Source organism: Copidosoma floridanum, unplaced genomic scaffold, assembly GCF_036245765.1.
Source record: "Copidosoma floridanum isolate Cflo_tuat_1 unplaced genomic scaffold, Cflo_Japanese_pri ptg000030l, whole genome shotgun sequence".
NCBI classification, from domain to species: Eukaryota; Metazoa; Arthropoda; class Insecta; order Hymenoptera; family Encyrtidae; genus Copidosoma; species Copidosoma floridanum.
Genome location: NW_028321907.1, coordinates 17,649,256 through 17,766,165, shown reverse-complemented (window position 1 = coordinate 17,766,165; position 116,910 = coordinate 17,649,256). Strand labels below are relative to the sequence as shown.

Here is a 116,910-nt window from a genome sequence, read left to right as displayed (position 1 = left end):
CACAGATAGGCTCACGAACGCAATACACAACTGTAAATTTGACGGTGTGTAAGTATGACAGCCGCGACGTGCCCTGGCGCCATCTGATTCAAGCTTGACGGTAAAAGAGCCTCATATACGTACGTGCTGTACCATTTAAGCCCGTAAAAGTGAGGGAGAGGTTTGCGTATCTGACCTCTCTCTTACTCTTATGGGCTTAAATAGTTACGCGGTACGCGATACGCACCTCATCTAACCGCATCCTCAATCAGAATTAGCTTACGAGTTTTGAAACGCACACAGGGACAAAAACTTAATTCACGTAAATGTGGAAAGACACGTATTTAGCAAAAAAGTATTAAAATCTTGACAATAAGAAAAAAATTAATTTGATACTGCAATAATGATACCCTAATATTCACGTAAATTTAGATGGCTATCTTAATTTTGTAATTAATGTTATTGTACAGAAATATAATTCCGCAATATATCTATAAAAAATATTACTTCACAAATAAAACAATTCAAATTTTTTTAAATAATTCGGAATGTAAGAGTACATAATTTTATGTAATCTATCCGTATTGCCTCATATCATAAAATCATGTATTGTTATAGGTTAGTTATGATTGGCTTTACGAGTTACTGAACTCGAGTAATAGTGTGTATTTGCTCCCGAAAGTGCATAAATAAAAACTATTACTTTTGTATAAGTGATTATCCAAGTAAATGTTTATGAGATTAAAAACTACATTTGTTCTTATTGAAACAAGTTAAATTTAAATGAGGCATTCCATTAAAATGTTAGGAAAAAATATAATGGATATTGTGGCATTACTACATACAACACAATAAAACCAAATTTATAATCGATATTTATTATTGTGTAATTAAACATATTAAATACAGGAAAAAATATATCAGACTTTTTAATATAAATTGCCATTAATCAAAATCACATTAAATACTATAGAAGTTCTATTGTAATTTCTCTTTATAACACTGATTAAAAAACTTTCTACTTGTATTTCACAAAAAAACAAGTTAAATAAATTGATGTCTTGGATTTCCATATACAAACCCATTAATTATTGTACTTGTCATTTTCATGGCTTATTAAATTTGATTTTATTTAATGGGAGTTTATAAGATTTTATCAGTCACTCTCAACCGGGTAAAGCTTTCATACGCATTTAACCACGCAGCTACTGGGCTCTTGCTGCCCGGCTTGTTTAATAGTAAATTTTAATCATTAGTTTGGTATAGATAAAAAAATGCCTGTAAGTGAGATACTTGTGTATGTGTTGATTGCTTGGCGTATCGGTAAGTATATCTATATGCCCGACCAACTTGACTGTAATCGGTTATACAGATATACTGATATCATGCTAGGCCCACATAGTTATCAAATTTCTCGTTGGAGGGCGCCGTTTTTGCAACGCAATTGAGGCCCAGCTGACACATAATGATGTGCAAACGTAGCCGTGGGTGTTTGCTTAAAATAATTACAATGTATCATCTTATAATATTGTATCACACTGGAAGAAAAGTGGCAACAAAAAGCCAAAGCGATGTTAAAAGCGTCGCATTTTAGATGATAAGTTTTATCTTCTACGCCCCCTGGCGTGAGAAAAACAAAGCGTCTACGTGAGTAACATTGAAGCTAATGTGCAGCTGAATAAAATTAAAAGCGTATGACGTGCGCTATTGAATGACAAATGAGCGGATATTTCGTATTTATTTGTTAAAGAAAATGAATCTTTGATCTCCAACTGAAAATTTACCAAAAACTGGCGCCTCACGTGTTTTGTTGGTATAGCAAGTGCATTTGTCGGTCAGCTGGATCCCTAAGTGTGTTGAGTATACCTATACGTACGTAATTATTATTATATATTATCATAACAACTCGCCGCGACGATGCGCTGGTATATAGATATACAAAACTCGATGGAAATCTGACCGACCGACTGAAAAATGCTAATGATACTAATTACCAGGTCAGATTATGTTCATCACTAATTATTTTTCCACACTATAGATGGCATATAAGCTTTGCTTTGATAAGTATAAGCTCACTTGTAAAATAATAAAAAGTGTTGTTCTGCACACAGGATATTGTATTGTGGTCGTTGTGAACGATGACGGTTAATCAAGTCCGAAAGAGGCTGTTTCGAATCAAATGTACGTGTATGTGTATACACGACGAGGCTTGAGCACTTGTCCATTGTAACGTGTATTTACGCGCCTCCGCTGTCCATACGTACCTACATATTTATATCATCATCATCATCGATAGGAAGTTGAAAGTTTGAAGATCAGTCAAATGTGCGTATTGTGTAAATACAATCAGACGTATCTTCCCCATCTACTACATCGTAATCCATAGGCTCGAGAGGGTTCAAGCACAATTAAATACGTACAAGAGGTGCCACTTTTTTCTGTTTTTTCGTTTATTTGTTTCTCGTTAATTTAATTACTTTTATCTTTTTTTTTTCTCATCATCAAAGTAGTCAATTTTTTTTTTCGACTCGTCTATACATGCGTTTTTCTAAACAATCACGAGATGATACGGTTTACAATATATGGCGTAGAAATCTCCATTGTTCTTCAAGTTACTGGAAAATCTAGTGATTGTTTCTTTCCCGATGCCATCACTACAATTATTAATTCAATGAGACATTTGGCTGACCCAGTTGTTGATGACGTGATGAATTTTTTCAACCAAATGTCCTAAAACACGAATGTAAAAGTATTACAATTCATTCGGACTGTGTAACAGTTTGAAAGAGCAACACCACTAGCGACAGTTGGAGTCACTGGACCGGAGATCATGAATGGAAGTACCTGACAATTTCTCATTAATTATTTAATCTTACAAATTTATCTAGTTATAAGACGTTTATACAAGTAATGATAAATTTTCTGTTGTCTATGATAACCTTATACATTTATCTGAAAAAAAATTTCCAAAAATATTTATTGCGTAATGATACACATGCAATTGTTTGCTGCAAGGATTCTTGAAATCGCGACGAGCCAGTATTTTCTTGTAAACTATCGCATCCAACTTAAAACACATACCTGTACAAAATCCCGCTTGTTGTCCTATATATATTGTATAGTCGGGAACGGGAGAACTTTGTACAGGTTAAATGTGCGTTTTCGCCCTTTCAAAGGAAAGTTTTAAGCTGCAAAAGACTAATTGAGTTGGGAAAAAATAGCTAAGGTATTAAACATGTCCTCAAAAATATGTTATTGAAAGGCTTTTATCGTTTATCGTATTACAATAGCTGAACGTGTAAAAAAAAAATGAAAAAAGAATTGCACCTACAAGGCCTGTGTTATTTTTCCCCCAAGTGACTAATATACACCGCGATAATCACGTGACCTTTTGAAATCCCAATACGTCTGTGGCTTCCGGGACCAACCGATTACTTACTTAACGTCCAAACAAATTTTTGAAATGATTTGAGTTAGCAATTTTCCGTAATCGGCACTATACCTAATCGATTAACTGCCATTTTCCCGGCTCAACCGATTAAGGGACCGTTGTCCCGGCCCAATCGAATGAGTGATGGAAAAAAATCATTGCTACAGCAAAAATTAATGATATTAAAGTGCAGAAATCATAGAAGAATATTTTTTTTAGTAAATGTCACCCTTTTAAAAAAAATTAATGTAAATATGTGGCTTTTACAAATAATATACTAAAGAAAGTTCATTATACCAAAAATATGTTAAGACGTATAAGTTTTGCATTTTATTTTTCTAAAATTATTTTATTTAGACATGTAACAATATTATAATACATTTATAATCCAATTAATATCTAAAGAAATTATATTTTCAATATCTCAATTATTTATTTCAAGTGCATTTTTTTCACTGTAATTTATTGATAAAAATTATTTCTGTTTAACCAGTGCAACTTTTTTACTGTTCAAAACACTACTTTAATTTAGAATCCAAAACACATGAAAAATTTTTATTTCTTAACATATTTTTTCGTACACCCAAATTTAGCTGTAATGAAAAAAGATACCCAGCATAAAAGCAAGGATGAATCGAAAAACTTATCAATAAAATTATTGTACGATACAGGTAATTTGTGTAGGATGGAAAAAAAGCTTAGTTTATTTATGTACGAAATACGAAATGTTATTTTATTCGACAATAAAATTAAGTAATAATTTTCGTTAAATGACATTTGTATTTACAAACTTTAACGACGTAAATGATATACCCAATATGTACAAATACATGTATAAATTATACAGTTTTTAGAAATTCTGTTGACTATGATACAATCTACTTATAAACTAAATAACACTTGAAGATTTCAATGCTATGATACAAGTTATATTTTTTTCATATAAACGCTGTACACTCTAAATATTAACAATGAACTTAAAATTAAAATCACATGAAAAAGCTAGTTTACTTTAACACATTCGTCACAATAAAGCTTAATAAAAAATGTCTGACTATATCCCTCGGTCAAAGAAGCACGTACAACGTCCCATGAACGAGAGCACAAGAAAAGAAAAAAACGTTCCGATACGTTTCTCTGGGTGCAGCCGCATCCGAAACCAGACGTAACTTTCTTCGTCAACGACGAATCTCAAGTGCCTAGTTGCGATAGGGTTTGAGATGGCAGCAGTGGCCGGTTCGCGCCTACCCTACAAGTTAAGGTGGACGGGTTTCGAGTGCCGGCGTCGTGGAGGCAGGGGTGGCGGCGTCTCCGGCCATGTTTGCTTGTGCTTGTTATCCTTATTGTTACCGATTATGCAACTGCCACTGCTACTGTTATCGCTGCCGATATCTTTTTTGCCAAAGTCGTGCAGTCTGGCGTCCTGCTGTGCCGACTTATTGTAGTCTACTATGATGTCCGTGAATTTTATGATTCTCCACCGGTACAGGACCTCTTCCTTGGGGTTCTCGGCGTTTTTTTTTACGGCCTCTTGAAGCTTGACAGCCGAGTCCGCGGAATCCATCGGCGATTCAGGGACAAAGATCTCACAGTCCGACAGCGCCAGCCCAGAATTCGTGGACAAGGATAAGCAATCTTTGCGTGGAGGTTCTGTCAAACAGAGATTGTCCAGGGAAATTCCATCAGCTACTGTAAAACGAGAGGAAAAATGATTTGAACCAGTTTTTATAGTGTAAAGTCTTTGGCGGATCTCAAGAAAAGTATGGTGCTTACAGTGTAGGCTGTCGATGCTGTCTTGGGCTCCGCTGTCGCTTGGCTTGGCGCCGAAAAGCAGGTCGACCCTTTCACCGAACAGGACCTCGCAGTGCTGGATAAGCATCTCCACGAGGGCAGGAATCGCCTGGCTCTGGTTGACCGAGGGACTCTCGGACCAGAGCAGACTTGGCCCACAGCACACGCCGAGGTTACTCGCGCACATGAGGTTGTGCTTCGAGCGCCGGGCTATGTGGTGCAGCACATGGATCAGGTGCGACAGCAGCGTATAGTTTGCCCTTGGCAGACGGTCCAAAATGCTACAAACCAAACGAACGTTAAACAAATGGATAGTTATGTATGATAAGGTAGCTCCATTGAAGTAAAAATATCAGGGGTCGTACCTTTTGATCGTCGTGAGCGGGTCCGGAGACTTGAGGCTGGCCATCCACAGGGAGAAGTGGTGAGAGGTAAGGAGGGGGTCGGGCAGTGATCTCAAGAAGTCCTTGAGTAGGGCAGCCACTGCGAGTACGGACGCGTCTTCGAGGCAACTACTGTTGCCCGAGGACTCGATCTGGTCCTTGAGCTCCCGGACCACCCTTAAATTGGCGGATTTGCGAAAGATGCCTTGGGTGGAGGGACCCTTGGCGAGGAGCTGCTGCAGCATGACGAGGACTGGCTTGGGCAGACCGTTCTCGTCGAGCTGCGCCAGATTGACACCAAAGACGCGGGGGCTAGAGGAGGCGGATTTTCGCAGGATACCCCATGTCCGGGATTTGTGCGACTTTGCATCACTATTAACTGACGCCAAATTTCGCGCGTCGGTTTCCATGTACTTTTCGTACTCGGCAAGCCTCTGAATCTGAAAGGAAAAACGGTTGAGATTTTGGTTAGTCGTTACTTTTTGATTATGAGACACGGAAACAATTTTATTTCTATAAGAACATCAAAATCTGCAAATTAGTACTTGTGTCGGAGAAACATGATTAATTTTATTTCTTTTTTTGCACGAATAATCGCGAACGTGGGACAAAAATTTTGTATGGCGAACAATAACAAAAATCGTTTTTCAAGGAGGTACAATTCATAGACAGAGAGGGGATGATCCAGAGCTCTGGGGAAGTGTGATTCCCAATAATCCATAACCAAATTAAAAGTCCACTTAAATGTAATTTGTACAGTGAAGATGACACACATGTGGACTCTGATAATGTATGTGAATTAAAAATTTACTGCCTCAATAAATTAGCATCGATTAAACTCTCAATATTTCCAAGCTAAAAATCTAACTCAATGCTGCCACCTGAATACATGTGTGCATATACCTGAGAAAGAAAAAGGGTCTTTCCCGGCGCCCTCAAAACTGGTATCACCGAAATTACAAATGTAAGATGCGTCACGCACACGAGCAGGGAAATTCGACTTTCTCGGTTTTCTTCTCTTTACTTTAAGTACATTATCTTTTTTTTTCCATGAGAAAATCGCATATGCACCGAAACCAATGAATAGTTTGTACGCTCGAGAAAAATAGCAATGCTACATATACATGGAAAAGATTTACGCTTTAACCAGTGTAAGTGTACAGCGAAGAACGAAAAAAGCGCGCAGGAAAAACGGATAATACAAAATAGCAGTTGCGCCCGAAAACACCGATGTCCCGAAAATTGGACTCAACATTACATCGGAGGTACCAAAACTAGCACTGAGACGCACCCCAACCCCGATTTTCAAATTCAAAAGTGGGCAGCAATGATATTTCAATGCCCGATTATTCACTTTAAATATTTCTACACATCTAACTGATATGGGAATGCGTGCAAGGTAAATATAGTTTATGTAATTTTAACCAAAAGTTACCTCACTACTCGGCTGGTGATCATTTGGTCCGCGCCGAAGGGACCGGAAAGACGCTCTAGTCTTCCTGCACCAGTTAAAAATGGCCTTCTTCATTTTTCACTCTGACGTACACTCCGATTTCACTAGTTGCACCCTTCGGTTCACAATGCGAGCAGTTACCACTAGTAGACACTAGAACACTCCGGGAGAGAATAACTGAGGACTGAGGGACGGTAGTCCCATTGCATTCCCGAATATCCCCACACTGTGCAGTGATGAGTTTACGCCCTTTCACTATTGGCCCGAGCGCAATTAGTCTGCAATAGGAAGGGTCAGTACTATCAGTAGTGGGATTATTTGGGTGGGGACATGTACATAACTACATGACTAATTGTGTTCGAACACATCTCAAGACATTGGAGTTGTTTCTTAGGGAAAAATTATTAAAGAGAAAATACATGGGAACAAGAACGAGAAAAATAAAACGAGTACGGAAGCTTTTCAAGTAAATAGTACGTATGAGCTCTGCCGAAATATTTATACCTCTATATTTTTTGTACAAATTATGGAAAAAAATTGAATTTCTTCAAAAATTTGTACTAATTTTCATCATAAGAGAGAGTATGATAAGAAATGAAAGATTTGCATTTTAATTGTGTAAAATTATTTTATTAAGACTTATTTTATAACAATATTATGATTAATCCATAGAGCAATTGTTAGCTGAAGTAGTTATGTTTTTGAGATCTTGATCATTTATTTAAGTACATTTTTTTCATTTTAATTTATTGTTAAAAATTATTTCTATTTGACCAGTGAAAATTTTTACAGTCCTAAACACTATTTTAATTTTGAAACACATGCAAAATTTTTATTTCTTAACATATGTTTTGTAGAAATTAAATTTTTTGCCACAAAAAATTTTTCTCATAAGTTTTACTTGCAAAAACCATATCAATTACTTAACCACGCTACAATACATGCATAAATTAACGCGAAGTACTCAGAGCTTAGGGTACATCCAGTGCATTTGACTTTTTTTTATTTCTGTTTTAATGCGTTTTTTTATGGTTGCTTTATTACTCGATTACAGCGCGTTTCTTTGATTCGCGGTGCTTAGCTATGGTTTGCCAGTAATTTTCAGTACTGGGAAGTAATAGAATTTTTGTTCGATGCCATTTATTTACAATTCCAATCTTGCATATGAATAAATACATTAATGCTATGTAAAATTAATTTATTGTTCATTTATTTTTGTAGCTTCTAGTGCACTCACACGTAAGCTTACCTCTTCTCGTATTTTTTTTTTTATTACTATGCTATCGTCTACAATGCTGTTTTCATATGGTTACAGTCTTTTTTTTCTCTTGCTCTTTACTCTGCTACTGAGTTGTATTGCTCGCACCACACTCAGTTAGGGTTAGATTTTTTTCTACGAGAAAAGTACACAACTGTGATCTTGGGTATCCTATTTTATTTTTAGCCTTACATTTTTGCCGCCCGTTTTTTTTTTCAAAATTAAACTATTTACCTTAGACGGAGTTTAAAGAATGGCGTTATTGTTTCCTAGTTCTCCATGCGTCCAAACTGTTTTGATTTAACGACTATAATTACAATTGTATATTCTTAATTTTACACTAAGTAGTGTACTAGTTGGGGTTGAGAGATATTGTTGCTATTTTTTTTTTTTTTTTTTTTTTTTTTTAATTATAGAAACAACGATGAAAGAGTCGCAAGCCACCGTGACTTCCACCAGCAACCCTTCGTCCTATGATGGATACGGTAAGCCAATCATGATATCAAGTCCATAAATATAAAGTCGGGGGGTCGGGTAAGGTTCCCTGACCTGTTTAATTAGAATAGACCCAGCATAGTTTTTTTTTATGCATTAGGGCCTGCGGAACACAACTTTTCATGTTGGGTCGCTGTCCAAAAGGTCAATTTTTTGTTAATTGACAAATTTTACTTACAAGTAACAAATGATGTTTTTTTTTGTTCGTAAAAAAATTTTCTTTTCTGATTTTTTGGTCGCATTTGAAGCAAAAAGTTGTGGATGAAGTATATTCGTAAAATTTATACTTTTTGGCAAAAACTCACAAAGTTTTGAAAAATATGTTCTTTACGGTTTTCGAAATCTTTTGGTGTTTTTTTTTTAAATCTAGTAATCTAATTTATAACGTAATACTTTTTTTTGTTTAAAATGAGTGAAAAAATCGGGTGAAAACTTTCGTTTGTCGAAAAAACCAATATTTAAAATTAACTGACAAAACTCGTCGAGTATCAAAAAATTTACCATTCGGACAGTGACCCACCATTAAAAATCGTGCTCTTAATACATTAAAAAAAAAAAAAAAAATCGGTGAGTCCATCCTATTCGAACAGATTACGGGACCCTATAAACATGTAGACCTCATACGATCGGAGAAAAAACTGCGGATGCAAGTAAACACCTCCTGTAAAAGCAGTTCCAGGCCAAACTCACAGCTCGACGGAAACGACGATAAACTATTCCAGCTCGTCAACGCCGAGACACCCGTCCTCGAGTCCAAGGCCCAGCGCAGCGCGAGCAAACATAAATTACCCCTTGCAGGACAATCTTGGCGCCTCGAGGTACCTCGCTGCAAATATTTTTAAGAACACCTTTCGAGAGAGAAAATTTTTTTTTTATTCCGTTTACAAAATAAGATAACCAGCAAAGGTCCAGACTCGACGTCCCAAACTATCGAGCCTCCCAGGATGTTCGGTCCGTTTAACGACGAGGAGCGAAAGGAAATTTTGACCAAGTTTTACGATCAGGTAAAGAGCAACTTGGAAAGCATTGTCCGGCCCGATGGAAGCAAAGAGTTACCTGCGAGGACGTGTGCCGACCTCTTTGCCGCTTTCCCCCGAAAAACCTACGGGTTAGAGAAATTTCTAATTCACGAAAATCTACTTTGAAAAAATGCTATAATCATCAAAATACAAATACCCATACAGGAGAGTATTGGATTGATCCGAACGACGGTGATCCTCGAGATGCGATACTAGTACGTTGTGACGCCGAAACGCGCTCGTCATGTATTTTGGCTAGTCCCTCGCGAACAGTGGAAATCAGTCACGAGGGCAGTGAATCCGAAATTTGGCTCAATGAAATCGACAGCGCGTCAAAGGTATAAATCGAAAATTTTACCGATCACCATTGACGGTTTGTACTTCGAATTTTTTTTTTTCAAATTTTTTTTCATACAGATAAATTACAATGCGGACAGCAATCAAATTGGTTTTCTGCAATTACTTTCTAAAGAAGCCGAACAAAGTATCACTTACAATTGTAAGAACAGCGTCGCTTATTTCGACATTGAGCGTTAGACTTACAGAATACTAATAAAATAACTGGGAAGATTCGATTTTGAGGGGAGAAAATAACGTTAAAATTCTTGTATATTCATTTGGTACTGTAAAATCATACACATCATCGATCAAATTTAAACGAAATTTTTTAAAATGGATATCAATTAATTTTTAGATCATGACATAGCTAGTAATAAAGTGATCTACAATAATTATTTTGAGCCACCTCTAATGAAAGCATTTCTATTGATCTGTATTTTCTGTTGGCAAAAGAATAGTAGTGAAACGACAGACTATACACCATTTGATTTGATTATTATCTTTGATCCAGTGATTAGAGCGGAGAAACGTTATTTTAACTGATATTATGGAAAAATCGTAAAATAGTTCCTAAATATTTACATTTTATAAAAATACGTTAGACATACATTTAATAGAACTATGATTCAAGTGCGAGAATTCTAACATTTTTTGGCAAGTGTTTTATGAGTAGTAGCATATCATATGTATTAAATTGTTAAACAACAAATAAAATGTGTAACGAAATGTGTGCCAAAGGGGACTTTTTAAAGACATGCCTACACAAATAACAAAATATTTTTCCAACATTTTTACCCCTTAGCCTTCGTAAAAGTCGTAGGATTTTTCACAAATACATTCGTATACTTACATAAAAAAACCTCATCATTTAAATAATCAATGTTCAATCTAATAAACATATTTATGAAGTATTAGAAACGTAAAATAAGTAAGCAATTATATTTAACTATGTTTATTTTAATTTCAAAGTAAACCAATGGCCTTTACGCTCAATCTGTGACGCAAGAGATGTAGAAAATACTGCCTATATATTAACATTAAAGCGATTATTATCTATTGTACTCTGTGGTATAACAAGTAAAAAAAGTTACACGCAACTAAAAACAAGGTTTATTTTTTTTCTTAGAATGATTTGAAATAAAATAGAATACTTTTATAATTTATGAGGACTACATTTATTGAGCACATAAAATAATATACATTCGTGACAAAAAAATTTACTTCAAACATTTTCTTCATTAATATATTACTATTGGTCTTTATAAATGTGTTATCGCACAAAGTTTAATACTCCACGATCTCATTTAGACCCGTGTTTAAGTTTGACGACAAAAGTCCGAATTTCCATTGGTTTCAGTAGTACCACGATAGAATTACTGGAGGCCTGCACTTTGTCCGAGTCCAAATTTCCAGTTTCAACGTTATCGTCCGTCCCCGACGTCCACTTCAATCGCTGCTCGTCTTTCAAAAACTGATTTGCACCAAGAGTCGTTTCTCGCACCCAATCCACGGAAAAACTGGCGAACAGCTCCTATCGGCAAAAACAATCCACAACTCAAGAATGTATCAATGGAACCAATTGTGATCAATAAGAAACATAATAGGTATTACTTTCAAATCGACTTGGGCAACTGTCGAGTACAAGGAAGTTTTGCCATTCTCAAATATGTGCTCAAGTCGCAGTAGAACTTCCCCATCCTTCCAAGGCTCGAGAGTCAGAATACGAACGTTTTTAGGCAGCAAAATCGTTAAACCGTCGCCCTGACGGATCGAGGAAAATTTTGAATTTATTTAGTTATTTTAAAACTCGAGTGATACCTGATACGATAAATTTGAAAATGGTAATTCGAATGGCAATGCTATCAAGTATTTATTAAATACAAATAACTTTCGACGTTACGACCCATACACTTATATATAGATAACGAGGCCCTCATCAGGTAAAAAACTTAATCGTCACACTAGTGACTAAGTGTAGTACGCAAGATGGTAAGGTAGCGAATACATTGTGACGAACGTCGAAAGTTATTTGTATTAATATATACTTGATAGCACTACCACCCGAGTTATTATTTTCAAATTTAAATTCTTCAAAAATACATGCCGAAGTACAGCAGGGAGTGACAAAATGTACAACCTTCATTTTGTAAAGTTGATTCCAGTCTTGAAAAGAACTTGTCGTGGGGGTGAAAAAGAGCCAAGATCCAAGGGACAGTTCAATCGCTTTCTCTTTTTCTTGCAAAATGAGCTCGTCCTTGTCCATCAAACTGCCGGTCAGCAAGTAATGTTTACCTCTGACCACAAGGCCCGTTCCGTACGCCATTTCGTTCAATATTTGATTGAGGCGGTTCATCTTGTCGTGATTGGTTAACCTTCTGTGAAGCTGAAACACATTTTGGCGAAATTCAACGCGTCAGTTTTACCATTTGGGGTGACTTTTTCGTTACCATCAACTAAATTTGTCCTCGAAACAAGCTCGAGCCACCCTGTGGCCTGTCGGTCAACACACTCACACGTAACAACTTCCTCTTGTCCTCGATGGCGATTTTCGTTGGGATCGGGTAATAGTTACCAGAAACTCGTTCCTCCAGCCAAACGTTTATGTGAGGGCGCTTGTTGAGCTTACGCTGAATCATCTCCCTACCATTGCTGTCCGTGTAAAATGTCCTTCTGTTCACCAAGTTCGTAAAGTAATTGCTGACCACTTTCTTGCCGCCTATCATCTTCGACAAGCTGTACAAAATAATTTTATAATACGTATAGAGGATGAATTGTTTTTTTTTTTTTTTACAAGTAACCATTAATATATGAAATTACTCGATGGGCACAGGTCCGATCAGCCAATGAAATTCCACTTGACTTTTTCCCTTGTAAATTCTAACTACTTGGCTCACCCATTCATTGACTACTTGATGAATTTCCTCGACCAAAGGTCCTGCCGGCATTTAATTTTTGAAAATGGTACAATCGAGACTTAATGGCATATTAGCAGTGTCCCATATGACATACCTTTGAAGATCTGCGTGGAGTTGGTAACATTTAAAATATGGGTGATGCTGCTCTTTGGTCTTAAAACATACAGCCTCGACGATCTGTTGGTGACCAATGCGTTGTTGCCCTCCGCAGCATCGTAATAATGAAACGATTGTCTGATTTTCAGGCCCCTTGTCCCGTGAGTCATATTTATCAAGATTCTACCTTTCGCGTTGGCACTTATGTTAAATAACTTAAATACAACGTTTATTGTTTATGGCATTGCAAAATGATATTGGAAAAAGTAATGGTCAACTTTTTACCTCGGAGCCTATAAATTGGGAGCCATTAGCCGGTTTTGGGTCGTTTGGCACGAAATTGGGATCGGACTTTTTTTGGTAAACGTAGAACGATTGGAAACCAAGCGAGAAAACATTTTCAGCTAGGAAAACCAACTCCATTGTTGCACTGCTGACTCGACCGGGGATCGCTTGCACTTTGTCTGGAATTGGCACCATTTGAGTAACCATATCGTTCCCTACAATTAAAAAAAAAAAATCCCATCAATCGATTAATAATTGGGTACATTTATGTATTTCAAAGGTGACTTGGACTATTTCCACTGGATTAATCAAAATAGCTGAAATTTTCTAACTATGTAAATGAGGTATGCCTCATTCATTTACGATAAAAAACACTGGGGTTAACCACTTTTGTTTAGTCGTAAACAACTAAAAACGTACGGGCCACCACGTGAGTGGCGGAGAAGCAAGCCTCGCAGCACGGATGCGTATCGCAACACGTCGAGCACCCGGCAAAGGATTCGTTTTCATGATCGTTTTTGTTCGTGTTTGGTCGGCATTGTCTAATATAGTTGTCTTATTCTACCGCGCTAATTGGTGGACGTCATCCGAGAGACTTAAGGTAAACCGAAGGGAGAGGGGTGGAGCCGCCGACGGCCGAGATGCGAAAATGAAGAAGATGCGGCGGGGGCGCGGTCATTCCGAAGTTACAGTTCGTACTGAGCGGTCTACAGTTTTTACTGCGATCTCGAATACTAGCTGGTTTTATCGGATTTCCTTGTCTCATCGTGCGGAGGGAGTTTCCTACATCGTTTGCATACCGAGTACACGTGTTTAACATCACGCGTTATATCCTTTTTTCTTCTTGCTATTAGTGTTCGTTGTCTCAAATCGACGTGCTGCGAGCAAACACGGCGAAAATCCGCGTCAGCGGAACCGTGTAACGGTGATCGAGAGCGAGAACAGTGCGGACGCGCACTTCACACATACTTCACACATACGCACATCCACACATTTTTGTTTCCACCAGGAAGTTGTTTATACCTCTATTCATATTTTTCACTTTTGTATCGGTTGGTCGTTCTTCCAGGGGGTTTTCTCTTCGGAGTTTCCTCCTTTGAGTCACAAATATATCTTCGTTGTGGCTCATACATAGCGTCTCCTTTTATTTAACCCAACGCCATCCTTTCCTCCGTTATAGTTTAAATTCAGTGAGTTGTTCAAATTAGTGTTAAAGGTCGAGTGAATTTAATGATTTTGTTTTGAAGTCCACGCGAAAATTAGCATATTTTTTAGTGTTCCGATAGTTGTTTGTAAATTCGTGTATCAGTTCTAGTTAAAGTGAATTTAATCTCTTAACGTACTTCTAATTTTACCTATATTTGTACCGCGGTTTCCCTATTTATTAAAATTAAGAAATCAGTCGGCGACGTCGCATAGACGCAGCCGATAGGGCGGCAGAGGACTATACTCTGCTAAACATTTTGGTGCCTCCTGTGAGGTGTGAACACTTCCTCGTATTTCGGCGTTTTTCGTGATCGCGAATTCTCGTGTTGTCTCGCATCTTTCGGTTTCTTGGAAAGACACAGCATCTACGAGGACAAGGATTGAGAGGTCATCGAGGCCGTTACCATCGAAGCCAGGCGGGGAGGGATCTCATCGTCAGCCGCCACGTGCACCATCGAAAAAAGCTAAGTGCCCCACGCTTTACCAAACGCTTCTATTATCTAAGATTTACGAAAATTGTTTTTCTTTTGTAATTTCTCTTTGACTGCACTCTATCTTAACTCACACGCATTCGTTTCCTCTTTCTTTAGCTACGTTTACTTAGTTATAAGTATCAGTTTGAGATTGGCGTTTAGTTGTATACAGTGATTTATTTCTCTAGAATATTATCATAAAGTGCGCGAAAATCGAAGTGAAAACCATACAGCGATAGTGCGGGAAATTCGTTACGTCGTTTTTCCGGCGAGCGAGAGTGAGTGCGTGTAATTCGAGTTCTTGGTAATCGCGCCAAACACAGCCAGTAGGAGAGTTGGCGCGTGTTAGTGACGATCACGCGTCCAACGAGTGCAAGCTAGAACGAGAAGTACCAAAATCGGGGGGAGAGAGAACACGCTCGGGCCAGCTAACGTAACGGTCGCGTTCTCGTAGCTTTTGTTTCCACGCGTGGCGTCAATTATTTTCGCTTCGCTAATACTTTCGAATCGCTTGACTTAATATAGTAGTTACATCTCTTCGTATAATTTACTTAATTAGTCGGTTTTGTCATTTTTATTATCAAACTGAAGGGTCTTGAATTTAATTTAAATAATACCGGAACTGTTGAATCAGATTTTTGTTTGTCTCTCGTTTTAGTAAATTAACCTCAACGACATCGGAGGGGAGTTTTATTACATTATAATTTTTTTTGTTTTTCTCGTTTGTTCTAAATAAATTTCTATTGTTTCTTTCATTATTTGTGGGAGTTCGGTTTTCTATTTTTTGAAATCGTCGGTCAAGTAAGATGTCGCAAGCTAAAACAGTTGCTGTAAAACGGGCCGCGTTGAAGGGGCAGCTAACATCGCTCCATAACATCCTGGAACAGGGGACGGTTGACAAACCGAACGCGGTGTTGAGACTTGAGCGTTTGAAGGCGAGTTTTTTTGCGTATGAGGAGTTGCACGAAGAGCTCGCGATGACGGAGCCAGATGAAGAAGCGGCGACGGTGCTCGAAGAGATCCGGGATCGATATTACGAACTCGCAACTCGCGTTGCATCTATGCCAGGCGGGTCTTTAACCGATCCGACGAACAGCACCCAACCGATAGGTTCGTCAACGTTCGTCGAGAAGCAAAAATTATTAAAATTACCGATCGCGAAACTCCCTAAATTTAGCGGTCAGTACGACAAATGGATGCCATTTAAAAACGCGTTCGCGACGATGGTACATGCGCGCACGGATATTGACGATTTGGTGAAGTTCTTTTATTTGCAAAACGCGTTACAGGGAGAGGCGTTGAATAAAATTTCAATTTTTAATGCGAGCGCAGCGAACTATCAGAGTGCGTGGAAAATCCTGATCGAAGCGTACGATCGAAAGCGAATTCTCGTCGCGAAACATCTTGATGCTTTGATCGACATCAAGGCACTAGGTACGCCAAGTGCACAGGGTCTGTCAAAGCTCGTTGATGACACGCGTCAACATCTGAACGTTTTAGATTCCTTAGGCGTGAAATTAGACGACATTCTTATCGTGCGGTTATTAGAGCGAGCTTTGCCGATTAGTATTCGGCAAAAATGGGAGGAATCGTTAGATCTCGACGCACTTCCGAAACTCGACGAATTTTACAAATTCGTTAATGCGACGACATTCCGGCTTTCCACGATGGAGGGTGAAATCTTGCGCGTAACGGGAGACAGGGGAAACAAGCGACAAGCGGAACAAGCATTGGAAACGTTTAAAAAGGCGAAACAAAATTCGTCTGCGCGTGCAATGGCCACTACCGCCACCGGATTGAAATGCGTGCGTTGCGGAGAAGCTCACCGCGTGTATTCGTGCTCAGAGTACAGTGGGTTGGGAGTAGAAGATCGTTGGAAATTCGTGCTATCTAAAGGGTTGTGTAAAAATTGTTTGAACAAGCACACCGGCACTTGTAAGTCAGGGACATGTAGGAAATGCGGCGAGCAGCATCATACTTCTTTACATCGCGAATCGAAGCCCGAGAAGTCTGTCTGACTAGGAACAAGCGTATTAGGGACGATTACTCGAGCGCCGCAGTCACAGCTGATGATGAGCGCAGTTATTCGGGTTAGAAATGCACAAGGCAATTTCGTTGAAGCTCGCGCGCTTTTAGACACATGCGCTACGGCGCATTTCGTCACAGAAAGGTTTGCGCGTGACTTACGATTGCCATTACGAGCGTGTACAATTCCCGTAGGTGCAATAAATACATTAAATACACAGACAAAACACAGCGTGGAAATATATTTTAGATCGCGGACAAACGATTTTTCAAAAACACTAACGTTTCTCACAATCCCTAAAATTGCAGATTTCATACCAGACGAACCCTTTCCGCGTGCGTCAATCAATATTCCGTCGAATTTAAAATTAGCTGACCCACAATTTCACATTCCGCGCGAAATAGACATGTTGATTGGATCCGGGGCCACTTTATCACTTTTATCAGTCGGTCAAATTAATCTTTCACGCGAAGGGAGTGACTTAATTTTGCAAAAAACTCAGTTGGGCTGGACGATCGCAGGCGGGTTGCGCGAGATGAGGGAGAAACAGGTAGCGTCATGCCATTTAACGATTCTGACGGAACAACTTGCAAAGTTTTGGACGATAGAGGAAATGAAGCCCGAGGCTTCAATCGCGACGAAAGACTCGTTTTGCGAGCGTCATTACACTGAACACACGACACGCGATGAAACGGGACGATACATAGTGCGACTTCCCTTCAGCGAAGAGTCACCTCAATTAGAAAAATCTCGTGCACAGGCCCTTCGGCGTTTTCATGCGATGCAACGAAAGTTACAGGGGGATCCGGAACTCAGCCGCGAATACTCGAAGGTACTTCAAGAGTATATAACGCTCGGTCACATGACGCTGGTTCAAAACGAAAACGCGGACGGATATTACTTACCACATCATGCAGTCGTTAAGGCATCGAGTAACACAACAAAGGTACGCGTGGTGTTCGACGCGTCCGCGAAAACGGATCGAGGTATATCGTTAAACGACAAGCTGCTCGTGGGACCGACTATTCAACCTAAATTGTTTACGCATCTATTGCGCTTTCGTTCTCACGCGTTTGTTTTGACAGCGGATATTGAAAAAATGTATAGGCAGGTACTCGTGCACCCCAACGATAGGCGTTATCAGCGAGTCTTTTGGTTTCACGGTAAAAATACTGCGGTATACGAATTAAATACCGTGACGTTCGGAGTCGCCTCGGCCCCTTATCTTGCGATACGTACACTGCACCGATTAGCTGACGATGAAAGCGATGATTTTCCACGTGCATCGAAAATTTTAAAACGCGATTTATACGTCGATGACTTGTTAACGGGCGCAGATTCGGTCGAGGAACTCATGAAAATTCGCGATGAGATGATTGGTCTTCTTAAACGCGGCGGTTTCAACATCCGGCAGTGGGCTTCTAACGATCAACACGCGTTCGAGGGCTTGGGAAAAAGAGTGTTCGATTTAGATTGCGCATTTAAAAAAGAAACCGTTTCAAAAACACTCGGAGTAACGTGGGATTCGCAGTCAGACACATTTAATTATACGGTCAAGGGCATAGAACTTCCAAAGAGGATTACAAAGCGACATATTCTTTCTGAAATCGCGAAAATTTTCGATCCGTTGGGTTTATTGGCGCCTATCGTATTGTATGCAAAGAGTATGATTCAAGATTGTTGGAAAGAGGCGTGCGATTGGGACGAGTCGGTATCGCAAGAGCTTTATTCACGTTGGGTAGAATTTGCACGTCAGCTTGATCTTGTACGTAACTTTGCGGTAAATCGCAATTTTTTGATCGATAAACCAACGAGAATTGAGGTGCATGGCTTTTGCGATGCCAGTCAGTCCGGTTACGGAGCGTGTATTTATTTGCGTTCGTTTGATCGGCAAGGAAAGTGCGTCGTTCGTCTTGCATGTGCGAAATCCCGGGTAGCTCCACTCAAGCTAAAAACGATTCCCCAACTCGAATTATGCGGCGCACAGCTTCTTACGCGTTTATATAAGGAAATGTGTCCAGCGCTTGATTTCAAAATCGATCGAGTAGCTTTTTGGTCGGATTCGACAATAGTTCTACATTGGTTAAAAAAGTCACCAGCGACTCTTAAAGTTTTTGAAGCTAATCGAGTAAGCGAAATTCAAGCGCTGGACGTAATTCACGAGTGGATGCATGTGCGAACGAAGGACAACCCAGCGGATGCGCTCTCTCGAGGTCAACTACCGGTTGACTTCGTGAGAAACCCAGTTTGGCTCAATGGCCCCGAGTGGCTCAAGAAATCCGAGATCGAGTGGCCGAAAATTGCTCTTACGGTGCCGAGCAAATTACCGGGTCTGAAAGGAAAGGCTTGCTTCGTAATAAATTCTGGGAAGGAAATATTTTCGCGTTTTTCGTCGTATGGAAGATTAATTAACGTAATTGCCTATTGTTTGCGAATGCGGAGTTCGAATCGGCACAAGGGAAAAACGATCAGCGTGGAGGAAAAAGGGGAAGCGGAGCGTGCAATCCACCGTTTGATTCAGCAAGAGCAGTTTTCGGACGAAATCGCGCGTTTATCGGATTCGAAAGGGACAAAACGTTCGAGACTATCAGAGTTCGATCCCTTCATCGATGAGCACGTTGTCTTACGGGTAGGCGGCAGGCTCAAAAATGCGAAAATTTCGTTCGATCAAAAACATCAAGTCTTATTACCATCGCATCATCACGTTACCGATCTGATCATTCGCGACGCGCATCACCGAACATTGCATGCCGGAAATCAAACGACATTGAACACGATCAGACAACGGTTTTGGTTGTTCAACGGAAAGCATCAGGTTAGAAAAATTATTAGAAAATGCGTCGTATGCGTGCGAAATCGTTTCAATCCTATTCACAGCAAAATGGGAAATTTACCGTCAGCTCGTGTTACCGAAGCAGCCGCATTTGCGCAGGTGGGCATCGATTTTTTCGGACCATTATTCATGAAGGAGAAGAAATTTCGTAATCGCGTCAAGGTAAAGATTTACGGGTGTGTATTTGTATGTATGGCGTCTAAAGCGGTCCATATTGAACTAGTGAGCGATTTAACAACTGAGGGTTTTCTAGGAGCCTTTAAACGTTTTTGCGGCCGACGAGGCATCCCCAGTCATGTATATTCAGATAACGGTACGAACTTCGTCGGAGCAAAAAATCAATTACAAGAAATGTATACTTTATTTAACTCCGACCAATTTCGTAACGAAGTCAATCATTTTGCGACTCAACAAAATATCGATTGGTATTTCAATCCGCCTCTTTCGCCACATTTCGGCGGGTTGTGGGAAGCTGCGGTTAAATCGTTTAAGCATCATCTCAAACGGGTAGTTGGCGAGCAACTTTTAACTTTCGAAGTCCTCAATACTCTGGTAATAGAAATCGAAGCTATTTTGAACTCGAGACCTTTATATATTCTTTCAAACGATCCTAATGACATAACGGCCCTCACGCCGGCACATCTTTTGATTGGAAGACCGATGAATTTTCTGCCAGAGGCTGATCTCTCTTGTGTTCCAGGTAATCGACTTTCGGTGTGGCGCTTCATCACAAAGGCAAGGCAAGATTTTTGGAAGCGGTGGAACTTGGAATATCTCCACGAATTGCAAAAACGACAGAAATGGCACGACTCTAACCACGAAATCAGGGTAAACTCAATCGTCCTCCTCATTGAGAAAAATCAACCATGCATGCGGTGGCAGTTGGGGGTCGTCGTTGAGGTCTACCCTGGCTCCGATGGCATCATACGCGTCGTCTCCGTAAGAACATCGCATGGGACATTCAAGCGAAACATCACTCATCTGTGTCCACTACCGATATCAACTACTGAAGAAGTCTAAACTTCATATCGATATCTTACGATTGTATATATGTAAATATCAATTACTCGAATGTAAACACGTATACCACCACACACACACACTTACAACTAACGACATATCATCGAGACATACGGTTCACGGATTCGAAGTTAATTTTGCTCGCTTCCCTCGCAACGGGGGGAGCATGTTTAGTCGTAAACAACTAAAAACGTACGGGCCACCACGTGAGTGGCGGAGAAGCAAGCCTCGCAGCACGGATGCGTATCGCAACACGTCGAGCACCCGGCAAAGGATTCGTTTTCATGATCGTTTTTGTTCGTGTTTGGTCGGCATTGTCTAATATAGTTGTCTTATTCTACCGCGCTAATTGGTGGACGTCATCCGAAAGACTTAAGGTAAATCGAAGGGAGAGGGGTGGAGCCGCCGACGGCCGAGATGCGAAAATGAAGAAGATGCGGCGGGGGCGCGGTCATTCCGAAGTTACAGTTCGTACTGAGCGGTCTACAGTTTTTACTGCGATCTCGAATACTAGCTGGTTTTATCGGATTTCCTTGTCTCATCGTGCGGAGGGAGTTTCCTACATCGTTTGCATACCGGGTACACGTGTTTAACATCACGCGTTATATCCTTTTTTCTTCTTGCTATTAGTGTTCGTTGTCTCAAATCGACGTGCTGCGAGCAAACACGGCGAAAATCCGCGTCAGCGGAACCGTGTAACGGTGATCGAGAGCGAGAGCAGTGCGGACGCGCACTTCACACATACTTCACACATACGCACATCCACACATTTTTGTTTCCACCAGGAAGTTGTTTATACCTCTATTCATATTTTTCACTTTTGTATCGGTTGGTCGTTCTTCCAGGGGGTTTTCTCTTCGGAGTTTCCTCCTTTGAGTCACAAATATATCTTCGTTGTGGCTCATACATAGCGTCTCCTTTTATTTAACCCAACGCCATCCTTTCCTCCGTTATAGTTTAAATTCAGTGAGTTGTTCAAATTAGTGTTAAAGGTCGAGTGAATTTAATCATTTTGTTTTGAAGTCCACGCGAAAATTAGCATATTTTTTAGTGTTCCGATAGTTGTTTGTAAATTCGTGTATCAGTTCTAGTTAAAGTGAATTTAATCTCTTAACGTACTTCTAATTTTACCTATATTTGTACCGCGGTTTCCCTATTTATTAAAATTAAGAAATCAGTCGGCGACGTCGCATAGACGCAGCCGATAGGGCGGCAGAGGACTATACTCTGCTAAACAACTTTACTTTTAAGAAAATCACTATTGAAAACTCACCAATTTAACAGACAGTCTTACAGAATTTGTTACTAAAATGACGCTAACTCCAAAAGTAAATGACAAACCTCTGTAAATAAAAACTGTATTTGTACCTTTTTTTTTATTAGTGATCTCTTAGAACTGTGAAAATTATACGTAAACCACTTAGATTTTAAGAAAATTTAGAGAAAAGTGATTTATCGTCTTCTGCGCATGCGATGATTAAAGTGGTGAGTTTTTACTATTTATTTTATTGATATTTTATAACTTTTTAGGCCATTAAAACTCTTGAAATTGAACGCGTGATTCATACATTCAATAATCATGACAATGGACAAAGAACATTTTTCGTAATCAATAAAACCTCAAAGGGCCCCTCACTGGGTACGGCACCAAACGTTCAAGCCACCTTTATTATTGACGCACCAGTAAAGTCTTTAACCCCGTACACCAAATTCTGAACCGGCACTCTGATGAACTGCTGAACCATTTGACTGGTCGGATTGTACACAGTGACAACGAATTTTCGGTGATTGGAGGAATAATCACAGGCGCTAATGTTGAGAAGCAGACACGAGTGGAATTCCGGCGCATTTGAAATTTTTTTTTTCAATGCCCAATTGCTGAGAACAAAAGACATGTATATTTTTCAAACAGCTGATATTTTCAAAGTGCATGATTATTATTATTTTAGAGCTTCAGAGGCAACGTGCTCTTCTTTGGAAATACTGCGATGTAACAGTTTGGCATAGTCAAACGCAACATTTTGCATTGCAGTGCCCGTAATGGCGTCATGATGCTTTAACACCCCCATTGCCTCTCGGAAACGTTGCAGCTCTTCGGTATCGGGCAGATTCGCCAAGACAGATAATTGCTTCGCCACCTGGAATGACAAAAAAAAAGATAATCCAATTTTTTTTTTGCAAGTTGAAATGGGAAATTCATTAAAGCCCCGACTTGCAAAAAGTTATTGCCGAGTCTTTCGAAGTACTTCAGTGCCGGTCTGGACGTATAAAAACCGGTCCAAAATGAATGTTGGTCGAAAGAGTAGGGGAACATATCGCCGATTTCAACAGGCCATCTCAAATCGTGCTTGTGCAGTGCCCGCAAGTAGCACGACGGAGTTGAGTGAAACACCTCATAGTTGTATCCTTCCTTACTGTTTATGTACCTGAGTAATCACGCAAATTTGTTTCAACCGTATACTTCGGCATGTTGTTTTAGAAAAAAAATTTGAAACCAACTTGATGAGTTTGTCTATGTTGGCGAACCAAAGCTCAGCGTTTAAGTAATGATGTGTCCGTCCCATTGTAATGATTATATTATTGGTCTGGTACATCGTAGCTTGTTTCGAAGCAAAATGTAGTAGTTTCTCTGCCTTTAGTCAAATAAATATCTTGTACAATAATATATTGTTCCAAAGTGATGGCATGAAAAATTTTCGCTTACTCTGTCATGTACGTTGTAATTTACGTTGTTTGGGTCATCGATGATGGGCACGCGATTGCCGCAGAAAGTATCAAAACAAAAACCAGGTGGGGTGAAAAAACGGTAGTACAAAATCATCGTAAATAGATTGGCAGATTTACCTGAAATTCATTTTTATTCTCATCAATCCTGGTTTTTCATTGAAATGAAAATTTTTTGATATATACATGAAAACCCGTATAAAAAAAATCTTACTTTTTAAAAGTATTTATGTTGCACTCTACGTGGAAAAAAAATACAGTCTTATAATCTTTTAAAGACATAGGACTTTTATGTATAGAAAATTACGTCATCCTTTCAATTCTAAAATTAGAAAGAAAATGAGTTTTCGATGGAGGTATGCTAAACATTGCAAACAGCCGTACAAGAAAAAAGTACGACTTCACTTTTCCGGTGCAAGTAGCCGGAAGTGAAAATTGTACTTCCCCTCTGGGAATGAAAGTAAACCACATACCTAGACTATCACTGCCTTTCCAGATGAATTCGGCAGTTTTATTCCACAAGCGGGCCCAGTTGTACACGTAATCGATTCGACCAACGAACATTCCATCAAAACCCATTCGAGCGAAAATGGAAGCTTGTTCGCGAGAATGTCCGAAAGGGTCAACTTGCCATCCGACTCGAAGTCGCCCACAAGAACCAAAGGAGTCATTTATTCGCCTTTAAAGGTAAATAAGTTTATATTAATCGCAACAATAAATCATTCAATCCAATTGTAAGCATACCTGAAGCCCCAAGTGTATTGATCAATCAGTGATTGGTAATTTGTGGTAGCCTCGTCGTTCATACTCCAACCACCACCAACTATTTCAAATCGTCCTTCGTTGACCAACATTTTTAACTTTTCTCTCATAGTGTCGTTTCGATTTTTCCACCACTTCCATAGCATTGCCATTTCGGCAAACGCAAATCTAATTACAAATCGATTTGTCATCATCCCCCAGCGATAATTAACAATAAAAGTTTTTTCCATTTACTATTATTTTCTGTTTCTACAATAACATTGGCGTTGAAAAATATATATGTAATAATAACAACTGATAATCAAAAATTATGTATAACTTATGACATTTTATTACTTGTCTCAAATACGGACTTTACAATTCTCATTATCGGTTGTTATTTTTCGCTGAGATCGTCAGTATGGTGTAATGGTATACATATTAGTTGTCAAAATATTGATTTGAAAATACCTTCTTCCTGGATTTTTTAGGAGCGATTCAATGACATTGTCGATCACGTATTGCACCCCTGAAATTAAAATATTTTTTTCTTACTCGCTAGCAAAAGGGAGGAGTACTTCACGCTTAATGTAAGGTAAAGACATGTTTTTCATAAAATATGCCACTTGTGATATTCCATTTAATTTTCCTTCCTGTATAGATGAATAATCAATATTATTTACAAAGTATGCGCAACTTTTATTTATATCTTACATTTGTTGTATATTACATCGTAGGTTAAGTACAACCAGCCCACTTCAGCGTGAGAATGAGCCACTAAATGCAGTACCGGTAATGGTGTTGTGATTTTGCATCAGTCCCATTGCTTCTTTGTACGTTTGATATTCTTCAGAGTCAGATGAATGTGTGAGGACCGAAAGTTGTTTGACCACCTATTTTTTCATTTTTTTTATTCTTTTATTAATTGAAGGTAACATGGAGAGTATAATACATGTCATGACTTTTGACCTGTAAAAAATTATTTTCCAGTCTCTCGAAAAATTTCAATATAGGCCGAGAAGTGAAGAAACCAGACCAAAAAGAATGGCGATTCCAGGAGTACGGCAAAAAAATCGTCAGTTTTGACAGGCCATGAAATGTTCAAGTCATTCAAAGATTTTAAGTAACACGAAGGCGTGGAATAAAAAATATTAAACTGGTCGTTTTTTTTCTCATTGATATATCTAACAAACCAAACGATAGATTAGTGTTACGCTTTAGTACCACGTTATAGTATCAATTAAAGATACACCTGATTAGTTTATCCATATTACTGTACCACAGCTCAGCTTCTGTGTACTGTAATTTATCTCCCATCAGAAATTTAATATTGTCTGTTCCATACGATAAAGCTTGTTTTTTGGCATAAGTTAATAGTTGCTCTACCTTTACCCATCATAAAAATTTAAAGTATACAATGAAACAATTTTAAAAAAATGTTTAAAAACCTGTAAATCTGATGTTTACCCTCTCATCCACGTTATAGTTTAAATTTCTAGGATCATTTATAATTGGTACTCTTTCGTCACAACGAATAACAAAGCAAAATCCAGGTGGTGGTGTAAAGCGGTTAAATATTATTGACGGGAATAAATTGTTGGACTTGCCGAAACGAATGACCACCAAAAGTTATCGGAACACAATTTAATAAAAATAATAAAATTTCCTACCTAAACTGTTACTTGTTTTCCACATAAACTCGGCAGTTTTATTGTCGAGACATGCCTTTTTAAATTGATAATCAACTTGACTCATAAACATTCCATCAAAACCCATTTACGAAAATAGCGATGCTTGTTCCCGAGAATGTCCAAACGAATTTACTTGCCAGGCAACCCTTGGACCATTATAATTACCAATCATATATTTTACTCTCCTGGGATTAACAGTTTTACTTTATCTTTTTTTTTGTGGCTTTAGAATTTATCTATGATTACGGAAACTCAAAAACCTGAAGCCTAAAGTGTACTGGTCTATGATCGATTGGTAATAGGAAACAGCTTCGTCATTAATGGTCCACCCTCCACTCACAATTTCAAACCTGCCGTCGTTTATTAATTTTCGTAACATTTCCTTTTTAGTTTGATTTTGACGCTTCCACCATTTCCATAAAACAAATGTTTCAGCGTAGACAAACCTAGCAAAAAAATATGTTTTAATTTCTTTTAATTTTTTTATGCAGTTTTCTTATTTATTGCCTTCTATTTTGATGCTTCGTCAATGATAACATGACACTATCAATAACAGCTGTAAATAAATTTTTAAAAAAGTTAAAGGAGTTTTTTTTATGCACTAAGTAGTTGAACTTTAGAATAAAAAGTATGTTTGATTATGCACATGAAGCCAACCAATGTTACTCTCAGAATACGATATCAAATGTATGTTTAGTTTATGTGGCTGACTGTTTGAGCAAGTCTGCGTATGGTTAATAAAATTTTTTTATGGTAGTATTTATCTAGATCACAAAATTATTTAATTTGTATCATCCAATATATTATACTTACATTAGGCCCTATTACAGGTATAGGTTTTTCATATTTTGATGATAAGAGTAGCCATATTCCAAATCCTACGATGACAAATGCGGTACCAAATATAAATAAAAATAAACTTCGATGTGTTTGCAATCTCATTTTAATTTTAATTTGTAACTAAATAGTGAACGAAAAATTGGTTAACTGAGAGAAAATTTCACATAAAAATGTGCTTTTTTTCTTCAATATTGACTGAAACCTTTGCGTGTGTTTTTTAGCGGATTTTTTTTACATATTTTTATCTCAACTTGTTGAACTACGTCAGTAAACTTGTAAACAAATGTTACTGACAGAAATTATGTAAGCAGTATAACAATTTGAGATTTTTTTATTTTATGAAGTATTACGTTTTTAGACCTTTTTTTCACAATATTTTGAACTCAATTCTCAATCGTTAATTAATTTACATATTCATAAGATTCAGTTTAACGATAACTCTTTGTCTTGATATTTTTAATTTATCTTGGAAACTAGAGTAGAGAAACTTCAATATTTTAACTAGTTATTTTCACCTATTCTTACACTACGAGATTCAACGTAGTAAACTGAATATTTATAAAAATTAGCTTTACCTTTACTTATCTTCATTTAATTTTACATAATAAACTCATGACAAGCAACTGAAAAAATACTTTATTTCAAAGGAGAATAATTTATTATCATAATTGAGATACACGGGATACTATTATTATGTTATTTATACACATCGTATTGGGACAAATTCATAGAGACGAGAGTGAATTTGATGCACATACATAGTTTTAAACATCGATAGTAATTATACATCCTTTAAACGACGATACACATTAATGAAATTCAGGGGAAAGTTTTAAGATAAATGTTCTAATTTGCATAGGATTAAGTCTTACGATCAGAGACCTATTGGACAGTTCTATACGATCGGTTTTAGAGCTATCAACGTGGGAAACCTCGTCAAGTTCCGATTTCCATTTGAGCCGCTCCGCGTCTTTCAGATTTTTATTTGCATCGAGTGTCATTTCCTCATACGAGTCCACAGTAAAACCAGCAAACATCTCCTGAAAAAGAAAAGGAAAGAAAAGAAAAAACGATCGTAAACTTCAAGACAGTTCTTACTTTGAGATCAAATTTTGCAGCTGCAGAGTACGCGTGCGTTTCGCCAGTCTCAAAAAAGTGCTCCAATCGAAGTAAAACTTTTTCTTCTGCCCAAGGTTCGAGTGTAAGAATTCTGACATTTCTTGGCAAAGCTTTGACTAGCCCATCGATCTTAAAGACCCACAGTGATGTAAAAAACAAACATTTCTACGTACGAAAATAATGAACAAACCTTCATTTTGTACTGTTTACTCCAATCCTGAAAGGATGTATACAATGGAGTAAAAAATAGCCAAGGACTAATAGCAAGTTTATTTGCAAGCTCCTTTTCTTTCATTATCAAATCGTCTCGGTCCATCAAGCTACCAGTCACGAGACAATGTTTGCCCTTGACGACAAGCCCTGTATTGTAAGCTATTTCATTCAGTCCGTGTACAACAACCGCCTATGAATCTGTACTCGATCAAACGTTATAATTTGTTTATTTTTCAATGATCTAGTCGAGATATATTTTGAGTAAATTTTGTACGACCATCATTTCGATTTCTCCGTCCCTGAGACTCGAGCCACCGTGAGGTCTGTCGGGTAAGACGCTCATACGCAACATCTCTTTTTTATCTTTGATGGAAATTTTAGAGGTCACGGGATAGTAGTTACCAGCGATTTGCTCCACGAGCCTCACTTTTCAGTTCGGACGGCTGTTTAACGTACGTTTCAACATTTCACGGCCATTACCGTCGGTATAGAAATCGGTATCTATTTCAAGAATGTGTGGAATCTGCAACAAAGTCAAACAGATAGTTTGTATACTAGCTCAGGACTCTATCGCTCGGACAACGAAAAATTTATCCGTGACAAGAAAAAACAATTAGGATTCTTTCATGACAAGCTTATCTCCAGGTATTCACTAATAACACGCATAAATGGGTGAACAAGATAAACAGCATGTCTAGATCTCTATATTACTGTTGTATAACTCTTTCATATTGTAATTATTTATTTGCGTTGAAGTACAGTATTAATTGTATTAATTATACCAATTTAATCAACATTGCATATAAAATATAACTCCTATTCTGTTGAAAGTTGTCCAAATTAAATTATTCTAATATTTCAACTACTCGCTGTTACATTTAATGATATTTAAAGATGTAAAAAATAAAATGCATAATTCCACAACAAGGTCAAACACACATTAGTTGATACCGACAATAACTTGTATACTAAAGAATTTCTCGTCAAACAATACATTTCATTATTTTCTACCTCTTTATGATGGTAAAATACCTTAAAGCAACCGACTCGGATTATTTGTCCTTGAAAATCATTTCTGCGCTGATCAAAAGTCAGATTAGTTGCCCCTAATCCTTTTTTTTCATCCCAAGTTCCAAAATGACTTTTAATCAATTCTCGATCCCTTGCAATTTAGTAAACTTCGCTAAGCTCTCGAGCATTTATACCCGTAATTTTCTGCACTACGAGAAATAGGCAGTTGAAAGGAATGTAGTTGTTGGAGAAAAATTCTTTAGCTTTTGTTTTTTAACTCAAAAAAATCATCCATTGAATGTTGTCCGTTACAAACCACAAGGATATTTCCTAAAAGCGTATCGCACACTCAATTACTGTGATTACAAAAGTAGTATAAAAACGTACAAATTATAGTTTTTATGTATACAAATAAATAAAAACTGCTTAGCAAAAACTATCTTCAGATCGTGAAATCTGAAAAGTGGTTCTTGTTTCTTTAATCAAGTTCACGACTACAAACATTTTTGATCAAAACAAAACAACCAAAATTAACATAATGCTAACTTTAAGAAACTGTTTCATCTCTTCGGAGTCATTCATTAGCACGATCAAGATATTCTGCAATTCAGAAATATCAATTTTCATCTAGAGAAAGAAGTATCAGAGAACGTTGGTGGCATATAAATATTTTAATTAATGATCAGTGATTATTACGAAAATCATTAAATAATTCTAGTATGATTGTCTGTCAAATCATGCATGTATTAGATAAACTGAATGCATAAAAATGATGGTTCTTTTTCGAGTAGAAATTTTTATGTTTTACCGAAATGAGAATGTCATATATAATTCATTGCAAGGCCATCATCACACGTAACAGCGCAATGTATAAAATATTTTTATGCTTGCAGAGCCCAAAGATTTTAATTCAAGGACTATCTTGTGCACAAATATACAAATAAAGCTGTTTTTCTTCTTATGGACTAAATAATCAAGTATATAATCACTTTCATACGCAGCACAAGACAAACTTGACTTTTTATGCTAATAATTATTTTTACCCCGTCAAATAGTATTGTAATGCGTCCAACTACTTTTATTTTTAAATAAAAGCCACTGTGTACTGATAATGCCTGAAAACGATCTCGGTGATCCTTTTTAAAATGTACAATTAAATAATATTAAATGTTTTGTTCAAAGATTTTCTAAAGTCAAAAAAATGTATTCAGTTGCTAACTAAAAGTTTTGTTTCATTACTTTTGATTTAAAGACTTCTATCTGATTAAAACATATTTTTACCATCGGCAAATAGATTTTTATGGTATAAATAAGCATATTAAGCACGTGGTATGGATTGAAAAAAAAAAATTGCAAAAATTTGGGTGCGCACAACCGCGCTTGAGCCAGGTATTAGCTGACCTGTCATCCCTAGTAGTTGTTATTACAATCTTCTAACACCCTAAGTGAGGCTGCTGGCTCAGTTTCCCTATCCTACTTTATATCTGACCCTACAACCCCTCAATGTGCTACTTATGATTTTACCTTAGATCTAGGTATTAACTCTACCTTATTTCTATTTTTCTTATTCTATCTCACACCTATTTTTTTATTCTACGTTATTTCTAATTATTATTCTAATTATTCTACCTTAAGATCTACTCTTATTGTTATACCTTACATCTAGTCTTACTACTCTACCTTCAATCTACGATTTTTAATTCTACATTAAAATCTATTTGCTTACTGACTAAGGCTTATAGATTAATTAATTTCTACCCAACACCGCTTAAAACTACGTCGAAGGTTGGTCTCGAACCCGGACCTCCTGGCAACTCAATATCTGATAGCTAAAGCTTTCATACGCATTTAACCACGCAGCTACTGGGCTCTTGCTGCCCGGCTTGTTTAATAGTAAATTTTAATCATTAGTTTGGTATAGATAAAAAAATGCCTGTAAGTGAGATACTTGTGTATGTGTTGATTGCTTGGCGTATCGGTAAGTATATCTATATGCCCGACCAACTTGACTGTAATCGGTTATACAGATATACTGATATCATGCTAGGCCCACATAGTTATCAAATTTCTCGTTGGAGGGCGCCGTTTTTGCAACGCAATTGAGGCCCAGCTGACACATAATGATGTGCAAACGTAGCCGTGGGTGTTTGCTTAAAATAATTACAATGTATCATCTCATAATATTGTATCACACTGGAAGAAAAGTGGCAACAAAAAGCCAATGCGATGTTAAAAGCGTCGCATTTCAGATGATAAGTTTTATCTTCTACGCCCCCTGGCCTGAGAAAAACAAAGCGTCTACGTGAGTAACATTGCAGCTAATGTGCAGCTGAATAAAATTAAAAGCGTATGACGTGCGCTATTGAATGACAAATGAGCGGATATTTCGTATTTATTTGTTAAAGAAAATGAATCTTTGATCTCCAACTGAAAATTTACCAAAAACTGGCGCCTCACGTGTTTTGTTGGTATAGCAAATGCATTAGTCGGTCAGCTGGATTTCTCCGTATGTTGAGTATACCTATACGTACGTAATTATTATTATATATTATCATAACAACTCGCCGCGACGATGCGCTGGTATATAGATATACAAAACTCGATGGAAATCTGACCGACCGACTGAAAAATGCTAATGATACTAATTACCAGGTCAGATTATGTTCATCACTAATTATTTTTCCACACTATAGATGGCATATAAGCTTTGCTTTGATAAGTATAAGCTCACTTGTAAAATAATAAAAAGTGTTGTTCTGCACACAGGATATAGTATTGTGGTCGTTGTGAACGATGACGGTTAATCAAGTCCGAAAGAGGCTGTTTCGAATTAAATGTACGTGTATGTGTATACACGACGAGGCTTGAGCACTTGTCCATTGTAACGTGTATTTACGCGCCTCCGCTGTCCATACGTACCTACATATTTATATCATCATCATCATCGATAGGAAGTTGAAAGTTTGAAGATCAGTCAAATGTGCGTATTGTGTAAATACAATCAGACGTATCTTCCCCATCTACTACATCGTAATCCATAGGCTCGAGAGGGTTCAAGCACAATTAAATACGTACAAGAGGTGCCACTTTTTTCTGTTTTTTCGTTTATTTGTTTCTCGTTAATTTAATTACTTTTATCTTTTTTTTTTCTCATCATCAAAGTAGTCAATTTTTTTTTTCGACTCGTCTATACATGCGTTTTTCTAAACAATCACGAGATGATACGGTTTACAATATATGGCGTAGAAATCTCCATTGTTCTTCAAGTTACTGGAAAATCTAGTGATTGTTTCTTTCCCGATGCCATCACTACAATTATTAATTCAATGAGACATTTGGCTGACCCAGTTGTTGATGACGTGATGAATTTTTTCAACCAAATGTCCTAAAACACGAATGTAAAAGTATTACAATTCATTCGGACTGTGTAACAGTTTGAAAGAGCAACACCACTAGCGACAGTTGGAGTCACTGGACCGGAGATCATGAATGGAAGTACCTGACAATTTCTTATTTATTATTTAATCTTACAAATTTATCTAGTTATAAGACGTTTATACAAGTAATGATAAATTTTCTGTTGTCTATGATAACCTTATACATTTATCTGAAAAAAAATTTCCAAAAATATTTATTGCGTAATGATACACATGCAATTGTTTGCTGTAAGGATTCTTGAAATCGCGACGAGCCAGTATTTTCTTGTAAACTATCGCATCCAACTTAAAACACATAGAATATTTTAGAAAATTTTCTATGTAAAACCTATACGTAAAATCGTTTAAAGAGTAAAACAAGCTTTAAAAAATTAAATAACAATTCAAAAACATACCTGTATTTTGTAAGTGTAATACTAAAATTAGGGATTGCAACTCAAATGCGATATAGTAAATTTTTTTATTACATTTTTTTTCTCCCTCACTAAGTACCCGTTTTCCATATAATGCTATCTCTTTATTATTGTATTAAATACGGCAATTTTATTAATTTATGCAAATTGTGTGCTACGCAGTGGTAAGGAGCCATTACCTTAAATGGTAAAACAACAAACTTGTAACTCCAGGTGTACTGATCAATGACAGCTTGTAAATTCGTCGTAGCCTCGTCACTTATACTCCACCCGCCTCCGACGATTTCTAATCTGCCTTCGTTTATCAATTCTCACACAACTTGCTTTTTTTTCTCGCCCTGGTGTCTCCACCATTTCCACAAGTAGCACGTCTCGGAAATTACAAACCTAGCAATAGTTACATGTTTATTTTATCTATTTGTATCATTATCAACTTTTACAAAGGACTGACCTTCGATTCGAGTCTCTTTGGAGTGATTCAATCACGCTAGGAATCACATGAACGGCCACTAACAATCACATGTTATTTTTAACTGAACTTTTTAAATCTTTTACATAAATGTCATGACAAGCATACCGTCGAGGTAGTACTGGTCGAAAGTTTCCATCCATCCGAATTCGTTGTGTGTGTTGGCTATTAAATGGATGTTGAGCTTTTTCGGCTCAATTGTCGGGCACGTCTTCGAAAAAATAATTTTTTTTTCAAATCTATTGATTTTGATGAGCAATAAAAGTAAACGTTTAAACTTACATTGTATCCACATATCGGTGTTAGATTATCATGTCCAGACAGCATCAGGTACAAACACAGCGTGAGAGAAAAAAAATAGCGAGACTTAGCGATACTAAAATGGTACTTGACGATGGCCTAAAAAAATTCATTTTAAAAACAAAAAAAGGGCCTTACAAGATATAAATGTAAAAATATAACATCGAAATCATTGCACGTGTACTATAGCGTCGGAAAGACTGTCATGTATTTCGAGTTGCGATGGTCGTGTTGCACAACTGATTGTTGTACATGTTTCCAACATTAAAACTCCCGACGGTGTACGACACGATCTGACAACGCTACACTATAAAATACTGCCTAATTAAAATACAAATATCTTACAATAGGCGACGTTACGTAGTCAAAATTAGTAGTTGTATTTTTTAAATTACTGTTTGACGAGTAAACGTTCATATGTTACACGATTCATTTATCTAGAAGCAGTTGTGTTTTAAATATTATTTGAAAATGTTACTGAAAACTTTCATAAATACGTATACTAACTGCACTTTATATTTTTAATATTTATTTGTTGCAAAAAGAGTTTAATATTTTCAACGTGTTACGAAATGCTAATAGTTTAAAAGTATTTCTAGAATCATTTACATGATGTTTTCTCAGTAATTAAAATTCATACAATATTTTAGAACCGCATCTATGCTGCTAAAAAAAATAGGCGATGTAAAAGATTTCTTTCATCGACATTGCAATAGTTTCTTGGAGAAAACTTTGTATAACTAGTTAAAACAAGTTGATTATATGGTTTAGTGAAATTTTTTATGAATCACTTGCGCATTGAATTGCAGGAGTAATTTAAATTAAAATAGATGATCATGAAAATAAAATAAGAAATAATACAAACATAATTAAACCTACTTGATATTTTTATACTCTAAAAAAATATATTCACGCCAAAGACTTAATTTGGTTCAAATGGAGACAATATAAAATTTCACTAAGTTTTTCAATACATCTTGCTTTAATTATATTACGTCGCTTGGATTTCAAAAAAAATTATTTTTGAACTACCGCTTATTCGTTTAACGATATTGCATTAAGTCTAAATATTAACAAAATGTGTTACCCAAATGTACCCGACTGTCAAAATTGCCGAACTTCTTGTCACAAACAAAATCACAGAGACACGACGCACCACCTGTATATACCTATACCAAACCCATCAACCGAGAATCTGCATGAAAGTAATAATCCAACTCACGTTGCAATTTGCAGAGGGAAGGGAAAAAAGAAAAAAACACACGCACAACACAGAGAGAGAGAGAGAGAGAGAGAGAGACGGCTCAGCTGGTGGGTGCTCTCGCCACGAGGTCGGTGCCGTGCATCCCGCTATAAATAAAATATCAGGTGTATAAATATATACATATATAATTAGAAGGAGCGCGAGAAAGACGTGGCGGGACGGGAGGAGGGGGGGGGAGATAAAGATTGAGCCGCGGGCGACCAGCTTGTAGTTTTGTCGGTTGCAAAAGATGCGGCCCGTGTCTACCGCGCGCTCACGACCCGCGACAACGCCGAGAAAAACCGCGAGGTGATCGCCGATTCCGTCGCCACCGTCTTTTTTAAATCATCCCCATCGTCGTTCAACCCGACCCCAATTGCGCCCCCCGCGCCGACGACACTCGAGCAGCCCATGGCTGTGGATACCGATTACGAGGATTACCCGCCGATTCGCAGGCTCCAGGTATACACACTTTAGTCATTTTTAACGGGCCCACGTATATATACTTACGTTGTTGTTGTTGTACATGCATTATTGTCAATCAGCTCTCTCATCTATAAATATAATATATATATACGTAAGCTGACGCGGGCTTGTGTGTATTGTACTTTTACTTCTGATGTGTGCGTCGGTATAAGTAAATATATGTGCCGATGTTGACGAGAGCGACTCGCGTGCGTCAAACCGATTTTTTTTTTTTTTCGTCTATTTTACCTTTTACATGGCCGAGCGCGAAGGAACCATCCGAACTATCGATCGAGGAACGACAACAAAAAAGTGAATTTTGCTGCTACACGTCGTATCGCAGCGTCACATATCGGTAGAAGGAGATAGATACATGTATGTAATACCGTGTGCGAGTGTAGCGACCTGTTCTCTGGCGCCTGTTTTTTCTTTTCCATCAAAAATAGCCGCTAGCCAGCGGAAAATTGTGTCATTGTGACTCTAGGTTTCCCCCCCCCCCTATCTCGCGCTTTCTCTCATTTCATTGACGAACCGCAACAGCAGCTCTTGGAAATTCTTGGAAATTTTTCGCACGGGTACTTAATCTCCGATTGTTGCTCCACGGTGGTATAAATAATTGTAGTTTCCGAAGTGAACGCCCCATCGGGTATTTAGGGCGTTTTTTGAGATGTGTGATCGCACAAGTGACAAATGCCGTTTTTCCTCCCTTAATCGGTATAATTTACACCGTACGAGTAAAAATACTTCCAATTTTGGCGTTTGTAATTTTTTGCCCAGCTAAAAGTGTGCACTCGTGCATTGTAATCCACCTTAATAAATATACATATATGCCATTAAATTTGTACACAATTACAGAAGGTGGTGCGCTGTCGAGTATATTCAATACACACAATATAATATAATCGTAACGAGGTACAAGTGTAAACCCCATTAGAAAACTGTACGTAATTGGTTTTCGAAAAGCGTTCTCGGTGTGGTCGTCGCCGCGCGTCTCGGGAAATAAGCGACTCTTGGCCGGAGGGGGTTATAAATAGTATACTTCACGAAGGTTTCCACTGCGAGCTTTTACGCTTTTGCCGCCGCTATGCTGGTTTCATTCAAGAAAACCAGCCGGTTTTATTTTCATTTTAACTTTGCCACTTATACGACCGACCGCGGCTCGTTCGCTTGACGTTGTGTACGTCTAGGTTGTTATTTTTTTTTTTTATTTGGTAACCATAAGTATTCAAGATTTTTACACGGCAATGTTAAATTTTATCCCACCGAGCGAGCTGTACACTCACATTGATTGTAAAACAATCGGTCAGTCGCGGAGACTTGTTTATCTATCGCCGAGAGATAAGATAGCAATTGTTTATTATCTTTTTGCAAAAAATGTGTATATATATATATATATATATATATATATATATATTACCTCAACTTATGTGACTACAGTACATTTTCGCGCTTGAGCTTTAAATTGAAAAAAATTTTAATTAAGATTTCACATGGGTCGTAGGCACACGTGTAACAAGTCTCAACGATCGGATTGCGTGACTCGGGCACCGGCGATATTTCACTAGAGTGTTAACAATTCTAAATTGATATAGAGACCGGTACACTTGCACCTATACGTGCATATACTACTTGTTGGACGGCACATCAATATTCCTCAAGGAACTATGACGCGAGTATCGCTATTTTTTCGATTGCCCGTCCATTGAAGGTAAAATCGGTAACAAAGTGTGATGCATATGCTGCTAAAGTTGTTTAAATTATTTTTTGAGAGAATTTTCAAACTTGTTTTTTTCGTTATTATTAACGTGGCTCTCCTGTGTCAAAGCTAACGATCAATAGATCGGTAAAACGAAAGGACCCAAAAATCGTTGAGTCAGGGCGCATTATATGTTGGAGCAAGCCAGTAGCTTCTCTAAAGTTCTCCCTACAAAAATACCGGACAATATGAGAAAAAAATCGGCCCTTAACTCGTACATTTTTAACATTTAATACAAAACTGGTAACAGGTACTTTCTCGTCTCTGTTTCTCTATACATCTCCGAAAAATGTATGCATCTCGCGAGACTGGTGGTTGTGCTAGCGAGTGGATAACGATAGGAAGGGGAGGCAGGTTCAACCTAAAGTTCCTCTGGCCTATCCTGTTTTAGTTTATTTTCACCACCGATAATACCTACCTATAAGCGCACAGTCACCTTGTTTTCCAAATCGTGCGGAGGATGAGGAAGGACACGTATACAATGAAACATCGGTGAATTGAAATTCTGCCCCGCGAATAAAGCTCGAAATCCAGCTCGGGAAATTTCACGCTCCCTTGGCCCACCGATTTCCTGGTGAATAGTTTTCGTCCTCTTTATCCACGACCGCATCGTTTGTCCCTATATTGGCATTCGTCCCACGTATGTGCCTACACGCCATACGCAAGTTTGGGGGGGAAGAGATACACAAAGTAGGTATCCGAGGAGACGGAAAATCCTGGCGTCTTGGCCCATGTAATGTAACCTTATGTGTGCACAATAGACTCAGAGATGAGAGTGCTGTTTTACATGTACCATTCCCAAGATATTATTGTTGTTTTTTTTTTTAACAGTAGTTGACATAAATAAGTAACGCTGGATAAATTAATCGAGTGCCGGTTCAACTGTCGCAAGCTCGAACGAGATAAAAGTTGCAGACGATCGAGTTGAAATAAAAAAAAAAAACACGAGAGGTAAACAAGTGGCCAACCCAAACTCGATCCCGCCCCGAGTAAACTCGCCAAGGTCGGCCCCTCCAGATAAGACATAGCCAGCCTATACAGCTAGCTACCCTCCCCGAAAAAAAAAAAAAAAAAAAAAAAAAAGTGGCGTAGTAAAGCCGCCGCGTCATGCACGCACACCCTCGCACTTGTTACGGAGTACCATATACCTTATATTGATCGGTAGAGCGCGAGCATGAGATACATGAGCGCGTGTGCCATGCACGCTTGGATATATGTATAGTATAGTATATTATCGCAGGGACGTATTTTATCTATGGAGTTTTTTTTTTTCCTCACAGACGGAGGAAAAAAAGTGTTTTTTTTTTGTCCACCTCCTTTCGACGATTTTGGGAGAAGCTGGGTCAGGGGACCTTGAATTATTCAGGAAGGACGAAGAGCATGCAATTCTCAACATCGGGGAGAGAGAGGTGGTGCATATTACATTTTGCATTCCCGATACAGTATATTGATGCCGATTCGGCACTCGTGTACACACACACACACACACACACACACATAGGCAATGGCTTTCAAGAGTTTTATACGTATGGGGTGAGGAAAGCTTACGACGAGAATCATTATAGGTATATGCATCTCTATCTCAGGAAAGGGATGTTTAAAGCTGATTTGAAAAAGACGAATTTTGAATAAAAAATGATTAACGTATACGATCGGTTTCGCTCGAGTTTGTCGCAACACGTGCCCAAAACCACACGATCGGTTAATCGGTATGCATATATAGTATATTTATATATGCAGCTGTTGAGCTTGCAAAAGCTCCGTAAACTCCGAGTACACTCCAGCTCGGTATACTTGAAAATGCAACACATGCTGGCGCTGAACGTATAAGCAAAGGGCTGCCGTTGTCGAAAAGAGGGGATTCGCGGAGGCCGCGGAGATGAATCGGACGGTGAGTCATCATGTAGGTACCGGTGCATCGGTGGATTTCGCTAATACCGGAGCATTGAAAATACGACGACGACAACGGGAAGTATAGGTATCGTTGCGTGCGAGGGGTACATCAATGTGTGTAATTAAAACACATACACCCAACGCTTTCCCAGCTCCCCACGGACCGAAGTCAACTAATTTAATTAATTAATCCATGGACAATCGATAGCGTGCCGTTGTTTTTTCCCAAAAAAAATCATCGGTCGCAATTAAACGAGATGAAAATATAAATGATTATGTATATATTGAAGGAGCAAAGCGACACTCTCTGCGTCCCTCGCACAAGACGGGGGAAGAAAAAATAAACAAGCCCGTCGACGCACCTCTCAACCTTATACGCGTAGCGCCTGATAAAAAAAAGCTCTCCACTCTTTTGCGCCGCCCAATGTGTATATACGTGCGGAGTCCTGATGGACGGAGGATAGCAGTTGCATTATCCTCGAGTAATCACGGGGACAAAGCGGGCGCCAAGGGCCGAGCAGAGGACGAGACAAAAGGGACCACGAGAACACGCACAGAGAGGCTCGATGGGTGGCTGTATAATATATGGATAGGTTGAAGAGAACCAGCCGCGTGTGCAGTGAGCTGTAAGAGAAAGAGAGGTACAATCGAGGGGACGTTTTTTTTTTTTTTTTTCATATATAGTGTTCGCGGGTTGACTGCGGAGGGAATAAATAAGTGATGAAGCTAAATACGTAATAAGATGCGCGTCTGAGAGAGAACAGCAGCTGACGGCCCGGCCGGTGTGTGTATACGACATGGATGGATGGATAAGGGGTTAAAAGGGCCGATTAGTTGCTCGTTAATCAGTTCGATGATTCGATCGTTTTGTTTATAGGTGCTAACGTGCGCGTGTGTGTATTTAGTTATATAGCGTTGAGTCGGCCGATGGATATAATATCGGCTCCAAGGGTATCGACGTATACGTATACGAAGAGCAAAGCGAGGAGTACTTACATACGCGTGGGGCAAAATTTATTTTTAGACGCGTTGAAAAAGAGAGATAGGAGAGGAGGAGGGCTTATCAATCTTGGCGTTTATATTTGGGCGGTGATGGAAGTTGACGGTATATAACCGCGTGGGCGTGCTCGAGTACACGTGTGAGGTGCGCGTCAACAAACAATGATGGTCCGTGCATTTTTTTTTGTTTTTCAACTGCTCGATTGATTCTTTAGGCGGTGGAGGACATGGCTTTTCTTTATTATTATCATGTAACATGATGGGTGTAAACACATCTGGTTCCATCATATAGGTACTCTTTGTAAAATGAAGCAACCGATCAGTTAAAAACTTCATCATTGCCACTTTCAGGATCGATTGTGTCGGGGATCCAATTGTCAAAACCGCCGATTCGACATCGATCGGCGCGTGTACTCGATACAGGACAAATAGAAACGGGAAGACAAATGGAGCACGCACGTAAGCTTTTACCCCCCCTTCTCCGCACGTGTGGTCGCGCCTGTGAAAAAATAATGAACGTCGATCGGTAAGCGGAAGCGAACCCGGAGGGTCGTGGGCAGTTTTTCTCCGGTTACCACTGGGCCCTGTTCACCGCACCTGCCAAATACGACTCCGATCGATCTGGTATTTTTTTTTTAAGTATCACCGAGCGATCCAATTCTTTGAATCAAAGAAAAATTTCTTCACCCTCATTCCGTTAAATATTTTCTTATAAGTAAAAAAATATAATAATTAAACAAAAATATTTAACGGAATGAGGGTAAAGAAATGTTCTTTGATTCAAAGAATCGGGTCGCTCAGCCAAGGCACGAAAAAAAAAAAAAATAATAATAATTTCAAACAACTCCCAAGGTGAGAATTGCACGACATTGCCACAGAAACTTCAGCCTTCATATAAACGACGGGAGAGTAAAATTCCAGGATCGATCTGATTAGCGCTCAAACGGAGCCGAGGAAAATACGAGCCATCCCTCGGTTATACCCACTCCCCCTTGGTTACCCTCGCGCAAACCTTTCGGGAGCTACGTAATCATCATGTATATGTATGTCTTCCAAAGACACACTCGCTATAGTTTCGTCGTCGCGCAATATAAGCACACGCATGGCGATCGAGAAAGCAAAAAACCACAATGAGAGGGAGAGAGAAAAAAAAAAGAATTAAAAGAAAAACTCCTCCCTTCTTGCTCTGCAGGATGTGTGTGTGTATATATACAATAAAAACAAAGTGCGCGGGCGCGTGCGACTGCGCCCATCCGAGCTTCTTCTTTCCACCCCCCTCGATATCTCGGTGTGCCGGTGTAGCACGATCGCGTGCCGGTTTTGTTGCGTGTATTCCACATCAGGGGGGTGAGCGCGCGCGTGTGTAAAAGCCCTCGTCTTTATAGGTATACGAGGAAATCCGCAAAAAATATCCCGTTTTTGTCCCCCATTTTAATGAAAAATAACATTTTCTTTGAAGCACACCCTCTACATAGGGCTCATTTTATTCGCGATGTCATGTACATTTTCAACACGGATTTTCAGTGAGGGTGACAATGCTATTATTATTTCTATATAAACATAATTTTAACATGTAAATCGTGGAAATAAAACAATGTCACTCTCCGTGTTGAAAAATGTTTTCCTCGTAGTACGTGACAACAACAAAATATTTTGTGCTTAACAATGTGCTTTTTTTATTAAAATGGGGAACAATTTTGTGGGATAACTTTTGATATATTTTGTAAAGGATGTACACTTTTCCAAGAATAGCTAATCAAGTTCAAACACGCATCGCCCGCCTAACTAAACCACTGTTCCTCCAAAAATGCGCCCATAGAGAGTTGACTTAGTTTACCCGCTGAAATTTAGACTTGTATAATTTTTCCCTTTTCCATCACCGCGTAGGCGTGGTTGTAAGTACTTTTTTTTCCAACTAAAAACCCATTGCTAGTCCCAAGGGGAGTCGAGCTCTACCACGCGCCTATCAATCTCTATGAGCTCTAATAAGAGATTCTACGATTCGGCATCCTTCAAATCGAAGTCACGAATGTCCTCACTTGCATCTGCACGTGTAACTTGAATGACGGTAAACTTGGGTACAACTTTTGCGTGATAGGTGCACATTTCAGGGAGAACCAAAGAAAAGAGAAAAAAAAAGAACCCCAACAATTTTCATTCTCGGTGCGGCTATTTAATCCGCCTTGATATGCATGCTAATATCGGCAGTACGATTTACATAATGCCGTTCACCGCGTGCATGCACACACGTACATACGCGACATCGCCGATCGATCGTCTCTGAATAGAAAAAAAAATATATATATATATCCTGCAACGTAACGAGAATAAGGGATTCGCACTGACGTTAAGACAGTAATCCCCGAAAAACACTGTGCTGATATGAAAAAAAAAGTCACCCCTCCCCCCCTACACCTCCCGACATGGAAAAAGAGCTACACCAGTGCAGTGCATATATATGTACACAAAGGGAACTAGAGGGTGGGTCGCGGTGACGCGTACACACGGACGTCAGTGGGGGTGGAGTGGTGGCGTTGGAGCCCGTATATGTATACAACAACACACACACACGTAGGGGTGTAGAACGGGCGTCTCGACGCCCTTAGCGCAACCTACACACGCTCGGCCGAGGAGAGAGAGAGAGAGAGAGAGAGCAGCAACCGGGGAAGAAACGAACAGAAGGTTGCCGCGAGCGGTGCGTGCCGCGCCGGCCAGCCCATCATCCGTATCATACGTATAATACGCACTGCTGTCATTACATCGCGCACGAGTACATCAAGTCGGTCATTTTTCTTCAAAATTGAAATATATATAAAAAAAAAAAAAAAAGTGCAATATGCCATGATCGACCATTTTGACAACCCCTGTGGGTGATCCTCGAGGGTGTACATGCCGTGAGGGTGTAGTGCGCGATAAGCTCCGGTTGTGGTGATTGTGTTGCACGAGTGCCCCGTGTGTGTGTGTGTAGTGTGATTCGTTCCGATCCTTAAAGAAGAGGTTGGCAGGGGCGCAGCGCCGCGATGGTTACCGACAACCAGACCACCAGCCAGGTACACCCTCGCTCTACAAATTATCTTACAAAGTCGAAAAACCCCTCGATTGTCGTGCCGATAGATCTGTTTGTTTGTTTTTCTTTTTTTTTTCTCCTCCAATCTCACCGTCGCGTTTCACGCGTACACCTCGAGTGGTTCACAGCACCGGAGGGTCGTGAGAGCTTTTTTTCCCCTCCCCCTTCGTGTCTGTCCACATTTGTGCACACAGGGGGGCTTTCTTCCTCCTCCACTTGGTGAAGGGGGGGGGAGTTGAAAAAAGGAGAGTCGGCGCCGGAGAGAAACATGATTATCTTTCTCGTGGGCTCATCGCGTTCTTCTTACGTCAAGGGAGGGACCGATCGTCCTGGCTTCCCCAAACGAAAACGCGATGAAAAAAAAAAAAAAAAAAACAAAAAAACAACGAGAGTCAACGCGTCATCTTGATCTTCCGATCAATCGATTCTTCCACCTCCATTATTTACCCTCCCGTGGCCTTAGGACCTCCAAATGGATACGTACAGCGCTCGAAATGATTTACCCGCAAGCTCCCCTGCTCCCGTCGGTTACCTGCATACTAAAGGCTGTGGACGATGCATGTTGTACTTGTGTTTGTTGTACCCTGTGGGATTCCATATAATGATAACACCAACAACAACGGAGAGTCGATCGCAAGTGTATACGTGGTATCATACACCGGCTGTGGGAAATATGTACAAGTGCTCCCTGTGCTGTGTGTGTAGGCGTATACATATATATCATGTACAGCACAGCCGGCGGATCGAATTCAGCCTCGGCGCCGTCGAGGGGCTCCACTGACGCGCTCCAGCTCCCTCTTTCTCTCTCGCGGTCTTTCAGGGGTGTGGAACCTACTCGAGGGTGGAATATATGTACATGGTACACTAGAGAAAGAGAGAGATAAATACGTGTACACGTGTGTACGTGTGTGGGCGTCAGTGTCGAGGGGAGGGAAAAAATATCCAGGGGGTGGCCAGGAGATGCCGGCTCGTGACTCGTTTTCGCCAAGGTGGACATCGAAGTGGAACAACAGCGATGGCTTTTTTTTAATTTTATTTTATTTTTACCAGGGACGACGTTTGTTTCTGGACGTAATTTCCCCACGCGACAAAGGTACATCCACGCGAAAGTTGAGTTGAATGTCATATTTTGGACGATGATATACTGTTGAAAAATAATAAACTACATCTTTATCAATTACTTTTTTTTTTTTTTTTTTTTTTTTTTTTTTTTTTTTTTTTTTTTCCTATTCCCCTAGAAGAAAGGGATACCAGATTCGTACGCGCAACAAATATGTGGGTATCGATCACGAGTGAGCGACCGCATATTTTCATATACACGTACACCCCCTTAAAGATAAAATGAAGGTTCGACGAGTGACATGCGAGTGTTGTCATTTTTGTTGTGCAATCTTTTTTTTTTTTGGGGGGGGGGGAAATTATACTCTAAAAAAAAATTGTTTTCTTTTTTTCTTTCTCCTCTTTCCGAGTTTAAGTAAACCCACATTGATCTACAATGTACATAAAGAACCTCAGCCAAGTTGGATTCCTCGTGAACCCCGTACGGAATACATCATGCATGTTATCCGGTTGGTTTGCCATCTTTGAATTCGCAACGTTTTTGCTTCCGTGATTTTGTTTGTGAAAAAACATCGGCAGCTCCAGTAGACCCGGTAAAACCCCAGTCTCCGGTGCGTATGAAAAATACACGCAGCAAGTAGACAACTGCCAAAAAAAAAAAAAAAAAAAAAAAAATAGTCCAAAAGGAGCACGCGCGCGTGTGCTCGATTGTGTAATAGTCACTACGGATAAAAACACATATATGTGTGTGTACATGTACATGATGGAGGAGAGGCGAAATATGCGCCGACTTGGCACGAGTAGCGCGTTGTTCCTTGTTTTGGTCTAGTTCGTCGGGACCGGGTGGACGATTCGACGCCACTCCTCCACACACCGCCATGGCCTCCTTCGTTTTTTGTTTCCCTTCATCCCCCTTGGCTACTGCTCTTGGCTGGGATGAAAATTTTTTTCCTTCTCTCTCTCTCTCTCTCCTCCATCTGTTTCTTCACTGCTAGCTTGTAAGTATATACGTCATGCTGCAAGCGACATACTTTTCGCGCTTGCTCGAGAGGCTGGATGGGGTATCGGAGAGGGGACTCTCTATTTTCTTCCAGGGGGTGGGTTTATCTTCCCTATGGGGTAAGAAACAACGCGAGGAGGGGCGGCAGCCGATGGACAAACACGGTAATCAAGATGCCGGCACTGTCTACGTAGAGGCAAGCTTGAACGGACTCATCCCCCCCCCCCCCCGTTGTAGGCGTAACTCATTTTCTTGATGGGTCATTTTCATCCGATCGATCGAGCGTGTATTATGTACGTGGGTGCGCATTTTTAATTACTCTTTTTCTCGAGGGTCCATTACTTTTCGAAGGTTTACGGTGCGCTTGAACGATATACGTATGTGTTTGTACAAGAGTGGCGTATGATTTATTGCCACATGCAGAGAGACCGATTGCCAGGTCTATTAACACTCGTAGGAAATTTATGAGCACGAAAACAAACGTTACTTAAGGTTTGGTTGAAAAAACAAAAAAAAAAATAAACAATTTATTTTCAATTCTGTCCTACGTCTTGTAATCGTACAAGTTTTTTTTACGCTTTTACGCTTCAATGACAACCGATGCTGTCCGATACGATCGATGAAAGACGGAGTAAACTGATAACAAAGCACACGGGGCAAAAGGGTAAACATTATTTTGGAAAAGTAAAATTTTCTTTCATTTGACGTTTTTGCGAGTCTTGCCTGCGTAAACGCCGATAACGATAGTGTTCAAGGGCCGTTTGGGTAAATGTTATATCGGGATTTATCGCCAAGAGGTACTCCACGCGAACGTCAAGTGTTTTCGCGTGGCTATCTGATCACGTACACTTTTGGCGCGATTGTCTTATAAATTTGCAACAACTAATATCTAATCATAATTGTTTTTTAATTGCGTCGCGTTTAGTTGGAAACTGAACGAAAAATTTTTCCATACAAAAAACAGAAAACAAATATTCAAGTATGGTTTGATGCTTTTGAAATTACAAATGGCACTATGTATTGACTAGAAAATATTCCCAGAGCAAATGTCTGCAAACAAAACAAAATTTATGCGAAACACTTTGTCTTGCATGTGACTATTTAAATAACAGAATTCAATTATTATTCTAATTAACAAACTTATGTGCTACAAAGCACTTTTTTAACCATTTTGAAACTGTTTTCGATATTTATTATATTATAACAACACTATAGATGGAATCAGTCAATGCAAACAAGTGTATTTTTGGAAGATCTATAACTTTTTTATCAATCATTTCGTCTAAAAATGTAATGTACAAAAATAAGATGGTGTAAAACGATTTTTGACGATTAAATCGTTAAGAAGGTACTTTACAGACAAACTTGCTTTACAAAAAAGTTTCATTTTAATGGGCTTCACTACTTTTGTATTTAACACTTTGTTGTAGGATTTAAATTTATTTCTGTAAGTGGCAAAAAACGGGTTTTTCTCGTTGTTTTCGTGCATAAATTTTGCCTTACAGAGCAACACGTATTATAGAAAAAAGTTATATTTTATCGTGATCTACAACTTTGGATAACAATTGTTGGTCAAAAAATTTGATAACATACATACATCCACAAATACACCACATGACCAACTCAGATAGCCCTCATGCTAAGTTAAAAATTTGTTTTACACTAAAAATAGACGATTTATAAGTGGCTACACTTTTTGCTCCGACAAAATTACAGGGCCCCTAAAAATGAAACAACACCGTCAACTCGCGTGCCTCGATTTCGTCCCACAAAACGCCCCAATGCCATAATGTCCACATGTTAAACATCGTTCCAATCCTTCTGGGCATTGTTCTTGTACACACACGCGTCGGGATCAAACTCGCGAGCCTGGGCCGATGGTTTCCTGACCATCTCGTCGACGAAGAACAGGTCCTTCAACCTGCCCACGTTGAACTCGTTGAGAAGAACGTCCCTTTCCTCGTCCGTTGGCACCACATTGGCTATGTGTTTCACGTAGTCCTCGGCCGGGCAAAACTCCCCGCAAGCGCCGACCCTCACGGCTATCGTTTTGTCCTCGATCGGGCTGTACACTAGAAACTACAAACCTGATCTGCCGATTGTTTCAAAGAGAAAACATATGAATAACACAAACAGTTACCCTCACGAAAACCCGATTATTGCGGGAGTCCCGGAGCTTCTCGAGTACGATGGTCGTGCCAAAGTCAACGTGATCGTGATCGCCGACATCCAACGCCTTGAAAAACCCATACAGGGTCATGTCGTGTCCGCTGTAGAGGTATATCTTTCGTGGATTGGTCAAGCTCCCGTTCAAGTTCATGTTCTCCAGGGTGGTCCTCACCAAGGGGCCGCCGTCGAGTCTCCTTTGCCTGATCGTGTGGGCCTTTGACCGCATCACCTCGGCGTAGGCGCTCCTGTGCTCCCTTTTGACCTCCTCGGTGTACCACTCCGGCAACGGCAGGCCTAATTTTTCCTACGAGAAGCCAATAAACGGTCTCCACCAAATGCCCCTTTCGTGCTCAAACCGAGTGCGCGTGTGTTTTGACTCACGTTGATTTGAAGCAGATTGAACATACCGATCACCGGGTTTGGACAGTGATACGACACGAGCATGTTCGTCTTGTTCCTCATCAAGTCGAATACGCCCGAGTGCTTGGACACGGCTCTCACATACTCTGGCCCTCTTCGCACTTGTTGAAGCATCTGGTCGCACCTGCGTGTTGTATAATCAACGTTTATTTATCGAGTAGAGTATATACGTCAACCGATTTACTCCATTTTTGTAATTTTCGAGAAAAACGGCTTTAACGATTGAAAAGCTGCTTTTCGACAGTGCAGAAACTGCGCGTTTCTTGCTGTGACTAAAGTTAAGCACTAACACAATACTTTAATATTGTCGCTTTTGGAGAGTTATTCGGTTAGGCCGGGAACATAGAACTTATTAGATTATTCGTGAATATTCAGCAAAAGGGTGTATTTAACCAAAAGGACATGTATGCCATGCCTGCTTGCCAATTAGTTGTCATCGAGTAGTACATTTTTATTACTTAAACAGAGCATTGCGGTACTTTGTGCAGTTATAGCAACATAACAATGATCCCAACCAAAAGTAACATGATTAGTTCTTTTTTTTCCGTTTAAAATTGACATTGAAAAATTTGAATCGAGTTCATTTTTGTAGGAAACAAGACTTGGACTACAATTGCAGGGATTTTAACTAAAGTAAGTTAGCGTTAGGTGACGAATTTTGATATCTGCAAGAGGTGAACGCTCTCCTACGGCATAGGCCCGACATCAGTGCCTATATTTTACACCCCTGTATAAATTTTTCTAAAGTGTGGATATTGGAGTCCAATATAATACACATTACCCTTATATATCCTTGTATATTGCAGTAAAAAGTTTCTCGCTCTCTCTCTCTTAGAACAGCCAAAATGTGACGTAAGTTGCACATACCGTACGTATGCATACTATACGAAGGACTTTGATTATTTATCCGTAAAAGCCACATACTTACGCTGAAAATTACTAAGTACGGTATTCTTCCATGATTTCCGCACCTTAAATCAACAATTTCTGCTGTAGCAACGAGTTTTTTTACATCACTTATTCAGTTGGCCCGGGAAAATGTAAGTTAATCCATGAAGAACCGATAACTCGAATTATTTTAAAAGTTTGACAAATCAGTTTTGACAAAAACACAGAGTTTTGACAAAAAAACAAAAGTAAAGACTTACTCTTTACTCTCGTAGGATTTCATGAGCACGTCGACCTCCCTGGGAGTGTAGCGAAACGGAAGGGGTATCCACTCCAAGTTTGGGTTCCAGACGAAACCCGGAGTTGGCGGGTAAAGCCCGGCCAGGACCAACTGGAGGGACGTTTTCGTCCGATCGTCCGCGCTCGAGTACGCGTACACCTCCTCCGAGACGTACTTCTCGCTCAAGTGGCCGTCGTACCGCTTCCGCAGCATCCGGCCCACGTTGTACATCTGCTCCTTACCCCTCTGGGACGCGCCAAGTTTTTTTTTTTTGAGAAAACAACGACAAGGCTGTATTCATCGGCTGGTGTATACTCACGTTGGTCAGCTGGCCGAATCCGTAGGGCTCGTACACCGATGCGTCGAGGTACGGGTACGAGGCGTACTCTATCGGCAAGCTCGTCCTCTCGCCGTGCCTGAAAAACTTGGAAACCAACGTCACCAGGTGAAATACGCGAGTCGATCCGAAACACACGCGCCCGCACTTACGGCCTGAACGAGGTCCAGTTTGAGCCCCCGTGGAACGGCGGAGCTCTCGTCCCTCTGGGCCACCGTGGCGCCGAACAAAAGACCAAGGCACACCACCGTCGTTACCATCGCGAGGCGCACTTTCCTAGGATACCTTCCCGAGTTGGCTCTCTATTTATACGCGATCGTCCGACGCGGCCAACGTAACGTGTAGGAAGAGATAAGAAAGTTAGAAAAAAAAAAAAAAAAAAAATGAGCGGTGTAGCGGTCAATTGGAAGCGGCCGTTTCTTTTGAATCGTCCTCGCGCGTGCTTGCAACGATCGGGTTTTTTCATTGGTTCAAGTGGCTTTGACTCTTTCGAAATTAGATAGAGTATAGTGTTGAAGCTATTGCGGTGCCGTCGGATTGAAGGACACGGTGATGTAATATACAGCGCGTGGCAGGGGCTGGATGATAATTGGAAGCATCCGAGACAAATGTGATTTGATTGATTTTTTTTTCTTTTTGTTTCGAGTTATCGCGTGTTTTCAGATTTAACGAGTTCGCGCGTGTCTTTTGGATTATTTTATTGGTTTCATCCGTAAAAATGGTCCGAGACGAAACAAGTGTACACAGCGAGTTGATATATTTATTGTTTACTATGTGTATATTCATTGGATAAACTGTGCCGTTTATACACTGAGAGATAAAAAATAATAAAAATTACTGTGCCAAAATGGTAATCTGGTGGCTAAGAACTTTTTACTTTGGCTAACCAAATTTTTACCATTTCATTGCTGGACAGTAATTTCTATTTTACATACAGTAAGTATTTTCACTGTACTTAAAACAAAAATTATTGTTCCAAACGATAAAGATCATTGTTTAAATAATAAAAAGTCTCTAGACGACCGAATAGTACCAGATTATCATTGTAGAACAGTAATTTTTATTATTTTTTTTCTCTCGGTATAAATACTTGATATAACAATGTACGAACAAAACAATACGTCATCGGCATAATAATAATGCACCATAAAATACTGTCAGATATTTTGAAAAGCAAAATTTTCTTGAACCTGCATATATATTTGTGTATGAAAAGAAAGCACTTTGGTATTTTTCTCGACCACCTATAATTATAATACCCCCTTCCGATCTAATGCTTGCAAACACTTGCACTGTAAACGCACTGGTAATGTTCGTCACGGAAGCGCTGGATTACTTACCGAGGGCACGGCAAACGTCCAAAGAAAAACGCCACGAGGGAGGAAAAATATTATTTTCAAAGATAGTACTAAATGGCACTTTTGGTCAAATGGTTCCAAATGAATTCGACGACTGTGAATAACTGACGCGAAAAAGGCACGAAAAATTTCACTCGCAAGAGATGGGTACCGTTCCCAACCATCAATCCCAAACGACTTCCTCGTCTCTGCTTTTATTGTCAAAGAGCGACACTCTTCTCATTGGTAGGATATGCACACACTTGTGTAAACGAAAAAGGCGCGCCTCCGTGCTCGTAATACGAATTTTCCACTCCATAGTTTTTTTTTTTTTTTTGGGTACCTCGCGTTATACTCTACACGTAAATTAAAAAAAAAAAGGGGCGGGGATTAAGGGGTGGCGGAAGTATTGAAGGCTCGTTGGCAAGTACACCTACTTGTACTATCGATTTCACGTTTAACCAACGGATTAAGTGACGCTCGGCACCGAACTCACTTCCCCTCGCCCGTTTCTCCTTAAAAAGGCAGAAACTCAAAGTACACCCACATACAATTGCACCGTGTGTTGATTACCTTCGATTGGTCCCTTTGTTTTTTTTCCTCGCTCTCATCGATACAAAAGTGGTTTTTTGGTGGTTTGGTGATTTCGAGGAAATTTCCAGCTGTTCGTATGATATACATAATATGTACAAAAAGGGTTGGCGAATGGCGTTACGTAACGATTTTTACTCTGAGCTCTTCAAACGGATCGCGGATGTAAAAGAAAAAAAAGGTATAAGAGGCTTAAGCGAATGCATTTTTTTCCCCTCAATGCACTCGCAAGCTTATACATCAGCTACAAGTTCCTCCGTTGGGATGCATTGCCAATGTTTCTACGCGATTACTCCTGATTTTCGTTCGAGGAAGCAGTCGGAGCTGATAAAACTTTCTTTCATTGGCGCGTTTACCATTTTCGAGTCGATCGGCACAATGTCGCGAGATAAGGGGTACACGTGTACGGGAATCCGCCCAGAAAGCCGATCGTCCCCGTTGATCCATCGCGAAACAGATGACTTTAAACTCGTCAGTCCTGTGCGATATCCCCCCACCCCCCTCGCAAGTTTTTGTTTTGTTTTTTTCTTTCTCAAGAGATAATTGGCAATTATCTTTTTGCAGAGCGACGCCACCACGGCATTTCTCCGGGCCGCGCGGTCCGGTAACCTCGAGAAGGTCGTCGAGTACCTCGACACTAACCTCGACATCAACACAGCCAACTCGGTAAGTTTTTTGTTTTTTCATTCATACTATACGTACATTTTATCACGCAACAATGAATATTCTGATAATGATGAGTTACTTTGTGACCTTGGCTTTGACGTTTTTACGTGTAATTGAATAATTTCTTTGGGTAAAAGATTTTTTGAAAAACGAAGAAAACGCACTTAAATGATAAATACAAGGTTGTTGATGCAAGTGCATTGAAACGACACGTTTGAGGCGTGCAATTGGAAATTAATTTTTTTTTTGTTTGTCATACACCACCGATTCGAACAATTAATTGTTCTCTTCGGCAGTTGATGGATAAATCGTGGTTGTTCATCGAATGGCGGCTAAAGCTGAATTTATTGAGCAAAAAAAAAAAAAAAAAGGGAGGGAGGGGCAAGTATAACGAGAATAAAATGGATGACGCATTGGTTTCAGAACGGCTTGAACGCGCTGCATTTGGCTTCGAAGGATGGCCACGTGGAGATCGTGACGGAACTCCTGAAGCGGGGCGCAAAGGTCGACGCCGCCACGAAAAAGGGGAACACCGCATTGCACATAGCGTCCCTAGGTTGTACATGAATCACCCCTACTCTTCCACCCACCCAACAAACTTTCTCCTCTCTCGCGTGAAAGATCTCGACTGTACTCGAAGGAAACTCATTTTTTTTTTTTTTTTTTTTTTTGCGCTCAATGAATTATTTCTGCTCTAAAATAAATGCTTGTTCCCTCGGGTTACTCGAGGATTAAATATAAATTCCTATCACCCCATTGAGTTGCCATAAACTACATTGCCCATCCATGAATGTATTTTAACGTCGTCTCATCCTCACAGCTGGTCAATCGGAGGTGGTGACCATTCTCATCCAATACGGCGCCGCCGTGAATATCCAGTCGCAAAATGGATTCACGCCGCTTTACATGGCCGCCCAAGAGAACCACGACCAAGCCGTCAAGATCCTGCTCGGCAACGGGGCGAACCAAAGTCTCGCGACGGAGGTACGTATAAACGACGTTTTTGTTGAAAAAAATGAAGCAACCTTAAACTTATCGCCGGTTTATCCCAGGATGGTTTTACACCACTGGCGGTGGCGATGCAACAGGGCCACGACAAGGTAGTCAGCGTGCTATTGGAGAACGACTCGAAGGGCAAAGTGAGGCTGCCGGCGCTGCACATAGCCGCGAAAAAGGACGACTGCAAGGCAGCCGATTTACTCTTACAGGTGAGAAAACAAAGCGACTTTATCGATTATCGGATCACCTTTCATCCTTTTCGCTCTATTTTTCTTTTTTCCACGATTTATTTATACCCTTTGTTGCCCGTTCATGGGAGCTAATTGTTTTTTTGTTTGCGCTTCGCTTCTGACCGCGTATACGCGTAATCGTCTATTGGAACGCGATCGAGCGAAACGAGGCGCAAAAAGAATAATGAAACGCACGCTCGAGGTGGTATGAGCACAGTGACGGCGATTGTTGTTACTTTTCAGAACGACCACAAGCCGGACGTGACGTCAAAGAGCGGCTTCACTCCGCTGCACATAGCCGCTCATTACGGCAACGAAGACATCGCCCGGCTACTCATCAAACGAGGAGCCGATGTTAATTATTTGGCCAAGGTAAATCGACCACCCCACCCTCCCCCTTTGTCTCAATGTACCTCTTCTTCAACTTATACATTTCGATCTCTCGCTGCGCTGCCGTAATTAATTGTCACGTGTCACGGAGCGCCGAGGAAAGAGATACGTGTATTGACGCGTTAATCGATCGGTCATTTGGAAATTAAAATGTAAGAGGCTCGCGACCAAAAAAGGAACTCGATTTACCGTCTGACCACAGCTCGACTGTTTCTACTTGGTGCGTCAAAAAAAAAAAGCCTGTATACATCATCGGAATACTGTTACAGCACAACATAAGTCCATTGCACGTGGCGGCGAAATGGGGGAAAAACAACATGGTGAAAATCCTGTTGGAGCACGGGGCCGTCATAGACGCCAAGACGAGGGACGGCCTGACCCCGTTGCACTGCGCCGCAAGATCGGGCCACGAACAGTGCGTGACGACCCTCCTCGAGAGCTCGGCGCCCATCAGCGCCCGATCAAAGGTACAACGGTTTATCATTACAATTGGAAAAAGTAGGAAATAAAAACTTCCTTCCCTCCCCCTATCAGAACGGCCTCGCGCCGCTGCACATGGCCTCCCAAGGAGACCACGTGGACGCCGTCCGGGTGCTCCTGTACCACCGTGCCCCCGTGGACGAAGTGACGATCGACTACTTGACGTCGCTGCACGTGGCAGCGCACTGTGGACACGTGCGGGTGGCCAAGTTGCTGCTCGATCGTAAGGCCGATCCCAACGCCCGGGCCCTCAACGGGTTCACGCCCCTCCACATCGCTTGCAAGAAGAACCACATAAAGGTCGTCGAGTTGCTCCTGAAACACGGGGCGTCCATCGAGTCCACCACCGAGTCCGGCCTCACGCCGCTCCACGTCGCCAGGTTTGCACCGGCAAACAAATAAAAATAAAATAAAATAACAAAAAATAATGGTCCACCCCGTGAGCATACTTTGTGCTTCAGTTTCATGGGCTGCATGAACATCGTGATCTACCTGCTGCAGCACGAGGCGAGCCCGGACGTGCCCACCGTGCGCGGGGAAACGCCGTTGCACCTCGCCGCCCGGGCCAACCAGACCGACATCATACGGATACTGCTGAGAAACGGGGCGAAGGTTGACGCCCGCGCGAGGGTGAGGCGTTTTATTCTTCTTTATAGGTTTTTTTTTTTTTTTTTAATTTTTTTTTATTTTTTTATTGAAACGATGGTGTAATAAAAATGGCGTGGATTAATTTTTGGAAAATTTCCCTTCCGGCGACAGGAACAGCAGACACCTCTGCACATAGGTAAGCCAAGTGTCCAAAATTTGTTTAGAGCGAAAGAAAAGAAAAGAAAAGAAAAAACCAATTGTCCGCAGCCTCGCGTCTGGGCAACGTGGACATAGTGATGCTGCTGCTGCAGCACGGGGCGGCCGTGGACACGACGACCAAGGACATGTACACGGCGCTGCACATAGCTGCCAAGGAGGGCCAGGAAGAGGTAATGACGGACGCCGAGCGCTTCGAGCTCGGTCGCATCGCCGAGCTCGTGAGTCTGCGTAACCTGAGGTTCCTCTACTGGAACCGGCGCCGCGAGTACCTTATCTGATGAACCTCATCTCGTTTTGCCGCGTTTTTTATTTATTTATTTATTTATTTATTTTTTTTTTTTTGTCGACACGACGCTGTTAGGGTGTATTTTTGGGTGCACCCACTGTGAAAATGTATATGTGAGCTGTGTGTGCTATGATGGACTGTACTTTGAGTGTACTTTGTACGTCGACGGTATCCGGCATCCCATGAGAAACGAGAAAAAAATACAACCCGCCCGAACTGCCCCCTGCGTAACATTGTTACACCGTAATTTTTAAGATTTCATCTTTCGTCGCTGAAACCGCCGCCGTTTCCTTTTTTCTCGCCGAATCATATATATATTTTGTACAGTCACACGCGCAATATATCCACCCTTACGCTACTTTATGTCATCGTACCGATTTTCAATTTACTTCTCGTCCACCGGATGACTATGTTTTTTTTTTTTTCTCTTTCTCGTTGTCAATTCACTTCAACTCAACGATACCTTTTAATTTCTGTACTTGCGACGTTTTGCTTGTTTCATCGATTTATTTTATAATTCACCCGTAAACAATAATAATAATAATAACAATAAAAGCTGTTATTCGTTTGTACATCACTTTGTTTCACGTTTTATTTTTCACTCTTTTTCTCCATCAGCTTCTTGCGACACCTCACTCAACATTGAACATGTACATTTTATTTTTTTCACTTTAATCGTCGTAAGTATATATATATATCCATGCACTCCCCATTATTTAGCTGAGTGCACAAGCAGAATAGTTGTTGATACACACTTGTTGACACGAGTGGCTTTTCATGGCTCTCATGCCCCCGCGGGACAGGTAAGGTATTTGTATTAATATCCTGCCTTTATTCACCAAGGTGCTTTTTGTACTTTCACCCCAATAACCGTAAATATATATACGTTCACAAAGTTGCGTCATTAACCGTGTCCAAATATACTCACACGACTAACGAAAAACCCTCACTGTTGGCGCGTCGCTCACACCCTTGGTCGTACTTTGGCAGGTCGCAGCGATTTTGGTGGACAACAACGCGTCGGTCACGGCGACGACGAAAAACGGCTTCACCCCCCTGGCGGTGGCCGCAAAGTACGGCAACATGAACGTCGCCAAGATACTGCTGCAAAAGGAGGGCAAACTCGACGCCCAAGGAAAGGTATATTATTTTACACTTGGACGATATATATATATATATATATATATATATATATATATATATATATATGTATATATATATATATATATATATGTATGTATAATCATATCGTGTTTTTGCCTCAGAACAACATAACTCCCTTGCTGCTGGCCTGCCACTACGACCACCCGAACGTCGCGCAGTTGCTGCTGGAGAAGGGCGCCTCGCCGCACCTCGCCTCGCAAAACGGCCAGACGCCGTTGCACGTGGCTGCCCGTAAAAACCAGGTAAAACAATAACCCGGCTAGAAGCAAGTGTAAGAACGTTGAATAAAGTGTACGCTTGGGCCGTTGCAGATGGACATAGCCATGACTCTGATCGAGCACGGGGCCAAGGCGGACGTGGAGTCGAAGGCGGGCTTCACGCCGCTGCACCTGAGCGCCCAGAAGGGCCACTACGACATGACGAACCTGCTCATTGAGCACGGGGCCGACCCCAACCACAGGGCCAAAAATGGCCTCACGGCTCTGCACCTGTGCGCCCAAGAGGACTTTATCAGGGTGGCGTCGATCCTCGTCAAGAACGGGGCCCACGTCGAGAGCCAGACAGAGACCGGATATAGGCCCATACACGTGGTCAATATACCCTTCTCTTATTACTTCGCACTGAGATTTCTTTTCCCACCAATATCCCGGCTGTTCCCGGAATGTTGCGCTACAAGCGGCTTTTTGTCCATATAGTGCCATTGTCAAACTAACATCAAAGAACGCCGCATCTATATTTCAAGGGTTTTTTTCGGTTGATTTTCATTGCGTCTGTACGGCGAACTCGAAAAATTACATGATTACTTGAGTCTGTAACGATCGTCGTAACGATATAGACTGAGCCTGGCGAGGTTGACAAACATCCAACAGTTTGGAGTTTGTTATTCTCACTCCTTGATCAGCTCTTACTGATCGTGTGCTTGTGCACTGACCCTCAAGTAATTACTTTAACTATTTTGAGTTTGATTAAGTGAACGAAGAAATAAGTTTATTTCAAAACAAGTCAATTGGGTGCCAACAGAAAATATTTACAAACGGGCTTCCTACGTATTGTATACACCTTTTTTATTTTTATTTTTAAATGATTTTTTTTTAAATCAACCCCTGTACAGGCGGCCCACTTTGGAAACCTGTCGATGGTGCGTTTTCTACTCAAGCACGGAGCCGAGATAAACGTAAAGACCAAACAAAACTACACCCCTTTGCATCAGGCTGCTCAGCAGGGACACGCTCACATCGTCTCTGCTCTTGTCGAGGGCAATGCTTCACACCGTGCTCGCACCAATGTAATTTTGAATTTAATTTTTTTTTTTTTTTTCGAACCTTTGGACCATATTTTTGTTGTTGTGTTGCAAAATCATAAAATTTTAACTCACGTTTCGCAGGACGGATTGACTGCCCTCAACGTAGCCCAAAAATTGGGGTACATCTCGGTGATGGAAGTACTGAAGGGCCTGTCTTACGACGGCGTGACGCCGGACAACAAGAATTGGGAGGAAAAGTACAAAGTCATCGCCCCGGAGAGCTTACAAGAGACGAGTCTCATGTCAGATTCCGACGACGAAGGAGGTTCGTACCGATTCCCATGCCGATTTTTCGTTTTCGTGAAAATTTTTATTCCACAAATCACGTGGGCGAAAAGATACTCACAACGTAGTGCATAGAGGATTTGTTGTGCTCGACAGGTTCGGATGCTCTGATGAGCGAACAGCCTTACCGGTACTTGACCGCTGATCTGATGAAAAATCTGAGGGACGATTCTTTGCCGATCGACGTCACGAGGGATGACCCGATTCACAGACAGGGTGAGTGAGGCTTGATTTGGTCCCTCTGGATATTGATAAATATTGACAATTCATTCGATATTTCTTGCATTTATTTTACAGTTTCCAAACAAGAACACAAGGACTTTGTTCAAAGTAGCAATTATTGTTCTGCCGAGAACTTTGACAGTAGCGACTACTCGAAGTAAGGATTTTACGTTTTTAAATTTATTTGAGAAAAAAATCATCGAAAATTAATGCTATAGACACAACTTACTAACACTAGAAAATTTTTTGTATTTTCATGCATCACCAGACCTCATTTTAAATCGTTAGTATACATCAATCTTCTGCAAAAAATTCATGCGCACGAATGCACTCTTGGTCATAACTGCACTTGATTATTTATCAATTTCTCTGCTTCTATTCCCATGTATAGTTTTCTTAACCCAAAGTAATATTAATTCATGTAGTGTTGATGCTAAAAACTGTGTCATAAAGATAAAAGCAATTTTAATGTTTACCGAAAAACAACCAACAATCGTCAAAAATGAAAAATATTTGCAGGTTCCTCGTGAGCTTCCTAGTGGACGCTCGGGGAGGCACCATGAAGGGTTGCCGACACAGCGGTATCAGATTAATCGTGCCGCCGAGGCGCGCGACGATGCCGATCCGTGTGACCTGCAGACTCGTGAAACCCAGCAAAATGACCAATCCTCCGCCGTTGATGGAAGGCGAATCACTCGCCACCCGCGTCATCGAGATGGGACCCGTTGGTGCCTCCTTTTTGGGGTTCGTTTTTACTTTGAGAAATTAAAAAACAAAAAGAAATATGCATGTAATGTGTCCCGTTATTTCCTAGACCCGTCTTGATCGACATACCCCATTTTGCCTCGGTGGCCGGCAAGGAACGGGAAATCATCATTTTGCGCAGCGAAAATGGCGAGACTTGGAAGGAACACGACAATTCCACCGAAAACGACGGCAACGACTCGTTGCTCAATACCCCTTACGGTACAACAATTTATTAATGTATTTTTTTTATTTTTTTTTCACATTAAAATTGTATCCAATTGATGTACGTAATCAAATTCCAATCGCATTTTAGACGCCCACATGAGCACCGTCCATTCGGGCAGGATAACGCGAATAATGACGACCGAGTTCCCGCAGTACTTTGCTGTGGTCACGCGGATCAAACAGGAGGTTCATGTGATCGGGTCCGAAGGCGGGATTTTGGTCTCCAGCGTCGCCGACGAGGTCCAAGCCGTCTTCCCGCCCGGCGCTCTGACCAAAAAGATCAAAGTCGGCCTGCAGGTACATTCATATTTATCAACCGATCCTTGAAAAAATCGGCATTAAATAAAAAAAACCCCTTGTGTATAACGTTCAGGCCCACGTGATCCCGGCCGAGTTGACGGCCAAACTGCTGGGCAACTGCGTGGCCGTGTCCCCGGTGATAACGATAGAGCCGCGGCGGCGCAAGTTCCACAAGCCGATAAGCCTGACGCTGCCGGTGCCCAGGGCCGCCAACAAGGGCATGATTAACCACTACGGCGGCGAAACGCCGACGCTACGGCTGCTGTGCAGCATCGCCGGTGGCACGAGCGAGGCCCAGTGGGAGGACGTGACGGGCTCGACGCCTCTGAACTTCACCAACGATCGGGTGTCCTTCACCACCACGGTGTCGGCACGCTTTTGGCTCATGGACTGCAGGAACATCCAGGAGGTCCCCAAAATGGCCACTAATCTCTACCGCGAGTCCCTCTTCGTGCCGTTTGTCACAAAGTCAGTTGGACACAGGTCCTTTTGTTACTTTTTACTGGGGATGAGCGTATATGTTGTGTTAATACCGGGGTGTTTTCGCAGCTTCGTCATTTACTCGAAACGAATGGAGGAGGTGGAAGCCATCCTGAGGATCCTGTGCATGACCGACAGCAAGGAGGGCATCCACACGTTGGAGAAGCAAGAGGAGTTCTCGGAGATCGTCAAGAGCCGCGACGTCGAGGTAAACGAATCTTTTTTCTTCCCCCCCCCCCCTTTCTGTAACCCTGGACTTTCGCTTCAGACGCTGGACGGCAAGGATCTTTACATCGAGTTCACGGGGAACCTGGTGCCGGTCACCAAGTCCGGCCAGCAGCTCAAATTCACGTTCAGAGCCTTCCGGCAGAACAGGCTGTCGTTCCAGGTGAAGGTCAAGGACCCGCAGCTCGACCCCGTGGCGCGGATGATGTTCATGCGGGAGCCGAAAGTCGCCAAGGGCGAGCCGGCCCAGCAGCCACTCTGCGTCCTCAACATCGTCCTCCCCGACGTCACCTTCAAGGACAAAAACAAAGGTATACCCTTTTACTGTTCGTTTCTCCACTCTCGCGCGGGCAAATTTAACGCCACTCCTCTAAAATTATTATCTCGTATACGCTGCAGCCATGGAGGACGCCCACATACTGGCCGAAAAGTTGGAGCTGCTCAAGTCGAGCTACAAGCTCGACTATCCGGACGAAAAGGGCGATTACCCGAAGCGCACGTCGCCCGGCGAGAGGAAGTTTATCACCGACACCCTCCAGAAGGAGCACCCAGGTAAGGAACGGTAGACTTTACCCGTGGCCCCTTTGTAGGAAAGTAGAGCATACGTAAATGAGCGTGCAAGAGGAAATCCAACACCCGTCCAACTAACAAAGTATACATTTAAAAAAAAATAACGAGCACATTTCTAACGGCATTGGTAAAACTAAACATCCATCAGCGATCGCGTGCGCTTGCATTGTAACGATACATTGTGTGTGTGTGTCGCAATGATAACATCATACATCACATGGATGTGTTGTGTTGGTATCGGTAACGAGTAGCGAGCGTTTTGAAAAAGAAATGAAAAAAAAAAAAAAAAAAAAAACAACCAGACAGTCGATCCGACAGAAGCTTTGTACCGAATTAACGATCAGCGACCCACCGAAGCTCAAGGTGTGCTCATCCGATGCGTAAGTATGTATACAAATGCGAGCACGCGTGTGTATAACGATTCGATGATTATACGCTTTGTTTACCATTTATTCCGTCTTCCTGTTCCTGAGAGTTCGGTTCAACGCGCAGCCACGCGCACATTCCACACATCTGGAACATTGTGTGTACGCCCATCGGGGTAAGGATGAAACTATGCCTGTAATCCAGTTATGGAAAAAGCTCCCAGACCGCGCGAGGCTTCTAATAATTCAATTACCCGCTAAGAGCATCAACGAATTTCTCTCGCGAGGTCCCTCCCCCCCCTCTCTCACTCTGATCCAGTCCATATTTGCCTTTTTTTAGTGTACATATAGTCGGTACTTTGTTGTTGTTGTCGCCTCCCGACTGACCCTCGAACCGACTGCGCGTGGACCTGCGCTACTTTTCTTCGCTAGCGTACCCTTAGGCGACTAGAAGTAATAATCGTCGCTCACGTGCTTCTTCGCGGAGGCTCAGTTTTTCCTTGGGAGCCGAGCTGGCATATCATCCGACAGTTCCAAGACGTGAGTCCTGCCCTTATTTGCTATACCTCTTTACTAACTGCTGTGTGCGCGTGTGTTATTTCCACCCCCTTTATTGTGCTTGTTGATCATATATTATATCGTGATTTGATTATCATCTGTCGTTTGCGTGGGTTGATCGCTTTTGTTGGTGTTGAACGAACATTCGATATGCACTTGTTCGATAACGGCTTTTCGATCTAACGGCGTATACTTCAAAATCATCGCTTCCAGTAACCCTCAAAGAACCCAGAAATCATCATCATCGCTTGTCACATCTCCAAAAACGTATAAAGCCAATCTTTTGTTACTTTGGTTTTTCAGATTTCTTTTCTCCCTCCCCCGCTAGAATAACCCTCACGAGTGCCAGTTAGGCCCCACCCGCGTCTACACGGTAAAAAAAAAAAAAAACAAAAAACAAAAAACAAAAAAAAAACACACCAAGTGGATCTCGTTGCGGAATCGGTGACAAGAAGGAGTAGAAATGCAGGAGCAGCAGGTGAGCTCGCCCGTGATTCAAGTGACGGCCTCAGAGGGCGCCGCGAACGGCGAGTGCCCGCGCCACGCCGCCAAGGCCAAGCGCAAGGCCCGATCGACCCGCCGGCGGCTCAACGCCATGATCAACAACACCTCGCTCCACTTCTCCGACACCGATTCCGAGGGCGAGCTTGCCACCCCGAGGAACACCACCCCCAACCACCACCACCACCACGCCAACGACGCTAACCTGTTGCGCCCCGTCATCTCGGTGACCCTCGACGCGAGCGACGACTCGTCTTGCGGCGCCGGCCGGCGCAACAGCTACCTGGAGAACCTCACCGATGTCGACGAGATCTACACGAGCGACGTCGAGAACAACGAGCCGACCGGCAGGGCCACCTCGCCCCGGGGCAGCCTCGCGGTCGAGGTGGACAACGCCCAGCAGGGCGAGACCGATCTCGAGGAGATGTCCAACGAGGAGGACGAGGAGTCGGTCCAGCCGCCGATCCTCGTCAAGCGGCGCTCCGACATCCTGTGCGACTTTAACGGCGAGATGATCACGACCAAGGAGGGCGACGGGCCATTCTCCGTGGAGATCCGCAACCAGATGTCCGTGGATGAGTCCTCGGGGCCGGCTTGCGAGACGCCGGACTTGCCGGGGCTGGCGGTGCCGGCGACGGACACCGAGGACATGGAGGCGTCCGACGAGGACGTGGAGGAGGCCACCTGTGGGCTGCGCGCGGTCTACGAGGGCTTCGACCTCATAGCGGCGTCGCAGATCGTTATGACCAACGTCGACAAGATGGAGCCGCAGCTGTTGACCGTGCGGGGGGACGTTGAAGATGCCATCAGCGACAGTCACACCGATGTCGAGGACATCGAGTAAACTGCAAAAGGCCGAGTGTGTTGGGGGTGGGGGGAGACTTGCGTTTCCGTGGATTGGTTTCTTTTTTATTTTTTACTCGAGCTGCGATTGCGATTAGCTGGGGAATGGGGGTGCTACGTGTACTCGAGGGGCGGAATTTTAATTTTGTTTTTTTTTTTCTTTGGTGATTTCGTGTGGCTTTCATCAGGTGGGAGTTGAAAATATTTCGAGACGTTGGCCATTTATTTACACTGCTGATTTGACTCACTGCAGTGCAGTGCCTTTTTTTCTACATGGAATTGAGTCTATCGTTGAGCATCAGCTTTTATACTCGACGATGAATAATTTTTTTAATCAGATTGCGTTGTTGGAACGGTGTATTAGATGAGATGGTTTTCTCTTGAACCCACGTTTCTAGTCACGTAATCTCAAACAGATTCAATTTAGGGAAAAATCTAATGATGCGAGAAGCCGATTTTTCCGTCGGGTTGAAACAAGACGAATAATCAATGTTATCGCTGGTTGGCGGTGTTTTACCTGTTGGTTGCAGACGAAATTGCCGTCCTTGATATTGTTGTAGACAAAGTATTCAAATATGAAAAACGATCATAGATACATGTTGCTATAATTAAATTGAGATAAAAATTCAGTAGCATATTTTTCCTGTGGACTATTTGGGAACGCATTTAAGAAAATCTGATAGATATGTATTTTCATCATAAAAATTAATCGTTTAATAAATTTTTGATGAATTTTACTGAATTTTGACACTCAATTTCATGAAAAAAATTGTTGACGAATATGGTACAATTTATACAAATTAATATATTGAATGTTGAACAATTATACAGATTATAAATTACCGTTGTTGCCGTCATCATTGTTATAATATGATTCAAGATGTTCTATTTAATCGTTGTATAAACAAAAAATTATATATATAGTTATTTTCACTATAAAATCAAGATATCGTAGATACCTTACATGGAAAAAAAATGCTTACCGAACATTGCGTAAATATTGACTCTTTGCTTTTCGAAAATTTTGACGCCCGTTTTACGAAAAATTTGCGAGAATGTGCAACAAAAGTGTTGTTTATGTTGTTGATATGATGTACAAGTCCTTGAATGAAATAAATGAGATTACATTGGAACTGAGAAATTCTTATTTTAGTTTTGTCACAATAAATTTCATAAATAATACACTACAAAAAGCGTGATGCATAGATTAGAACAAAATACCTTTAAAGAATTGTAAAATACATTAAAGTTAATTATTATATCGTTCTGATGTTTATTTATTGTATCTTTACTAAATCTTACAATAAAAAATCCATCCCATTGAATCGTGTAATAAAGTGTATGCTTTAGAAAATGTTATGATTATAACAAGCTTACACAACATTATTTAACGATGATTGTTAGGTTGAAAATAGCCATTATACCAAAAAAGTTGCCAAGGACAAATTGATGAATAATTTTTCGCTTGTTTTAGATGCAGTTGGTAGTTTGCTTGCTCACAAATCGACCATCCCCTTAGAATCCGTAGATTCTAGTTACTCGGGCCAAGACCTCTCTCCGACGACTGAGAAGAAAACTTATTCGGAAAAGCGGCGCTTTTGGGAAGACATAGCGCGTAGCAAACGTGAAAGCTTCCAACGAAGTGAATCCGAAGTGTCACACACTTCCCAACTGACATATCACGATAGCGACAGCGAATGCCTCAGTGAAGTACGAGAGCGCAGCGAGGATGAGGCCGTTGATCAGGAACATTTGGTCGATGCCGGTCTTTCGGTGGACATGTCGGAGTGTACAGTTGCGGAAAAGGCGCATTACTTCGAAGAGCAAATACAAAAGGAAACATCAGCTGCTAGGGAATCACTAAAGAGTCAGTCTTCTCAAGAATCAGCAAGGATTGCAGCAGCTAGGCTTTCAGGAATTTCTATGAGTAGCGAAGATGATAGATCTCTGGAAGTCTTTGAAGAAACGGAAAGGATTTTGGAAGAAAAGGCTAGGCAGGAAATCGAAATGAGAGATAAGACTGGAAAGGTTGATGTCAAGGAGTGGGACGAAAGAAAGGAAGAAAAGAAAGATTGTACTACAGAAAAAAGTGAAAAGCAAAAGAGTAGAGGAGAAATAGCTTTGTTTGATAATAAAGTTGTTGTTAAGGAAATGAAAGATGATAAAAAAATGGGCAAGGGTGAAGTTCCCAAGAAAGGAGAAAGAAAGAAGAGTAAGGACGAAAAGGAACTGTTTGGAAAAAAAGACTCTGCGAAAGAAGAGAAAAAAGATGAAAGAATAAAGAGCAAAGATGGAAAAGATATACTTGGAAAAAGGCAGGATTCTGAAAAAGATAAAACTGATCAGAAAAATGATAAGGTAGAAAAAGAACTTTCAGTTGGAAAAAGTGATTCGAAAGAATTTAAAAGTGAACAAGAAAAACAAGATAGTGAAAAGAAAATAAGCGTGAAAGGTGAATCTACAGAAATGGGTAAGATTACATCTGAGTTAGCTTCTAAAGAAACAGTTTCGAAAATTGATAAAAAAGTGACGAGCACAAAAAGTGATTCAAGTGAAACTAAAATTAAATTAGACACAAAATCCAAAACCGTCACAAAGACTGACACTGATAAGGAAAGCAAAGCCAAGGCAACCAAAATGCAAGAAAATGTGTCAAAGCAACAGAAAGTGGTTGAATCTAAATCTTCTGTGGTAACTGCAAAATCAACTAAAGTTAAAGAAGAAACATCTCCAAAATCCATACCACAACGTCAAAAGTCAAGAGAAGAATCTTTCTCTAAATCACCACCGAAGAAAGACAAATCAAAAGATGAGCCTCTTTCTAAATCTCCACCTAAGAAAGATAAACCAAAAGATGACATCAAAAAACCTTCACCTAAACTTGAAAGGCCGAAAGAAGCAACAAGTAAGATGCCATCTAAAGCAGACAAAGGAAAAGAAATTACTACAACAAAATCGAAAATTGAGGAAAAAGTTAAACTTGTTTCACCAAAATCTATTTCTCCTACGAAAGAAATATCAAAACAGGAAACTTCACCGAAATATCCTTCAAAAAGTGAGAAATCGAAAGTTGAAATGATTTCTCCAACTAAAAAAGAAAAAATGCAAGTTGAAATTCCTCAACTATCAATACTTGTAAAACAGGAATCCAAAGAAGAACTCAAAAAGTTTTCAGAAAAAGAAGCAGAGCTTGACGAAACTGCATCGTCGAAAGCAGACTCAAAAATCTCTGTTTTAGATACTCGAGATAAAATAGGAGATCCTGTTAAACATGCCGCTATTACTCCTGCTACTACGATCGAATCATTAGTAAAGGACTCAAAAAAAGATACAATATCAACAAGCCCACCACATAATTTGTTAATAAAAGAGTCTGTTACCATTCTCCCTGTATCTCAAGTAGTTGAAAAACAACCTGAAAGTGTTGCTGGTGCTCTAGGATCAAAGAACGATAATTTTCAAAAAAAATTAGATCAAACTTTAAAAGATTCATCGCAAATGATCGAAGTTAAAACTATTCTTGATACTCCTGCTGCCTTAACAAAAGACATTAAACAAGACAAAACTATCGAATCAAAACCAGAAACACAACTACGTCAAAGCTCTTCAATTGAAACGTATGAAACGGTAAAAACGCAATCAATGTTTGATGATACGAGTGTATATCAAATAAAAAATGAAAAAATAGCTGCGACCATGACACAAAAAGATACATTCCTAGAAAAAAGCTTTGCAGAAAAATCTTTAGAAGAAGCAAAACCTGCAAAGCTGCAAACAAAAACTCCTGAGCAAGAAAAATCTGTAGTTGATGTGATTGATAAAATCCAAAAGCCTACACCATCAAACAGGACAAAAACTGTATGTTATACGCTATCTTCTACTGATATTAAACCAACAGCCATACCACTCATAACATCCAAACAAAAAGTGCCAGAGCGTGAAAAATCTAAAGATGAGATTTCAAAGTCTGCAACAGCAAAAAGAGAAAAATCTAAAGATGAGTTTCACGTTACATCACCTACTACAAATAAAAAACCGACAGAGGCTGAATCAATTGCTCTAAAAAAAGAAAAATCCAAAGAAGAAATTTCCAGTTCCGTGATACTACAAAGAGAAAAGTCGAACAACGAATTTTCTCTGAAATCGCCACCAGCAGACAAAAAACCATCAGAGATATCTTCAATTATTCCCAAGCGTGAAAAATCTAAAGACAACATTCCAAAGTCGATGATACCACGAAGAGAAAAGTCAAAGGAGGAATTTTCTATAAAATCATCACCTCTTGTTTATAAGACACAAACAGAACTATCGTCTAAAGTTTTAAAGCAGGAAAAATCTGACGATAAAGTTTCAAAGGTAGAAAAACTCAGAGACGAACTTCCAACGTCATCCCTCGTGGATGAAAAATCTGTGAACTTACCATCAACAGCTCCCAAGCGGGAAAAATCTAAAGATGAAATTCCGAAATCGATGATACCACGAAGAGAAAAATCGAAAGAAGATTTTTCTGTAAAATCAAGTCTGTTGGATAAAAAACCAATAGAGCTGCCATCTACGGTCTTGAAACGTGAGAAATCCAAAGATGAAATTCCAAAGTCCATGATACCAAAAAGAGAGAAATCTAAGGATGAATTTTTAGTGAAATCAACATCAGTAGATAAAAAATCACAAGAGGTACTGACAACAGCTCCTGATCGTGAAACATCTAAAGATGAAATTCCAAAATCAATGATACCACGAAGAGAAAAATCGAAAGATGAATTTTCTTTGAAATCGCCTCTGCTGGATAAAACTACAGTAGACACGCAAGTAATGGCTCCTAAACGTGAAAAATCTAAAGATGAGATTCCAAAGTCCATGATACCAAAAAGAGAGAAATCTAAGGATGAATTTTTAGTGAAATCGCCATCAGTAGATAAAAAATCACAAGAGATACTGACAACAGCTCCTAAGCGTGAAACATCTAAAGACGAGATTCCAAAATCTATGATACCGAAACGGGAAAAATCGAAAGATGAATTTTCGTCAAAATCGCCACCAGTAGATAAAAAACCTTCAGAGATACCATCAACTGTTCCTAAACGTGAGAAATCTAAAGATGAGATTCCAAAATCAATGATACCCCGAAGAGAGAAGTCAAGGGAAGAATTTACTTTAAAATCACCTCCCACGGATAAAAAACAAACATTATCGTCAAGTACAGGTCTTAGTGAGGTTAAATCTAAGGATGAGATTCCCAAGTCTATGACGGCAGAAATGGAAAAATCTAAAGATGCAGTTTCAACAACGTCACCCCATTTAGATAAAAAACCCACAGATTTACTGTCAACAGCTCCTAAACGTGAAAAATCAAAAGATGAAATTCCGAAATCAATGATACCTCGAAGAGAAAAGTCAAAAGATGAATTTTCTCTAAAATCGCCTCCATTGGATAAAAAAACAGTAGAATTGCCGTCTAAAGTTCTACAGCATGAGGAATCTGAGGATGAGATTCCAAAGTCTATGATATTAAAAAGGGAACAATCAAAAGATGAATTTTTGGTGAAACCCACACCAGCAGATAAAAATAAATCAGAAGTACCGTCAACAGCTCCCAAGCGTGAAAAATCTACGGATGAGATTTCAAAGTCTATAATACCGGAAAGACAAAAATCTACAGATGAGTTTTCTTTAAAATCACCTCCGTTGGATAAAAAACCAATAGACATGCAAGCAATAGCTCCTAAACGTGAAAAATCTAAGGATGAGATTCCAAAATCAATGATACCACGAAGAGAAAAGTCAAAAGACGAATTTTCTGTAAAATCACCTCCCACCGATAAAAAACAAACAGAATTATCATCTACAGTTTTAAAGCGTGAAAAGTCCAAAGACGAGATTCCAAAATCCATGATACCGAAACGGGAAAAGTCTAAAGATGAATTTCCGTCAAAATCGCCACTAGTAGATAAAAAACCTTCAGAGATACCATCAACTGCTCCTAAGCGAGAGAAATCCAAAGATGAAATTCCAAAATCAATGATACCACGGAGAGAAAAGTCTAAAGATGAGTTTTTCATGAAATCGCCACCAGCAGATAAAAAATCGTCGGAAATATCTCCAACGGCTCTTAAACGAGAAAAATCTAAAGATGAAATTCCTAAATCTATGATACAACAAAGGGAAAAATCAAAAGATAAATTTACTATTAACCCACCTCTTACTGACAAGACACAAATAGAATTACCATCAAAAGCTCTTGAGCAGGAAATATCAGAAGATAAATTTACAAAGGTAGAAAAATCTAAAAAAAACGAATTTTCTACATCATCCCTTGTGGATAAAAAACCTATGGACTTACCATCAACAGCTCCCAAGCGTGAAAAATCAAAAGATGAAATTCCGAAATCAATGATACCTCGGAGAGAAAATTCGAAAGAAGAATTTTCTGTGAAATCACGTCCTCTCGAGGATAAAACTAAAGATTTACCATCTGTTATATCCAAAAGAGAAAGATCTAGTATTGAAATTCCAAAATCTATGATACCTAAAAGAGAAAAATCCAAAGATGAATTTTTAATAAAATCTTCTCCACAAGATGTAAAAGACAAAGGATTTCCATTTAATACTACTAAACGAGAAAAATCTATTGGTGAAATTCCAAAGTCTATGATTCCTCGAAGAGAAAAATCCAAAGATGAATTTTTAATAAAATCTCCTCCACAAGATGTAAAAGACAAAGGATTTCCATTTAATACTACTAAACGAGAAAAATCTATTGGTGAAATTCCCAAGTCCATGATTCCTCGAAGAGAAAAATCCAAGGATGAATTTTTAATTAAATCTTCACCAAAAGATGACAAAGATACAGTATTATCATCTGCTGCTCTCAAACGAGAAAAGTCTTCAGGTGAATTTTCGAAGTCGATGATTCCTCGGAGAGAAAAATCTAAGGACGAATTTTCCATAACATCTCCGATCGGTAGACGAGATAGTAAAGAGTTATCATCAACCAGTTTTAAACGTGAAAAATCTTCAGGGGAATTGTCTACTTCAATGATACCACGGAGAGAAAAATCAAAAGAAGAGTTTTCCCTTCAATCACCTCCCAAAAAAGAAAAGCTGAAAGACGAATTTGCCTCAAAACCTCTGCCGAAGCGAGAAAAATCTAAAGAAGAAACACACAAAGCAGTTCCAAAACGAGAAAAGTCTAAAGATGAAATCCTCTCTAAACCAATAATGAGAAAAGAAAAATCTAAAGAAGATGTAACACCTAAAGTTGGTGTAAAACGTCAAGATTCAAAAGGTGAAGAGTCAACAAAAACTGGGGTAAAGAAGACGGAATCATCTGGAAAAATTTCACCGAAAAAAGATGATGTCAAAGATTTACCTTCTAAGTCCGGTGTTAAACGGCGAGATTCAAAAGAAGAACAATCCAAAGGTAGTACGAAAAAAAGTTCAGAATTTACTCCTAAAGTTACACCTAAAAGAGAATCGTCTAGGGAAGAAATACTTAAAACTTCACTAACTAGAAGACGAGATTCCAAAGAATTGAAAGATGAGATACCAAAGACTCCTGTGGCAAGAAGAAGAGATTCTAAAGAAGAATCTCCGAAATCTTTAACAAAACGTGGAATACCTCTAAAAGATTCAGATTCAAAATCTAGTTCTAAAAGTAGTTTGCCTTCTCCAAAATTCTCAGAAAAATCATCGAAAAAAGAATCGGAAACAGTAACCGTGACTAAGACAGAAAAGAGTAAAGAAATTACCACTCAAGAACATCAGGAGTACACAAAAAAACAAAGTAATATATCTCAGTTGTACTCTGGTACCTTCAGGGGTGACCCAAAAGATGCCTTTGAACTTTTGGAAAACACAAGTGCCTTAAAAAATTCAGACTTGATTGCATCCCCTAGTGTTATTACATCTAAAGTTGACCACAAAGCTACAAGTTTGTCTGAAAAAAAAGAGGTCAAGTCCTCTGAAATAGATACTGGTAAAGAAAAAATTATTGCTCTTGAAGAAAAAGAAGATTTCCAGAAAAAGGAGACTTCTATTTCGATGTTACAAAAAGATTGTTTTGACGATAAAGTTAAAGAAAAAAAAAGTAAAGGAAAAGAAACATCTGAAAGTGTAACTCAAAAAACATTAGTTAATTTAACTGATGACTTTGAAAGAGTCCAAGCTTCTGCTTTACAAAAAGGACAAGATAGCAAACATAGTGTGGAATCAAGAAGTGTAGAAAATAATGAAAAAATTGTGACCACGACAGAAACATCAAATTTATTAAAAGAAAGTACTGCCGGTACACACTTTAAATTAGAAAAAGATCTACAAGATGAAAGTACAAAACCAGACGATGTTGGGAAAATCCTAGAAAAATCAATATTTGAAGAGAAGATTAAAGATGGTTCAAAAACATTTGATGTAAAACAAGACTTTAAAGAAGATGTAGGTGCAACAGAAAAAGATTTAACAAAAACGATGATTGAGTCAGGTAAAAGTGTTATCGATGTCGTTACGATTCCAGCTGGTGGAACTATTGAGTCTGAAGATTTTCATGACAAGATGGCTGATGATCTGACACAAAAATTAAGTACAATGCGTAATGTCATGGACGATTTGATTAACCCCACACCATTAAAATCAATTCGAGATAGCGAAAGTCTTAGTTTGAGTGAAGACATAACAAAAGATGAATCGTCATCACTTCAACTTTCTCTATCTCAAACAAAATTATCGGAAGATATTACTATTAGTCCAAGTATGTCTGAAAAAGTAGACATCAAAGACATAGGTGAAACAGGTAAACAAACATCGATACTAAAAAAAGAAACAACGCCATCGCTAGAAGCAACTAAATTAGGCAAAAAACTTGTTGATGGAAAATTTGTTTCTGAACTTTCTGGAGCTCGAGTGCTCGAAATATTAGAACCAGAGATTGAAAGTCAGTCCAGACAGGATTCCATCGATGTATCTTCAATTGAAGTAGATGAGATTAAATTTTCAACAACAGGTCACGATGTTCCGATAAAAGAAGAAAACCTGCACGAAAGTCCAGCAATAGATTCATTAGATGCCTTAGAGCGTGATATTTCCATGAGTTCAGTCACATTCTCTGAAGATACAAATATTGACTATTCTCTATCACAAGATGGTAATAAAAAACAAGAGTTTGGTTTTGATAAAGTTTCCATTAAAAGAAGAACTGAAAAAGACTCTTTTGAAATAGAAAGTCCACCACTTGTTTCGCCTAGATTGAAAGTCAAAGAATTAGAAATCAAACCAGTCGACTGGATGATTGGTGATGAAAAAATAGAAGTTTCGGAAGCCTTGGAACCCTCTGAAGCATTTGACAAAGAACTCGAAGAATATCAAATGTCGCTAAAGCAACAGCAAGAAGGTGTTTACATTCCTGGTGAAAGAAAATTCGAAATACCGCAAATACAAGAAACATGCTCAACGTCATTTGACGAGTCAGAGTCTACAAAGCTGAGTGGAAAATCAAAGTTTACTGTGATTCCTGTAAGTGAAGAAGATTTTGATATGGAGAAAGAATTGGTAGAAAATAAATTGGAAATTAGTTGTCAGGAGTTAATGGATACTCTGCAGAGAGAATACGATGCTAAAACACCAACGGATGATAGATTAGAAGAAATGGCTGCAAAATCATTTCATTTCATAACTATAGATGACGATGACGGTTTTGATTGTAGTGAAAAAAAATATGAGACCCAATTAACGAATCTATCGGAAACCCGCAATGAAAGCTTAAAATTCTCTGATATACCTTTCGAAACAAAAACCGCCATCAACGTTATAGAAGGAGAACAGTTTACAAGTTTGGTAGAACCTTTAAAGCTAACTGAAGCAGTTAGTCAATCAAGAGACAGTGAATTGCTACAGTTATATGAAGAACAGTTTGAAGAAACTATGCAAATAAAAGACTTAAAAAAAAATCCCATTGAGGAAAACAAAAGCACAAAGGTAGCAGACAAACATGAGACTAAAACATCGGAAACAGTTGAAAAAACATTGGATAATTCAAATCAAGCTGGAGAAATAAGTAATTCAAAAAAAGAAACGGACACAATTAGTAGTAAAAAAGTTGAGCAGGTAGCAAACTTAGATACAAAAGACAAAGAAAAGTTAAAAACAGAATTTGATGTACAGACTGAAATTGGAAAAATTGAAAATTCTTCTGAAACCATAAACAAATCACGTGAATCGCTAAACGAAAAATTATCTTCTGAAGTAGATACGTCTGAAAAGGATAAAGAGGACAAGAAAAAACAATCTTATGATTTAGAAAACTTTCAACATCCACCAGAACCATCTGAAATGTTGTTAAAAATGGATGATGAAAAAAGTGAGAATGAAGAAAAAAAAGATGTTCAACTTTTGTCGTACAAGACATTTGATCCCGAAGATTTGAAAAAACAAGATGGGAGTCAAGGCGTGACAGGCGTTCAAAAACTTCCAAAAGCAGAATTTCATAAAGAAGGAAGAATCGACATGCGATCAAAAGCTTGGGACGATCACAAACGAGTTGGAGACAAACGTGAAAAAGCACATTCACACCAGGAAACGAGTCCGTACAAAGTAAAAAAGGAAGATTTTCAAAATGTCAATATGAGTGCTCGTTATGCTATCACAGTCTTAGATCAAGTTGTAAAAAAAGAAATAGCAGAGGTAAAAGAAAATCTTGAGGCAGCTAAGCAAGATCTCATTGAAGAGTTGAGTGAAAATAGTGAAAACATGATACAAATAAAAGATTCACCTTCGGAATTCCAGTTTAAACTTCAACCTGAATCAATTCCAAATGAATTACCGTTTCTTTACAAGGCACCATCTCTCGAAAAAGGAAGTGATACAGAAAACTTTTCTTCTTCTTCATCGCCGGTAGCGAAACCTCGCCGACACTCAGAAATCACTCGGGAAGAAAGTTCTTCAGAAAGTAGTTCCGCCGAAAAGAAAACGTCAGAACAAGATAAGAGTAAAACTTCGATAATGGTTGAAAGTGAATCCGACCAAAGTTCGCAAAAAGAATCAAAAGATACATTCGAATCATTTTCATCGTCCCAAAAAGTAGTAAGTAAATCAGGCTCTGATGCGGAGGTAGCGACAAAAGATGAAACTTTCTCATTACAACCACCTCAACCAGCACCTAGACGTCGACCAAAGCCTTTTCGTGGTCAGCATGGTATCACCTCGGAAAGTGAAGCTGACGTTTCTAGTAGCGGCGAGAGCAATTACCAATCCTGTGAATACGAGAGCAGCAGTCGTCCATGTTCCTCTGACGTCGAGGCTCTGCAATCAGCAGCTCACCCACTTTCTTCTACAGCGTCAGAATACGAAACAGCAGCAATGTCAATGGAGCATTCTTCGAAAGGAACTTCACAAGATTACTTTACCGCTATGAATACATTAAGTTCGAGAGAATCAATGAAATCGTTAGCTTCAATTAGTTCCGGACAAATGGGTAGTCTAGACAGCGCAAGTGAGTTATCCGAAACGATTATGGCGTCTGAACCAGAGTTGGACCAAGATGCTTTAGATGAAAATCTGGAAAACATATTAGACGACGATATGAAGAGTTTCGACGATGTATCTGATGATGAGGAGAAACATTTAAAAGTTGATCCCGAAATCCCTTGTATGATGAAACGTTCCAGCGAAATGATCTTCAGTCAAGTGGTAAATTATTTGTGTATTAAAGATATTATTCATTTGCTTTTATATTATTTTGGTGAAAAATTTTGTTTTTACAGATCACTCAAGAATCATCAAGTGAGGGTCAAAGTTTGGGTGCAAAGTTAAGTGATTCTTCTACACTTACAGATAAAGAAACTTCATCGTCCATAACTAATTCAAAATCTGGTAGTGTCTCATCTGAAGCAAATGTCTGTGTTACGAAAAGTACAACAACTCAGAAAGTTTCACAGCAGATCATGACCACTAGAAATATTTCGGAACAGCCAGAGTCTGTGGATGAATCGATTTTGAGCTCGTCCGATTTAAAAGCTGAAACTTGCTCATTCGAACCAGATTCATTGGAGGTAAAGTACACTTCTACATCGAGTCTTGATGAAGAAAGTGCGGAAGGGCATGGGCCTGGTTCCGGATTGACGTTGCAACAGCAATTGAGTATGACATCTTCATCGATGTCGGGCGTTTCTTTGGAAACAGTTATAGAGAAAGAACATGCCGATCGTAACTCTCCAGACAGCGACTCGTTTGAATTAGTTGATAAGCCAGACATTATTGACGATTTTGTTGTTATAGAAGAGGTTGGTCGAGAAGCCGATGAGTTTGATTCCGAAGGTATTTAAATACTCAAATACGCGTTCTTTTAGTCTTGAAAAGGTCTTGTTTACATTAAAATATTTTTGTAGGTAAAGGTATTCGTATTAGCTCCACATCTTTCGTAAGTAGTAAGATCTACGATCGAGACGTGGAAAATCTTATAATGGAAAAACAGGATCTTCAAAAGCCTCAAGCTCAATCGACGAGAAGTACGGCTGAACTATTCGATTTTGAATCTGAAGAAAGTCCACCTCAAGCATCCAACGAAGATCAGTATTCACAATCTTATTCCGACGAGGAGCAGTACAGTGAAAGCGGTAAAAAGTGGGTTGAAATGCAGTTCCAACAGAACGAAACTCGCATATACGATCTTGAATACGAGCGTGGCCCTCTGGAAGACATAAAAGAGGAAGAAGTTGCAGACTTTGAAGCCGGAAGCAGTCGTTTTGGTAGTGTTGGTAGCCAGAAAGAATCCATCGGTAGCATTGGCAGTATGAGAGGCAGTTTCGGCAGTACTCCTGACAATTATGACATTCTCACAGCCAAACGGTACTTCAAACCAACGGACCATGACAACGTGTCACTGAGTTCGCTACAAGAATTTGAACACCTGGAAAATGCAGTGGCACAGGAAAATGCAAAAAGACGAGAACAGCAGCATAGTAGTTCCCAAGATTCATCGAGTAACGGCAGTCTACCAAGGAGGTATCACGCTAGTAAATCGGGCCACGGCGATGACGTTTCGATATCTTCGGTGAAAGATTTCGAAGTTCTCGAAAAAGCTTGCAAAGAAGCCCACATGATCGAACTGAGAGCTAGAGAGGAAGAAGACTTGCTGGATCACGAGAGTCCCGAAAATCGGTACAAACTCGAAAGCTTGGCCAGAGCGAAAGCTGAAAGCCAAGGTAGTGCACCCGGATCCTTTAACCCGAGCACGTCGGGATCCGATGATTACGAAAAGAGAATCAAAGAAATCGATGAAATCATAAGATTGGCGCAAGCAAACGTTGAAAAAATAGAACGACACGACGATACCACGGAAGACATATCTCAAATTGATCTTACGGACGATAAGCCGACTGTGCCAGTAACAATCATTGCAGCTGAAACGTCAACTTCGTCTGCTCCTGTAAAAGGTTCGTTAATCAAATAATCAGTTATCGTTTAAATTATATAATTTTGTTACGTACAAACATATTAATATTTTCAGCGCCACCAAAAAGCGCCAGTGATATGAATTTAATGGACACGAGTACTGATTCCTTGGAGCTGGAAGGCAACGGTGGACGAAACTACAACGTCATGTGCCAGAGTTCGGATTCCTTGGAGTTAAAAACAACATTGGATTACCCATCGATTAGTTCAGACTCGTTAAATAACGTGAAGGATCCCAAAGAGGAGCAAGAGAAGCGGTTTAGTAGTAGAAGGATCTCGTCGGATAGTCTGGATTTACCTGCGCAGGAATCGCAGGAGTCAAAGGATAAAAGCAAGGATAGCTCCACTGACAGTTAAACTAGAGTCTAAAGATTCGAAATATAGTAAGATTCACTTTTTAATATCTTTCATCATAATTTTGATAAGAAGGTATCATTAAAACTTTTCTATCAATTTATTTGTATATATTGTCTATAGAAAATGGACCACAAGGTGAACGAAGCGAATGGAAGTCAGCTTTAAAAGCACGAGCTTCCACGCGCACATTTAAAAAAAACCGTGAAGTAAAAAAAAAACATTCCGAGGCACGTGTTGTATGTCTCGAGGAGGGTGAGTGGCGGAGGGCAGACGGAGGGTTATCCCGAATTCTGTAGGCACCGCCGCGAGTCACGGCGCCGTAGCAAAGTATGCATTCCTTTATTATATTTTAAATTTTATCATAAAAAGGAGGCATCATCGAATTTTATCAATTTCGCGAAATTAAAATTTCCTCGTCGTTTTTATCGTAACTTATATATATATATTAAACCTAAGAAGCCTCCAGTTTCATTTACGCGAGATATATAGTTTATAAAGAGTGCGGCGGAGGAAAAAAAGAAATGGTATTAATGGAGTCTGACAATTTAATACTCGATTAAGTGTTTAAGATTTATAATGACTGTAATGGATAAATTGAAAAATTTTATATATGTATAAACGAAAGAAAAAAAACTATTGATTATTCAAATGTTCAGGGAGGGTTGCACAGAGAAGAAACGGAAAGATGGATAAATGACGCTTGGGCACACGTAGATTTTGTGAAAAATCTTTCCTAGGAAAATTTTAATGAGACATCGTTTTTTTAATGCTTTTTTATTTGTGTACGCTGATGAAACTGGACGTTTAACATGCATGAGACTCGTTTTTGTGATGTAGTTACTGTCTAAAACGCGAAAGCTGAAAATAAATACATTTCATTGCTTCTCGTTGCTGATGAAAAACAATTTAAGTGACAAATTAAGAAAATGAGCGCAAAAAAATTATGTACGCATATAAACAATTTTTTAATGAAATGCAGTTTGAGAAAAAAAATGCTTGAAATCAATTTGTCGTGAAATACAATAATCATTATTTCTATGTATCGCAGCTCTATCTTTAATGTCACTCAGGTAAAATTCAGTTAAAAGCAAAATTCTGATCGAACAAACACTAAGTATAGAAGAAAAAAAATAGTGTAATCCATGATGTACTTGATGAGTTGTACAATAAAAATGTTAACAAATACACACGCAGTCACAAAACACACAAACGTACTCAATTATAAGAGACAGAAAAAAAAAAAAAAAAACTAATGGGTCGCTCCCAAATCGCTTAGCCGTTTATTCTTAATGTTTCATACGACACTATGCATTGCGTTTGTAATAAATCGTCATGTTTGCGGAATGCTATTTGTATGTTCTCAAGTTGTATGATAATAGTGCTGTATTAAAAGTGGCATATTTTATAAGCATTTCAAAAATCGATTTGTTTGGCTTTATTTCATTCGATACCCTCCTCTTGCACTTTTCAGATTTGATTCTCATCGCGATACAACTATTTACAACTAACTACAACCTCATATTTTATTTACAAAGTAGAAAGTTAATATATATCATTACATTTTTTTTAAACGCAAATAAGAGTATAAAAGTTTTTTCGTAGAAAATTTTCAATTCATAGTTTTTAAGTACGATAAATGTATAAGCATACACTTCATTTTCTTTTTAAAAATAGCTTATAAATTGAATACAAAAAATTTTTTACAACATAATTATAATTAATTGAAATACGTTTAAATTGTACATGTTAAAAAAAAAAAAAAAAAAAAAAAAAAAATAGTTGAATAAATTATTGCTAATCTTATAAAATTCTAGGTTAAATTCAACTTCGTAGCGTATAAATTATGTTTGATTATTTCAACGTATAATGAATTTTTCATAAATTTAAATTAATCATTAAAAGTAAATAAATAAAATAATATGTATATTTTGCGTGTTAAATCTAGATGCGCGCAGTTAAATGACTTACTGGCCCTGTAAACAATTTAACACATTTGTACGTTATCAGCATCAGGTCAAGGCAGCTTGTTTTGCAATTTTTAGCTAATCTGAAAGTAATAAATCATTAAACATGTAAATAAGCTATTCGAAAAAGAACAAGATATTTTTTAAATAATTAACTATTTCATTGAATTAAAAGCTGTGAAATATAATTACCTAGTTAAGCATTTGATTCTCCTCGATGTGCGGCAGCAAAAACAAAAAAATTTTTTTTTCCAATGTTCACTGCGTTCAGTCCTTTGTATCTCTTTTGGGTGCAAAAGTCGGAAAACCCGTTGACTACCTATGTGCGACGGTCCGAAAAATATCGTAAAAACAGAGGCAGCAGGAAACGACGTATATGTAAGTCATCAACGGGTTTTGATAATAACGCAAAAAGTAGAGGTAGGCGCAGCATCTGATTAGTTCGAGAACGTTGGCGAATTTCGAACGATCGAAAAGCAAACCGATCGTCGTCAAGGCGCACACGTTGTTGATGACCATAGCTCCGGGTAAAAAGTTGTACGGATCCTGCGAAAATCAAGCCCACACATTTTTGAACAAGTTTTACTTACCACCAAATTTTTTTTGCCAACCACTTACTACTTTTTCATCGTAAAGCTCTGTGTGTTTGTAAAGAACGAGACAAAAGTGCAATACTACGTAGCAGCTCTGCCACGTTGGTATCGATGGATCATATTTATTCCGCGATGTCACCTAAAGTTTGAAAAAAACAAACAAGCAAAAATTGGTTAAAGAAATAGATTGATTGAAAAAATAATCGTTATTTTCTGGAATAAAAAAAAAAAAAAAAAAAAAAAAAAACAACAACAACATTTCGAATAATCAGAAACACGTTTCCGATTGTAATAATTTTGATTCAACGAAACCGGTTTATTTATATTTTTCGTTTGACTATAATCAAGCTACTGACAAGATCATCAAGCGTAGCCGAGAGATACTACACACCGATAACTGCCAACATAAACCTGACGTTTGCAATTACGATTAATAAATTGTCGTCATTATGGCTTGCTTGTCTTTTTTTTGTTTTTTTTTTTTCTCATACACTTTGTAAACTGATGATCGCGCGCACTTCGATTCAATTTTCACGTGATAAACCAGTCAACTAATTTTTCACACCGTTATTTCCTCTCTCACGGGCATTTAAACTGATAAAGAAAAAAAAATATAGTATCACGCCGATAACGATCGTTCATCAAAACGAAGGAAAATGAGAGGTCGAACGACATCCTCGACACCGCAAGCCAGACCGGCACTTCCTATTCGTTATCGGATCCTCCCCGGCAAAACAAACAAACAGACTCGCGGATGGTACACCAAAGACGTAATCATAAACTTACACACACACGCAACGCGCGTCGCTCGGCCTCCCGATAATCGAAAAACAATTTAATACGCACTGCTCATCTTTCTTTTATCGGAAAAGACCTCTAGTCCGTGCATATTTGCAGAACCCAAGGCGAGAGCGCTTTATGGAGAAAAGATGCAAAAATAAGCCTGCGTGCGATGCACCGTTGCAATTAAATGTGTACACATAAGAGGAAAAAAAAAAAAAAAAAAAAAAAAAAGGTCCAAGGCCGGTGCACGTATCGCGTATCGGAGAAAAACCGATATCTAATACGGCTAAGGCAAAGTGCTCTCGCGTGTATGTACGTATGTATGATGTATTAATATTGTAAATCGTGTGGTGGACTTACGTTCACTTTGAACTCGTCGAGGCCGAGTCTCGGCAATCCGGGCCGCCAGCTCGGGCCCTTCCAGTACACGGCCAGTCGGTCTCTCAGGTTTCCCATGCTCAAGCTACGCCCGACCATCGACGCCGCATAGAAAACCTGAAATCCCACGCCCCGTGGGGCTGCATCAGGGGAAACTCGAGACCGACTCGGCTCCAAGCCGACCACGAAAAATCCAGCCCCGAATTTCAGAGAGATAAGCATTCCGATCATCGGCATGTGCAACGCAAGCGCGAGGATTACCATCGGAAAGGTAAAACTATCGTTTGTTTTTTGCGCGAGCTCGAAAAGCGAGGCGTGTAATCAGCGAGTGCGTTTATCATCTCGCGAAAATCTCGGCAAAGTTTCATCATCTGTCTCGCGTTAATCCCTAGCTGTCCGCAGGCGAGGGATAAGGGCACGCGTGTGTGTTTACCAACCTGGAGAAACAGAGGATTGTACGTCTGCGGGCTGACGACGAGGCCGTAGATGATCCCCTCCTTGGGCCGTTCCTCGGCAAAGGTCCCGAAGATCCGGTCCCATATTATCAGCACCCCGCCGTAGTTCGTGTCGAGGCAGTACAGGTTGCACCCTGCGGTTCAAATGCAAAGAATTCATTGTCGCGGTGGCCATCGGGCGCCTGGTAAATTATTCACGAGACTGTCACTCTCGATTGTATTTGCATGCACGTATATGTATATGCTGCGGCATATCGGTGTAATGCGGAAAGATGCCGGTCAATATTTGAATGTACCGGTGCACGTGAGGTGATTGTTGCGGTAGAAACGAAGAGAAAAAAAAAAATACGTTAGCGCGGATGAATCGGCACTTTTACGTAAGGAAGATTCACTCGCTTTTGTTTTGAAATTTCCAGTGTGTCCATTTACTGTTTTGTCGTCGAGAAATCGGTAAAAAAATCGGCACTCGATTGTTGCCGAAATTACACTCGGTGACACGAGACGATCGATGAAAATGAAAAAAAAAAAATTACCTGAAAAATCGATAGTTTAAATGAATCCATAAGTACCATGATGAACGCGGTGGTGATTCGGGGTGTTGAAGATCCACTCGAGTGGGCCGAGGTCGTTGATGACGGTCGTGTGGATCCAGAGCTGATAAATCAAGTTGAATTGGTGGTGAGCGACGAAATGCGACGGTGGAATTAACAAGGCCAATGGTAAATAAAACATCTGCAAACACGCAAGATAAACCGAACGTCAGACGCTTCGGCGCATCGCTTATTTGATCCCCAAGACCATCAGTGTTGGCGATTTCATTTAACGACTTTGTACATATGTGTATTGGTGACTTCCAACCGAGAGAGAAAAGAGAGGTATACGAAAAAAAAAAAAAAAAAATGAAACGTTCGTCAATCGATTGATAATATACACATGTTTTGTTTTTTTCGGACGACACAGCAGGAGTCACTCAATCGTTTAGCAATATATCCGCTCAAATTAAAAGTAGTCGCGTCTGTAGGTCACCTTATACAGAAAAAAAAAAAAAAAGAACATCATCAATAATACATGCAACAAAGGTAACTCGTAAGAGGAAGCGTATCTATGCAGATGTAATACAGAGTCTCGGCGTTACCAAAGACCGCACCGTTACGCTCGACCCCCCGTGCAGTCGTCAAGTTTACGGGTAATCGAAACGCGAGTAGGAATTTAAAAAAAAAAAAAGGGTTAGAAAAAAGAAAACGAATCAGAGTAAGATCGGCTTCCCTCTCGCGATATCGAATGTACACGCGTATAAGTGTATACACTGACGTGTGTCAGGTCGGCATATCGGACACGCGAGCCGATCCGAGCGCGTAGTCTAGTGACACTTACGAAGCTGCACCACTGTTGCAAGACCGACTGGCGCAGTCCGACCACAAGATTGAATTCCTCGCTGCTGTGATGGACCTGGTGATGGGCCCACAGGAAGAGCACCTCTGAGCGGAAAGACAAGCGTTACACTTATGATTTTATGTGATGGTACGGTACATTGTGTATAATGGAACAAGAGTAAGATGAGAAAAAAATCTGCCGATTGCAGATAAGGGATGAAATGGGAAAGTTATTATTTTTAACGGTTGAGATTATTGTTTTAGTAGTAAAAATTGCAGTTCGAATAGTAAAAATTATGATTAGAACAATAAAAATTACCATGCTGGAACAAAAAACCTTAAAAAGATCGCTTAGTAAATTTTCCTTTCCCGCATTGAAATTTTTACTGTTAAAAATAATAACTTTTTCTTTTTTTGCCAGCTTGTATCCGATTTATTGTGCGGAATGGTAATTTTAGCTGGGAATTTCTCTATAATTTTTATTATTATTTTTTTTTTTCACAGTGTATGATTTTAAAGAGGTGTATAAGTGACGAGTAAAATTTACCATGATTAGCTCGATGCACCCAGTAATAGCAGAAATCAACACCGATCGCCGTCACGTACCACGTCCAGGGTGAGTCCCAGGGTAAATTCCAGAGGCGGAATCTCTCGTATATGTAAATGTATGCGTAGTACTCGGCTCCTCGAAATAAAATTCTAAGAGAAGCATCAATTAAGATTTATTACTATCGTTTTGTTTGTTCCCTATTAATTTTCTTTTTGGGCACAACTGATATACCAGAGCAATAAGTATAACCACCACTTATGATGACATGTGAATCGATTATCTTACAAATTTACATCCAATTGGGCTGAAATTTGATTTGTAGCTTCATTTTCATGCCACACAACCTAACATTTTCAAATTACGCAGGTTAAAAAATCATTTTATTTTTTGGGTACATCTCAAAAAGTAAAAGAGTTGCTTATCCGATGTCAAAAAGGGAGTTGTAGATTTTATGGAAATAAATTTTTGAAGTATTTTTTATACATTTTTTCAGAACCATCTTAATTCTTAAAAAATCGAAGAAATTACTGTAAAGAATAAAAAAACGAAAATCATTATTATTACGATATATCTTTTATCTTTTTCATATTTTCATTCAAACGGGTGAATGATAAAAAAAAAAAAAATTTAGATCTCATCAAAATACAACTTTTTTTGTGTTGTAAAATTTTATTGAAATTATAGTCCTGATGGTCTATAGTAAGGCATTAAAAATTTTTTTTAAATTAAAAAAGAAATTGCCGATCATACTTAGTTTAAAGTTGACATTATACGACAAAGTTATGGGTACAAAATTTGTGGATCTTGAAAAAAATTCTAATTTTTTAGTGTTTTGATGTATTATTTAATGACTTGTTTCATGCTCTAAAAATAAAAAAATTAAAATTTCAGTATGAAAAAATCGGTTCTTTTTCTACAACTTTTTTTAAAATTTATGTGTGATTGAAAGAAATTTTCGATTTGTTCTACGTTATCATATATTCACGTTTATATTTAAATAACAATAATTTTGAAAACCCGCTAAAAACCGACGTATTCGTGCTAATTAGTAAATTAAATTAAATTAAAATATAATAAAATAAAAAATTATTTTCCATTCAAACGAATATGGTTGTACTTTTAGCTCTAATAAAAAGTGGAGCAATCGGGCCTTTGGTGCATTAATTTAGCTGCTTCTTTTTCCCAATTATCAAAGTCGACTCGAGTAGTACGTCCTTTACAGAGTTGACGGACAGCTTTTGACGGAGAAAAAAAAGTCTCTCTCATTGAAAAATATTTCTGAAAATTTATGCGGATTATGTAAGTTGACGTTTGTCTGGAATCCACCGAAGGCAGGTAAACGTCAGTTAAATCCGATAGTCAGGAAAAATTATCATTGTTATGAAATGAACGAGCGATCAAAGACACGCGAGAGATTAGATTACGATCATTTTGTAATAAACGCACTCCTAGATGTAATAATTACCATCTGACGTTTGCGATAAGGGGATTGTAGGTTTATGGATTTTCTGATTAATCCAAACCGTACGAAATTCGATCAAGGTTATTTTGTAACGCAAACAAAAACGATCATACAAACAAATGTACAATAGAGATACAGCGTAGTGTTACCTACGCTTACCGTCCAGTTTCTTGTAGGATCCAATGCGATACGGAACTCACGTGGTCGTTCAGCCGAAACGTGCCACCCTTTTTCGCGTAGAGTATCGCGTTTTCCAATGCGATGAGGACGAAAAACGGCAACCATACCTTTACAATGAAACACAGTTTTGGTACAATCTGGAAAGAAAAAAAAAAATAATAATAATAATAATACTCTTACCTGGAGCTGATAGTCGGGCACGTCCTCGTGCCTCTCGAACGTCGTCTCGTAAGGGTTGACGATGTACAATAGCATGCTGGCGGGCTTCATACTGCCCAAGAGCTCGCCGTAGCCCTCGTACTTTGTCACGTTCATTATGCCTGTGTCTTTGCATGTACAGTGGACACAGGTTGTTCAAGACTCCCTTGTGCTGGACTGAATCTGTAAAATGTTTGTGATTTTTTTTCAAAGGAAAACGATGACAAAGGAATCGAAGGAGATTTTTTTCAGCAAAACTTTTGTTTTTCAACGCGATAGTCGGTACTTTAGCTTCGAATACGATTGCACCGAAACGATCTACTGTTGCAAGATAACATCAATGCGTTATTTGTTTCTTCCACGTATTTTTCGTTAAAAAACATTTTACGTAAGATTCATTTGCAGCTCTCGTATGTATACTTGATAGCAATACCATTTAGCAACGTAACAAAGTTGGTTTGCACGTTTTTTTTTCTTTTTTCTTTTCTTTCCATTAGGATGTAGAAATATATGGGTCGTTACACAGAAAACGGAATATCCCGAAGGCCAGGATGAACAAGACTAAAAAGAAATTTTTTATTTTACTAATAATTTTCTTACATTATTTGAGACTAAAACGAACCACGATTTTCAGGGTGCCGCCAAAAAAAGTTGGCTTTTAGTTTTTATTTTGGGGACACTGACTTTACTAATTCGCGTACTTGTAGATCCAGCTTATAGGAATGGAAAAATCGGAAAAAATTTCTGCAAAACATTGAATTTCCGTAGAGTACCCAACATCCAAATTGGAATGTCCAAATTCAAATGCGTGCATTTGTGTGAGCATTTTCTATTAAAATGTTAAATTTTTCAAATTTCGGTCCAACAGCATCCAAGTATTGGATACAATTTTTTTTGGTTCCTTAAAATGCGTGAAAATGTTGTTTACGTTGATAACTTTGAGACACTATATGCGGCGAGTGAGACACGAGCCCCTAATACTAATTTAGCCCCTTTTTTGCATTTAAAATTAAAGGACTACTTTTTGATGATTTGAATTCGGTTGTTCCCTCAGTAGAAAACATCCGTTGATTATTTAAAAAGTTTTCAGATCGGTACCTGTTTCCACGACGTTGTAATCATCTGGAACCTGAAATATGCCGTTTTCGATAGAATGACCCACACATACGTGCGCAGATGATTAAAAAAATCGTTTGCAAAAACGTCGCACCATATGATATACTGTTGCACAAGTCAACGAACGATTTTGGGTTAATAATCTCGTACCCGTCGAATTATTCAATGAAATTCTTTCTGCATTAACCAAAAATCGAAAATCGGCAAGAATCAATTAATTTTTTTTTCCAACAGCAATTACAATAAAAGAAACGTTTACATGTACAAGTTCTCTGGTTTTTGTTTTACTCCGTTTAAGGGGTTTTTATAACCGCCATCACCGCCGTTTAATAAGAAAAAAAAAAAAAAAAAAAAAAAAAAAATTTGTCACCCACAGCTGCGCCCTAATTAATGATAAAATATTGGATTATTTCAAACCTTGTATTTTCCAGATAAAAATAGTTAGAAACCTTAGTTGCCGTACGTGGCGTGCTCTTGAGTAAAATACAATTATTGATTTTCACTTTGGCTTACCGCATGCATAATTACGACAGGCAAACTGATAGCAGTTTAGAAACTGTACGTTACGTCGGCTACAATGGAATTTTAATTTTTAAAGTAATACTTTTTATTTTTTTACCGAATAAACAAAATTTTTAGTCTTTAAAAAAAAAAAAAAAAAAAAAATTGTTGACATCGTCTGTTTCCAGAACCAGAATAACCGGACCAAGTAAAAATATATTTCTACCCAAATAGTGACTCGTTCCCCTTGAAGTAAACAGAATATTTTTGTTTTCAACCAACATAAACAAATACCTGTTGCTTCCTTGCAAAGGTAGATTTTTAATGGCCGTAAAATTCCGTATCGAGATAAAAGTTGTAAATATGTTTTCTAAACTTGTAAATTTAGAATCGAAATACACTACTCTGGCTAAAATGTGTGCGTGCATGTTAGTAGTTAGTCATAACAAAGCTTTCTTTTTTACATTATAATCACTGCTGGGAAAAAAAAGATTCGGGTTTTTTCGTCTTGTTTATTTTTACTTCAGTTTTTATTGATTTTTTAAATAAAATAGTTTTTAGTTATTTATAATAAAAAATCAAAAAGATCACGAGCTTTCCTGCAATGAAACGTATTGATGATTAATCGGCATCGAAAACAATGACTTCATTGTACCATAGAGTAGACGAAATCAAGCGAATATTGTATGATCAATTTATTATTTTGATCGAAGCGACAAATGTCATGAAAAGACGTTTAGCAATTAAAAAATAAACAACAGGGGCTAGGAAGCTTTGTGGCGATGAATTGGCCACAATAACGCACAAACGCGCGATGTTTATTACTCGTAAGAGGATGTAAACAAACCAACGATTATTTGTTAATTTCTTTTTTATCTCACCTCAAGTACGCAATAAACCACGTTAATATATAGCTGTAAAGGTATGCGACGTAATATTGAAAAATACAAGCTGATAAAAAAAAAAAAAAAAAACGGTTTTACGTACCACAACAGTTTAACGTCAGAACCAAATTTGTCGGTTCCACTCCTTCGACTGGCGGTTGATGTATTACAAGCAAAGTTGACGTGCTCGTAGAAACGCAAAAAAAAAAAAAAAAAAAAAGTCGCAAAAGCTCCTATCCACCATTCGCGAAAATAACTCCGCTCCAATTTTCCTCCTCCACCGTACAACTTAGATGATAGCTTGGTTGAACCGTTGTGCGAGTCAAAAGCGTTCCTATTAGCGTCCGTTGCCTCTTGCACTTGAACGCCGCACTCGATGCACTTGCAGCGCTTTTATTTATCCCCTCCTATGCTCGTATCAGCTGTACTTTTTGCACTCAAAAATCCCCGACGGCAAACCCATGTCCCCAAAACTATTCGAAACTGATTTCTTATTTCAAATCATCTTTCGAACCCAATGTTTGTATCAAGAGCGCGATCGCGTGCGAAATTCGGCCGCGGCGTTGGGGGCAGCGGGTAAACCTGCACATCGGCGGGCGAGAAGAAGCACGAGAGACTCGGCTTATACTCGCCGCATGTGTGTTTTATAAAGCCCCTCGGGGTGGGGCTGTATACGTGTGTACGTGCATGCGCCTCTCCTCTCGCATTATATAAGCCAACGAAGACACGACGCTATTAAGAGTGTGCGATGCATTTGTGCTGCAGCAAAACATTATATAGGTACAAGAGAGACTTTCCGCGGTGGTGGATGGTGGGTGGTGCTCTCGTGAATCGGCGACGCATCGCTTTATTAGCCGAAGACGGAGAGGGGCTTGTACACGCACATATATATAATATATATACTTGTACTCATGTCGCGTAGTGCAGCTGATACGTGCATTACGCATATAATACCCATATCTCATACAAGAGTGACTTCCTCCCGACCCTTCTTCTGTCGCGACTCTTCTTGTTTTTTTTTTTTTTTTTTTTCGTTTTCCTTTTATTGAGATGTGAGTCGCGATTCAAGTTTTAATATACATATGTACGCCGTGAAGATCGAGATAAGAGTATATCTAGTACACGTTTCGCTTTGCACGGGTACATTTGCACAAGGGGATGGGAAATGGTTTTTATTTTCAAACCAGTAATTCTTATCGATGAAAAAAAAAATATATAAATATATATATATTTATTTTCAAATATTTTTTATCAATGCCGATCGTAAATATTATTTTTGACGTGTGAGCACAGTAGTATAGGCCACATGAAAAATGGAGCACAAAGTATAGGTATACGCGGCATCGCGAAGAAACACTTTAACGATATGGCGTGCACGTAATATATACTCTCGCTAATTGAGGACAATAAATTACCACCTGCCGTGGCTGTAATTTTTGTTCGCTGACCTGTTATTTGGAGACTGCAGGCACATTTTTTTTGATCCCACAAAAATCTTATTATTTTTTTTTGTTTGTTTCATAGTAATAAATTGCTGATAGGTGTTTTTGCGCTTTTATAACGAGCAACGGTGCAATGCTGTACGCGATTGTTTTAGGGTACATTGATTGTTCCGACACGATCCCGTGCTGATTGCAGGGAGCTTGCAAGTTGAGCTTTTTGTAGTAGTTCCGCTCGTGGTGGTTGTTTAAAAAATTGCACGAAACGGAGGTGCTGGTCGGGCTTAATCGCCGTGCGGTGGAATTTTCATATCACAGTAGTAATATACGTGCTTTATGACTCGTCTCTACCTCGAGTCTGACACGAGGTTATTATTGTTTTTTTTTTTTTTTTTTTTTAACTCAAAAATCAGACGGGTGGATGATTAAATTGCGGTGATTAGGAATCAATCAGGAACGATGATACGGCGAACTTGGCCAGACGAGCGATGCTTTTTTTTTCTCGACAAATTGCCTCGTTACGCGAGTCGCGAATCTCGTTTGGTGTGATAAACACCGGTTTAATCATTTTTTTAAAAACTTGTATCACTTGAATAGTGTCACAGATAATAGTTGGGCTTTTATATGCACTCGATTGACGTTGACAGTTTCAATTGTTTGAATTAATTTTTCCACGTAAAGGGATAAAAGAGTTCACTCGATAAAACACCCCGTTAGTGTATATCATTGTCTTGATGGATGACTAAGGGAAGTCAATGTGATGCTTGACTATATAATGTACCCGACAGACTAAGATGTAATTTTTTTTTTTTTTTTTTTCTTTTCAACTCAACCGTACCTTATAACCGTGGGTAAATTTTTTGTAAGTAATTTCGTGAATATAGAAATATAACATGTTGTCGGATAAACATTTATGATTTTCATCAATAAAATATAAATGGAGTGCAAATCAATTGTCATTTCCTCTCGATAATTTTAGACAATCGAGGTAAGCTACTGGTAATCAAAAATTGTGGGGACAAAGTGCGCAAAGCCACGCGTACTGTACAAGTATAAATTACGTAAGTAGTGTTACACAAGGAATTTGCTTTACGTTACACACTGCATGTCCTTTTTTTCTCAACGAACGAAAAATAAGCTATCATGATTTCAAGAGTTGTATCGTTTTATCACCCTAGTTTGATTATCATCCGTAAGTGTAAACAAGAAAAAAAACTTTTGTTGTATTTTTTTTTTTTTTTTTTTTCAGTTACAAATATCCAACCATACTAATCTCACTGATAGTAGAACAATCATCAAAAAAATGTATTTACTTTGCAGCGTCTCCGTAGTTTGTTCTAGAAAATTTGAGTAAGTAAGGATTATTATAAAATATGATAAAAAGAAAAAAAACACATGCACAAGTTCATCGGCATTTTCATGAAAAACAAATTATTTGCATATTATTGTACAACGTGACTAATGGGAAAAGTCGTGGTCACCTTTCATAACAAATGTCATGCGTCGTTTTGGATTTTTGAAAAATTCGAAAAACTTTACTTCTTTGCTTCCAGAAATGGCGAATAAAAAAATCGAAAGCACGCAGATACCTACAAAAAATGCGAGCTTTTAAATAAGATGTATTGTTGATGTTAGCTATCGTACATTTTTTTTTTTTAAGTTAAAAGCAGCAGAAGTGACATTTTCATCAATTTATATTCAACTTTGTGTCATCGAATTTTAAAAAAAATTCCACATCTGCTGATTGAATTTCTTATTTTAGAAACAAATTTCGATGGAATATACGACAAAATACGCCAGCTAAGCTTTTAAAAAGGACCAGTAGAGCAAAAAGAAGAAATTAAATTGGAATCAGTCAGAGCTGAAATTATTAAAATTATTGCAAAAAAAGTTTTTTTTAAATTCAATTTCAAAGCAATTATCTACGTATAATATGTTACATACTTTATGTAAAAGTGACGACATACACGCAAAAAAGAAAACGCAAACGGGGCCACAACTGCGCGCGTCAACAACAGCACCCAAGACTCTTTGTATACAACGCTTAACTTTTTTTTATTTTATTTTTTTCTTCCACCGCACGTTATGATTATAGAAGAGTTAAAGAAACGAAACGACAAATAGATATAAATAGCGACGCACCAAACGACAGCCACCGCGGCTTTGTTTTTTCCAGCCCATCATCATTGTCGCCGCTTTTTTTTATCGTCTATCCAGTCGCACTCTACTCTTCTTCTTCTCCCAAACAATTACAAATAAATATCAGTCTTTGAACAGCTCTGATGCCAGTCACGTGCTTATGTTTGCCTGTACATACGCAATTAAGCTATCGCCCACCAAAGTTCAATAGCTCGAGGGAAATTAATTTTTATTCTTATCGCTCACTCTGTATACGCTCCGGCTCTCACTGTACGTACATTCTCGTTTTTCTTTTTATCAGTCGCGATAAAAAGTTATTGCACCTTGGCCACGCATAATATGCGCACACACACAGACACAACGCTATGATGTGTGCTCTCTGAATTGGATTTGCGAAACGTGCGGGCGAGTAACGGACAGGGACCGTACCATGTAACTATTTTTCTGTACATTGGCCTATGTTATAACACTGGCCCCCGAAGCGAAAAAAAGTTGTATGGTACGGCCACAGAGTGAACTTGCAAGCGACACATATATCTATACGTTTCTTATTTCGTTTACTTTTTACGAGAGGGTTTTGCAAGCAAGTGCGTGCGCTTAGGTTTTGTAATCAGTAGGGATCGCGGTGGCTCTCGAGAAACACTGGAATATCGCAAGTTTCACAATGCGATGGCCCATCATCCGATGGATCTTTTTTCAATGTGTATTCGATTTAATGACGGTTATGAGCGGTTGATAATGAGATACGGTTCCGGTCAGGAGCTCCAAATCTATTTCGTTGCATCGACGAAAAAAAAGATAAGATCCGACGTTACACAGGATATTTTGTAATTGACGCATCTCTGCTTCGAGGTTTCTCTTTTTCCATTCTTTTTCGATGATCGTTTGAACCAATGCAATGTATTATCTTATGGATCGGAGTGAAATTTGCGAATAACGAGGCGTATTTTTAAATTTGAAAAAATTTCCCGCCTCGAGAACTGTACGTCATTCGGTGCCATTTTTCTTTGGGCTACAGCCGTTTTAGCGTAGATTCTAATCATAGCTGTGGATATAATTTTAACATGTAAATCATGGAAAAAAGGGTGTCACCCTCACTGAAACCTGTGTTCAAAATTTTTTTCTCATAGTACATGGAATTACGAGTAAAATGAGACTGGTTTCAAGGGTGTGCCTCAAAAAAATTTTTTTTATTAAAATGAGGGACAACAACGGGATATTTTTTGTGGATTTCTTCGCATGTGCGTCATTCTACCAAAAACAGTATATTCCGTATCCCAGTCCATTAAAACGTCGTGTAAGGAGATATCGATCTGTTTAGAATAATAAAATAACTTCTTAAAATAATCAACGGATGTTTTCTACTGAGGGAACAACCGAATTCAAATCATCAAAAAGTAGTCCTTTAATTTTAAATGCAAAAAAGGGGCTAAATTAGTATTAGGGGCTCGTGTCTCACTCGCCGCATATAGTGTCTCAAAGTTATCAACGTAAACAACATTTTCACGCATTTTAAGGAACCAAAAAAAATTGTATCCAATACTTGGATGCTGTTGGACCGAAATTTGAAAAATTGAACATTTTAATAGAAAATGCTCACACAAATGCACGCATTTGAATTTGGACATTCCAATTTGGATGTTGTGTACTCTACGAAAATTCAATGTTTTGCAGAAATTTTTTCCGATTTTTCCATTCCTATAAGCTGGATCTACAAGTACGCGAATTTGTAAAGTCAGTGTCCCCATAATAAAAACTAAGAGCCTGTAACGGTAAATAGTGTCATGTAACTTTGCGAGGAGTTAGATTATTATAGCTAGTTTGTATAATTTATAGGTGCAGTAGCAAAGTTTAGTTTTCATTTGGTGCGTTTTTATATACAATCTCGATTTTTCGACGCATTTGTAGGAGCCCGTGACCGTCCTTTTTTGTCCAAAAGCCCGTAACGAAAAAAAAACGCATTTTATCTTTGTTTAATGTTGAATTATCGACTCGAATAGTGGATTGTATGAATATTAATAGTACATGACATAAATGTAAAAACAAAGTCATAACATCATTGACAGTGCCGTTATATCGGTTGTAATGAGATCGTATATAAGAGCCGGTAATGCACTTATTATTCTTGAATAAAGTAAGAAAGTCGTACACATTTTTCTCGTGCGGATGCAACAGGGCCTAAAAATCACGGACAATACGAAAAAAATTTTGTCACAATTCAAGATTTTAAGTGTTATACTATGCTGCCTCTTAAAATATTATGGTTCTCGTAAAATGACCCATGTCCCATGTAATAGTTACTGACAAAGGAAAAGTGACTATCGTACCTATTAATAATAGAGTTTTCACATAAAAAAAAAATTATGCATAGTGATAACTAGTGCTGTATTTCCTGTTACTGTTATAATTGTTGTTTTAATTCGTGATAATTTGATATTCAGTTGTTGGGCGGGTCTGATGTCAACTGGGGTAATGAATGTAATTAATGTCTTAATGTGATCCTTGAGGATCACTAAAAACGAATTATAAAATGTATTACAAATGAATAACACACTGTAAGATGAAGATGCACAGTTTATAACTCGTGTCATAGCAAAAATGTAATCCAAACGACGCGAACTGAAAAATGGACCAAATTTTTTTAAAGGTCGATTTTTGGGTGGAAGATAAATTTACATCTAGCTACAAATTGCATAATTATGTAATAATTTCATATTTCCTAGCTGTTCGTCTAAATTGCGGCTGGTTTATAAAATTTATTACATAGCACTACTTCAATTACTCTATAAATTTTCTACTAAAATTAGATATACCAGAAATAAATCAGATATCTGTTAATCATAAGATTTTTCGGTTTTGGTGCAAGGGTTGCGGCTGGTTTAGATTTTCAATCACCTTGGGCTTTAGCATTATGGGGCTATTGGATTTTCAAACGGTAAAGTAGGAAGTTGGCGCTGACCCAGCGATGGGATATAGTTCCGGCCAGATTTGGGAATTCTCTAGGACCCAACCTCTCTGACGTGGGAAATCACTAGATCAAAAAAAAAATAGTACCGAAGGTGACGCGCGAGATTCAAATAAGGTCCAATAACACAAGCATCCATCACCTGATGACCCGGGGCGCTTACTGGCAACTCTGTTAAATAAATAATTATTAATAACACAAGCGCCTATCACCTATTGACCCGGGGCGCCTACTGGCCACTCTGTTAAATAAATAATTATTAATAACACAAGCGCCTATCACCTATTGACCCGGGGCGCCTACTGGCCACTCTGTTAAATAAATAATTATTAATAACACAAGCGCCTATCACCACTCTCCCGTCTAAGAAGAGTGGTAGGAGGACTGCTTTTTATAGCTATATATATACATGTGTGTATATAATGTATACCAGCTGATTGTTGCGCTATATAGTGGTTAAGTGCTCTGTGTTGTCTGTTCTGTCATTCCTGTCTCCTGTACCGGTGCTGATAACTGAGATACCAAGAGCCAAGCCAACGTTAATGCTGGTACTTATAAGTACTGACCAATGGCTTGACCTTGACTTCTCTTCAACCAACTGTGGCCTTTTTCACCAAGTCAAACGATGAGGTGAGCAAAGATACTACTGTTAGTAATAGCAGTTTGACAAGTAGCTGCTAAGCAGATCTGACAAGTAAACTGCATATTTCAGTTATAAGCCCAACAGTGTTTGGTGAGTTGCAGTGCTTGTTTATTTATTCTCTTTTTGTATATTTTTTTGTCTCTCTTAAATTTGTATATAAATCAAGCAGGACTTTAACGTGGGATTGCTAACAAATGAGTAATTCCCACAAGTTTCCAGTCACAAAGTTGTGATTTACTTTTCCTGGAATCAAATCAACCAAAACAAAAAAAAACTTATCAAGAAGCAAGAGGTTAAAATTTAGTTTTATCAAGCACAATTTTGGAGGATAATAAGAAAAATCAAGGGCTGATGAAGTTTGACAAGAAAATGTACCTGAATCTCTGAAATCATCGAATGGCTGTGAATTCCAGTTGCTTTAGAGGCTGTAGTAAAGAGTTTTTTAATAATTATTGTTTACAATGGAGGTACAGAGAAAAGTCACTCAACGCTCTCATGAAAACTTGGTGCCATGTGATGCTAATAGCACAGTTAATAATAAAAATGAAGTTCAGACTTGCTCAAAGTTAACAAGTGTGCAGCTCATCATATTCCAAACATAAAGTACAGTTGTGGCAGATGGTCTTTACAATCATTCAAATGAAGTAAATAATGAAGGTTAAGAAATTTCATGAAGCTGTAGATGTGACCTGGTCACCTCCAGTCCAGCAGCCCACCAACTTTCCAATTTTGCTGGCTGCAGTAACAGTTGCTTAGCAGTTGGATATCAGTTTTAGTATCGTAATGCCAGTTTGGATTTGTATTCTCTCGACCTGGAGCAGCCAGGCTGTATGATACGTACATCAAGATCAGTGTGCCAAGTGATCAAAGGTTTTGTCCTTTTTTTTATTCATGTGTACCTACAATATTCGTAGTGTTGAGAAATTTAGTATGATAATTATAATTACCATCAAGATTTTACAAAATAATTTAGGGAGCTGGCGGAACGAATCCAGCTGGCATTATTGTGAGTTGCTATGATTGTGGAAAAATAATGATTCACTTTGCTGACAAGATGTTTGAGAACGACAGCAACTGTTTGATTAGCAGTCCCGACAAACACAAAGGTCCTGTGAGAGCACTGGACTTTAATCCATTTCAGTCTCATTTTCTAGCTACTGGTGCGACAGATAGTGACATTTATACTTTATATATTAATTGGACAAATGAGCCTATGTCTCCTAGTTCCAAAAAAATTTACCACCTGAGGATGTACTAGATGAATCATGGAATACACGAGGTACCTTACTTGTCAACATTTTTTTTTACACATTCATAATTGACATTAGAGCATTTTGTTGTTTACAGTGCAACACATTCTTGCTTCAACATTTTCACAGCGTTGTGTCATTTGAAGAAGAATTAAGCCATGGTAATACTCACCGATGCCAATTCAAGAGCCTCTATAAGCATTGTCATCAGGAATTGTAACATAATAATTCTTCATCATTATTGAAATATAAGTGAGATGGAAATCAGTACACTGACATCCTTATATATAGTCACACAGCTGTCTCTTGCTTCAGAAGAGGATTAAAATCCAATTATTGAACTGTGGGATTTGAGATTTGCAACCACACCGTAAAAACATTCCAAAACCATCGAAGGAAAGTAATATCAATTGCCTGGAATCCTTATTATTCTGATCTTCTCAGTTATGCAAAAGACAATAGAATTCTCTCTTGGAATCCTAATTTCGATATTCCAGTACGTAGCAGTTAAATTTTTCTCGCAACTCTGTTTTTTTATTGTGTGATGCTTATTTTTTATTACAAATCTTATTTTAGGGTGGTGATATTGTTGGCTAATTGGCTCAAACAAATCATGGAAACTTAAATGTATCTTAGTGTCCTAGATGAGCTTGCTTGGTTGTGAGTACTACTTCATATGGCCAGGCAATAGTACACTCTCTGTAAGGTGGAGCTGACCATTGATCTGCTGAAACGTTGAATAAAATGTTGATTTATTTCCTGGCATGGACCCATTCCCACAAATCTCACCGGTGATGCAAACAGAAGTATATTATGAAAATAATGCTGTAGAGTCCCCAGTCTCTGGTTTAATGGTAGCTAACTATGCGAATAATACCATAGTTGAAGTTATACCTTTTATTCAACTAACAATGAGAGTTGGAAACAAAAATAAATTAGTACCCGAACCAAATAATATACCAATTAAGTCAGACTATACACCTGAAATTCATGATCAAACTGATAAAATCCAACTACTCCAATAATTGTAATTAAAAACGCTTCCAACTACTGTTCTCGTAATTTATGTAGCTCTACTAGAAAAAAGTAAGCATTTGCAATTGACCAAATTGTTTAAAGAGATACTACTTTCAAAAATTTAAGTATTAGTTACATTTCAACATTTTTACAAATTAAACTCTAATTTTTTTTTAGAAATAACAAACATTTTATTACACCTGGATCTGTCCTTACTCTTATTTTCCATTATCCTTTTTTCACGATATTCTCTATTGGATTAAATTTTTCTTTGAGCTCATTAATAGAGAAAACATTAATCATACACAACGTTAAATATCAAAAGAAAATTGCAAAATCTACACCTATAGAAATGATGTAAAGTCAAAGACAAGATTATTTAAAGAGTAAATAAAAAATAGAGAGGTAAATGTAGAGATGAATAAGAGGTTTAGTCAAGTTATTAAATTGTATATTCGTTAATTTACCATAAATCAGTTATTAATCAATTTTTTTTTTTTTTTTTTCTTCTATTTAATGATTTTAATTTAGAAAACAATTTTTTTTTTCGTCACATTTTTCACAGTAAATCTTTCTCTATTAAAATTGCACCTGGTAATGAATATGCAAAAGTTGGACTCAACAATAGCTTAATAAAAAATCAGGTAACTGTTAAATGAATATTATGTATACACCGGGTAAGATTTGCTCAAGATTTACATAAATATATTAATATATAATGACAAGAACATTCTAAATAATAATTAAATTATTTACTGGGAAAGAAAGCGCCAGTTAAAAAAGCCTTGCTGTTTCGGAGATTTTAACAGTAAGTAGAATAATTCTTATGTAAGCAAGCGGTGGTGATAACTAGCCCAGTCATTTATTAATTCATTTAATGAATAAATTATTCCTTCGGCGAGCAAGTGACGGCGATAAGTAGCTTTACCATTTATTAATTTACTTAATAAATATATTATTTCATTGGCAAGCAAGCGGTACCAACAATAAGTTTATCGATTTATTAGCTTATTTGATAGATAAACTTTTTTTTTGACAAACAAGCGACAACAACAAGTAGCTCAGCTTTTTGATGGATTATTTAGTTAATAAATTCATTCCTTGGTGAGCAAGTAGTGGCAATAAGTAAATTAGCTGTTAATTAGTTTATTTAATAAATTTATAACTTCTTTGGCGAGCAAGCGATGGCAGTTCGTAGCTCAGCTATTAATTAGTTCAGTTAAGAAATAAATTATTTAGTTGGGGAGCAAGAAATGCCAATAACAAGCCCAGCTATTTCTAAGTTTAATGAATAAATTATTTTTTTGCTGAGCAAGCGAAAGCGAAGAGTAGCTCAGCTATTTATTAATTTGTTTAATAAATATATAATTTTTTTAGTAAGCAAGTGATGGCAATAAGAAGCTCAGCTGTTTATTAGTTTATGCAATAACTCAGATGATTCTTTAGCAGGCAAGCGATGGCAAGAAAGAGCTTAGCATTTTGAAAGTTGATTAAATAGATAAAATATTTATTTGATCAGCAAGAGACGGCAGAAAGTAGCTTAGCTACTTATTAATTTATTAAATAGATAAAACAAAATCTAAAAATAAATATATCTCTATAGCGGGAATGCGACGTTAATGAGAAGCTCAGCTATTCATTAATTTATTTATTAAATAAATCATTTTTCTAGCAAGCAAGCAGCTGCAAACAAAAAGCTTAGCTTATCATTATTTTATTTGGAAACTACATTTTTTCTTCGGTGAGCGAGTGACGGCAACTACTTGATTAGCTATTTATGAATTCATTTATTAAATAAAGCATTTTTTTTGTAAGAAAGCGACGGCAATGAGTAACTCTGAGTTTCAATAGATTATTTAAAAATACAATATTTCTTTGGCGAGCAAGCAGTAGCAATAAATAGCTCAGGTTTTCATGAATCTCTTCTATTGTTAAACTTATTCTTTGGCGAGAAATCGTCGGTGGTAAATAGCCAAGCATTTTATTAATTCACGCAATAAACAAATTATTTCTTAGGCGAGTAAAAGTAGTGGCAATAAGTAAATTAGCTATATATTAGTTCATTCGTCAAATGAATTATTTTTATGGCAAGCAAGTGTCGGTAATGAGAAATTCAGCAATTTATTTGTTAGGAAAAATCGGGTTTCACCTGGTGCGTATTCGACCAGGGAATCACGAGTCAGCCAATAACGCTACGCTTATGATGCTTTTTTACTGCTAGCCTATAGATAAACTTTTTTTTTGACAAGCAAGCAACGACAACGAGTAGCTCAGCTTTTTGATAGATTATTGAGTTAATAAAATTATTACTTGGTGAGTAAGTACTGGTAATAAGTAAATTAGCTGTTAATTATAGCTTATTTTATAAATTTATAACTTCTTAGGCGAGCAAGCGATGGCAGTTTATAGTTTAGCTATTTATTAGCTTAGTTAAGAAATAAATTATTTATGTTGGGAGCGAGTGACACCAATAAAAAGCCCAGCTTTTGATGAGTTCATTTGATAAATAATTTTTATTTTTGGCAAAAAAGTGATGGCAATGAGTAACTTATCCATTTATTAGTTTCTTTCATAATCAAATTCATTTTTTGGTGAGCAATTAACGGCAACGAGTAGCTCAGCTTTTTATTAGATTATTCAGTAAATAAATTCATTCCTCGGCGAGAAAGTGGTAGCAGTAAGTAACTCAGATTTTTATTACATTATTTGATAAATGGATTATTTATTTGATGAGCAACTGTCAGCAACTAGTAGCTTACCTTACTTTTCGTTTGTTGAATGGATAAATTATTTTTTTTGTGAGCAAGTGGCGACAACGAGCAGCTTGGCTATTTATTTGTTTGTTCGATTAATAAGATATTTTCTTGGCGAGAAACTGACAGCAAGGAACAGTTTCGCTTTTTTTCAGTTCATTCAATACTTAAATTATTTCATTTGCGAGCAAGTGCCTATGTTACTATTTTATCTATAAATGATATATCAAAACTGTAATGTTGTTTAGCAGCAATGTTTGATTGCCTACTGGCACTTTGTTTTTTAAATACTGAGAATCGATTAGATTCTGCTTGCTGATACTTGCTTTGCCAGAGATATAATTAATTTTTCTTTCTTTTATGTTTTACCTGGTTAAGTACCGCGACAGTCTAAGCATCGAATCCAGGCTAATCTCTACCTGTATCACTAATACTGTTTCGCATTCACCCAGGCTCGAAGACCTGTTCAACAAGGAAAAAACTCAACAAGAAAATTATTTTGACATAAAATTTTACGGAAAAACCTTCCCTAAAACAGACCGTAATTCATAGAAACTTTTTCCAGTCAAAAAAGTTACTCCAAAAATCTGTACTAATAGGAAATTGAATCCAAGACCCCTAGAACAGCATTAAATCCATAACGAGCACGATTACCACCGAGCCAAGGAAAAACAGTTAAATTTTTTTTAATAGAATGAAAAGTAGGTGATTGACTTAATGCCAACGCATGCTCAAAAACAAATAACTTATTTAATTAATGAACTAATAAAAAAGTGAGGTAATCTTTGCTGTCACCTAATCATCATAAAAACAAGTTCTTTATTAAATAAACTGATAAATAGCATAGATTGTCCATGATGGGAACTGAAAAACAGCTATGCAACTTTTTGCCGTTACTCTCTCAGCAAAGTAAAAATTGATTTGTTGTATGAACTAATAAATAGCTGAGCTACTTATTGCCGTTCCTTGTTAGCTATTGAGATAATTAATTTATTAAATGAATGAAAAAAAAGCTGATTAACTTATTGCCGTTACCTGATTGCCAAATAAATTATTCAATTATCGAATTTACAAATAAATAACTGAGCTATTTATTGCCACTGCTTGCTCACTAAAGAAATGATTCATTTCTTAAATAAACTTATAAATAGCTAGGCTATTCATTGCTATCACTCGGTCGCCTAAAGAAGAATTCACTTAATAAACAAATAATTAAATAGCTGAGTTACTCCTTGCCAATGCTTGCTTGCCAACCAAAAAAAATTATTTATTAATAAACAAATAATCAGCTGAGCATATTATTGGCACCTTTTGCGCCCTAAATAAATGTCAAGAAAGTGAGCTTTGAGCAATCAAAGTTCCCGTCTTGCTCACACATGCGCCGCCTTATGGATACATCGGGCACTACAGTCACTTGAGCTCTTCGTGGTCGTCTGGCGACACTCTCTACTTCTCCGGCAGCCGACCGATACACTCTCTCTTCTTGATCGCCACGTTACCGCTGTTAAATTACTTTCTCTGTATCAGCCTAAAGCTGACCTTGCTGTAATACGGTTATTATAATACTTTGTGAGATTAAATCTTTTGTGCTTTTTCCTTCGCGAGTGCCTACCGTCATCTCTGAGCCACCTACTCTGACAATAAATAATTAATTAATTTATTAATTGAACTGATTAATAGATAAGCTACAATTTGATGCCACTTGCTCACCAGAGAATCATATTAACTTATTAAACTAATAAATAGCTAATTTACTTATTGCCACCGCTTTTTGCTTGCCAAAAAAATAATTTATTTAACAAATACAATAACAAATAGCTAAGCAACGCGTTGCCACCACTTGCTCGCAGAAGAAATAATTTAAGTATTAAATGAACTGAAAAAAAGCGAAACTGGTCCTTGCTGTCAGTTTCTTGCCAAGAAAATATCTTATTAATCGAACAAACTAATAAAGAGCTAAAATACTTATTTCTGTCGGCTAATTACCAAAAAATATTTCGTTGATAAAAAATGTATTAGAAAGCTGAGTTACTTCTTGCCGTATCTTGCTGATCAAATCAATATTTTAACCATTAATTAAACTTATAAATTGCTGAGCTCATTCTTGCTATCACTAACCTGCCAAAGAATCATCTTAGTTAATATATAAACTAATAAATAACTGAACTATTTGTTGCCACTGCTTGCTCGCCAAAGGAATAGTTTATTTATAAAACAAATTTATATACAGCTAAGTTACTAATTTCTAAGCTTAAATTATATATTTATCAATTTGAATAATAAAAAAGCTGAGCTACGTAGTTTTACCGCTTGCTCGTTGATCAGGAAATTTATCCATTCAACAAACAAAAACTAAGGTAAGCTACTAATTGCTGATAGTTGCTCATCAAATAAATAACCCATTTATCAAATAATGTAATAAAAATCTAAGCTACTTACTGCTACTACTTGCTCGCCAAAGAATAAATTTATTTACTAAGTAATCTAATAAAAAGCTTAGCTACTTGTTGCCGTCAATTGCTCACCAAAAATTTAATTTACTTATAAAATAAACTAACAAATAGATAAGTTACTCATTGCAATCACTTTTTGGCCAAAAATAAAAATTATTTATCAAATGAACTCATCAAAAGCTGGGCTTTTTATTGGTATCACTCGCTCCCAACAAAAATAATTTATTTCTTAACTGAGCTAATAAATAGCTAAACTATGAACTGCCATCGCTTGCTCGCCTAAGAAGTTATAAATTTATAAAATAAGCTATAATTAACAGCTAATTTACTTATTGCCACTACTTTTACTCGCCTAAGAAATAATTTGTTTATTGCGTGAATTAATAAAATGCTTGGCTATTTACCACCGACGATTTCTCGCCAAAGAATAAGTTTAACAATAGAAGAGATTCATGAAAACCTGAGCTATTTATTGCTACTGCTTGCTCGCCAAAGAAATATTGTATTTTTAAATAATCTATTGAAACTCAGAGTTACTCATTGCCGTCGCTTTCTTACAAAAAAAATGCTTTATTTAATAAATGAATTCATAAATAGCTAATCAAGTAGTTGCCGTCACTCGCTCACCGAAGAAAAAATGTAGTTTCCAAATAAAATAATGATAAGCTAAGCTTTTTGTTTGCAGCTGCTTGCTTGCTAGAAAAATGATTTATTTAATAAATAAATTAATGAATAGCTGAGCTTCTCATTAACGTCGCATTCCCGCTATAGAGATATATTTATTTTTAGATTTTTTTTTATCTATTTAATAAATTAATAAGTAGCTGAGCTGCTTTTTGCCGTCTCTTGCTGATCAAATAAATATTTTATCTATTTAATGAACTTTCAAAATGCTAAGCTTTTTCTTGCCATCGCTTGCCTGCCAAAGAATCATCTGAGTTATTGCATAAACTAATGAATAGCTGAGCTTCTTATTGCCATCACTTGCTTACTAAAAAAATTATATATTTATTAAACAAATTAATAAATAGCTGAGCTACTCTTCGCTTTTGCTTGCTCAGCAAAAAAATAATTTATTCATTAAACTTAGAAATAGCTGGGCTTGTTATTGGCATTTCTTGCTCCCCAACTAAATAATTTATTTCTTAACTGAACTAATTAATAGCTGAGCTACGAACTGCCATCGCTTGCTCGCCAAAGAAGTTATAAATTTATTAAATAAACTAATTAACAGCTAATTTACTTATTGCCACTACTTGCTCACCAAGGAATAAATTTATTAACTAAATAATCCATCAAAAAGCTGAGCTACTTGTTGTTGTCGCTTGCTTGTCAAAAAAAAAGTTTATCTATCAAATAAGCTAATAAATCGATAAACTTATTGTTGGTACCGCTTGCTTGCCAATGAAATAATATATTTATTAAGTAAATTAATAAATGGTAAAGCTACTTATCGCCGTCACTTGCTCGCCGAAGGAATAATTTATTCATTAAATGAATTAATAAATGACTGGGCTAGTTATCACCACCGCTTGCTTACATAAGAATTATTCTACTTACTGTTAAAATCTCCGAAACAGCAAGGCTTTTTTAACTGGCGCTTTCTTTCCCAGTAAATAATTTAATTATTATTTAGAATGTTTTTGTAATTATATATTAATATATTTATGTAATTTTTGAGCAAATCTTACCCGGTGTATACATAATATTCATTTAACAGTTACCTGATTTTTTATTAAGCTATTGTTGAGTCCAACTTTTGCATATTCATTACCAGGTGCAATTTTAATAGAGAAAGATTTACTGTGAAAAATGTGACGAAAAAAAAAATTGTTTTCTAAATTAAAATCATTAAATAGAAGAAAAAAAAAAAAAAAAAAAAAAAAAAAAATTGATTAATAACTGATTTATGGTAAATTAACGAATATACAATTTAATAACTTGACTAAACCTCTTATTCATCTCTACATTTACCTCTCTATTTTTTATTTACTCTTTAAATAATCTTGTCTTTGACTTTACATCATTTCTATAGGTGTAGATTTTGCAATTTTCTTTTGATATTTAACGTTGTGTATGATTAATGTTTTCTCTATTAATGAGCTCAAAGAAAAATTTAATCCAATAGAGAATATCGTGAAAAAAGGATAATGGAAAATAAGAGTAAGGACAGATCCAGGTGTAATAAAATGTTTGTTATTTCTAAAAAAAAATTAGAGTTTAATTTGTAAAAATGTTGAAATGTAACTAATACTTAAATTTTTGAAAGTAGTATCTCTTTAAACAATTTGGTCAATTGCAAATGCTTACTTTTTTCTAGTAGAGCTACATAAATTACGAGAACAGTAGTTGGAAGCGTTTTTAATTACAATTATTGGAGTAGTTGGATTTTATCAGTTTGATCATGAATTTCAGGTGTATAGTCTGACTTAATTGGTATATTATTTGGTTCGGGTACTAATTTATTTTTGTTTCCAACTCTCATTGTTAGTTGAATAAAAGGTATAACTTCAACTATGGTATTATTCGCATAGTTAGCTACCATTAAACCAGAGACTGGGGACTCTACAGCATTATTTTCATAATATACTTCTGTTTGCATCACCGGTGAGATTTGTGGGAATGGGTCCATGCCAGGAAATAAATCAACATTTTATTCAACGTTTCAGCAGATCAATGGTCAGCTCCACCTTACAGAGAGTGTACTATTGCCTGGCCATATGAAGTAGTACTCACAACCAAGCAAGCTCATCTAGGACACTAAGATACATTTAAGTTTCCATGATTTGTTTGAGCCAATTAGCCAACAATATCACCACCCTAAAATAAGATTTGTAATAAAAAATAAGCATCACACAATAAAAAAACAGAGTTGCGAGAAAAATTTAACTGCTACGTACTGGAATATCGAAATTAGGATTCCAAGAGAGAATTCTATTGTCTTTTGCATAACTGAGAAGATCAGAATAATAAGGATTCCAGGCAATTGATATTACTTTCCTTCGATGGTTTTGGAATGTTTTTACGGTGTGGTTGCAAATCTCAAATCCCACAGTTCAATAATTGGATTTTAATCCTCTTCTGAAGCAAGAGACAGCTGTGTGACTATATATAAGGATGTCAGTGTACTGATTTCCATCTCACTTATATTTCAATAATGATGAAGAATTATTATGTTACAATTCCTGATGACAATGCTTATAGAGGCTCTTGAATTGGCATCGGTGAGTATTACCATGGCTTAATTCTTCTTCAAATGACACAACGCTGTGAAAATGTTGAAGCAAGAATGTGTTGCACTGTAAACAACAAAATGCTCTAATGTCAATTATGAATGTGTAAAAAAAAATGTTGACAAGTAAGGTACCTCGTGTATTCCATGATTCATCTAGTACATCCTCAGGTGGTAAATTTTTTTGGAACTAGGAGACATAGGCTCATTTGTCCAATTAATATATAAAGTATAAATGTCACTATCTGTCGCACCAGTAGCTAGAAAATGAGACTGAAATGGATTAAAGTCCAGTGCTCTCACAGGACCTTTGTGTTTGTCGGGACTGCTAATCAAACAGTTGCTGTCGTTCTCAAACATCTTGTCAGCAAAGTGAATCATTATTTTTCCACAATCATAGCAACTCACAATAATGCCAGCTGGATTCGTTCCGCCAGCTCCCTAAATTATTTTGTAAAATCTTGATGGTAATTATAATTATCATACTAAATTTCTCAACACTACGAATATTGTAGGTACACATGAATAAAAAAAAGGACAAAACCTTTGATCACTTGGCACACTGATCTTGATGTACGTATCATACAGCCTGGCTGCTCCAGGTCGAGAGAATACAAATCCAAACTGGCATTACGATACTAAAACTGATATCCAACTGCTAAGCAACTGTTACTGCAGCCAGCAAAATTGGAAAGTTGGTGGGCTGCTGGACTGGAGGTGACCAGGTCACATCTACAGCTTCATGAAATTTCTTAACCTTCATTATTTACTTCATTTGAATGATTGTAAAGACCATCTGCCACAACTGTACTTTATGTTTGGAATATGATGAGCTGCACACTTGTTAACTTTGAGCAAGTCTGAACTTCATTTTTATTATTAACTGTGCTATTAGCATCACATGGCACCAAGTTTTCATGAGAGCGTTGAGTGACTTTTCTCTGTACCTCCATTGTAAACAATAATTATTAAAAAACTCTTTACTACAGCCTCTAAAGCAACTGGAATTCACAGCCATTCGATGATTTCAGAGATTCAGGTACATTTTCTTGTCAAACTTCATCAGCCCTTGATTTTTCTTATTATCCTCCAAAATTGTGCTTGATAAAACTAAATTTTAACCTCTTGCTTCTTGATAAGTTTTTTTTTGTTTTGGTTGATTTGATTGCAGGAAAAGTAAATCACAACTTTGTGACTGGAAACTTGTGGGAATTACTCATTTGTTAGCAATCCCACGTTAAAGTCCTGCTTGATTTATATACAAATTTAAGAGAGACAAAAAAATATACAAAAAGAGAATAAATAAACAAGCACTGCAACTCACCAAACACTGTTGGGCTTATAACTGAAATATGCAGTTTACTTGTCAGATCTGCTTAGCAGCTACTTGTCAAACTGCTAGCACTAACAGTAGTATCTTTGCTCACCTCATCGTTTGACTTGGTGAAAAAGGCCACAGTTGGTTGAAGAGAAGTCAAGGTCAAGCCATTGGTCAGTACTTATAAGTACCAGCATTAACGTTGGCTTAGCTCTTGGTATCTCAGTTATCAGCACCGGTACAGGAGACAGGAATGACAGAACAGACAACACAGAGCACTCAACCACTAAGGTAAAGGGCCCATCTATGAGACAGTTTTTTACCACTTTTTTTGCTATTAAATTAATGTACACTCTCTATGAGCGGAAATATATCAAGTTTTGGTATCAATGAAAGCATTAGATCATTACGAATAATATTATAATTTTTAAATTCAAATAAAACGTTAAAAAATAATTTTATAAACAAATATAAACAGGATGGAAATGCACCTATTAATGAGACACATTGAATCTGTAGGGCCCTGTGTATGAGACACACGTCCGTTACTATGAGACACCCATATTATTTAAATGCGTCTTGAGTGTCTCTTAATAGGGACAACACATGTTTGAGGTTATGTTTTCACATTGTACCTATGTATGAGACAGGGTCTTACAATAAAATTCTTTATTATTTAATAACGTTTGAAGTTCTTTAAAATATTTGTTTATTCAAAAGATTATATTATAATGATATTAAAAAAAATTTCTTTTCATGTTTAAGTATTACGTATATAAATTAAACTGGGTGTCTCATGCATAGGTACCGATTTTAAAATTGTCTCATAGATGGGCCCTTTACCTTATATAGCGCAACAATCAGCTGGTATACATTATATACACACATGTATATATATAGCTACATCATACATGACTAGTGACTAGTATTTGAGAACCGCTGTCGTAACAGACGACGCTTTTGGCTGTCGCGCAGTCGCGACCAAAAAGCAGTCCCCCTACCACTCTTCTTAGACGGGAGAGTGGTAGGGGGACCACTTTTCGCCATCTTGAAGCCAACACTATCGGCGCTCCTCTTACGCCGAAGCTACGGCAGTACAGCAGTGCCACCTGCGAGTTATTAACAGCGGTATCGATAGTTTTTCAGTGTACGTCACCCACGAAGTGAAAGTCGTGCGCCTGCTTGTGGAAAAAGTTACCAACGGCTTTCATTGTCAAGTAGCACTCGTCGGCGAACGTGGCAGAGAATTGTTCGACAAAAACTACTAATTAGGTAAGTGCTTTTTATTTTTAGTACGACCCTGCTGCTAAATTTTCTTATTTTTATTCATGCCGAATGCAAATTCGTCATTCATCTATGAGGACGAGACACATTAGTGCAAAGCCATTACCCACTCTGTGTACGGCTCTTTTTAGCACGGCTCTGTTTTTTTGTTGACGTAAATTTATGTTAATACCCTTAAAGTGCCCCTTTTTAATCATCCAATTCATTTCATGCATGATGTAGATTTTTATAATAGTTTTTTTTCACAGCTTGATACATTGAAAAATTTAAGTATGACAATGTGCTATATTATTTGTATTTAATACTGGATTTAGTTTTACTATTTAAAATCAACGACAATAGTTTTTCAAACCTTGAGGTTAACAAAAAGCCACGAAACAAATTTTAGAATCGTATATTTACTTTACTTAATTTTAAAAACTAATTTATCACTGTACTGCTCATTATGTAGCTCAAAAACCTAATTATTCAATAGAACAGTGGTTATCAGTACTTTGTTCAATTCTCTAATCTGAAAAAAGTAGCGCGTGTCGCAAGGCGTATAGGTTAGAAAAGGCGCATGGATGCATATAGCAATATATTTATCGTACGCGTCCGAGGCCACTACGTCGAATACGTCGATACCTTCGGTGGTACTTTTTTTTAATGTTATTGTAACTATATCTCACTCTTTTTTCCGCCAGTATGTTGTTTGCAATATACGTATTTAATTTCTACTCCTTTGTCAAAAATTTATAGCTATAATTATGCCTATAAATAATATAGCTTTTATTATAGCTACAATGGCATATATTTATAGCTATAAGCAACAACAACGTATCTATACATTTTTGTGAATAGTAGTTGTAAAATGTAGGTGTTCAGCTATAAATTTTTCGCGTATTTTAAGAAAAAGTTGTTTTTAACTCTCGTTTTTTTAAAGTTATATCAGCCATAAAAGGCGTTATTATGTAGATGATAACTTAAAAATTGGGGTATTCAAGAACTTTCGAGCAATATTAAAAAGTTTATGTAAACAAATAAACTTATTCTTTTTCTTCTTATTGGAAAGTACTTGAAGCCCTCAGTTTTTAAGTTGTCATCCACGTAATAACGCCTTTTACGTTTGAACTAACTTAAAAAAAAAAAAATTCAGTTTTAGAAATAGTTTTAGTTAAATATTCGCTATAATTCACAATAATTCATAGGTACATTGTAGTTGACTTTAGCTATGGACGTAAGTCATTATAGCTACAACTATAAAGCTATTATCTCTATAGGTGTAGCCATAGCTATAAATTTTCAACTGAGTCCCTATTTCTAATCTAGATTTATAGTTCATCTAGTGTTTTCTTCTGTGTTATCATATACATTATGTTCATGGTATATGCCTTTTTCCTCATTCATTATATTCATTTGAATATTACAAACTTTCTACCTTAATCTTACTTTGTAATGAAGTCTATTCTGCCATGGGGGCGCTCGTCATCATATGAGGTACTCCGTACACCTTAGTATATCTATATTTTATGTGAGGCTCATTACGCATCGTAATATATATATATATACGAAATACACGCGAGTGGCGAGTACCTAATGTGATGATGAGCGTCCCCAGTGGCAGAAAATAGCCCCCATTATTATCTGCAATTGTACATATCTATATTTTGTTTCTTTATGGGTATGCTTAGTTCTGTATATGAATGCGATATTTTCCTAAATCTTGTCGTTTCTCTAAATAGATTAAAATCAGATATCGTATTATTCTTGAGTCGTTCTCGAAATCGGTAACATCGTCCTTGTCTTGATTTGTACTCGACTTTCTTGATAACTCTTGATCTTGAGTTGTGTATACATATATATATATATATGTATGTATGTATATTGTAACTTAACATTTAAAATGTTTTTAAAAATTCAAACGAATTTTTAATTTAAGTGAAAACTTTTATGTCATGGTTTTTAATTCATACATTTATGTCTAATTAATACACATTTACTGTAATAATCACTAACAATCTTACAATTCAACATGTTTTGGAAAATTCACGTGCATTTTAAATCCTAACGAAAGATTGGTATTACTTTTTGTTAAAAATTACATCACCATAATATAACTTTAAATTTTCAAAAAGATTTTTTAATTTGCCTCGCATTTCTGTTAATAAGTATTATTTATCAATAAAATATGCCTCTATCCAAGAAAGCACCAGCAATATCCAATGAGAAAAACATTTTCTCAGGGAAACAAGTATTAATGATTAAAATCTCAACTATTGATTATTAGCATTATTTGTTTATAAAGTAAGTCCACGGGCGAGCAAGCATTGACAATTAGACACAAAATTGCTTATAAGTATTATTTTACAACCGAATGTGCCGTTTGCCGACTTATTTCTTAATACATTTTTTCCTAAACGAGCAAGTATCGGCTATTATAAACTTAACTGTTTTGTAGTATTAATAATAAACAAAATATGAACTGCTAGTCACCGATGCTTGCTTGTTGACACGTACCTTTTTCAAATTAATAATTGTAATAAACCGTTGGGTTTGCTTATTACTGATACTTGGGGATCTTGGGGCACATTTAATTAGTAAACAGTATTAGAAAAACAATTAGTTTTCCAATAGTCAATGTTTGCTTTACCTAAGGGCACATTTTATTCATGATCAATACTAAAGAACAGGTGGGTTTTTAATCGGCGATGCTCATGCTTACGTCACAGCATATTTTCTTATTAAATAATACTGAAAAGCAGCTAGGTTTCTAAACACTAACGCTTGCATGTCCGAGGAAACAATTTATTTATTAGTTATACTTAAATACATTTGTCAACGTATTTTAGAAATAATAATCTTTTTTTGACTAAATAATAACAAGTATTTGTATTGATACTGCAATAATAAAGTAAATAAATTTTTTTCAGAATTATATATTTATTTAATTAGATTAATATGAGATATTAGTTCAGATAAGAAAATATTTTCTTATTTATTTGATTAACGGGCTAGAAGTCCAATTACAAAGCTTAAAAAGAAATAGGAGTGAGGTGCTGAGCGCACACATGAATCAAAAATAGATTGATAACGACAATAATAAGTTAATTGAGTTAGTTTTCACTGTCTTCATTAAGTAGAAGAAAAATGATGAGTCACTAGTAGCATTGCTACACTGCGAATTCGCGGTTAACACCTACTTAGCTGCCTTTCACATAGCTAATACTTTCCTGGAATATATAATGTACCTAAAATATGGTTAATTCGATATAATACAATGACCTCTGTATACAAAAATAGTATTTTGGAATGAATAATTTTTTTATGTAATATTAGGCCTAGCTTCTTCTGAATTATTAGTGTTGTTTTACAATTTTAATCAAGTATTTAATTTAAAATTTAAAAAATTATTAAATTTTAAATTTTTAACGTGTTGTTTTCATTTCGTTATGTTTTTGAATTTTCAATCACGTATAGTATTTCCTTTTCAAAGAATACTTGTATTTTAAAGTAATGGACTTTTATTTTAATTTAAATACCTACTTTACAAGTATTATAAGTCACTGTGTTAAATGTAAGAATGTTTGTAAGATATTTTTAAAATCAGATTTTAAAATTTCGTTACGTATTTTAAGTTTTCTCTAATCATATGTGTACTGATTTTGCCTGAATTTTCTTAACAGTGTAATAATTTTAAGATAATAGGTCAATTATATGATTAGTCTTTTAAATTCGAGAGAAAAATTAAGATGATATTCATTTTTAGAAAAAAAAAACTTTAGAAACACTGTTAAAAAAATTTGAAGTATTATTAGTAGTTAAAAAATATATCAAGATATAAATAAAACGAAAGAACAAGTGAATAAATAAAAACTTGCCATCTCCCGTTTCTGTGGCTTTCTGATGAGATTGGTCATTTAATTAATTGCACAGTAAAACTCCTTTTGATATTAAATACAATATTTTACTCATAAAATCGTAAGACCGAGCTGAACAAATATTACTTACTGTTGTACTTTGATGCTACGATATAAACGTTACATCTATGTATTCAGAGTGAAATTTGAAGCCAATCAACAAGCACAAAACGCTTTACTTATAAAAGTTTTTAAATTTTGTAGCAAACCAAACGTTGTCGGCAGGAGTAACATCTATTACTTGGGCTCAACGCTCAGGCCACCAACGATGATACCTGGGAGTCCACTATATAAGTAAAGCTGGACAACTGGAGATGATTACCCCTAGACGTAAACTTGGTGGTTTCAGATATAAATGCGCCATCTGCCCCTGTGTCAATAGAGAACAAATACGAGCCTCTCGTTCTAAAAGAATTCTTCGTCCAACCATCACTGAGGCTTACTGGTCTTGCTGGTGCACCACGAGCAAAAGATTTGGATTTATATCAACTGGCTCTCTGACCAATTTTAATTTATCTCACATTTTCTTTTCATTTTACAGTATTTACGTGAAGAAAATTCCCTTTCAGCCACTGTGCGCACATCAACAGACGGACTCATTATCCCGTAACTGAATTCCCGTAACAAGAAGACAAGCAAGTATACATTCTTATGATTCACAAACTTTGACGAATCCTTCACGTTTTGTCTTGATAAGAGAGAAAAAAAAATTACCATCGAATCTGATTTTTATAGTACTTCTAACAAAAAATCATCTCTAAAACATAATATTTCAGTCTTGCAGAAGAGTTAAAATCATGAAGGTTTAAGATCATCGCTCATTTTCTATGGTTGTAAGTAAGTTAATAATTTTTTATTTAATTGTTTCGGCGAATTAATTTTTTTGTTACTAGTATTTTGTGCACCACGTTTTTTTTACTAGGTCATATTTTATTTTGTGGCAGTAGATTTTATATTCTTTAATAGCTAAAATCATAATCATGCAGAAAAGTTTTCGATAGCAAAGTCAGCTGCGAAGGATAGTGATCTTAGGTTACCAGTATAAGTAACGTGTATCTTTAAATGTTAAAAACTCTTATGATGTCTACAAATGTGTTTGATTTTTAAAATAAAGAGAAAAGTGTAAAATTAATGCAAGTGTTAGGATGCCAAAAAGGACAAATAGGAACAACAAAATAAAAGGTACGTTTTGGTAAGTATCAAAAAGTTTTTATAGACCTTTATTAGTGTTTCCATTTCTAATATAATAATTTATTAATACTTCACAGATACTTCCAAAAGTAAGAAAAGCAAATACAAAATTTAATCCTTACCATACTTAACGTATTCTTAACTTTTTTCTTACTTGATGAATACAAGAATCATGTAAGATATTAAGTAACATACTTTCAATGCAGCATCGTTTTTTATTAGAGACAAATGCTATTGTAAGAGATCGAAATCTACGAGATGGTCATAAACTACTTTCTTTGCGCCGTTGAAAACTTTCGGTGTATCTAAACTTTTAATCAGCATTCTTAACAAAGTGATTGTGGTGAATAATGTATACAATAAATGACAATACTGCACTTGAACATACAAGGACAATAGAAAAAGAGGTTTGTATACGTAACTATTATCACGTTTTTATAGGCCTGTTTATGTGCCTATCATTCGAAAATCATTGATTTTGATCAATTCAAACACACTTCTTAACAGGATTAAAAGCAAGTATAAATTTTTATTATTTTCTAACTTTCACTTATTCTTTACGTGTTTGGTTTTTTGGGAAGAAGAAAAATTATTTATAAGACTACATTTATCATAAGGTAAATAAATCGTAGATTTTATCGTAGAACAGACTTCTAACGTCAATGATCTTATTTTTCACTTTAGTTAAATAATAGTATATTTGTATTAAAGACAATTTAAAAATGTCTATAAATAAAATCATTTATTTTTAAAATCATTTATGATACTATTTTTATCGTGAGTTAAATAGAGCATGGTTTTCAAGGTTCAACCGAATGCTAATACCAGCAAAAGTATTTTTCAGGTTAGTAAAGTGCTACTTTTCTTGTGTTTCACTTCATTTCAGTATGTCTAAAATTTTAAACGTATATTTATTATAAATAGTTACTGTAAATACTGTATACAAATGTTTACACTGTTGAGCAAGGACGAGTACAGACAACAAAACAAATGGTTTGCATTAGTAATTATCGATAAGTTTTTACAGAACTTCATGAGCGCTCCCATGTTAAATATCAGTATTCGTTCATATTTTACAAATACATCCAACAACAGAATAAGCGAGAATACATTTATATTTTTTTTGATTTTTTTCGTATTCTGTACAAGTTTTGCTGCCTAGTGAAAAGAAAGCTTATCTGAAAAATTATGTTTCATAAGTTTACTGCATTTTAGTGTTTTTGGTATAAATAAATGCTATCGTCAGTAATCAAATTATGCATGTTATTTCAAACAGTTTTCTTTGCGCGTCGAAAACTTTGAGTAATTCTAAAAGTGTAATTTACTTAATTAACAAAGTGATTGTGGTAAATAGAAAATACAATGAATGACAAAATTAAGTTTAGATGACCAAGGCTAACGGAATACCAGGTAAGTACATGTGACTAATAAAAAGATTAATAGTCTAGTTTTGAGTCTCTCATTTCAAAAACTAGTAATTTCAATTAATTTTAAAATTCTTCGTAACGGAACGAAAGGCAAGTATGGATTTTTATCATTTCTTAACTCTTACATATTCTTAACGTATGTTGTTTTTTAGAAAGAAAATTATTTATAATACTTTTTTTGCAAGAGTTAAATAGAGTGTTGTTTTTAAGGTTTAACCGAATGCCAATACCAGCAATAGTATTTTTCAGGTTAGTTAAGTGCTACTTTTCTTATGTGTTACTTAATTTTAGTATGTCTATATTTTTAAACGTATATTTATTATCAAATAGTTATTGTAAATACTGTATATAAGTGTTTTCACTGTTTGGCGAGGACAAGTACGGACAACAAAGCAAATGGTTTATATTAGTAATTATCGATAAGTTTTAACAGAACTTTATGAGTGCTCCTATGTTGAATATCAGTGTTCATTCATATTTTACAAATACATCCAGTAACAAGATAAGCGAGAATACATTTATATTTTTTTTTGATTTTTTTCGTATTCTGTACTAGTTTTGCTGCCTAGTGAAAATAAAGCTTATCTGAAAAATTATGTTTCATAAGTTTACTGCATTTTAGTGTTTTTGGTATAAATAAATGCTATCGTCAGTAATCAAATTATGCATGTAATTTCAAACAGTTTTCTTTGCGCGACGAAAACTTTTAGTAAAAGTATAATTAACTTTTTTATAAAACTGATTGTAGTAAATAGAAAATACAATAAATTACAAAACTAAGTTTAGATGTCCAAGGCTAACGGAATACTAGGTAAGTACGTGTGACTTATAAAAAAATTAATAGTCTAGTTTCGAGTCTTTCATTTCAAAAACTAGTAATTTCAATTAATTTTAGAATTCTTCTTAACGGAACGAAAGGCAAGTATGGAATTTTATCATTTCTCAACTCTTACATATTTCAAACGTATGTTGTTTTTTAGAAAGAAAATTATTTATGATACTTTTTTTGCAAGAGTTGAATAGAGTGTTGTTTTTAAGGTTTAACCGAATGCCAATACCAGCAATAGTATTTTTCAGGTGAGTTAAGTGCTACTTTTCCTATGTGTTACTTAATTTTAGTATGTCTATATTTTTAAACGTATATTTTTTATTAAATGGTTATTGTAAATACCGTATACAAGTGTTTTCACTGTTTGGCAAGGACAAGTACGGACAACAAAGCAAATGGTTTATATTAGTAATTATCGATGAGTTTTAACAGAACTTTATGAGTGCTCCCATGTTGAATATCAGTGTTCGTTCATATTCTACAAATACATCTAGTAACAAGATAAGCAAGAATACATTTATATTTTTTTTGATTATTTTCGTATTCTGTACAAGTTTTGCTGCCTAGTGAAAATAAAGCTTATCTGAAAAATTATGTTTCATAAGTTTACTGCATTTTAGTGTTTTTGGTATGAATAAATGCTATCGTCAGTAATCAAATTATGCATGTAATTTCAAACAGTTTTCTTTGCGCGACGAAAACTTTTAGTAAAAGTATCATTAACTTTTTTATAAAACTGATTGTGGTAAATAGAAAATACAATAAATCACAAAACTAAGTTGAGATGGCCAAGGCTAACGGAATACTAGGTAAGTACATGTGACTTATAAAAAGATTTATAGTCTAGTTTCGAGTCTTTCATTTCAAGAACTAGTAATTTCAATTAATTTTAAAATTCTTCTTAGCGGAACGAAAGGCAAGTATGGATTTTTATCATTTCTTAACTCTTACATATTCTTAACGTTTGCTGTTTTTTAGAAAAAAAATTATTTATAATACTTTTTTTGCAAGAATTAAATAGAGTGTTGTTTTTAAGGTTTAACCAAATGCCAATACCAGCAATAGTATTTTTCAGGTTAATTAAGTGCTACTTTTCTCATGTTTCACTTAATTTCAGTATGTCTATAATTTTAAACGTATATGTATTATTAAATGGTTATTGTAAATACTGTATACAAGTGTTTTCACTGTTCGGCAAGGACGAGTATGGACAACAAAAGAAATGGTATGTATTAGTAATTATCGATAAATTTTTACAGAACTTCATGATTGCTCTCATGTTGAATATTAGTGTTCGTTCATATTTTACAAATACGTTCAATAACAAGATAAGTGAGAATATATGTGTATTTTTATTTATTCTTTTCGTATTCCCTACGAGTTTTGCTGCCTAGTGAAAATAAAGCTTTTCTAAAAAATTGTGTATCATTAGTTTACTGCATTTTAGTGTTTTTAGTATAGATAAATGCTATCGTTAGTAATTAAATTATGCATGTCATTTTTAACAGTTTTCTTTGCGCGTCGAAAACTTTTAGTAATTTTAAAAGTATAAGTAACCTAATTAACAAAGTGATTGTTGTGAATAGAATATACAATAAATTACAAAACTAAGTTTAGATGACTAAGGCTAACGGAATACCAGGTAAGTACATGTGACTAATAAAAAGATTTATAGACTAGTTTCAAGTCTCCCATTTTAAAAACTAGTAATTTTAATTTATTGAAAAACTG

The 116,910-nt window shown here is 37.7% G+C and overlaps 4 protein-coding genes, 2 long non-coding RNA genes and 1 pseudogene across 8 annotated transcripts; 3 read left to right on the top strand and 4 right to left on the bottom strand.

The window, feature by feature from the left end:
• Positions 1-11,447: 11,447 nt before the first annotated feature.
• Positions 11,448-35,734, bottom strand: LOC149373516 (lysosomal alpha-mannosidase-like; annotated as a pseudogene).
• Positions 35,735-46,594: 10,860 nt separating this feature from the next.
• LOC106645468 (venom acid phosphatase Acph-1-like) lies at positions 46,595-49,795 on the bottom strand. Its single transcript, XM_089596858.1, has 6 exons — positions 49,688-49,795; positions 49,518-49,622; positions 49,179-49,444; positions 47,992-48,154; positions 47,582-47,914; positions 46,595-47,520 (listed from the first exon to the last, which is right to left on the bottom strand). Exons 1-6 carry the CDS (start codon positions 49,793-49,795, stop codon positions 47,242-47,244), a joined length of 1,254 nt encoding a protein of 417 aa, XP_089452984.1. The 3' UTR covers positions 46,595-47,241.
• A 2,046-nt stretch (positions 49,796-51,841) lies between these two features.
• Positions 51,842-77,319, top strand: LOC106645452 (uncharacterized). The gene is made up of 33 exons (XM_089596857.1): positions 51,842-51,934; positions 52,028-52,129; positions 52,553-52,685; positions 52,950-53,113; positions 53,182-53,342; positions 53,592-53,730; positions 54,018-54,215; positions 54,283-54,608; positions 54,690-54,858; positions 54,988-55,012; positions 55,084-55,205; positions 56,312-56,461; positions 56,587-56,727; positions 56,797-57,075; positions 57,597-57,770; positions 57,870-58,053; positions 58,170-58,289; positions 58,371-58,452; positions 58,564-58,578; positions 58,815-59,039; positions 59,110-59,261; positions 59,356-59,564; positions 59,641-60,035; positions 60,117-60,255; positions 60,316-60,598; positions 60,672-60,824; positions 64,584-69,320; positions 69,447-73,255; positions 73,376-74,785; positions 74,860-75,412; positions 75,484-76,543; positions 76,606-76,932; positions 77,027-77,319. The coding sequence occupies exons 1-32, from the start codon at positions 51,842-51,844 to the stop codon at positions 76,904-76,906; spliced, it is 16,203 nt and encodes a 5,400-aa protein (XP_089452983.1). The 3' UTR covers positions 76,907-76,932; positions 77,027-77,319.
• LOC149373515 (uncharacterized) lies at positions 62,170-63,131 on the top strand. Its single transcript, XM_089596258.1, has one exon. It carries the CDS (start codon positions 62,229-62,231, stop codon positions 63,108-63,110), a length of 882 nt encoding a protein of 293 aa, XP_089452384.1. The 5' UTR covers positions 62,170-62,228; the 3' UTR covers positions 63,111-63,131.
• Positions 77,320-78,747: 1,428 nt separating the features above from the next.
• LOC149373514 (alkylglycerol monooxygenase) lies at positions 78,748-84,959 on the bottom strand. Its single transcript, XM_089596741.1, has 10 exons — positions 84,825-84,959; positions 84,624-84,751; positions 83,000-83,151; positions 82,454-82,557; positions 81,649-81,811; positions 81,062-81,213; positions 80,607-80,741; positions 79,489-79,602; positions 79,063-79,416; positions 78,748-78,953 (listed from the first exon to the last, which is right to left on the bottom strand). Exons 1-9 carry the CDS (start codon positions 84,957-84,959, stop codon positions 79,186-79,188), a joined length of 1,314 nt encoding a protein of 437 aa, XP_089452867.1. The 3' UTR covers positions 78,748-78,953; positions 79,063-79,185.
• Positions 84,960-95,174: 10,215 nt separating this feature from the next.
• LOC149373513 (uncharacterized) lies at positions 95,175-96,773 on the top strand. Of its 2 annotated transcripts, none has more exons than XR_016293366.1 (3): positions 95,175-95,808; positions 95,909-96,275; positions 96,356-96,773. It is a non-coding gene; the product is annotated as an uncharacterized LOC149373513 (long non-coding RNA). The 2 variants fall into 2 exon arrangements; XR_016293365.1 differs by having other exon boundaries at positions 95,877-96,275.
• A 7,631-nt stretch (positions 96,774-104,404) lies between these two features.
• LOC149373512 (uncharacterized) lies at positions 104,405-106,003 on the bottom strand. Of its 2 annotated transcripts, none has more exons than XR_016293363.1 (3): positions 105,370-106,003; positions 104,903-105,301; positions 104,405-104,822 (listed from the first exon to the last, which is right to left on the bottom strand). It is a non-coding gene; the product is annotated as an uncharacterized LOC149373512 (long non-coding RNA). The 2 variants fall into 2 exon arrangements; XR_016293364.1 differs by having other exon boundaries at positions 104,903-105,269.
• Between the last annotated feature and the right edge of the window lie 10,907 nt (positions 106,004-116,910).

Excerpts from the sequence above, each read along its gene's own strand:
- LOC106645468 (XM_089596858.1), bottom strand. The coding sequence starts at position 49,795 with ATGGTAACGACGGTGGTGTGCCTTGGTCTTTTGTTCGGCGCCACGGTG. Across the intron at positions 48,155-49,178 it reads AAATCCTACGAGAGTAAAGA|GTGCGACCAGATGCTTCAAC; the intron begins GTAAGTCTTTAC and ends TACAACACGCAG. Across the intron at positions 47,915-47,991 it reads TCAATCTGCTTCAAATCAAC|GAAAAATTAGGCCTGCCGTT; the intron begins GTGAGTCAAAAC and ends GGCTTCTCGTAG.
- LOC106645452 (XM_089596857.1), top strand. The coding sequence starts at position 51,842 with ATGTCGCGAGATAAGGGGTACACGTGTACGGGAATCCGCCCAGAAAGC. Across the intron at positions 51,935-52,027 it reads AAACAGATGACTTTAAACTC|AGCGACGCCACCACGGCATT; the intron begins GTCAGTCCTGTG and ends ATCTTTTTGCAG. Across the intron at positions 59,040-59,109 it reads GTTGGTGCCTCCTTTTTGGG|ACCCGTCTTGATCGACATAC; the intron begins GTTCGTTTTTAC and ends GTTATTTCCTAG.
- LOC149373515 (XM_089596258.1), top strand. The coding sequence starts at position 62,229 with ATGCAGGAGCAGCAGGTGAGCTCGCCCGTGATTCAAGTGACGGCCTCA.
- LOC149373514 (XM_089596741.1), bottom strand. The coding sequence starts at position 84,959 with ATGAACGTGACAAAGTACGAGGGCTACGGCGAGCTCTTGGGCAGTATG. Across the intron at positions 84,752-84,824 it reads TGCCCGACTATCAGCTCCAG|GTATGGTTGCCGTTTTTCGT; the intron begins GTAAGAGTATTA and ends TTCATTGTAAAG. Across the intron at positions 81,812-82,453 it reads TGCAACAGTGGTGCAGCTTC|ATGTTTTATTTACCATTGGC; the intron begins GTAAGTGTCACT and ends GCGTGTTTGCAG.